The sequence below is a fragment of the Brachypodium distachyon genome, chromosome 2 (genome assembly GCF_000005505.3).
Source record: "Brachypodium distachyon strain Bd21 chromosome 2, Brachypodium_distachyon_v3.0, whole genome shotgun sequence".
NCBI lineage: Eukaryota > Viridiplantae > Streptophyta > Magnoliopsida > Poales > Poaceae > Brachypodium > Brachypodium distachyon.
The window spans coordinates 53,786,792-53,890,771 of NC_016132.3; the positions used below are offsets into that span (position 1 = coordinate 53,786,792).

Consider the following 103,980-nt stretch of genomic DNA (forward strand, 5'->3'; position numbering starts at 1 on the left):
GGTTGAAAGAGGGAGACCGAAACACAAAGTATTTTCATAGCCGGGCGGTGTGGCGCGCGCGGAAGAACAAAATATCCAGCCTGGTAGATGAGGTGGGTACAGTGCAGACCGACCGAGCTTGTATGGAGGCAATGGCGACAGCCTATTTCAAGGATTTGTTCACTCGTGACCTGTCGTTGCAACCAGATCACATACTTGAGCTACTGGAACCCGCTGTTTCTGAAGTTATGAATGATTAGTTGTGCAGAGAGTTTACTGATGAGGAGATCTCTCTTGCTCTCTTCCAAATTGGACCGCTCAAAGCGCCGGGTACTGATGGCTTCCTGATCCGGTTTTCAACGGAATTGGGCAGCCATGAAGGGGGAAATCGTAGTAGCGGTGAAGAATTTTTTCAGAACGGGTGCTATGCCCCTGGGAGTTAATGATATGGAAATCATCCTTATTCCGAAAATTGAGAACCCCACTTCTATGAAGGACTTTTGGCCAATTAGCTTGTGTAATGTACTTTACAAAGTGGTATCTAAATGTCTTGTCAACCGTCTGCGGCCTATCCTGGGGGAGATTATTTCGGAAAATCAGAACGCCTTTGTGCCGGGACGGATGATTACTGATAATGCTCTAGTTGCCTTTGAATGCATGCATTTCATTGAGCATGGGCAGAATCCACAGCAAACTTATTGTGCCTATAAGTTGGATCTGTCGAAAGCGTATGATCGGGTGAACTGGATTTTCTTGGAAGGAGTTTTGCAAAAATTGGGCTTCGCTCATCGTTGGGTAAACTGGATTATGACTTGTGTTACCACGGTGAGATATTCCGTAAAATTTAATGGAGCCTTGTTGGAAGCTTTTACTCCGTCACGCAGCCTACGCCAAGGTGATCCCCTGTCGCCATTTCTGTTCCTTTTTGTTGCTGACGGCTTGTCTGTTCTGCTCAGAAAGGAATGCATTAGTGGAGGTATCTCTCTCTTGCGGGTTTGCCGCCGGGCGCCAGGGATTTCGCACTTGCTCTTCGTGGATGATACTCTGCTCTTCTTCAAGGCAACTACAACACAAGCTTTGAATGTTCGGAAGGTGTTGGACCAATATGCAATCGGAACAGGACAGCTGATAAGTCCTGGAAAATGTTCAATTCTGTTTGGGGAAGTCTGCCCCTTAGCACAGCAAGAAGCTATAAAAGGTGTCTTGCAGATCTCACGATCGTCCTTCGAGGCTAAGTATTTGGGGCTTCCAATGCCTAATGGATGTATGCACAAGGGGAAGTTCCAAGGCCTTCAAGAGAAACTTAGCAAGCTGCTTCTGGAATGGGGTGAGAACCACTTATCACAAGGAGGCAAGGAGGTGATGATTAAAACGGTGGCTCAGGCCTTGCCAACTTATGTAATGGGGGTTTTCAAGTTGCCATTTTCGGTGTGTGAGGATCTTACCAAGCTCACTCGTAACTATTGGTGGGGTGCTGTGCAAGGGAAGCGAAAGACGCACTGGACTGCCTGGGATAAAATGGTGAAACCAAAACGTGAAGGAGGGATAGGGTTCAGAGATATGCGGCTGTTTGACCAAGCTCTCTTAGAAAGACAGGCGTGGCGTCTCATCCAGTTCCCGGCAAGTCTGTGTGCACGAGTGTTGAAGGCCAAGTACTATCCGTCGGGTCAGCTTGTCGACACGGTCTTTACTGGTAATCCTTCCTCGACTTGGTCTGCTATTGCATATGGGCTGGAGCTTCTGAAGTTAGGCCTTATCTGGCGTGTGGGGAATGGCGAGCACATCAGGGTTTGGCGGGAACCATGGATCCCACGCGAACCATCGAGGCGTCCTATTTCACTGAAAGGGTAGAGCAGGCTTCGTCGGGTGTCTGAGCTTCTGGATGAGCAGGGGAGTTGGGACGTCCAGAAGGTGCAACAAAACTTCTTACAGGTGGACTGCGATATGATTCTAAAAATCAGACCGTCCCCCTGGCGAAACGAGGACTGCTTAGCCTGGTTACCGGAGAAGAATGGTGTTTTCACGGTGCGTGGTGCCTATCATCTGGCCCGGCGCCATCTTCAGGTTGATAATCATGACATTCAATCCAGTTCGTCTGATCACCGTATTAGTGCTACATGGAAGGCTATCTGGGAAAGTTCTGTCCTGGCTAAGATGAGGGTATTTGCTTGCCGTCTTGCCGTCAATGGACTGGCTACCAGGAGTAATCGACACCACCGTCATATGTAGGACTTTGATACTTGTACCATATGCGGCTTGGAGGCAGAAGATACTTTCCATACTTTCTGCCGCTGTCCACATGCCGTGAGTCTTTGGCAGGCTATGCAGGAGTTTTGGCCCTTACCCCAGCGCTCTGACATCCAACCTTCGGATCCAGATTGGTTTCTAATGCTAATGAGTTCCACACAAGAGGTAATGCGCTCGCCTCTGATCATGTTGCTTTGGCACATTTGGTACTGCCGTAATGAAGTCACCCGTGAGAAGCCTCTGCCGGCCATTGAAGGATCCCGACGCTTCCTGGATAGCTATCTCACTTCCTTGATGCTTATCCAAAATAATCCTTCTGCGGATTTCGCGAAAGGAAAAGATCCTTTGGTGCAGGGGGGTGTGCCGGCAGTGAACATGCGGAGGAGGTGCAAGACTGTGAAGAGCGATGTTTGGAAGCGGCCCCCGGCTGAATGGGCCTCCTTATGCTGTGATGGTTCTTTTGTGCAGGAGACGCAGGAGGCTGGTGTTGGTATGATCATGCGTGATGAGCAGGGCCAGATTGTGTTCTCGGCGTGTCGCTCGCTAGGGACATGTAGCGATCCCTTGGAAGCGGAGCTTACAGCATGCATGGAAGGTTTTGCTCTTGCCCTTGAGAGGACTACAATTCCTGTTATCATCCAGATGGACTGCTCAAGGGCGCTTGCGCTGATCAGCTCCAATGAAGAGGACCGTTCTCCTTACATGTTCCTGTTTCAAGAAATCAAGCGTCTGTTGGAAGACCGAAGGGTGTTCAAGTTCGTAAAGATATCTAGATATAACTAGTCATACTCTCGACAATGTTGCTAGGAGAGATGCGAGGACAGCTGTTTGGCTGAGCTCGGGTCCTATCGAGTTGTTGGCCGTGTTAAACACGAAGTGTAACCAAACTATTCTGTGATTCAATAGATCGCCCTTTCCCCGGAAAAAAAAGGAAATACGTGCTCCCAATTCGAGTAAGAAAAGAACTAAGCTGTCATCAATTCATCACACGGGTCGCTCCTTGAGTTGAATATCCAATTTCCGGAATGTTCGGTGGTTTGTACTCATTTGTTTATCTTTTGCCTCTTCGAAACAAAAAGATAAAGAGAAACGAAATTCGGAAATTTATACATACGTGCACGAACGCACGGATCGGCCTAAAATAAGACGCACCGAGGCGACAAATCCCGTATGGGCGGGGCAGGGGGCCGATGCGCCCGCGTCGCCAGGCATGGCTTCACGTATCCGGGACCGGACGGCGGCCACCCTCCAGTGCCGCAAGTTAACATCCAAAAAAAAAAACCGTTCTCCTTATCTGATTATCCCATAATGAGGTGTTTTTTGGACGTGGTTTTGTCCTAGATTCGCACCAATCGTCGTGTCACAAGCTTCGTGCTTATCCGTTCTTTGTTAATTGATCGCCTGATCAAGTGTTTTTTTTTGTTTGTTAACAGCCAAAATTAAAGGAATAACGTATTTTCGGGATATCTACGCCCATGTCATTGTTCGATCAAGGCGGCCGGTCGGCCGGCAGCTACATGCATCTAGCTAGCAGTAGCTCATGCTGCATGCACCGATGCGCACGCATGGCGCGTATGCACCGATCAAGGTGGGTAGCTACACATGCTCCTGCATTATACCGCTCCCTCCCTTCCATAATTCTTGTTGAAATATTATATGTATCTAAATATTTGTTAGTAATAGATAGATCTATTTTTGATAATTTTGAGACAAAAAAGTAGCTAGTATGCTGCGCGCACGTATGCATGGCGTACATGCTGATGCACGTCGCTTTCCGTCGAGGATCCGATCTAAGAAATGAACGGCAGGTTCCGTGGAAAAGGCTCCGAGAGGTATGATGGAAACTGGGGAGGATCTCAACCCATATCTGTTTACTTTAAACCAAGAAGTGTTAATTTGATTACCACAGCTTTTTCTCAGGCAAAAGGCAGAGGTTGCTGCTCTGCCTGCTTCGCTCATCAGCTCGTCACTTAATCTCGTCCTTGTTCCGATCCTCTCTGCATATTACTAATTTTGGACCAAAATTTTGTTAGTGTGGAAAATGAGTGAGATAAACAATAGTGGAGTAATATTAGATGAGATTTAAGTCGCATGAGAACTCTCTGGATGGAGAATGTTGGGAATATTACTCCACCTTGATTAGATCTGCCGGTACCATAGGAAATCATTGATTTGATATAAAAGTTAGATGCGGGAGAGGAACTCATGATGCAGCTGGTATCAGTGGTCAACTTATAGTCTCCACTCGTTGGCCGAGCAAAAATATGTATTTGTGAACGATGCGTCACACTACATCTATGAGCACCTCCTCTCGGCAGTTAACCTTCCGCAGCACCCATGTCAAATCGGAGAATTAAACTTGGGTGGGTTGGTTTCATCACAAGGAACCAACCACCTGACGCTCGGTTTGCAAATTTTGCACTTTTTTACTACCTTCAAATCAGAGCATATAGTTATCCAATTTTATTATCTATATAGATATGTACCTAACACGGTTGTACGAAAAACTCACCTAACCAAGCTCCAGATACTCAAATGGCGCGCATGGGTCCAGCCAGGTTCTTAAGTACAACTACTCGACCCTACTTTCTCCAAAAAGAAGGATTAGCTAGCCGGCCTAAACGAGCCAAGCATTTCCTTTTTATTCGAGAAAGGAGGAAGAAAGAACAGCTTCGATGGAGCACTCGATGATACCTTAGCTAAGCTAACATGATTAGCATGCTAAACAATCCCTCTCGCTTCTGCTGATCTTTAGAATTCTTCCTTTTTTCCGCACGATGCCCTTTAAACAAGGTCATATTTTTGAGGCACCGATCGATCCCATCATGATTAATTTTTTTTGGTGCCGCCGCCTGCCAGTATGGATCTCTCCGTCTTAATCAATCTACATCCACGCGCTCTTTCGGAAATTCGATGGAGTAGAATCAGAGCGCTCGAGTGCCTTGCCATGGTAATCTTTGCACTCTTTGTTCGTAGTCCTCCGCTGTGGGCGCGCCTAGTTCTGGCAGGCTGAAACGCTTTCTGCTCCTCTTCCGAGGTTCTGTATTCCGTGTTATCGTAGCTGGGCTGGGATTGCTGCAGCAGCATGCATGCTTTGATGCCATGGTGCGTACACGTATTGCAAAAAAAAAAATCATATTGTGTGCTTTGCTAACATGGTGTGTCAAAGCTGACGTGGTATCTGAGTGTTGATTTTTGAAAACAATTCTAGATTATGTCGTCCCATATTAAGTGCTGAAATATTACATGTATGCAGACGTATTTTAGTATATAGATACGTCCATTTTTAGAAAAATGTGTGTCACTTTTAATATTGGACGGAGGGAGTATATGTTTTTGTACATAAATGTAATTTTTCATTAATAAATATGTTTATTTATGTACAAAATAATGTGATGGAGTAATATTGCATTGCAAATTCATAAATTTATTTTTCCGGTTTTGCTATTTCTGAGTAGACTAAAAAATAACTATTTCTAAATCGATGCTAACAACCATTCGATCCAATAACTGAGATTTGTGCAAGATTCATTCAAGTCAGATAGAGAGAAAATCTTGATTGAATGACTATGATTGTTGACTGAGAAATAATTATTTATAAGTTTTATTTTTGCGAGAAGATGTTTTTTTTGCGAGAATAATTATTTATAAGTTCACTGAGAAATAGACACTCGCTTACTTTTTTAGTCCGCACAAATATTTCTTCATGATATTTCAGAGGGGCATCTATAGAACTCTGTATGCCTATGACATGATCAGCTTAGAACAAACTTGTTTTGCTTCTTTATTTCTTTTTCTCTTTCTACCCTCCACCTGGAAGAACCCGCATGATGTCTGCTGGATTTTTGCTGGACAGTTTGTGGAAAAATCAAAGCGTTCCCTTCCAAGTAGAGAAGAATTTTGCGAAAAGCTATTGCATTTAAGCTCCACTCAGATGCATGATACTCACTTAATTGATCGTTTAACTCAGCTGCATGATACTCGCTTAATTGATGGTTTAACAGTGACAAGATGTGCATAAAAATTAAACCTTGCAAATCAATGCGGCGAGATAAAATGGAGATGGCAAAACTGCCTGATGACATGCATCATCGGTTTGACTGCTCCTCTCCTAGACAATGCCAGCTTGCCAGGCTGAACTGTGCAAGGTGAGCATGTCTTTATCTCTTGTATAAATATTATTTTCAAAGTCATTGCGAGTCCATAGCACTATACTAGTGTGCAAAACAAACAAAAACCTAACAGCTCATTTGGTACCCTACATTTCATTTAACTTGGTATAAATGAAATGAAATCAAAAATTTCATAAGATTTTATTGGGTTGAATTTGAATTCTGAATTCAAAAATCATGTTTGTCTGCCACATGGATTTGAAGATTGAAACACAATCTTAGAGAAATGATGGTTTTCAGAGAGGAATTTGGTTAGTTATGTATAGTGTGATTCCATATAATTTTAGATTGAATTTTTGTACTCACTTCCGAAATGAATCCTAGGAATCCAGCCCAAATGATCGGTGCCAATCGAGTTGTAAGCGTTTTAGCGAAAAACTGCATTATTGCATTTCCATGTGTTTTGGTAAGTAGACGTAGTAGATGCTCACTAAAACACATGAACACAGAAGGAAAGAAATCACATGAGTCATAAGCAAGGGGAATTTTATATTAGTCACGTATGCTGCCATCCAAAACTAACACTCATATTACTCATTGATTGGGAGCAACTACTCCCTCCAGGTCACAATAAACATGATGTTTTAGACATTAGTCATTTTCAAGATCAATTTTTGACACTAAGAGCATTTTAGTTATGTTATAGAAATACTTTTTGGTTCAAATCTATGCATGTAGCTTTCAATATTTAAATCTATATAATTTGAATGATATTGGCGGTGAAAGTTTTCCAAGTTTGACTTATCTACGTCCACAGTGCCAATATTTGAATTGATCGAACCAAACGGAGCAAATAGCAGCAGATATTGTTGAGAATATTGTTTTGCTTGTTTCCCAGTTGGACGTACGGTCTGGGACTTGGGGGTGATCCAACCGGTGGCAGCGGGTCCCGGATTCAGACAGTCCCCTTCACCTACCCAGAGATGGCAATATTTCCAAGCTTAGCATGAGCCATCAGTGGTTCAGTACGCACAACGGATGTTTCTTCGCACTCTCACTTTCTCACTATCTCAGAAAAAGAATGCAGCAACAGGAAGCGAAGACTTTTGAGAAGCCAGCAGTTAATACGGCCTCCTCTCGCTTCCTGCCGTTGCGGGAGCTATTTTATTGATCGAATCCGGTCACCCACGTAGTTTTACTTCTCCTTCTCCCACCCCCAACAAGCGTAGTAGAGAGGAGACAGAGAGGAAATTCGAAGAAGTGAACTAAAGAAAGGATACGAAACGGAAGAGCAAAATGTAAAAAAAGGAGGAGGAAAAAGCGAGAAATCAAGAAAAGTAAGGTCTTGGAAACGCCCGGCCAGCTGAGCAGGGCGTTATATAAAGCCGCAACTTGTTCCCTTCCTATTCTCCCCCCATCTTCTCCTCACTCTCGCCGGATCACCCCCACCCTCCTCCTCCTCTCTCTCTCTTTCTCACGCACACCTCGCCTCACCTACGAGTGTGATAGCCCACAACTCTGTCGCGCGGGCTCTTTCTCTCTGTGTGTAGCCCCTCCTCCGTCCCCCATTAACTCCTTCATAAAGGGAGAAACAGAACAGAGGAAGAAGCAGAGAGAGAGCTGGGAAAGAAAGAACACGGCGGCAGGGGGAGGCCCTGTAATCTCGGCTAGCTCTTGCGACTGTGCCAACACCCGGGCGGCGCGGCCACCACCACGCTCCTAGCAGCAGCAGCCAACAGAGCTATCTATTCTAGCCCGGCCTGCAGCTTCGATAGCACAGTAAATTCCGCTCCCATTCCTTTGTTACTACAGCACACCCTGCATTTACTGCCCATCACTCCGCCCGCGATCTCCAAATCTTTTCCTCGCAGAAAGGTTGGTGTTGGTGTTGATGTCCCCTGCTCACTTGTTTATAAATTATGCATATGCGCGTTGAAGTTTCTGGCTCCCCTGTTCTGTTCTGCTCTGGCCTCTGGGTGTTGTCTGCGTGTTTTGTATTGCGGGGTGTGTTGTTTGCTGTTCCGGATCTTGATCCAACGTGGTTGTGCTGCTCCGTACACGCGCAGGACAGGAGACAGAGGACAGCGCGTTGAAGAGATGGTGCCGCGCGAGCATGGGGACGAGGCCATCGTGGCCGACGGCAACGGCAAGGAGGAGGAGGTCGGGGTCATGGGCGTCGGCGCCGCGGACGGCGACGAGGAGCAGCACGGCGCGGGCGGCAAGTTCAGCGTCACCAGCTTCCTCTGGCACGGCGGCTCCGTCTGGGACGCCTGGTTCAGCTGCGCCTCCAACCAGGTAAGTAACATTCAGCAGAGAAGAGAGAGAGAGAGAGAGAGAGAGAGATACACAAAAAAGACATGATCGCTGAATGGGATTCTTCGTTTGTTTGTTGCAGGTCGCGCAGGTGCTCCTGACGCTGCCGTACTCCTTCTCGCAGCTGGGGATGCTCTCCGGCGTGCTGCTGCAGCTCTTCTACGGCTTCCTGGGCAGCTGGACCGCCTACCTCATCAGCGTCCTCTACGTCGAGTACCGCTCCCGCAAGGAGAAGGAGGGCGTCAGCTTCAAGAACCACGTCATCCAGGTACCACCACCAATCTGCCATATACCATGCCGTGCTCGCCTCGCTTGCTCTGTCGCTCTTCTTCAGTTCAGTTCGTCGTCTCCTCCACACAACTCCTTCCTCCCATCATCATCTTCGCTGGTAGTAACGGATTGCAGTTTCCTTCTTCCCTCATCCGGCTTTATCGGACACGCATTTCGGTCGCTGTCGATCGATCCATCCGTCGTGGCTGCCAACTTTTGCGGGAAACGGTAGCGAGTGCTTGAATTGGATCCCCTCTTCGCCCCTGCTTCTTCATGCGTTAGATATGCACATTGCATACTCCTCCGCAGCTCTCTTCCCGGTTGCTTGTCAAACGGAAAGTGTTTGTACAAATGGAGTGGATTTTGGGCGTTCCTTAACCTTTCCCGATTAGTCGCAAAAGCAGAAACTACATTAGCTTCGGAGTAATTATGACGAATAATTAAGTAGTACTCCGTACAGAACTGTGATTTATGGTGTAAGAATTAATTAACTAACCCGAGGAAAAAATTCGTGATGTTGACCAGTGGTTCGAAGTGCTGGATGGGCTCCTGGGCCCGTACTGGAAGGCGGCCGGTCTGGCCTTCAACTGCACGTTCCTGCTGTTCGGCACCGTCATCCAGCTGATCGCCTGCGCGAGGTCAGTAGTAACTTCCTTTTCCCTCATCGCACTTGCTGCTGTAGAGTGTAGAGATGAGATGAGATGAGCGTTGGAGGAGCTAATGAATTTTCTGCTGTGTGCTTGGTTCTTGTGCAGTAACATCTACTACATCAACGACCGGCTGGACAAGCGGACATGGACGTACATCTTCGGGGCTTGCTGCGCCACCACGGTGTTCATCCCCTCCTTCCACAACTACCGGATCTGGTCCTTCCTCGGCCTCGGCATGACCACCTACACCGCCTGGTACCTCGCCATCGCCGCCCTCATCAACGGGCAGGTACGTGACCCATCCCATCCAAATCGAGCCAATGCATTTGCATATTTTGCTTTGCAAACAGATAGATTAGATTCATCGTTCATTGCTGCGCACAAAGCTGAAGTGCGGCGGTGGCTTCCTGGACCGTCCTTGTCAGCTCCACAGTAGTCCAGTCATCGTCAGCAATCTATTCTATCCCGCTAGCTAGCTAGCTGATTGACGGGGGGACGCACCCAAGAACCCCTACATCTTAAGGCTAATTGATCAACTGTTGTTTGATGATCGTTGTGTGCCGTGTGCAGGTCGAAGGCGTGACGCACACCGGGCCCAACAAGCTGGTGCTCTACTTCACCGGCGCCACCAACATCCTCTACACCTTCGGCGGACACGCCGTCACAGTGTAAGCACCAAATCCTCTTTCCTAAAATGCCTAGATAGGTTAACACTAGTACTAGTACTTATTTACGAGGATGTGGTTGTAACGTGTAATGTAACGCTGACGCCGAAGAAGTGAACTTTCCACACTGAGCTGCGGCAGCTTTTGCCTGTCGATGGGGAAGGGGACGGAAATCTGGTTCTGGTTTCCATTCCAATGGTCCCCTTCCACATCTGTGGTGTACTTGCAGCAGCAGTGACAGTGTACTGTACGTACCCACGCTAGTAGTACTAGTACAACAGAACAGTCTACTTAATCTTAATCCTACGAATAATTATACATGGTTGTAGCTTTGCATCAGTACTACTACTGGCTAGAGCCCCATGGCGCACGCACAGATCCCAATGCATAGTTAGGGGCGCTTAAAGAAATTCTAGGCTGTGCGTGGTGGGGTGAAGTGGGAACCAGCCTTCTTTACCTTGCAGCCATTAGTCCGGTCGTCCATAAAAATGCAGCGATCCAGCCGCTAAAAGCTTGGTGCGCTCATGTGCATCCCAAAGGTCCCCCTAGTAGCACACACACATGACATGATACAGCCTAGGAGAAAAAAGAATGGAGATGCATATTACTACTAGCCACTATGGATTAGAATAGACCCCTTTATTCCCATTGCCCAGCTCTTGTGACTAGTCTATTGCTTGGATCATTGATGTTTCTTGCTTACTAGGCATGATTAGCGGGCATGCGATGAATAATACACTAATAGGCGTTTTCAGTAGTGCGGTGTTCAAACAGCTTGGTCGCTAGTGGGCGCCGTTGGGCTGGTGATTTGAACATTTTATATGTACCAGTCTTCGGCGATTAAGTACTCCTACTTGTGTGTGCTAGTGATGGAAAAACGAAAATGCTCGGCAATTTAGAGAGGCCTCATGTAGGGGTGCCGGGGCAACTATTTGCAGATCATAGCGTGCCGAATGTTTGCCTATGTTGAAGTGAAAAAGAAAAATGGGCCATGCTTTCGTTTCATTCAATTCAGCTAGTGCAGAGTTCACATCAAGATATGCAATTCCTTCCTAGTTGCCCTCCATCCATGGATTGGGACATCTATCTATTCTTGGTGACATGCCATCTCTTGATGATTCCGTTTATGTTGATAGTATTAGGCCAGGCTAGCATAGAAAAGCTTAGCTTAGCCTTAACTAGTGGAGTGAAGGGGACAGAGACCTACTCCTTGTATCCTAAAAGAAGGAGGTGAATGTCTTTGTTAACCTTGACATTCAATGCACCTCATCGTTCCAGCTGGTTGATAATTCCAAGTAGAGTTTGGTGGTTACTGCCAGTAGATCAGAGTGAAGTGGCATGTGTTTACTAGCATGATGCAGTAGATCTCGCTGTCAGCTGAAGCAGAGTTTTATTAGGCGATTAGTAGTAGTAGTAGTACAACCGCAACGGACTTATTTGGCCGTATTTGACCTGGGGAGCGCACGCATGTTGCAAGATTCGAAGAAGCACCAGCTATATCATTATTTTTTCCGCCGTCCTCGCGTATCAGTTGATCAAAAAACTGAAGTCTCTGCGTCATTGACTCGCATGTGCAGGAGGCCGGCCGTTTTGTCCGTTAATTTGTAGAATTGATTTTTGTGGAGCCAGTACAATCATGCATATGATGAATGGATTATTTTCTTCCTTGGCTGGATGATTAACGATTAATTTGGGTTGTTCGGATGGAAAAATGCAGGGAGATCATGCACGCGATGTGGAAGCCGGCAAAGTTCAAGTACATCTACCTGCTGGCGACGCTGTACGTGTTCACGCTGACGCTGCCGTCGGCGTCGGCCATGTACTGGGCGTACGGCGACGAGCTGCTGTCGCACGCCAACGCCTTCTCGCTGCTGCCCAAGACGGCGTGGCGGGACGCCGCCGTGGTGCTCATGCTCATCCACCAGTTCATCACCTTCGGCTTCGCCTGCACGCCGCTCTACTTCGTCTGGGAGAAGGTGATCGGGATGCACGACTGCAAGAGCATCTGCCTCAGGGCGCTCGCAAGGCTCCCCATCGTCGTCCCCATCTGGTTCCTCGCCATCATCTTCCCCTTCTTCGGCCCCATCAACTCCGCCGTCGGCGCGCTACTCGTCAGCTTCACCGTCTACATCATCCCCGCCCTCGCCCACATCCTCACCTACCGCACCGCCTCCGCCCGCGCCGTAAGCTTTCTCTCCGCTCAATAATCCCCGATTCTCCGTCTCCGTCGATCCTAACTTACTAACTTGCATGGTTGAACTTCTCTATTTCGGCACGCCACGCATTGAATGGCAGGTAGGCTGATGATAACATGCATGATCCTAGCTAATTCTTCCTTTTAAAGGAGTACTGTGGGCGCATAGTTTTTCTTTCTTTAATCACTTTCTGCGACCAAACTGAACCAATCATTGGCAGTAGGATTAACAAGGATTAGACGGAGCCGTGCACCGCATACTGGTCCGGCCCGGCCGGCCTTGCTTTTAGCACCAGTGGTACCACATCCATGGTCCATCATGAACAGCACCCTGATTGGAATCGCAACACGGAGGCGTTAGAATAGACCGTGGAGATCCGTGCACACCCGGTTCTTGTTACTCGCAAATCCACATGGGCAAATCGATCCCACAATCGTTGAATCCGGCCAACGACCACATTAATCCGCCCGACAACGATATGGATCCCATCTCATCTCATTTCTCCCTTTGTTGCTGCTGCTGATCTCCGTCCATCCGTCAGTTCGGCCGTCGCTGTGGGCTGTGACCGTGGTCAGTTCTGGAGCTGGTGCCCCAGATTAGGAGTCTCCTTCTCTGGCTTAGTACCGGCCTACATATGGTGTCATGGCATGGTCCATTGGACGGACCATCCCTCGCAGCTGGTCCCCGGCCGGCTGCAGCACAGGAGCAGAGGGGAAGAATCCAACCGTCCAATGCACCGCGGCCGGGCGACTTTCGCGCTGGGTCACCGGGATAGCAACCGTTGACATCTAGTGCTAGTTTGGGCCTGGGGCTTGGCTGGCTGGCTGATGTGGGTTGTGGGCAGCTATAGCTATAGGAAGTCGGCACTGCTGGTGCACCGTGACATAACTGACGCTGTCACGGCTGGAACATGCGACCCCGGCCTGGACATGGAGGCTCCAGAAGCGGTGTCGCCTCGCCGGTCGATGTCGCGGCGTTGGCCCGGCGCGCGCGTCTCGGCCATGGCTGGCTTTTCGCGTCAGCGATGGCAGCGCTAGGCGTTGATGGAAAGAAGGAGAAGGCGAGGGGGTCGATGGCGATTGAACTTTTTCTGGTGTGGGTTGTGAGGTTCCTTTCCCCATGTCGATTCCTTGTTTTTTTTTCTCTTTGGCTTTTGCAAAAGGAAAATCCGGTGTGATGGTCGTACGGAGGAGGCTCAGGCGAATCAGACGGGCACGTACGACGTTTATCTTGTGTAGTGGTTCTTCCCGTTCCATCCATGCATAGTACTCTATCAACTTGCTGTGTATACTGTAGTATATTCTAGCAGCTTCTGACGAGTTTCTTTTCCTGATCTTGTGGATGCAAACAGAACGCGGCGGAGAAGCCGCCCTTCTTCCTGCCGAGCTGGACCGGCATGTTCGTGCTCAACGCGTTCATCGTGGTGTGGGTGTTCGTGGTCGGGTTCGGGCTCGGCGGATGGGCCAGCATGGTCAACTTCATCCGGCAGATCGACACCTTCGGCCTCTTCGCCAAGTGCTACCAGTGCCCCAAGCCGCCCGTCATGGCCGCCGCGCCGTCGTCGTCGCATCACTAGCGCCTCCGACAAAGTCCTGTGCCACCGCCACCGCCACCGGAAGGAGGAACCAAGGAGCCAGCCCCCCCCCCCCCCCCCTCCCGGCCCGGCCCGGCCCGGCACAAACCCAGTAATGCTTGCTAGGTTTTGGTCGCCTTGTAATATACAAAGCCTCTCCTCTCCTAGAGTGTCAGTGTCACACCATAGTAGAACAGGGTATTGGTAGGGGGAGTACGTCCACCCAGAGGCCTTCCTCCCCGATCCATCCATCATCGGTGTCCTTGTGTTCGTGTTTGGCTTGTCCCCACCCACAACCCACATATATATGTGATGCTCGTCATGGCTTTATAAGATTTGCAGCACATGCCACACATTTCATATGATATGATGATATAACATAGTATCCGATAGGTTTTTTTTTCCCTTTGTTTCTCGTTCTCCGCTGGAGCTAGCTTCGGTTGCTCCATGCATGTGTGTTGTTGTTTAGCGCGAGTACTTGCTGCTTGTAATGAACGATCGATTATTCCTCTTGCTAGCTAAAGGCGAAACAAGGAGGCCTTTGTTTACTGCGTCCGCTTTGGATGTTCTCGGTGTAAATGTGGCGACTCCTCGCTGTGCCTCTCGCCTTTTGGTTCGTGTCGTTGCCTTTGCCAAGCGATCAAATCATATCTTCTCGCCGAATTCTGAAAGGACCATAAAGATCGGGAGGGAGGAAGAAAGATGTGCTCGGGGTCGCAGTAATGAATATAAGGTGGTCGTCTGGTGGAGTGCGGCGTGGGTCGGCGCTGAACATGATGACACGCACACTAGAGACTTACTAGCTAGACTCGCTTAATTGAGAGGCTGAGGCTGAAACGCTCCAGTTCGAGAGATGGAGAGGAGTAGTACTCCGTGCTACGTAGTACTGGCTTTTGCATAGTGACACCGCGTCACTCGGGAGACCATGATTAGCGGGCCGTCTTATCATACCAATACTCGTACTAACGCCGGTGGGTGAGCTTCACTTTCGAGGATTGGACTCCGCTCCACTACTGCTAGTGTACGTACATTATTACTGACTGGCTTCTGCATCACAGCATCGATACGGACTTTGATTACGGAGGGAGATTGTGCTTTAATTGGCCCATGTGAGCCTCCTAGGCTCTCCACAAGATCTTGCAATTGGGAGAATGGATTCTCCAATCCTCCCTCCCTCCCTCCCAGCCTCGGGCATCAGGCTTCACGTGGAGGTGGCATGTGCTCTCTTGACTGCTTCCCCGCTCCAGATTTCCTTTTGCCGGTACCTTCCGACCGTCCTTGAGAGGGCTAAGAGGTACTGGCGGGGAGGTACTAGGGGGTGGAGCATGTGCTTTCGAGTTCACATCACAGCTCAGATGTTTTAATCTAACAGCAAGTTGCTAAGCCGTTGCTGAAGGTTTTGTTTGATTTGATTGCTTACTTATAGGTTTTAAGCATTACGGTATGACATTACAATAGTTGCTCCAACTCTAGTCCGGTCTTTCACATGCAGCGGCCACTTGCCGTTGAATGGAATCCCAGGAGAAAAAGAATACTAGCAACTAATGGTGAACTCAACTGTGCTTAGTGCTGTTCGCAGCGAATTGTGTGATCCTAAGATATGACAGAAATCAGTGTCTGGCGTGCCTAAGTTTCCAATCACTTGCGCAAGTTGCGATGTCTGACTATTTTCACCAAGCCTTTCGTCTCAGGTAAAGGGAGACGATAGCTTTCTTTATAGGTACAGTATAGATTCCAAAACATAGATCAAAAACACGCTAGGCAAGCTCAACAAACTAGGTAGGCTTAACATGGAGCAGAAAATCAAAATTATGTATGGAGAGCCGGCTAAAACACGTCTACATCTTTTGCTCACAACGCGGGGAAAAGCGACCAGAGATAGCAACAAAGCATCTTTCCCAAAAGTTCATATGCTTTTGGACAAAGTATCATAACAGATAGCAAGGGAAAGCTTAAAAGATTTCTGATGGGCCTATAGTTGGCAACATATGCCAGGGCACAGGCCCGCGGCCCACTGGTTAACACTGCATACCAAACTCATCATAGAGCAGACACACACTTCGACTCAACAGATCAGAACACATTCGAAACCAGTCGTAAACCAACACTATTTGGCTAAGCCACGATTGTTGACGGACGAGTTTCTTCTGTCAAGGAAACAGGGTACATGCAGTTGGAATTCCAATGAATTAGCTTCAACAATTCAACACGGTACATCACGAGGCACATGGCACATTAGTATTTGAATCAAGGGAAAAACAGGAAAACCTTCACTAAAACAACATAACCACAAAATATAGCATGTTTAGTAGCCTTGAGCAGACCAGCAAGGAAATGTCCATCCAGGATAGTATCAGTTTAACCAAAACCTTGGGATTCCTGAGTCGCGCTCAGCTGCAGCACTATTGTTAGGCAGTCTCTGTATTCTGTTTGAGAATTCGTTGGCCTGTGAAAAATAGGGAAAAGGGGATCAATAATGATTTTGCATAAGCCCATCAGACCAACTAGTCCCACCAAATAATCACTGTTCAAAAGAACATGCTCAGAGATACGTCTAACATCATGTAAAGAAACATAGATTGGGATCAAGTTCTCCTCTGATTCCATTGAAAAGCAAGATTTCACCAAACAATGAAAAGATGATACCAAAAAGCAGGATTCAGCAGAACAGTATGGAAAGAACAGGGATAAGCTTCTAGGATTTATTCAAAGGCGAGATTCTATCAAACAGTGTGCTAACAAAGGAATCGTGTTCCTAAGATTAGCTCAAAGGCAGGATTCTACAAGATCATACTACAGGATATTGGAAATACCATTCTGGGTCATATCAACATTATTGGTAGCACCTATATCCATTAAAGGTAAGACTGTACCAGACATATATTGGTAGCACGTATTCCTCCAATCCTAAATTCTTGTCGTGATTTTAGTTCGAACTTGTACTAAAATCATGACAAGAATTTAGGATCGGAGGGAGTACTATACTAGATATATATTGGAGAAACATATTCTTGGTAGCACCAACTAGATATATATTGGAGATGATTAGCTGAGCAGAGAGCATGTACCAGCTTCAGAACACATCAGAAATTACAGAACAAAAATAAAGGAAACATGGCACCTAAAAGTAGGCCCAAATGTAACTAGCATTTGCAAGCTTTGAGCACGTCAAAGTGATGGACATAGAAAACTCAAGATTAAAAAAAAAATCCAGATGACTGCTTGGGCGACCAAACCCTCATAGACTTTCATATCCAGATTATTTTGATTGTGAAATTTCGTGTGAACTGATACCTGGTTTTATAGGAGTTAGGCGAACTTTAGATCAAAGTCTGTCTCAAGGGGTTAAATTATGAGTTTGGACGTTCGGCAGTTCAGTGTAATCTTAATTTTGCTTCAGAGATAAATTATAAAGCGGTCACAGAAAAGGGTAATCTGACCTTCTCGTCAATCCACATTAGAGAGCGCAGTTGATTATCCAGTATCCGGACAGCAACATCAAATGGTGTCATGCTATCTGTAGCCTCTAGCTCACCACCCTGCATTGGAGTTGGAGAAGTACACTCAGGCAATGCTCACCAGAAGACAAATGCTAAAACCTGAATATTTTACCTGAGTAGAATTCAAGGTCTGAATGATGGATTTTACTTGTTCTGTCATATGTTGCAATTCATTCTCCACAATTTCAGCTTGCTCGTACCTTTGCATTGCAAAATAATGTGGTTAGCAATCATTTTTGGCAAAGCATGATAGTTCAATTTCGACATAGGTTGTATTATTTGCTTATCCTAATTTTACTAAATCTAAACTGAAATTTTCTCCTTCCTTCCCAAATTACATTTCGTTTTAGATTCATTTACAAATACCAAGGAGAATGCACTGGCTGCATTTAAGTCTCCGTTGTCACAACGTTTGAGATGAAAAATTAATTCCGTTTGCATGTAGAATCGTGGGATCTACTGCATGCGCATGCATGCTATCGGGAGCAGTTTTTCCTGGGCGTTAATTAGTGCCGGAGGCAGCCTTGATTAGCAGAGGGTGCAGTTTACCTTTTATTACTGCTGATACGATATCTTTTATGGAAAAAAAATAGAAATCTAAAACGACATTTAAAATGAAACGGAGGGAGTAGCAAGTAGCAAAAATGGCCAAAAGTACACTGGACTGACATTGTATCTCTTGCAGAAGCAGCCTCATCTTCACGAAGTAACACCCGTTCATCCTGGAATATCTGTTCGGCTTCCTCCTCCATGCTCTGTAGAGCCTTGTCCACCTGCAATTATAAAATGTGTAAATTGTAAGCACAAAGCTGAACAATTAATCTCTGCAGATTCACAGTGACTAAACCGCTAAAGATCCTCATCTAAAAAGTCCAGTGGTAATCTAGTACTGGATACCATAAGAGATTGCCCACGGTAGTTGAATTTACACTTTGATAGGTCAAATAACATTCCGGTTCCCGCCTCACGAGTCCTGACCAGGGTTGTCCTGGCCATGGCAGTGGCTGTTAGATCATAGAAGAGACCTTTGCAAAACTACCGGCGTCCTCTCTTTTTCATGGGCTGTGGCAAGGTTCAAATATTCCATTGGTTGCACTTTGATACGATAACTGCAGATGGCAGAATCACAGAACAATGAATCAAGCTCTCTATTACAGGCCTTTACTAGTCATTTATTTATGGCTAAATTACACCGAGTTTTAGGTCAAAGCAAAACACAGCATACCAGTACCAGGGAAGTTTCTGCCAGATGGTTACCCTGAGGCACCAGACTTAGGTTCCACAATTTTACCAACCAATAAAAACGGTTCAATTTGAAATTTATCTTCTAAGCTGGGCAAATGGTGACCAGTTTTGGACCCCCCCCCCCCCCCAGACACACACACACACACACCTAGTTTTGGATCTATTCTCCCTGCATGGTATGGTGGTACCAGAAAGGGTATGAAGACATTCTTTTACACAAGAAGCCAAGAATGTTGAATGGTATAGTCAAAATGTCAAATTACAATGTTTTCAGTTCAAGGACTTAAAACTCAACAAAAGTTGCACCATTAGTTCCTGTAGGCACCGCCTAATCTTAATTTTTATACTAAAGCTGGGTGCAAACATTATCCAAGATTGCCATAATAACATATTTCCCCCCATGGCCTGATTTCCACTCGAAGGACCCAACCACACACCTGGAAAGGGATACAGTTAAACAATGGAAAAGTCAAGACTTCAAGCTATGGTTGCATTAATAGACCTATATGCCAATGATCATCCGATCTAAGAGCAATATTTGTGCTGAATTTGTGAGATAATCCTAGTAATAGTAGTAGCCAACCAATTTCTGACAGACAAGCTCACCAGTGAACCAGCTTCAAACATGCATTCGCATCAGTTATACTCCAGGGAAGTATTTTATATTGGATTATCAATTCTATCCAGGCAAAGTATTTAAATTCCCTTGAAAACAATGCCGACAGGTTAGCACATTATAGTATACATACGAATCTTTAACTTTTGGACAATGTATATTAAACAATTTGTTCAGCATGTTCAGCAAATGATCATCCAGGTCGGCAGAACAGGATCACGGTCGACGGTGGCCTAAAGGCTGAATTGAGGATAAAACGGGGGTATTGTTTACCTCACTGTTAGTTTGGTACATGGGGCATGACCACAATGGAACCAGGTCGACCACCCCAAGTACAGAGCTATCATGTAATATAAGAAACCACTAAGCATATCTAAAAAGAAATAAAAATCAACCTGGCTGTGCTCCTTGTTCTCAGATCAGACCACTAAAGCCCACGAGAGCCCAAACATGCTATATAGCCTAGCTCAAACCTGCACAGCTGCACTCCCCCTGCGCCTGCTGACACCTTCGTCGCTTCTCCTGCTGCTCCATGCCTAATCTAGCAAACTGTTTGGCATATCTGCCGCCACAGGCTGCTACATGTCTCCAATCCTTCCAGCACCAACCAGCAATAAAAAAAATGACATATATAGTGGCCATGGAGAACATAAACACTGGCAGAGGAGAACTACCAAGGCAAAAGGAGCAATGGTGATGCTGTCGAGCGACAGTGTGTCTCTTCCTCGCCCATCTACCTTCTTCCCCTCCTCATCTCGGCATGAGGATCTGTAGGCGTTTGGGAACACGTCCCAGCCATCGATCCGCCTGCTCCAGGCTCGACCCAAACCGATCTGGGTTGGATAATCATGGGTCGTGGGACGGGGTACCCACCCATGTTCCTGGCTTCTATGCAACAAACCATGAGAAAACATAAACTTGACTTTGTGATGGCTAACTGTTGTGAACATAGTATGGTTGTGAACCTTGATCCACAAGGGGCTAGCTACCATACCATGAAGATACCCAGACAGCATGGCTGGCTGCAAGGGATTGGGTGACATAGGTTGAGATAAGAGAATAATTGGAATAATAGATACGTCTTGCCCTCAAAAGTGTTTTTTAATTCTATCTCTACTTCATGTTTCCTAATTCCTTCACCCTGAACTCTCTGCTGTCTTGACCAACTCCATGGTCTCTACTTGTTCGCCCCTCAACTGGATTCATGCCACAACATCCTTGTCTTGGGGTAGCATGGACGACCGACATTGACAGCACAAACTAGCAAAGTACAATTAAATTACATATGCAGCAGAGGGTCTAATCTAAGAATAAAACCTTATGATGCATAGGTAAAAGCAGTAAAAAAAAGGAGCTCTGCTGTAAATTCCCACAAAAAATGATAACCATCTAGCCCTCAACTCAGTGTCTTCTGTCAATGATGCATATATCCAAACAAATTTCTGAAAATTAAGAGTCCACCTGTACACTGCTATCATAAACTACATCAATTGCCACCGGGCAGGGGAGAGGATCCAAGCAAGGACTAGAACGAGATTCAGCAAAACAAACATTCATCGAAGAACTAACTTATAACTAATATATTAGCAAAAAAGAAATGGTTCATGCCCACCTCTCTTTGATGAGTTTCTATCAACTCAAGTTGCCTCTCCAAGCTTGTTTGTGTCTCAACAACCTTAGCCACGTCAGCCTGCAAGATAAGAGAGGTATATTAATTTAGAGGTTTGCAAGAAAAATTATCAAGAAAGATTCATGAGAGATTCTTTATCTTCCTACTGATCCACACATGGTCTCTAGATCAATAATTAAAGTTCACTACGAAAGTACCAGTTCCTATTCCTTTTCATTTCAAACTACTAATATTCTTTAAATACCTATTGGCAGAAGTGTTTCTATCAATAGAATTGACCACGATAGAATTGACCTATTAAAGGCCCCATGTGTTGGTCTAAACAACTAGTCATTTTAACTCATGGAACACAAAATAGTGCGACTATTATTATTAACTAGCTAAATGTCCGTGCTCTGCTACGGAATTAAGAATGTGTGTTATGCATGAGTTGTTTAAATATGTGTTGCTCATATTTTAAAAAAAATCTGATAAATAAGAATTATGTTAACATTTATTTAAAAAAATACAATTATCTTGAAAGTCATGAAAACCAATCAAGCATTGTCAAGAGATCGTGATACGTATAAACTGAGTGGCAATTAGATGATTCCGTAGCCATTAAGAGATAGTTTTGTTGGAGTGAACTCGCGACCACCAACTCAAATCTTTATAAGTGTAAAGATAAAGAAATGTAGCACCATGCCATGTTTACATTGATTAATGAAAAGGCCGTCACTCCTTGGCATTGGTCCAATGGGAACAGGATAGTTGGAGGTAGAACAAATAAGGCTATCAATAATTCCGCAACTAACCAAAAAGGTGTAAATTTCACAAGTACATTGCTCTGCAACCAAACACTACCTAAAACAAGTCCAGGGAGCCTAGATAACAAATAGTTTGGATGTGGGTAGCATTTCTTTTAGGACGAGTTGGATGACCCTAAATTATACATGCTGCATGTTAACATATAATTTCAGTTTCAATCACAACATCTGGATAAGCCTGAGTCGCAACATATGATACTCCCTCCGTCCTCAAATCTAAGCCATTTTAGCCATTTTAATTTCTCCATCAACATGCGTCACTTTTACGATTTTTTAGGCAATTTTTGCTCCAGATTACCTATTATTACCCCCAGGACACTACTTCCATGAATAAATGCATTGTTCACAATACTCTTCCTTGAAGAGAACAAAGGCATTGAGTAATTGATAGAATTATTAGAACATCTAGGAGCAAGAGAATAATAAGATAGATATGCTTCCTCCTACTGGATTGACCTAAACAAACTGGTTAACTTCAGGAACAACAATTCTCCATTCACTTTTAGACTCTAACTACATCACTGCTTTCTATGTCATCAACATCATAATCTAACATATACTCATCATAGTCAACTAACTTCATATATCAAGATAAGGGGTCAATTTTTAAAAGGGCTCTAATCAATAGAGATCATCCTGTGTCAACTTTCACACGAGTAGGTCAAATGAAATAGATCTTTTCACTGTGGCCAATCGTCTCCTAGAAGATCAGCTAAAGCATGTGTACTATGTTACAACCATACACTGACCACCAGGGTAAATAAGAGCTTCAAGGATTTGCATTACCAACAATTTGATAAACTTCTGTTCAGAGTGAACCTAACTTCATCCTGTCCTGAATGCTTTTAACACAAAATAAGGGAGTGCGCTACATTTGATCTAACCTTTATCTTCTCAAGCAGACATTAGTTGACAAACTAAAAATCTGCAAATACATGTATAGCCTAAAGGGCTTCAGTTATTGACCTAACTGCAAACACTCACATAAACTGAACTACAGGACCAAATTGTGATGTGTAAACACTACTAAAGCTACAACCTGTACCTTGCCAGTTCATACTATAATCGGCCAGAGAGTTGGAGCTCCAATATATAATATTGACAGAAGTTCAATAAATATAAAATCGACGAAACTGTACCTCAAGCCTTATAAGAACATTCCTATTTTGCAGAATTCTCCTGTCCCATTCAGATATGGCAGTGGCATGCTTCCGGAACTTTGCAGTACGGTCTTGAAGACCATTGTTCCAGTCCCGAATAATCTACAGTAGACAATTTCATGAGATTTTCAATATACTGAAAAGTCACTGGCTTACTGCACAACTCAAATAGAGAAAAGAAAATTGATGTTCAGAAAACGCCACAGAATACTAATCCCGCCTGGAATGTATTGTTGATATCAAAAGGCAACCACCTTAGTGAAAAAACAACAACCATAATTGAAAAAGATAAGTACGGTACCTCCTCAACACATTTACCAACAATTTCTGATGGAAGCTTAGGAGCCTGAGATGCTGCTGGAGTGATAGCAGTAGTAGTAGGTCTGCATCAATAACACAAGAGAAACATTGTGCAAAAATGTTAAAACCTTGCTTGCACATCTCCAGTAACAAGTCATAGTACAGATAAATCAAGGGGGCATGTACAACCCAGTGCTGCTAGCTTGAAGAGCTGAGGAAGTCGCCTGACTTGTTGTGGTGCTGGTGGCTGAAGTACTTGCAGCTGTAGCAGGAGCACCTACGGAACACACACACTTTAATACAAAGCTGAACATCGCCAAAATTTTCACTTCAAAATTTAGAAAACAAACTAAAGGCAAGCAACTGCTAAATCATTTGGCATTTTGTAAAAATATGTGGCAAATATGGCCCACAAACAAAAGGATTTCAATAGATATTTAGCAGAAATATCATATAAATACTTCTCCAGGACCAATACAGGCATAACGATATAAGAAAATAGTTATCCAAACGACCCCACTCCATTGCATTTTGAGGAATGGGTGAGGATTAGGTTTCTGGATAGACGTTCAGGCATACAGAATGTGTATTTGAGCCAACAATTGGATCCAAATCAAATGGGCTTTACTTTAAGCAATCGGTCAGTCTATTCTAGAATAGCGCCGCTAGACGTTGAGCCATTTAGCGTGTGAACCCTATCTCAATATAGCGCCTATAGCACAAAAATGGTCGAAGCGTAGCGGCAGCTCCCTCCAAATGCTATAGTGGCGCTACAGCACGCTATTTGTTTCCATGAGTGATAGTTAATAAGAAGTGCCAAGGTTATAAAATATAGGCGTACAGCTGTACAGCGATATATTGGGTACTGAATCCAATAAGTAGTTGAGGGTGCTAGTATTATGAGCTACTGACACTTAGTTTCTCAAAACTTTGGAACCGAATGCAGAGGCGTGGCATCACATTTAAATAAGTACTGCGAATGAAGAAGTATAAATAGCTCACCAAACAGTGCTGACTGAGTTGCCAAAGTTGAGGTAGAAGCTGGTGTACTTGCTTGCAGGCTAAAACTAGGAAACGCAGATGTTGTGGTTGAAGGAGCTGTGGTTGTGGCTGCAGATGTTGACGGACTTGTGATAGTGGTGGTAACTGCTGCTGATGATGAAGATGATGGTGGTACTGTAAAGCTGAAACCGCTAGAGGAAGAAGATGATGCTGGCACCGAGAACAATGATCCCGATGTTGTGGAGGCAACAGTAGTTGGTGGCACGGTGGATGCACTCGTTGCAGACACAGAAGCAAATGTCGGCGTGGGAGTAGCAACAGATGCACCGAATGGAAAGTTAAGAGAGCTTGCTGAGGAGCTTGCTGCTGCACCGGTATTAGAGAACAATGAGGGAGCAGGTGCCGCCTGTGAAGTGGCCAAGGAGAACCCACTGGTGGGGGCGGACGCCGGCGTGGTAGGAGCAGCCGATGCATTGTTAGGGATCGAGAATGCAGAGGCTGAGGGAGCAGACGAGAATAATGAAGGGGTGGTGCTACCCGTCGTCGTGCTTCCTGATGATGGCGTGAAGCCGAACGACGGTGCAGAGGCGGTAGTTGCTGCCGGTAATGAAAACCCAACGGATGGCGCGGTTGTAGCAGTGGTTGCTGGAGACGAGGCGGCGATGTTGCCGAAGAGCGGCGCAGCGGGGGTGGATCCGAATAAGGCCGAACCGGTGGGGGGCCCAAACCCTGGAGCCGGTGCCGAGGTAGCGGCGGTACTAGATGGAGCAGCCGCGCTGTTGAGACCGAAGCCGAATGATGGCGTCGGGGCGGCGGTCGTGGCCGTGGTGGCGCCTGACGCGGATGAGCCAAATCCGAAGCCCGTGGCAGGTGTAGAGAAAAGGCTTGGCGTGGACGCAGCGGAAGAGGTGGCGCCGAATATACTGGGGGTAGTGGCGGCGGCGGGGGTCGCGCCGAAGAGACCTGGCGTGACCGCGGTGGAGGAGGTCGCGCCAAATAGGCCCGGGGTAGTCGCCGTAGCTGAGGCGGCTGGTGCGCCGAAGGGGCTGGGATTGGTTGTAGCGGAGCCGAATAGGCTAGGAGTGGTCGCCGCGGCGGAGGCGGCGGGTGCGCCGAAGAGGGTTGAGGCGGACGACGAGGTGGGCTGACCAATCCCGAAGCCAGTGGACCCGAAGCCGAATGGGGATGGAGAGGAAGCGGTGGTCGGAGCGGCCGCAGAGGCGGGGGCGGATCCGAAGAGGGATGAACCAAAAGTGGGAGTAGAGGAAGCGGCGGCGGAGGAGGAGAATGGAGAGGATCCGAACGCCGGAGCAGGGGAGGAACCGAAGGCGGGGGCGGGGGAAGAGGAGAAGGCGGATGGGGCGGTGGTGAAGGAGAAAGGGGAGGCGGTGGATCCGGCTGCGCCGGAAGTGCCGAACGCGAAGGAGGAGGCCATGGCTGCGTCGGCGTGCGGTCGTTCGCCGATTTGAGGTCGATTTGGCAGGTTTTCGCGTTGTTTTGCCGCTGGCCGGCGCGGCTTGAGGATGGGACGATGGGTGGGCTGCGACGGCGCTTTTTGAAATAGGGTTTAGGGAGAGGGAAGACCGGAAGAGGGATTTAGGAGAAACCGGGAAATGTACTCGTGTCTCGTCCGATGGATAGGAACGGAACTTCGGAAGGAGCATGAAACAAGCAGTACTCTTTTTTAAAATAGATACATCTTTTTTTAGCAAATTTGAAACAAGAATTATGAAATAGAAGAAGTATTATATTTTTAAAAAACTACGTATATCCTCTTCGTCCGGAAATAAGCGACTTCAATTTGTATAAGAATTTATGCAAACTCAAGTTACTTATTTTCGAACGAAATGAGTATTTTCTTTTAGACCGTATATACTTAAGGTTCGGATGTTGATATTAGTAATTGTGTGCTATTATTTTCTATTCTTACTTCTCTCTAAAGAAAGACTTCGATTCTTAGTCCCGCCTTTCGTTACGAAACCATTTAAAAAAACATTTTTCAAACTTTAGAGGTTCAAGATTACAAGGCATCGTTTCTTTTTCTCTCTCTTAACTATGAACTACATTAGCTATTTACTCCATTTCTCTAGGTTTCCACTTTGACATTAGTTCACTTGCATCCACCGGTGGTTTTTTGTTTTTGGTATTGGTGTTAGATATTAATGTTTCTCAATATGATCGACATTAATCGTTGCTATTTCTATATGTCTTCTTATGTTATTATTTTAATAAGGGTCTTGTAAAACCGAATGAAGGGGAGTTATAATAAAAAAGAACTTTGCCACCCGTACCCTATGAACATTTGTGCCTTCTTTCAAGAACTTTTTCCAACTTTTTTGATGCATCAACATTCAAGTTAGGTTCGAATGTCTTTACAAAATTTCATTGTGGGGAAAATACATTTATTTATATTTTTTATGGCGTAATCATTTTTAAACTAGTGGATTTGTGCAACGGTGCAAGCCATTTTTAACAGGGTGACGAGATTCTATGACTATGGATTTATGTATAGTTTTGATTCGACACGTTGATGTAAAAAAATCCTCAAAGTCTCTTATTAGTCGATTATGCTCATTTGCTACTTTCTACTCTCTTTTTTTCTACTCACTTAATTCTGGCTTGGTGGATTCTTGTTTTGTCTCAAAGAAAAAAAATGCAATCCAATTGGTATCACGTAAAAAAGAGCATAGAGGATCAAGACAAATTACTCCCATAAACCAAATTCACGTTTGGAGAAAAGCTAAACTTTTTTGAAGGCGACGCTAAAGTTGATACATAATTATGTTAGGATTTACCTTCTTGGGAATTTGCCCGTGTAGGCAATTTTGATTCGAGGATATTCAGTTCAAACCAACCAATCCGATTTCATGTCAAACTGAAACCACGAGTCACATGCGCTTAAAAGTTCTAGAAAAAAGAGAGATAAACAATTCACTTTATTTTATGACCCGTTTAGAATTATGGGCTTGTTCGTTTTATTGTACCGCTTACCTAAAAACTTCTACCACCCCCGGTTAGCGAACTTATTATGGAATAACTTCAGTACATACTTTATATGAAAAAAAGATTCGTCTTCTTTTTTCCATCCACGGAGCAACCTATGCGAACAACACGAACCCTCGTACATTTACAACTCAGCTGGATTACGCAAATAAATAGGCAAAGAAAAGGTAAAAAGAACATGAAAATAAATGAGTAAAATGCATGAGAGCAGAGGTCCTAATTCTTTCGCAAAGGTGGCAAGTTAGTCCCAAATATACGTTTAGGTTCCAATAATATTTTAAGTGGTTCATCACAGGTCCGTCTAGTGTATGCGTCTCTCTGACCGTATGACGTGGCCATTTGACCAATGCCACCTAGGATTGGACCCACACGTGATGTGGATTGAAATCTTACAGAAAACCACTCGCACCTAAGGCTCTTCCATTTTGCAGCCCTCTGTCATCCGTTCTCCTCTCCTTTCCCCGCACCCCTGGGCGCTGTGCCCTGGCTCTGTGCCTTGGAGCTATCTGCCGCTGCGCTACCGGTCCGCCCCGTCCTGCACAACGCCGCCACCACTTTTGCCTCGGTGAGCCGCTGATCTGTCCCGTGCCGTCCTACACAGCGCCGCTGCCCCCTTCGCCTCGACGAGCCGCTACCGTGGCCGCACGATCTGTCGGTATGCCTTGACCTCGGGGAGCTGCTGCTCCGACCTGCCACACATCCCATTTGGCCGGCCTGCGCCCAAGTCTGTGTCGCTGCCGGCACGCTCTACTGCTCCGCCTCCCCCCCCCCCCCCAATCGCGCTTCGCTGGCCTCGCTCCGACCGGTGCGCCGCCCATTCGCCAGCCGCGCATCCCGTCGCCGCCTATACCCTCGCCTCCTCCCTGTGCCGCCCTACCCTTCACCTCTGGCCCGCGCCGCCACGCCCCTCTTCAGTCCACCTCACCCCAGCCCGACGAGGAGAATGAGCTCTGGACCATCACCAGCGGTTGGGGTTGACATGAGGGGGCAGAGGAGAGAATAAAGGGAGAGAACAACCAAGGACCACGAAATGGAAGAATCTTTGCTCTGAGTTTTTTTTTTTTAAGATTTTAATCCAAGTCTTTTAGTCAAATGGCCATGCCGGTCAGAGGATCATATACAACAAAGAAACCTGTGATGGACTATTTAAAATACTATTGAGACATAAACATGCATTTTAAAAGATTTGAGACTAACGCACCTTTGCGAAAGAATTAGGAAATCCAATGCATTTTACTCAAAATAAATTAACCATTCCGATTAACCAAACGAACTCGCTTCTCCCTGGAAAACAACGGAGTCGCTCGACCCGATCCCCAAATCCCGGGCACATCTCATGGCGGCGAGCCTGTGGCGAGCGGTGATGGGCGCCGGCGCCCCGTCCGCGGACGCGGACACAACGGGCGGCGTGGAGTTCTGGCGCGCCCCTGAGCGCGTGGGGTGGCTGGACAAACAGGGCGAGTACATCAAGACGTGGCGGCGGCGGTGGTTCGTGCTCAAGCAGGGGAAGCTCTTCTGGTTCAAGGACTCGACCGTCACCCGCGCGTCGGTTCCCCGCGGCGTCATCCCCGTCGCCACCTGCCTCACTGCCAAGGGCGCCGACGACGTGCTCAACCGCAAGTTCGCCTTCGAACTCTCCACCCAGCGGGAGACCATGTACTTCGTCGCCGACTCCGAGAAGGAGAAGGAGGAGTGGATCAACTCCATCGGCCGCTCCATCGTCCAGCACTCCCTCTCTGCCACCGACGACGAGATCCTTGACTACGATAGCGGCCGCCCCACAACCGGCGACAAATCATAGATTTGTCGATTGATTGGTGAGCAAAAAGGATCGCTGACCCCTGTAATTCTACATTTATGCAGCATCTTTGTCCAATTTATTTAGGTTTACACTTCCAAGGATATGATTAGTGCACCTGTATTTTAGTGATGCGATGGTTATTGGGGAACAATTTTTGATATTGGTGTATAGCGTGCTGTTTGATAATATGGATCGGCTTTCTTGTAACTTTCTCCACTATTATCTGTTTTTTTTTTGGCCAATTGACATGTGTGCTGTGTTTGGATATTGGCATTCTTATATGAAAAGCTTCAAGTGTATATTTAAGTTTTAGCAAATTGCGCAAGTTAATGTGTCTCCTTCTTGTTCTGTATCCAGTTGGTTCATAAAATCATCTCTTAAGTGATTTTGTATGAGCGCTGTATTACTTGTTCTGTATCAGCTCTTGAGTGATTTTGACTTATTAAGTGGTTACCAATTCATAAAATCATCCCTTAATTTTGACCTACTGCAACAACAGTGCTTAGTGGAACATGAACTCAAACCAGCACTTATGGAGACAATATTTTTATGAGCGTCGAGGTATTTCATGACATGTGAATGTTATATGCCTATGTCTGATTCGAGAAACTTGATTTGCTTGCCCAGAAGATAATGTTTATTAGCCACATTTGATCTGTCATTATACTAACATGTTAAAGTAAGATGAAGTCATGCTCACATATATACATGCCAGCAATTAGATATGGACTTTGGAGAAGATACTGCCTGTATCTGTCTTTGAAACAAGTATATGCATGTAGTCAGAGATGCAAATAAGTTGTAGTATAAGTTTGCTTGGGAATGCAGCCACCAAATCTGGTGCATGACTTATGATGCTATGCCAGTTAAACTTGTTAAGACCACTTTTTTGTATTGTGCAAGGATCTTGCAGTTCTTATAAATATTTCTATGATGTAAATCCACATAAATTATTTTCAGTTTTGTTCAGGGTTAAGGGGTGGGTTAGGGTTTTAACCCACCAAACACCCTTGGGTTCGGTAGGATTAAGTTATTCTAGTCAACAACGTCTAACCCACCAAAATGTTGGGATAACTTAACCCAGTACAACTAACTCTCCTAATTTCGTTCTTTGTACTGCTAACCCTCTGTTTAGGTTAATCAGGTTAGCAGTCAAACACAAAACTAAATCTCTTTGTTTTGTGATGCAACTGCAGTAGTTGAGTTTGCTATGCCTGCCCTTTGTGGCTTTGTCTCCTACAGGGTATTGTCAACTTAATTGGCAATATGTTCACATACCATACCACAGGGTTGATTTTGTGTCTCAGGATTTGTAATAGCTTCATGATGGTCAATGATTTGGTCCGAGTATTCTTTCTGGAGAACATTTTTTTGCGAGGAATCTGGAGAACAAGTTGAAAACATTGCGGTTTATATTATGTCTTACATTTGTTTATCTGTTGTTTATGCTATTACAATTCATCATACTTGATACTTATAGTGAAGGTAGTAGTCTTTTCTTTCTGTCCAGAATTTTCCAAATAAAGCTTCTGCCATTTCTTACAATTTATTCTTGCTGCATTTTCCAAGTCAGAATGTTTGAATGAACTATTATTATGCATGATGTATTTGTATAACCCTGACGATATGTTTATTCAGTCACGATTTACTTGATAGGCACTCATGTGGGGCATTATTTTACTAAATACATGGATATGCAAGATAGAACACATTAATTAGAGCGACGGATAGCGGCTAATAAAAGACGTGAAAGACTTCAAATGCAAGTCTCTTAGCACGTAATCTTAGACATTTTTTTGTTGATATGGTACACTAATTAAAGAAAAAAGAGAGGGTTATGGACTTATGGTCTCTTGCTAGAGATATCACTCTTGAACTTAGATATACAGGCAAAAACATTACTAATTACTGCAATCACATTCAAACATGGCTAGTACTAAATTAATTAATACAGTCACTTTAAAATACAAACAACTAAGAGATCATGAATTGTGAAAGTTGTCTCTTATAAAATATTACCACCTTACTCACTAAGCCCTTAAGTGTGTGTGAATCTACAAGATAATCCATGTTTGTAAAAAGAAAACATCGAACTGCTATGCCTTTCTGTTGTCCTAACATCAGAGCTCGTGAACTAACACAGTCCGTCGATCATGTACGCCGTCGATGCGTGCCCCAGGCACCTCGATGTGAGACGGCCCGAAGAAGCGCTGCTCGATCGCCACGAACACCTGGCACGCCAGCAAGCTCTTCTCCCCGGCCTGCCGCCGCTCCGACTGCGGCGCCACAATCGTCCTGGGCACTCCAGCGCCGGCGGCGAGCACCTTGGCCACCTTCATGAGCCCTCCGCTGACGCCAGCACATGCAGCGACGTACTTGGCGTCGTAAACCCTGACGCCGACACGCTCCGCGAGCGCGGCCATGAACTTCTCCCTGGTGTCCGGCAAGGGCTTCCCGCCGGTGAGCATCTTGAGGAGGAACCCGTAGTCGTAGATCCCGCCGAAGGCGACCCACTTGAGCTCGGTCCGGTACTTGGGGCCGCAGATGATGCCGTACTCGGCGAGCGCCGCCCCGAAGGCCCTCGCGCTGACGCCGCGGGCGCGCAGCTCGTCGAAGTCGAGGCCTTGGGACCTGAGGTACTCCACTGACGGCGCTGAACAGAGGTCGCGGCGGAGGTCGAAGTCAGAGAAGCTGACTTGCCAGACGGTGGGCAAGGAGGAGGCCCCGCGCCCGCTGGGGCTAGTGGGCAGGACGGGGAGATTGCCCCGGGAGTCGAAAAGCGTGATCCCGAGCTGCAGGACGTGGAGGGCGCCGATGTTGGTCCTGGCGACGTCGTAGCGCGCCGTCGCCGGCAGGTCCTCCTCGCGGACCTCCGGCGATGGGAAGCTGCAGATGTTGCCCGGGTGGTCGGTGTCGATGGCGATGCAAGGGTACATCGCGAGGTGGTAGCGGATCGTCTTCAGCTCCTCGGCCAGGTTGCCCGCCCCAACCTTCCGGACAAACACAACGCGCTGCTGCTGCTGCTGCTCCATGGATTTGAACCGAAGGTTGCGCAATGACGGCCCTTGCTCAAAGCAGGAATCCATGGATGGCTTAACTTTGCTCGGGGCTAGAAACCCGCAGCACAAGGTCGCCACGTGCGTCGTGCGATACGCTCCCAAAGTCTGGAGCTGATCGATCTCTCTTGGTTTGCTACTCTGAACTATCGATGGAAAGGGTTCAGAGGTGGGATGCATGAATAATATAGGGCCAGCGTACGCGCCTGCCCAGTTTGATGGTGGCTCCGAGTCGGGATTAAACTCCGAGTCCGAACCACACTAATTATCCTCTTTTTAAAGATATAATCCCACTAATTACGCTAGTTATCGATGACATGCTAGTGCACTACAAATTCCAACGTTTCTTTTAGGCCACGCCTCGGCAGGTCGATACCAGCTGTTCCAGGATCAGCCGGATCCAGTCCGTTTCGAACGAGTACTGATTAGCACCGGCCATCTGATTTACTTACGACCAACCTCATGCATTTTCGTTACTCCGTGTGGCTTCGTGTAATTCATATTTACGGAGACTGTCACGGTGTCACCGCTGAGTATTTTTATTGGAATCTTCAGCTCCAAATGAATTCTCTTATAAGACAAGTATCCAAACAAAATTTGTTTTTGAACCATTGTGTTCCTCGGAAAAAAATCCTTCGAAACAATACCTCAATTATATACACGCGCACTGCACTCTTGTGGCCACGTTACACCTGGAGCCATCCAATCTTTGCAACATAATTATGGGGCACGCCAGGCGTTAGTGTGAGAAATTATTTCTCCTGATTGCCTAGGCCGTCCGATCAAGTCATCCTCGGGCATCTGATGTTCTGATCCTAACTTTAAGAAGAAGAAGAAAAATCTCGCATTCAACAGTTTTGATATATGTTTACAACACTCTTGCAACATCCCATCTCCCAACCCCACCCAAAATCATCTGAGTTCATTGCAGAATTTGAAATTTGTAGCTAGTGGCAGCGGTTTTCCCACTATTCTATCGGACGATCGACCAAACAGCAAGATATACTAAATGTCAGCTCGGCACAAGAAGAACATTCGGTAAAAAAGATACTTGCCTATGTGCAACGGGAGACACTCGACAAACAAGAGGACACTCGGATAAGGCCGTCACCCGCGGTTGACGGTGCCATTGACAGCGTCCCATGTTTGCTGACTGTCTGGATAAAAACCTCGGCAAACCTTTCGTAGTTAGTGTTTGTCAACTGTTTTTATCTAGACACTTGGCGAACTAGTTTTTTTTTTCTCCTTTTCCCTTTGGTGTTATTTTTTTTCTTTTTCCTTTTTCGTTTATTTATTGTCGTGCTTAAGAAAAGAAGACCACTCTTATCTTTTTTTTAACTTAAAAGAATACTGCTACTTTTAAAGAAAACTTGGAAGAAGACTAACAGAAACCGTTTTTTTTTACAGGAAACAAGACTACTTGTTGATACGTACACGAGCAAAGGACAGCTACGGTGATTCGGTGAACGCACGGTTCAGACAGATGGCCACCAGGCCACGCAACGAAGTTAACGGCGGGAGCTGACGGGCAAGACGCCAAGACCTGTTCGGAGATTAACCAACTTCCCCCCCATCGGCGCGCGCGGATCCCACGCGAGACTAGGGAGGGCCCCGCGCGCGGCCTAAACTGGTCACTCCAGCACCAGCAGCCACCACGGCCACACAGCCGCTCGCAAGATCCCCGTGTCCATTCCCAACACTGCCCGCCAGACGCAACCATCAGCCGCGCCGTGCACTCTCTGCTACCGCCCCGCCGGCGGGTAGCGCGTAGCGAGGCTTTCCTGTCTTCGGGTGTGGGGAGGGACGCGCATCGATCCCGTGGCCCGTCCATGGAAGCGGCAGCGGCCGTGGCGTGGCGAGGCGGGGCGCTCGCGCGGGCACGACGGCCAGGCGCCAGGACGCGGCTCCACGGCGTAGGCGCGGGAGCGGGACCCGGCACTCGGCGGCGGTTCCCCGTCGCCGTGTCGTCGCTCGGGGAGCGCCCCTCAGCGCCCTCGCGCAACGCCGCCGTGATGGTCGCACTGGAGGTAAGTAAATTTCGATGCTCCAGCCTCCAGCTATATTCGGATGGGGACTTCACTGGCTTTTAATTTGCTTCTTCCCGCAAGCTACGCCAGTTTTTCAGACTTCAGGCCGGTCATCAATTAGGAAATCTGTTGTTTTGGTGCAGATCGCGCTGGTTGACGAGGGCGTCGCTTCTACCGCGGTCCTGCCGCCGCCCCCTGACGGTGAGCTTCACTGCACTACTAGTACTAGTACCACTCGTGCGTGCAGGAACAGATTATAGTAAATCCGACGCGGTTGCAACGACCAACTAAAGTAACCTGTTTTAATTAACTCTCCTTGTTTTTTTAGTAATATGAACTCCCCTTGTTCTTTCGTGATTGTAAAGTATCCTCGCCAGATCCTGTGAAGACGGTGCAGGTAAAGTTCGTGCTGCAGAAGCAGTGCGCGTTCGGCCAGCAGTTCATCGTCGTCGGCGATGACCCGGCGCTCGGGCTCTGGGATCCGACCAAGGCAACCGTTTTAGATTGGTCGGAAGGCCATGTCTGGACGGCGAAGAAGGTATAAGCACCCGATCGAGTCCCAGCCAATCACGCGCACTCATTCTTGTTCCGCCTAGCCTTTCGTACATGAATCATGATCATTCTCACCCCATCATCTTTGGTCCGGGTAGGATTTGCCAGCGAGCAAGTCGATCGAGTTCAAGTTCTTGCTGCGAGATCCCTCGGGGCAGGTCTGTTGGCAGCACGGGTGCAACAGAACTCTGCAGATAACCGAGACCTCCAACGTGTTGGTCGTCCACGAAGACTGGGATGACGCCGAGTGCCAGAAATTATCGGAGGAGGTAGATGTGTCGATTGGAGCGGATGTTATCTTTGCAGGAAGTGATGACCCATTGTTGGATGAGAATCAAGAGCACAGCAACGGCGTGATGACAGTTGTGAGTACCGATAGCGAGAAGACATCAGCTGTGGTTATAGATGCTTCTCTTCTGCCCAGGGAAAGGATGTGGGTGAACGGAGCCAACCAGTCGCAGGTAGATGATGCCCCAACTATCGTTTCCTAGTTAATTGCAGTTATACTCCTATTAGACCTTTTAAGCATTTAACGATCATTTCTTGGTGCATATAACTGCCTATTGCTTTCTGATGCAGTCAACCTTGGACCAGAAGGTTCCGGAAGTGCTTCGCAGAAGAGCAAACATGGTAGCACAAAATGGCAATCCTGCTGCTGCTGCTGGTGATCATGATGGCCGTATTATCTTGTACGAGGAAGGTGCACCAGCAGGGAATAGGTTGGCCGGCATGTTTGAAAATGACATAGTTTGGATCAGGAAAGCCCTGCAGCGGTTGCTCCGGAGCGTTGGTTTACGGATTGGCACAAGAAAAACATGAAAATAAGCATCAGGTATAGGGTGCAGACTGCAGACTTACCGTTTTGGAGGATCATGGAACCCCTTATTTCTTTTTTATTATCCTGCAATCCTGAAGGAACGACAGTTGCAAAACCCTTTGCAGTTGCAGCTAGCATCAACTGTTTTCGATGCACACTGTTGCATGTAGAAAGTCAGAAAAGCTGTCTATACCACACCAGTTATGAGTTACTAGTGATCATCGATTTCTAATCTATTGTACCGAAGGAAGCCTTCTCAATTGCATTTGTTGCTAAGCGTATGAAAAGAAGGGATACCAAACGGTAAGATCGCCACATGTCGTGTCAACAGCAAATAATTGCCGACACTCATTTTCTTCCTATTTATTCCTTTAGCTCATTTTCTTCTTGGCTTCCCTATCCCGCCAATAATTGCCGACACTCATATAAAGGAATGGCTAGTTTCCGGCCTCGACGAGCACCTGGTGTCTACTTTTTGTTTTGTTTTTTCAACATGCATACATCAAGCTTCCGGGGGAGTAAGAGATGATTTCAGAATAGGCCAAGTGGATATGCATGTATAGTGCACATCAAGAGCAAGGCCAATGTGAGCAGCGTCCACTTGAAAACTTAGAACCGGTTCTAGCAAAGCAAAAACTGGTGCAACGTAGTTTTTTCTTAGACTCAACTCATGGGGCCCACTAGTCACCGCTCAGGCGAAAATATCTCAAGATCGGTGTCTTCTCCCCCAAATCTCCAACCACTGGACCACACACAGAACCTTTCTTCTTCCTCAAAAAAGAGAACATTTCTTCTTCCTCCCCCAGATTCCCAACGCACAGGACCTTCTCCAAATCCAAATCCCGCTTTCTTCTTCCCGCCTCGTCCAACGCACAGGCCGGGCTCGAGGGAGGCTGGGCGCTGGCGGACGGACTCACGGCGGCTGGACGCGAGGCGGTTCAAGGTCTCTCGAGGCGGCTGGACGCGGGAAGCAGCCACGGTGGGCTCGAGGCCGCGCGGAGGCGAGGTTCTGGCGAAGAGGACACTCGGATGAGGCGCGTGGCTGCGGCTGGGCTCCACAAATTGTCAACGACCTGCTAGAATCGGCGCAAGTACTAGAATCGGTTCCAAGAAAAATTTCTTAGCACCCCAGTGGTCCAACGTCTAGAACCGGTTCTATAGGTTTTTAGCACCGGTGTTGACCCACGTTGTGCTTGCTCTAAGACGCAGAAGAAGACTGCAGACTGCAGTATACACAAATTTTAGTTCGCGTGCGCTCCGGAACCACCGGATGCAAGAGGTCCACCGATTACCAAATGGAATTGGTAACCCAGCCACGCTATAAGGCCGTAAGGCTAATATGCCCACTTTGCCCAGCTACTAACCGAGTACAGCTAATGCCTACGATTTGCACGACAGTAGATAATCTCCAAATTACAAAAATGATTCTCATTGCTTATGAACATATAAACTTGAAAGATCAGCACGAGCATTTCACTTTTAATGCTCCTAGACAATTTACAACCGACTGGGTTTGTCAGGAAAACAGTTAATATCCATCGCTCATCCTACATTCCTACCTGTTTACAGCCAACTACGTGAGTATATCCTATCGACATGAGAACATCAGTCGTTGTACAGGGGCAAATTGTCAAAGGAATCCACAAAGCACCATTTCCCTCTCTATAATGTACCATCTACAACAGTTAACAATCCAAGCCTACGAGTGCTAACATTAGATACACATCATGGTTGAGGGGGCAACAACCATACTCACAGAGAGGTGCTTCTAGCAAATCCATCCCATGGAACCATTTTGTAGATGGAATTTGGGATTGTTAAATGCAAAGCTGGTTTCACATTCCATCTTTCTTTTAACTCATTTAGTTGTGGATCCAGAGGGTGAGGACATCAACTGTTGCATCTGCATAGAATAAAAGAACAAGAGAATTTGTAAGGCAACACCGCAATGATTCTCTCAAAAAGGAAAAGAAGGTTCTACCCTAAAACTGTAAACAACAGAGAACCCTTCTTAGTAAGAGATGCTACATACTGAAAGATATGCTCAATTAGTCTATGAACAAAGAAAAGCCCAAACAGGAACAGCTGACACGATTACATGCTAATAATATCCAAAGCTGCAAAATACAATTACCTTATTGGTCTCAAGTGCTTCTTAATCTGCGGATCACTAGTTGTTCTCAAGAACCTCAGCGCCTCTTCTGCAGCCTGAAACAACATAGCGTCCAAAACACGGGGCATAGCTTTCATTAGAGATGAGAAATTGAGAACCCATCCTACTCAAACTAGTATGCACTTGGAACATGATGGTAAAAATATAATACTCCTTCCGTCCAACAAAAGATGTCTCAAGTTTGTCAAAATTTGGATGTATCTAGACATGACTTAGTGTATAGATGCATTCAAATTTAGTCAAAGTTGAGACATCCTTTATTGGACGGAGGGAGTAGTTGAAAAGACACTCTTTCATACAAAGATAAATTATATGCCATCATCTATAACACTAATGCGTGAACTATTTGTGAACTGGGAATTTCTGTAGCAACACAGCACACTATAACAACGAACTACAGATCCCTTAGGAAGGAATGTCTTGAGTAGGTTTATTGCCAGCTAAAGCATAAACGTTTTCAAGAACTGTAGCCTGGGCAGATGTGACGTCTTGAGAGCATGGCTTGAATAATTGTCATGAGTAATTATAGGGACACGAGCTGGCTAATTACATCAGATACTCTCTTAGTCACTCAAATCCACCCCGTGCTAATCTGGCAAGGATAAGATGGCATTTGCATTTCTGCCTTGCTCTCTTGTCCACTTTCATTTCCATCTGCTCACTTCCGCTGAGGCATTTTCATTTCAATCTGCCCCCTTTGACTGATCACATGTTAACATCTGACGTTCAAGTCACAGTTACTTTAAGGATTTAAAGCTGACATATCTTGAACTGTTGAGTCTGACTTCAGGGGTAGTTAAGCCTCCTTACGAGCTCCCCAAAGCATGGCCTAACATTATCAGTATAGGCTGGCTGAAATGGATGCCACTTCATTAGCACCCAAAGCAGCTCGAGGTTTAATCCTGTTAGTGCACATAGTTTTATAGAACACTGAGCTGTTCGAGCATGTAATGACACCCTGCTCAGGCTCTACAAACCTAGCCACACGATTATAAATACTTAAACGATAAACCAACTCCAGCATAAACTAGATTTTCTGTCAAACAATACAATGCCACCATGTAGATATATGTATAACGAAATAACTGTGTGCCACCACAATCTTTGAAATCCTACATATGTCACATCATCCCATCTTCATGCAAATCAGTGCTTTGTTGATGCAAAAAGAATTTAATATGGCAAGGGAAGAACACTAAGAACTATAGTACCTGAAGCTTGGCAAAATCTTTGTTCACACCAACACCATTCCCAAGAATTTGTCCTGCTAGTTCAACCTTCAAAGATCAACAAAAATTGTGGCATTAATTACATCAAAAAGCTCACAGAACGTGCATTCATGTTTACATGCTAAATTGCTGATTAGAGATGTTCCAGTTCAATTTTTTTATTAAAAACTCATTGGAAAGTTTAGTTGTACAGTACATATTAAACTTTCAAAAACTTCTACGATGTCTTTTCAACCAGGTGGTAACCAGCTAGTTCTCCTTGAAACAAGGAAAAAAAGTAACCCTTTAGCAAACCCAGCAGCATATTTACCCGTACTGCAGTACGGCGGTACCCACCAGCGAACAGCCAAAGAGAGGTACCAGGAACAGCCGCACAGGTCAGAACTGGTCAGAACTGTGAGTATAAGCCAAAGGGCCCAAAACTATCCTTATAGAATTCTAGAGTAGTGAACATATAAGTTAAGTAACCTGAAAATGGTATTCTTCATTTGTTGCCGTGCCAGGATTCTGGATCTGATCGCGAAATACTACATGTTGGTCCTCCAAACACTAGAAGCAGTAAATGCACATTAGAATTCAATGAAGAAAGAAACAACACAGTTAAAAGGTAGATGAGAAAGTGAAATATCAGGTGCAGCAGCATCTCTTACAAGTTCTCTAATAAGACTTATAACAGAGGACAACCTATCCACATTATTCAAATGATCCTTCTGTTCTGATGTACTTCCAGATGGTTCTTGCATAGCAATATCACCATCTGAATCCATAACGTCTTCCAGAAAGCCATTTCCACCCCTAGGAGACTTGCTTGTGTCTTTATTAAGGACTCCACCAATAGGAGCAACAAATGACAAGTAATTGCCTACAAGTTGGTCAGTTCAGAGAATTTAGGGGAAAACAAATTTCTAGTCAATGAGTACTTTAGAGCAAGAAACATTTTGTATATTGCGCCATGGATCGCTGAACTTGTCACATTGGTTAAAGTAGGTTACCAAACCACTAAACTGCATGCGCAGGTCACTAAACACATTTAAGTGAACCATGAGTCAAATTCAATTCGTAATTGCAACCCGGTTATGACAATGGCATGCAGTGCCACCATGGCAAAGGGCACAGAGGACACGCCAACACAAAAACAACACTAAATAACCAACACTATGAATGGGTCAGGCTGCAGGTACCTCTCTCCAGACAGGTCTGTCCATGGTTGCATCAAGAAGATTAGTATCAGTGAGTAGTATACCCAAGACCCAAGTCGCCAACAGATCCACTAACTCCCCATCTGAAATGCAGGAGCTGTGCAGTGATGCAACTCCAGGAATCCCAATCCAAGCTGGGTTTTACTGTTTTGCATTGATATCCAACATGAATACATCATCGAGCAGGTTCACCCTTACAGATCCACCAGTGGAGAGATGAGGGAGCGACGAATCTGGACATGTCATGTCCGGAAGCAGGTATGAAGATGGGGCAGGGGACAGGGAGTCAGTGCGTTGGGCATGGGACAGGGACGCAGACTTGGTGCGGTGCCAGAGATTTAGGAGTAGCCGTGGAAAAATGCTGTGGAGGAGGGGTTCGAGAAGAAATTGGATTGAGATTAGAATAACCCATCTGAAAAATATAAAAGCCAGAGTCCCTTGCCTCTATGTACCGTTCGCCGCAGTGGCACTGCCATGTCATCATCCTAACTGGGTAGCATGCGTATGACCTTCAAATAATCACTTAAAAACGTTTAGTGCCTTAACATGCATTTCAGGAGTTCTTGGTTGTGTCAAGATATAGGAAGCTATTTTCTTATTATGGATCGGAGGGAGTAGGAAGTTTGTTTTTCATGTCCTTCCACATTCATGTTACCAAGACCAAGGTGGCCAACTCGTTGAAAATAGCCTAATGTGTGATACTTTATATATAATAGCGACTGATTAGCCAGTGTTGAGTACAAACAATGGATACACAGTCCCTAGTTATTTCCACCATGGTTGGTGAGGTCATCCTAACCACCACTAAATTTTTTTCATGTTGCAATTAGGAGTGCAATTTGTGGGATTTGGTTTGCACTCTGGAGGAGGGTAATGTTCATGTGCACCACATATCCTTTGTTTAGCCAATTATTATTATCTTCGATGGTCTTACATAATCATTTATCTGGCTTTGCCTTTTCTCTAAAATTAGAAGTTATCCCAAACACTGTATTCAAATAATTGGATCACATGAACTAATGAATTGGTCAAGATCTAAGAGATGTTTAATCACTTTAATGGCATCAAGCAGCATCTTAAGATATGGTATCCGGATCATTTGCAAACCATACCCAATCAAGAATACCAGATAAAATAAAATAGATGACCCTACAGGATGTTTTCCAAAGAAGCAGTACAGTAAATGAGATAATTTTCGTCATATTTATTTTATCAGGTGAACTCTTCTACAATAATAGAAGTAGAATGAAGGCAAAGATAACAAACAGTGAATAATAAATGGTTTTTGCAAAGTAGAATGAGAGGACGGTACCACATGAGGAATCAAAAATAAAAGGCATAACAACATTGCGAGCTTGTATTATTCAGGATATAAAGAATGTACACTCACTTTCCAAATTCCGGAGAGCTTTTTCAGCAGCTAATACTTGGGCTTCATCCCTTGTTTTTCCGATGCCAATTCCAATCTTCTCATTACTAAATAAAACCTGGAGGTAGCAAATGTAAGATGAAAGTGAAAGAATTAAACAGAAATTTGGCAAATTTGCTAAAGTCAAAAGATGCATCAGCAAGCAAGCAAAAAAACACTAATTGAGTTTCGTCAAAGCGAACAGGTTAATTAAGAAAGAATGGCTCCAAAGGCAGAAGCTAGACTAGATGAAGTCTAGGCTGAGTTTGGCATTGAGATGGGTTATGATAATCCAGCTTTTTCTACCAGCCTATGCATATTTTTCTATTTGGCTAACTAACTTTTTCCTGCTTTTACGTGTATTTTTCCACAGCAGATTATAGAATAAGTTCAGCATAGCACAGTTCAGCAATCCCGAACTGAGCCTAAGTATTTCAATTATTAAACACCTGTATGGTCATCAACTCATCACGAAACAAAACGGCTATAATGATCTTAAGGTTCATTGCTTAAGGTAATACAGCTCATTATCTTCTGAATGGATATTTTACACGATCTGGGTTCCAAGAGTTCAGACTTCAAACCAAGTTGTTGGCAAAAAAAGATTTCTCTTTTTTTGGTATAAACAGTGTGGTCAGTCACAAATGCAAAACACCAACCTCAACAGAAAATTGTGTAATCTTGCTGGTGCTTACAGTAGACCTAAACTCCACCTATATGAAGAAAGAGCACAAGGTTAATCTGAAGTCAAGAACAGGAAGGCCAGACATACGCCGAAAAATTAAGGGCAAGGCAACAGCATACCTTGGAGTTACATAGTCGCCCAATTTCTTGTAAAACCGTGACAAACGTCGAAGGGGTTATTGCCAGTGAGCCACCATTGGGTTGGACATTTGAACCACTCAGAGTGGCTCGTATTGGCACTCGTACATCATCTACACCAAAGGTTAACATAGATTACTTAAGCAGCAGGTTCCAGTTCATATATAATGTATGCAGTAAATAAGGTATTCCCTCTGTTTTGAAATGTATGGCATATTTTGACTATCCAAGTATGAGCTTTGACCATAGCTTTCTTGTGCAATATCTTGTTAATGGTTACAAAATCACAATCATAAGAAAGTGCATTTTAAGATGAATCAAATAGTATCAATCTTGTGTAGCATAACGCACGTATTATTGGATTATTATTGGTCAAAGCTTAAATTTGGGTTGTCAACATACACCTTACATAAAGAAAATATGGATAGAAAAGACATATGAGCGAGTCCTTCATACGCTTAACAAAGTGACCCTGAGACTGTACGTACACTCCTTTCTTTTTTACTTAAACGTTAGTGTGTTTCTCTCAATCTCCCCTCCTGTTTCCTAAAAAACTAAACCACCAACTGACATAACAGCTTCAATAGTGAGCAAATACAAAGTTAAGAAAGTACTCCCTCCGATCCTAAATTGTTGTCGAAATATTACATGTATCTAGACGCTTTTAAGAATAGATACATCCATATTTGGGCAAATTTGAGTCAAGAATTTAGGATCAGAGGGAGTATTCAACTGAGCACCTGACAAGACAATTTCAGTGCATATCAACAGGTGCAAATGAAACCAAACCATGAGGTCACAATTAGGTTTTGGAAACATTTATGCTAATGCTGCTGCTGCTACATAGCACAGTGGTCTTTCCTTGTAAAAAACGTGATCCTCAGAATGAAAATAAAATACCAAACTAATACACAAGCAGGAAAAGTCACTGGGAAAATGTCCTAAGACAACTGACAAAAAAATACAATATGAGAAGTACCTGCTGAACGGGTTGATGATGATATCTGTCTTTGGTCCCCCTGATATGCCTGAAATAACAGACATTATTGCATGATGATGCTTACAAGTATATTTTGAATTAAGAGACTAATGAGGCTATGTTAGTCCAGTAGTTGGACTATTGTTCTTAAAAATAAATAGGGACAAAGATTAAAGCCAAAGTAGGGCCAACTTGATATATTTTAAAAATAGTGTAGCGAAAGGTAAGTAGATATTGATAAGTGACAACTACGCAAGCAGCACATGGCACTGCAAAACATTGTATGCTCGTCGCGCATATGTTGAACACGATTAAATGGGCTGCACTTTGTGGCGCCATGGACGCCCGTGCCCACTTACAGTTACAGGCCAAACATATATAGCCCATTTGCTCTAAGCAAAAGGGTGAGAAAAGGTTGCCCATAAATCAATCAAAGCAGAAACATTGCATCAAACCTTACCCATTCAACCTCATTAGCCCGTTTGCTCTAAGTGAATGAGAGAGAAAAAGTTGCCCGTAAAAACCACTAAGGCAGAAACCACATAAAATCTTACCCGCCCATTCAACCTCTTCTCTATTTCAGCTCCACTCATACCCTCAGGTATAGGGGGAGGATCTTTATTGCTCGGCACAAAATTAGTGTCCTGGAAGAAATTAGAGACAACATAAACTTTACGAGAATAAACTGCAATACAATATCAAAGTACCAAGAACATTACCTCACAGACTAAGTAGTCACCGACATCTGGAGCATATGGAAGATCCAATAGCTCATTTTCATACAATAGTTCAAACACTTTCTTCAATAGATTTTCATCAAACTCCCTTTTTGTTATCAAAACAAACATTACAATATTAAAACTGTAAGCATGACATCATCAGAATGCATAAATTGTATCATCATAACTCTTTCCACCGACCTGAAGAAACCACCACGAACATTGCAAGCAACATTTCTCGCAACACAAAGCACTGGAACTGCATTGGCCATCTAAGATAAAGCAAATACACACATGATTCCAGCACAGGAATATGTTCAATACAAAATATGTATGCAACAAAATACAAATACCTCAGCTTGTGGGGCATAATATGGAGCATATGCTGGGACAACATGAACTCGAGGCTGATCTTTCTCATCCCAAACCTGCAGCCTGTCATCAATAACCATGGCCATCTTTGGATGACATCCTCCTTCTTTAAAAACATGCTGCAGAGACTTCCTGGAATCTGCGCAAAACAGAATCCATGAGTATGGCAAATGGCTAAGCGTGTGAATTATAACACAGGGGAATATGGCCAGAACACAAGGCGATAGGACAGTAAAGATTGTACTGTTCCATCCACACAGTGGTCATGCGCCCAGTGTTTCCTATAGATTCCTCATACATAGACTAATAGTTCCATTGGAAACGAGTCACATAAGAATAAAGATGAAATGTAGCACTAACAAATGGAACTTCATAACTTAAAACTGTAAAAATAGAACGAACTGCTAAGTGCTAACTGAAATAAGAAAACCAAACACAGATATATGTGCACAACTCTTCTTATCTGGTTAGGCACAACACTATCATTCTAACAATCAACATTTCGGAAATCATTATGCGGAATTTTGTACTCCCTCCGTCCAACAAAGGATGTCTCAACTTTGACTAAATTTGAATGCATCTATACACTAAGTCATGTCTAGATACATTCAAGTTTTGAGAAACTTGAGACATCCTTTGTTGGACGGAGGGAGTAGTACTTTTGAATATTCAGACAAGGGATAACATTTGGATCGGACATCTTACAATGGCCAGGATGTGTTAATGATGATGTAAATACAATGGAACAATGTTCAGCCTGCAAAGTACTGCACAATTGTTGGAAAAATGAACCTTCAAACTCTTGAGAACTTACCTGCTTTTACACATACTACACGTTCTGAAAGATTATTCAAGCTGATCAAATTGGCTTCTGGATCAAGAAGTCTCCATATCTCAAGAGCATAATCTCTTTCGGCCATCGTACATACATAGACCTCAAATCTTTTGCGTCCCTTGGCAGTTAGGTAACTTCTCAAATCCTCCCAGGCAGGCCTTAGCTTTACAAAAACACTAGTATCGCGAATCTGAATGCACATAAGATTAAAATGGTATGAGGATAAGGTAAACGGAAAACTAATCATAAAACGTTGCATCAACTAAAAGAATAAAAATCCAATCACTGTCTTAAATTCTGATACATACAAATTTAGGAGTAAGAGAATAAATTGTTGATGCTATATTTAGTCCAGAACTCATATCATGTCAGCCTGGCATTATGAGAACTTCAATACTAAAAGAGAACAAATTATTTTGCTTAAGGTTGCACATATGTACCATTACGCATAATGTTATTGCTATCTAAGACAGAAGGCCCTAACATTAGATTGAATAAACCTTGTGTTGCTCAGCACATCTGGCATACTAAGAATGTTGCACTTTCTGCAACTAAACATAGGAACGATGAACTAAGAATGCATGCTTTTACTCAGAAGATCAATATTGCAACAATTACAATACATATAGATAACCTTTAATGCTAGAACCATCAATGATCACACAATCCCACCTAAACTCCTTGTTGTACCAGGCAAATGGGAGCCCATTGATACATATCATTTCTCCAACCACCCGATAGGTTAAAATGATTTAAGTTAATTCTTCTGGTTAAACTGTAAACCTCCCAAGCCACTCAGAAAAAAAAACAGTAGCAGAAAGATATATTTATAGTTTCAGCAGAACAGATGCTACCAAGGTTAACAAAATGATACCTCTGGATTGATGCGGGTCAGAATTGCATTCCTCTCTGGCAGCCTGATTACAGGCCGGACAAGACGCTCCTGGACACCAGGCATAGGCTGAACCTCCTCCTTCTGGGTCCCAATGATTCTGCCGTTGTCTGTGACAGTATCTGTGTCAATGAACTCCTTGAGAAGCTCCCTGTCCTCAATATACCGCTTGATTTCTGCAGACATCCCTGCTACCCTGACAGGGTCATCTTCAACATCCATCCTGCGGGAAAGCATCTCAATCCGGCCCTCAAAGGATTTCATTGTGTTTGCAACAATGAGGGTCTCATCAAGATCAAACACAATAGCAAGGCACCGGAGGTTGAGCATCCCAACTGATGCTGCATAGAGGCCAGCACGTACAGAGCAGCACCAGAAGCACGGCACCTTCTCGACCTTGCTTGGCATTGCGACTAGGTGCAGTTCCTCATCTCCAACGACTACAACTGCGCTCTACACAACCAACGGATACACAATTTTACAAATCCGGTCCCCAAATCTAACTAACCGATGAGAGACACACTAAATAATGTGGAAAATGCTTCAATTCCTGATAATTGAAGAACGACTTACTAACGGAGCAAATAGCATTTCCCGACTAGTCGCAGTTGGCCACTTATTTCGCTTCGATTTAAAATGAGCGTGATAGCTATGTTTATGTCAGGCCAAGGACATAATCGATTACACAAAAACGTGCTGGAGGGCAAACCTTGTACTCGTTGAAGCAAGTGATGTAGAGCCGGTGAAGGCTCGGATGGGGAGGGAGCGGCTTGGCCTGGAGCTTGCATCGCACGGAGAAGGGCGCGATTGTCTGCAGGATGGCGAGGGGCGGGCACCTCTCGCTGGCCGGCGAGAGGTGGCTGATGCGGATCTCGTTGCTGGGGAACGGCAGGGTCCCCTCGGGCCCAGGCTTAATCGAGAAAACCTCCGTCTCGCCGAGGAACACGTCGCCGTGGAACATCCGCATGCTGCCCCTGACGGGGGCGGCAGGGGCGGCGGCCATCAGCGGCGAGGGTCGAAGCATCGCCTTCGCGGGGCTTGTGGGGAATCGGAGGAGCTCGAGAGAGGGAGACTGGGGAGGAGAGGGGAGGGGAGAGTGTGAGAAGCGCACGCCCGCCGTGTGTGCGCCCGCTTCGGCGGACGCGGAGCCGCGGGTTTTGGTATTTGGGGGGAGGGCGGAGAGGAACTGGGAAGCAGGGGGCCTGGGTGCGCTTATATAGAGTTTTGGGGGCGAGGCGTGGGGGGGAGGGTTCCGTTCGTTCGTTCGGTCCGGCCGCCGGTCCGGTCTTGGTTCGCTCGGACCAGGTCGGGTCGCGTGCCGATCCCGGGTCGGTACTCGGTACGTCACTGTACTGCGTGAGGTGGGCCACTGGCACTATATCGTTTTCTTCGAATTTTTTGCTGCTAGCCCCCTCGTGAGCGAATTGACAAGATTATCCCCCTCAAGAACTGAATGCCAAAAGTAGGCTGGTGGGAAGTTCTGATGACGGCGGAAGAGCTTCACGCCAACTAGGAGGGCCAAATGTTAATTAGGAATCAAAAATCCCAATAATAACTTTCTAGCTGTTAGGATCCCTAAAAATCATGAATTAAGTACTCAACTACGTAACTGCCGCAAACGAATCACGATGTGAGGCTTCTTCCTCCAGCGTACTCCTCGTCCTCTGCCGCTGAGCTGCAAAAGGCAGACCAAAAATGTAATCGCAGCGTTGCTTGCACCTACAGCAATGATCCAGACCGGCGAACTCCGGCCTCCAGCGTCCGCAACGGCTGCACGGCCGCGACCCACGGACCGACGAGCTCCATCGTCCATGGCGAACACTGAGCGCCCTCCCTCTTCCCGTGTCCATGGAGGAGGCATGGCCATGACCGTCGTCGGCGTCCCTGAGGAGACCGAGTCTGCTTATGTCCGTGCACACCTCGACGCCCTCGCCAGCCGCCTGCGGTGCGCTCAACACTGAGCTTCAGGCCGAAGCCGATGCCTTGAGCCGCCGCTCGCATGGGATGAGACGTTGGAGAAATTAATTGCTTCGCTAATGATTTCAATCGGGTTCTCGCTTTTCGCTGACCGTCTCTTTCCGCCCACTGGAATGGTAGTATGGTCTTCTCACCAACACAGTTGGCGGAAACTGCACGTGGCAGTTGCCGGACATTCCGCCAGACTAGATTTGTCAATTGGTTTGGGAAGGTGCTAATTTTAACAATTGCGCTCACGAGGGGGCTATAACAGCAAAAAATTCGTTTTCTTCTCAACGGTACTCGTGGGCCATGTCCGTGCCTCCGAGAGATTCTCTTATCCGCTCTTTTTTTTCATTCTTTTTCCATGTTGATTTCTTGGCAGAAGAGAAGAATCATGCATGTGAAAATAGTTCGTACCAAGTTGCTTGTGATTTATTCCACAAATTAAAAGTTGTTCTAAACTTTCCATAACGAGGTGAAAAAGCACTATGCGGATAACCCTCGACGACCTGAAACTTCTCAAGAACTCTTCCCTTATTTTCTCGACTTTCCTTTGTTTCCACCGCCTTCTTTAGCCCCTCTCTCCCATCTTCGATGTCGCCTTGACTGCCAAAGAGGGGGACTGTCGATTTCTAGCTTTAGTTGTAGTATGTGTAGTTTCGAAATAAAGTTGCTTTAGAGGCGTTTGCTGGAATGCGATCTTCTACCGCAGTTGCGCTCGGGGCAAACCGATCTAGAGGTCGGTGACAATAGATTGTCACCTCTTCGCCTTTCTGTTCCTCCTGGTGGCTAAAATTACTCCTCTTTAGGTTCTTCTCCATTATATTATAATCAATTAATCATCAATCTTTGTATCATGAATTGAGGAGAGCCCTTGTCCTCTTCTCGACAATCATGGCTTTCGAGCTAGGGTTGCAAGAGGGAATGTAAATTGACATGGTGTTGCTGAATTTAGGCGTTCTAGGGACATCTTTGCAAAGCTATTGGTATATGTTGGTGGCCGACCACCTGCCACCGTAGATCGCCTTCGGAGTGTTGTTAGTCTTGGGAGCCTTTTTTAGGCAATGAGGAGTTAATCTCAATGCCCATTTATCAGGTTCATCAAGATATAGGATGTTCCGCTGATCGAACCCTCGCATGGTCCGTTCATGGTTTGCACCCTTCGTAACTGTCCTTTAGGCCGGAGGAGTTTAACTGAAATTTTGTTAGGGCAGATTTTCGTCTGTAGTCAGCGTTTTGATTGCAGATTAGGGGCTAAAATTATGGAGGCAGGGGGACCAGCAGAGGCCCTGGCCCCCCCTAAGATCCAGAAATTGCTTATAAGTCCCTGCTTTAGTATGACTACTAGCTGTGTATTTTGACGTTTTGGCCTTACTAAAAAAGAAAAACTGAAACGGAAGTGGACAAAAAAAATACTTGCGATCCTCCGTCCGTCCCAGACTGCCACACAGGTCTTCCAAGAATCATATACAGAATATTCTAGTTTGGGCAGCTCTTGGTCAATTTGCCTGCCGGTCACCAGATTTCCCTGCTCCTTTTTTTCCTGTATTTTTTTAGGGCAATAGTAGGTCAAAAGACCTATTGCAATTTATTAAAATTATAATAATATGTGCATGTGATGAAAGCAAAAGAAAATCTATCTAAATGCTGCAATCCAGTCATGGAATGCATTTAGCCCTATGAAAAACCAAGTTGAGTTCTTCTTTGAAGATCATCCTGCATCTATAAAGTGAGGGCTGAATCCGATTGAAGATGTAATTGTTTCTTGTCCTCCATATACTCCATGAGACAAGGGTGCCAATCTCCATATGAAAAGGCACCTCGAGTTCTTCTTTAATGACCGCTAGATTGTCATGGACTGATGGTTGAGGGATAAAATTTGGTTAGATGTATCACCAACATATGCGTGCAAATGGGCAGTCAAAAAATAGGTGGTCTTTGGTTTCTTTTGTCCTCCGTTGCATAACACGCAATGGAGGTTTTGGAGGTGGAAATTCCTTTCATCCAGCATGTCCCTATCAACGATCACGAGCCAGGCGAAAACCTTGTGCTTAAGTTCACAGCATGATTGCCATATCCGGTGTTCACCTTCCACATTGCGAATGGAGATTTTTTCCTGCATTGACTCTTGTGTTCTACTGCCGGACGGAAGCAGTTCCAAGTGGAAGCCCATTTGGAACGATATTGTTCCCCATAAGGTCAACATTTTTGCTTGGAAGCTTAGTCGGGATTCTCTTCCCACCCAGGTTAATTTCTTTAAACGGAAGATGAAGAAGGTCCGCACTTGCCAGATCTGTGGTGTCGAGGATGAAGACTCTTTCCATGCCCTGGTTCGCCGTCCTCCTGCCCGTGCCCTGTGGCACGCGATGAGCTCCTGTTGGGAAATTCCGGGTGTGGATCAGATTCAGAATACTGGCCGTGGGTGGATTCTCCAGCTTGTTGCTCAGCAGGACAAGATTAAGACTGCAATGTTGCTCATGCTGCTTTGGCGCATCTGGCACGTCCATAATGACATTACACATGACAAGACTCCGGCTCCGGTGGAAGCCTCTAAACAGTTCCTTTGTAGCTACTTGGACTCTCTGCTGCTGGTTAAGCAGCATCCTGCTGTCAATGTTGTGAAAGGAAAGCAGGTGTGTTCGTATGATACCAACTGGAAGGCGCATCAACCGCACGGCCGGAAAAAAGCTGGCGTGATCCTTGGATGGAAACCACCGGATGTTCACTCTGTCAAGCTGAACATGGATGGATCTTTTTCTCAGTTTGTTGGTGCGGCTGGGGTTGGGGTGGTGCTTCGTGATCACGATGGGAGGATCGTTTTCTCTGCCTGCAGAAACCTCAGGAGCTGCGCGGATGCTCTCGAAGCTGAGCTGGTGGCCTGCGAAGACGGTCTGCGAGTGGCGATTGGGTGGACTGACAAGATTATGGTCCTTGAATCCGACTGTGCGGAGGCCTTAGCGATGATCTGTGCTAAGTCTCCTGACAGATCGCCCCATGCAATGCGTGCTCGTGAGATCCAGAGACTGCTGGATGAACAGCCGATCACAATCTGTAAGATTAATAGAAGTCAAAATAACGTTAGTCACTCCCTGACTAATTTTGCTAGAGTTAATAGTGGGACGGGATTTTGGATCCGGAAATGCCCGGATGAGATCTGGAAGCTGTAACAAAGGATTGTACTACCTTCATCAGTTAATGAAGTTCTTTTTCCAAAAAAAAAAGTATTCACCTTCCACATTGATGAAGAACTTAAGCCCCAACTACAGTAACGGAGATGTTGGGATTCATCTCATGTACGTGCTCACAATTGCTAATCTGCTACATCAAGCTTCTAAAAACACCTTACTTCAGGTGTCCGTGTGCTACAAATTTCTCCGGCCGAACCGCCTGTCTCTGCTCTGGAAAGATCCCAGTGCTTGGAGATAGTCGGCCTCCCCGAAATCAGGCCACAACGTGTCCGTGAAGAAGAGCTCCGAGTATGCTGACTGCCACAGCAAGAAGTTGCTCAGCCTCAGCTCGCCGCTGGTCCGGATGAGCAGGTCGGGGTAAGGGAACTCGCTCGCGCAGCTCGTCTCGAGCTCTTTGGCGAGCAGCGACTCGTCGATGTCCTCCGGCCTGAGCAGCTCGCCCTGCACCTTCTGGGCAAGGTTTCGGCAAGCCTGAACTATGTCCCGTCGCCCGCTGTAGCTGATTGCTAGCGTCAGGTCGAGCTGTGAGTTGTTCCTTGTTGCCTCCTCGGCTGCCCTCGCAGTCTTCTGCAGAGAAACCGGCAGCCTTGAGCAGTCACCAATTACGCGTAGACGAATTCCGTCCCTGCACAAAACAAGAACCCCTCTTCAGTGGAGTACATTTGTTTTAGTACAGCTCGAGCTGTTCTTCAGCTATAATCTTAGTGCGTGACTTGGAATTAGAGAGGTCAGTGCATTAATCTACGGGAGCCGCCTGTCCACATGAAGTGAACTAAACTGCTGGAGCCTGGAGCGCATCTTATCAGAATGGCAACAGTCTGACCGAAGAGTGAGGCGGTTATTTTGCAGTAGACATGTGTACCTCAAGAACTCGGAGACACTGTCGTGGATCACCCGCTCGAACAACCCCATCAGGAAGTCAACCTCCACCTGCAAATCCCAAGAGCAGTCAAGCTCGGGAGTACCGCGTGGAGAGCGTAGGGAGGAAAGGGGAAGCCAAGAGCTCGGCGTTTGCGCGCCAGGTGTACGCACCTTGGGGCGGCTCCAGTTCTCGTGGGAGAAGGCGAAGGCCGTGAGGGCGCGGATGCCCCAGGCGCGGGAGAGCCGCACCGTCTCCTCCAGCGCGCGCCGCCCGGCCTCGTGCCCGAACGCCGACGGCATCCCCCGCGCGCGCGCCCACCGGGAGTTCCCATCCATCACCACCGCCACGTGCCGCGGCAACGACTCCGCTCGCAGCCCGCCCGGGAGGGGCGCCTCCGCCGCCGCGGTCGCCGGAGCAGCGCCGGCGCGCCGCGGGCATGGCTGTGCCGAGCGGCACGTGCGTCGGGAGAAGGAAGAGGTGGGTCGCTGCTGATGGGTAGCAGCTGGAGACTGGGGGAGCAACATGGGATTGGAGGCTCTTCGAGCGTTTGCCTCCAGCCCCGAAAAGCTCAAGCCTATACGATTTGGTTTTTGTTATCTTTACAAAATGATTTGGATTTTTCTTTTACGGATTTGATATTTTTCAAGTTGTCCGAGAAATAGTTAGATTTAATTCAACCAAGTTGCCCATGAATTTTTAAAATCTACAACTACTCAATTTTTGTTGGACAGAGAATAACATTCAAGATCATCAACTTGAAAATAAGAATTCTGGGGTCAACTTAGAAACAGAGGCTCTCTTTCTTTACGAACACACTATAGTAAGTTTACCTGGAAATTTCTAAGTTCCAGCGATTTCTAAGACATCGATTCAACTGTTAGAGCAAAATTTAGAGGAAAGAGCTTGTAAAAGATTGGACATGCAAAATTGATTTTTCATCTCAGTCCTCCTTAGGATTAAAAAAACCGAGAAAAAGCTATTTTTAGTTGGTGGGAGTTTACGGAAAATTAACTTAGTAAGGATAACATAAGTTGTGGTGAACGGCTAGGATCATCTCTAACAAAATAATTTCTTCCGGATTTCCACATCTCCCCTTTAATTAAAATGGTGGGATTTGATCTTTCAACTCCCATTCCCACGTTTATCAGTCAAACAGATGATTTAATACCACATCCACTTCAACTCACATCCCCTTTCTCTAGCTCTTCCTAACCAAACAGCTTTTAGTTCTTCTTAGACCTCGCGGTGATGACAATAAAATGTGAGATGAGACCAAAGTCTATTGTGGAAGGGAGACTGAGCTAGAGGCGAGGACATGTTGACGAGGAGACAAGGCCTTGTTGCCTCTCTTACTAAAGCGATTTGGAATATTTTTTGCAATGTCCTTTCTATAAGGACATGCCTTTAAAGCACGCCCTGCGCATTGCAAGACGAAAAGGAGAAGAGCTGACTCATGCTAGTTTGCAGACTGCCCATACTGTTGCTTACTGAAACGGGAGAATATCTATGAACTGGTCATTAATGTTGGGTTCGATATTGAAATCTCCGCAGTACTTGACTTACAGAGGGCTACCAAGTACCAACCGTTGCTTACAAGCGCTAGAGAACTGCAACCACATGACTAAGGAAAAGAATCAGGAAGCCCAGTAGAATTTGTCAAAAAATATTAGATTGCTGGGAGGAGTAAATCCAATATAGAAAAAATATGGAAGATATACTGTTCCTTCAGATGACTGTAGGGACTATTGGGAGTGGCCTGTAACTTTATACGGTACTAGGCATGTGATTTCTTTGTCACCACTCACCTGTCACTAGGGCATGTAATGTTATGGAACCTGCAAAACGATTCAAGGTTGTCCTCCTGTACATCTAATTGTACAAAGAAATTGTTGGAACCTTCTACTTTTACCAAATAGATGGTCCCCATGCACTCTGAAGTAGTCCCTGAAGAAATCCATTGGCAGATGCCAATGTGTTAAATGTTGGTAACCAGAAAAAATTTCGTTCTATGCAAAGACCAAAGAGACTTACAAGGATTTAATCAACTATTACGTGCTTCTGTTGGAATCAATAGCGAATATGCAGACTAAATTCCATATGCGGTTCACAATTCCATCTGACATAACGGAAAATGCATCTTTTGCAGCTCTTTGACGTGCTTCCAGAGCTTTGGAATCGCCAAGCAGCTCTTTTAGCGCTTCCAAAAGTTCAACTTCTCCTGTCAACTAGAAAAACATTGGCATCAATATTCTTGTAGAGTGGAAGAAAGAATAAAAACAGCCTGCCCATAGGCCAGATGACAAGATCTTTGTCTAAAAAGCAGTGCAGGGACCAATTCAGCATGTTAAACATTAATACTGATATCCGTTAGATTTTCTAAGTAGAAAAGAAAGACTAATCGAGAACCAACAAAATACCCTCATGATCCAACCACCCTTGGCATTTAATAGTTGTGTGCAGGAGTAGCATTCATTAGTTGTGTGTAGGAGGAAGTCACTAAATATATAATCCAAATGATTCACCATAGTTATGTTGTTTAGATAAATGTAGAATTACAAAACAACTTGTCACCTGCTTGACAGCTAGAGGATTTATTTGCCACATTTCAACCAGCATGTGATAGAAATGTCCAACATGGGAACCTGAAAGTTAGTAAAATTCATGACACTCTAGATATTCTGATCTTTTCAAAGAAATGATGCAAATTAAAACAGTCAGATATCTTCCCCTTACCAGTCAGAACAGCACAGCCAGCTGCAGCAGCCTCGGAAAAATTATGGCCAGCTAAGCTAGGTAAAAAAGAGCCCCCAACAACTGCTATTGGAGTGACCCTGTAGAGCATTCTTAATTCCCCTGCTTTCCATGATATTTGCTGCCATTAGCTAATAGTTCAAAAGGATATATATAATCTAAACAGAAAAAAAATGCACAAGGTTTCAGCAGGAGAGGCAGCAAAAACCTAAAGTATCAACCAAGTATATCCTTGTGTTTAAAGATACCACTTCCATTGTTGACCTCAACACAAAATTGAACTTTCGTTTCTTCAGTGCCTGCAAGGGGATGCATACCAAGATTATTCAGGGAAATTTGAAGGTGCACATGCTCCTGGATGGAAAAAAAAAATCCCAATCTGAAACATCTCACAAAAAATCACACATGTGCATGTCCGAGTCTTGCAAAAACAGTAAGACTAAAATAGTACTAAATGTTTGCTTATTTAGAGTACTGAAACTTTTTCCCCAGTACATAAAATGATTGTTTTGACATGAAAATTTACATGCATGTTAAAAGACTCGAACAAGCAAATGCATAATTATTTTCGGAATTTTTTGGCATATTCTAATATATTTTTCCCACATTTTACTCCTGCGTGCAGGTGCACCCAGGGGCCAAAAAAATCTTTCTATTATTTCATGCCTATTATACAATAGTTTAAATTAAAATGTATCATATGCTCTTCATGCTTTAGACAAAACTCCAGGTTGTGTACAGTTAGTTCTGACATCCCATTATTTTAGCTTTAAAACAATAAACAAAGTTGCTCCCATAACACTACAATGGTTTGACTTTTGATTACCCAACAAGATATGATATTAAAAAAGGGCAAGAAGTAGTCACATAACTAGCAGTGAACTCAGGAACTGACTCATACACCAAACTGGGTAAAAATAAAAGTAAAGGCATCATTAACATACTAAAGAAAGAATCTTGCTGTCATGAGGATGTCGTGGCACGAGAATTAGAAGTAGAGAAGGATGCAGCTTGATTAACTCATCATGAACATGGAGAATGACTGAAAAAGAAAATAAAATAAAAGTGAAGGAAGCTTGTGAAAATAGTGTTTATGTTGAGAACACTTTACATAATGACCTAGGAAATCAATTCCTCCGAGTTACTCCACAAAAACAATTGTGCAAGTTAACGTCCTTTCATGATTGCCACACTACCAGAACAGTAGAAAAATTGAAGGAAATGACAGAAGATAAGGATATGAAGTAGTGGCAAAGGCGACTCCTAAAACAAAGACAGCTATAGTTGAAATCTTGGCAACCTAGAGGGTACAAAAGCATCTGTTGACTAAGCACTCCTAAATATATTGACATATTCCATATATATGACAATAATTTACAAAGGTAATATGTTTATCTATATCCTAAAACCAAGTCCCTTTCAAAAGAAGCTGCCAAACATTGCAAAGTTGAAAGCCTTGATTGGCCATATGAAGATGGCATGGATATATTCATCTTTTGAAGTAGTTTACTTAATGTCATTTGAACAGTATTGAAGAAACAAGTTATATCAGTCCACTTATTAGTATGTAGCAAAAAGGTGCACCTCCTTTATGCTTACCTTCTTCTTCACCTTTGTGAATTGAAGCTGCCATCCAGATGGGTCTATTTCCGAACTGCTGTTGTAGATCATTTATTGTATTGAGCTCCTTCTCCCCCACCTCAACATCACCAACAGCTAGGTAAATCACACGAGTCACTCTATAAATCATTTCACTCGTGAACCAGGCTATCTTTTCAAGCTGTTGAGATTACCCTTTATAGTTGCACCACTCATAGGTTCACTACCAAATGTATTCTCAAAAAATGAATGGCTGGAGAATGAGGTAGCATATGACGTACCATATTTTAAATCACCAGCGAAATGGATCTTTTGTGGTGGTGTATGTAGCAATTGAAAACGAACAGCCTGAATAGTACTCTGCAACAAACAAAATGAACGATGATAGCGGTAACAGTTTACATAAAACATAAGGTTTAAACCTTCACTGTTACTTACCAATGGTATAACAAGAGATATTTTAGAGAGCATCAGAGATACTAATGGCAACCCTAGAGGCACGGACCAACGGTCGAAAGACTTCAATGACATGCGGGCATTTAAAAGAGCCACCACAATCTGAAAATAGGTGGGTCAATCATGTAACATGATCACAACAGACAATAGCTACACTAATGAACAACAAAGGCAATAAAGGCTCTCCTGCAGGAAGCATAAAGAAGAAGCATTCCAGACATATAAATCAAAAAATGATAATGATTATGAAGAGGGAACTAGTGATGCAAAAGAATCATGGGAGAACTGCTCACCCCTTTCTCTGCTGCGGATATAATGAGGTTTGGCCACAGTTCACTTTCCATGAGAAGTATCAAACTTGGTTTCCAGTATCCAATGAAATTTTCTATTGCATCAGGACAGTCAAGAGGTGCAAACTACGACCCCAAAAATGTCATTAGAATTTATAAGGAAGAATACCCGGAATCAAACAACATACAAGTTTAGAACATACTTAATACTACTGTCTACTCACTATCTAACAAAGATGCATTTAAAAAAATGCGTGATTGTGCTTGTGCTATCACATATGATAACCTAGTAATCAAAAGTAAGTGGCTAACAGAATCTTATAAATTTAAGTGATACAGATACAGCTGAACAGCAGTATCATTATCAAACAAATTCTGCTAGTCACTAGTCATATTTTGAAGCAGAAACAGATCTTAATTGATGGTCACAGGTTAAGCATGGGTGCGAAACAAGAACCGGTGCTACAAATTTAGCACCTTAATTGATGTACGTAATTTTTTTTAAGGATATGTCCTGCATGATTTTAAAAAGCCTATTTGGTTAGCAAAGACCCCCTGCACTATATATAACCTTGCAAAATGCAAGAACCCACTTGTGGTTGTTTAGGCAGTTGCATTTGCTACTATCAATTTGAGGTAGTTACATTACATGCATAAACACTTGGAAATCATATGTGCCTCCTGAATGATGCTACAAAATTAGTACATTATCTGTTATACGTCAAAAGCAGAAGTGGTTCCGTTTACTAAACACATCTCCAATCATCCATATTCGAGATGGCTGCACTAAATTAACTCTAGCATAACCAGAGAGCTGTGGAGGTGCAGGAGCAATCTGAAAACTCACCTGATATATGACAACATCCGGGAGCAAATCCTTTATCACTTCGCTACATCGAAACAAAGAAGGGAGTTTAGAGCATGACCACATTACATGAAAACAGAACAGCACCTGTTCCATGCTGGTGAAAGGTGTGGGGGGGAGGTGGACTTACAAGGAAGACAGCGTAGTGGTGGTGAGGAGGATAGGGAGGCCGGGATGAAGGCGGGCGCAGTGACGGACGACTGGGAGTGCCGCCATACCCTCGCCGAGGGAGACGGCGTGGAACCACACGAGCGGCGAGCCTGGCAGAGGCCGGGCTACCGACGGCTGGCCCAGCCGTTCCGGCCAACGCGACGGGTGCTCCAGTCCTCGCAACCGGCGCCACAGGAGCACCGCCGGCGCCGCGACGCGGCTCGCCGCCCTGTACAGCTCGTACAGCGCCCGCCCTCCGCGGGCCGCCGATGCCGGCGTATGGGCCGGTCGCATGGTTGGAGGCTACTTGGAGCTTCGCCGGTTCAACGAAAGAGGTGACACTAGTGAACGGCCCGTGCCCCCCGTGTGGGAAGATTGACTAATTTGCTGAAGCTGACTTACCCCTCTCGGATGCCCTCGCTTTCCAATCCAACGGCTTCTGAACAAGTCACCTTTCTTGGTGTAGCAAAGCCAGCCCAGATGCACATTCTAGCCCAAACAAAGCCCAGTTTGGGACAGCAGTCAGGAAACCGAGAAAATTGTACTGTATGCTGATTTGCTGATTCAGTTTACAACATATACGAACACTCAGTTTTGGACTAACCGATAAAACTCACTCTAGCTTCCTTGAGCAAAGAAAGAAAGATATAAAAGCACGCTTCAACTCTTCTCTCATGATGAATTGATGGGCTGAACACTTGTCCAGTCACATTCGTCTGCTACATGACTTATCCACAACCAAAACTAGACATGTATACTACGTACTCAAGACTTATCTGGACCAGCCTAACTCCGAGCAACGTTTTCGAACAGAGATGCTACATGAAAGGATGCTGCGGGGATTATATATTGGCGCTCCTGTCGTCAAGCCGCCTGATCATCGATCATCACACGTTGGCGAAGAGTTTGTAAGTGCTGGCGTCCAACACGATCTGCCTGACCGCCGTGACGGAGGCGATGACGGCGAGCGCGGAGAAGACGACGGCGATGGTGGTGTTGAGCCAGAACACGACCCCCTTCTTGGAGGGCTTGAACGTGACGTTGTAGAACACGGCCGGGACGGCGAAGTCGAGCGGCAGGAAGCCGAAGGCGCCGATGAGCGCGTTCATGTCCCCGAAGAAGGGCACCATGGCGGCCACGGTGGTGCCGATGGCCACGGCGGCCGTGCGCGCGAGCAGCCTGGGCACGACGTTCCGCGGCGCGTACTGGCCGGCCTTGGGGTCCGAGAACACGCCCTCAAGGACCTCGTTCGTCGGCTGCAGGTACACCACGGCCACGGCCGACAGCTGCAGCAGAGTGAAGAGCTCCGTCATGAGCAGGAGCCACTCCGGGATGATGGCCTTGCCGTCCACCATGAAGTTGCTCAGGAGCGTGCCCTGCGCCGCGTTGCCGAACGCCCAGTACCCCGAGGTGGCCACGCTGAAGAAGGTGGTGATCACCACGGCGTAGCACAGGCACAGCCCCTTGAACATCTTCCCCGTCACCGGCGCCGCCACCGTCGCCTGCCATTAATTGCCACGCATTCAGAGATTCATCAGTACCTAAACCACTGCGCAAATACTGTTCAGATATCCTGGTTGTCTCGGTTCTTAGTACCTGTATCTCGGGGATGATGCCATTGCCGTACGTGGTGGCGACGACGGCGATGGCGTTGAACACGCCGTACACACGGCTATGGGTGTTGCCGGAGATCGAGTAGTCCTTCGGGGGCGCTCTGTCGGAGGTTCCTGTCGTGCATTGCAAAGCTCGTCAGTTGGAAGCTTCTTCTTTTTATTCTGAACTTGTGAATCCATGGCTCTGAAAACGGGCCTCTGTACCTAGGTAGATGCAGCCGGCGACGGCGCAGAAGCTGTAGGAGAGGCAGAGCATGAGGGAGACGAGGTTGACGTGGCGGAGGGAGTGGAACGACGGCAGCTGCGCCAGGATCATCATCCAGCCGCCGAAGATGGCCACGAACACGTACAGCTTGATCGTGCCGCCGGGGACGGCGATCAGGTAGATGGCCTGCATGCATATATGCGCGCACCAGAGATGAGGATCCATATTCATTCGACGTGATTCCTTTTAATTTCCGTGCGTCCAACGTGTCACCCCGGCACGATACGGGTCGCAATTAACCCGCACGTACGTACCTTCATGCTCTGGCCGGCCAGAAGAGTGGACGCGACGACCGCTCCGAAACACACCAGGAACTGGATCGGCCCGATGTAGTAACGCCCCCACCCAGGGCCTGCAGCAACACCGTGGACAATTACCAGGGGTCAGAGAAATGCTTGAACATGCACAGATATGGAAATTACTGAATTTACCAACACATGTGTAAATTTGGGGTTATCTTAAACTACTGTGCCAGTGAGGGACTTTGAGAACTAGTCAAAGAAATGAACCCCATGCTGGTCTTTTCTTCGGAGATTGCTTTCCTTACCATGTCGGCCACGAACACGACCCACGCTAGTAGTGTGTCATACTGCCCTGTAGCCAACACCTATCCAGCGGGTTGCAATTATTGGGAGATGCTCACGTGATACTACTGTAGAGTATGTTATGTCATCCAACTGAGGAAGCGGCTAGAACCATCCAGTGGTTGTCGGCTTGTACTAGTCCCTTGACCCGCGTGTCCACGTGCTTTGACGAATTTATGCCTGCGAAACCCTGAGATCGAGCTCACATGCATGGCCAAAGCCAACATGGCTATTCGTGATACGCTGTCGTGGACTTGCCAGTCCCAACACGCCCATTGTTTGCCCATGATGCACTTCACATGTCTCCATGCGAACAGCTTGATTACTGTAGCCCCCGGAAACCGGGCGACTAATCAGGCCACGCGCGTATCACGCATCAGTGAAAGCGATGGTCGATCTGGGCGTCTGGGCTCCCCTTGGCCTCTTGCCAACAAGCTTTGCTCTCGGGCGAGCACTATCTAGCCATTAAGGCCCGTCAGGCCTGCCCAATAATTGCCTAATCATGCTCTTTTAGCATGATACCAGCAGACCAGTTCCAACATTTCTGCATTACGGGTGTCCATCAACGACTAGTAATTCTTTCCCGCGCATGACTAGAGTTTTTGACAGATCCTCGCCAAAAAAAATAAAAAATTTGGAAGATGAGGCATCGTGCTGGCCACGCACGCAGTGAAGTGGACTCATTCTGTTGAGTTCCGCGCTTCAAGACAGACGCCGGCCGGTGCTCTACGGAATCTTACCTGCCCCGATATCCGTGATCCGATTAGCACTACTTTACGCTAGTCCGCCACGTAATCGTACTATACCCCAAAAACTAAATCTTGACCAATGTATTTCTGTGAGTGTGAGCAGCAGATACGAGTACTGTACCTAGTATGTCGGTGGCCATGTCCCTGAAGCGGAGCTGGCGGCGGCCCTGCTGCGCGTGGTGCTCGAGGACGCGGGAGATGAGGTTGTAGGAGTAGAAGGTGACGGCGGCGCCGATGACGAGGCACACCATCCCCGCCGCCCACCCCAGCGACGCGAACGCGAACGGCAGGCTCAGCAGCGGCGGCGCCACGATCGACGTCGTCAGGTGGTACCCGCAGTGCAGCCATGACCCTGCATTATATATGCATCAACAGTTTCTAATCAGTACCCCTATTTCTGTGCTTGCTTGCATCCGTGTTCCGGTTGAGGAACGGCAGATGAATATCCAAGTATATCTGATTTCCATGCACGCTCTCTGTCAAAAAGTGACTGTAAAATTTCCATGCATGCTAGCTAACCAAAAGTTCTAAAAAATTATTTGTAGCACGTCAATATCAGAAATCCCACCGCAGACCATATCGAAGAAAATTTTGTACTCCGTACAACACATTTGTTCGCAATGTCCGAAGCGCACGTCATCGCGCTACACTCAGTTGTCGATCTTGTCCCCAAAACCAAGAAATTAATACGAAAGCGAATAATACATGAGTACATGATTTAGTCCAGAGTAAGGACTTCCGAGAGAGAGCAAGGGAGCTAAAAGGATTTGATTTACTTACTCCGTTCCACGCGAAGTGACTTTGCTATTACGTGTATGTATACGGTCTTTAGGCAATTCTGTGAGACGGAGGGAGCATGTTATGTCTGTACCTAATCTTCGACGAGTGACACAAACCTACACGCGCACTTGTTTTCCTTCTTCTCTAAAGTGTGTATTAAATATGATTGTTAGCGTCGAATATCATACCGGCCAACTGGCCTGCAGCCGCGCAGTAGTCTATTTCTGCAATACTTATTGCTATCCAGCGTATGCAACATGCATGTATGATATACTAGTCCACAATAAACACACACCAGGCTAAATTGTCCACGATTCCTGTCTAATATATTTATTTCAAATAAAATGTCCCAACATCTTTGATCGTTTGACTAGGCCCGTTTGGAACAGGGAAATGCCACGAGTGTAAAGTTCCGACGAAAATGCTGCTTCCTCTTATTCATAATAAATGTCAAAAATTTAATGCAGAGTTGGTGGAAGTACATGTGTTAACTTCAAATGCCGTAATATTGATTATCGTTAGCAATATGAAAATCATGTACTCCCTCCGACCCGTATTACTTGTCGTACATTTAGTACAAAGTTGAACTAGATCAATGACAAGTAATATGGGTCGGAGGGAGTATTATGGTAACTTCCAAACATATTAACCGTTGTCGGCAACTCTTCGACCACTGAATGCATTGTCTCTTAGTGCATCTTAAACTTTTGATACTACTTTCACAATGCATTGTATTTTACATAGACTAAAAATTTGTTAGATAAACTTCACTTTTATAAAGATTGTTGAGTCTAATTGGTATATGAGATTTAATAATTTACATATACGGTCCCATTCTTGTATTCTCGTTCCTTGTTGTCCCATTCTTCCATTCTCTTTCCTCGTTACGATAAAAATTTAAAGTTGAAGTTAGGGATGATGCTAAGTAAACACCGTGAGAGGCCTTGCTTAACACAACACCGGCTAATAGTAGGAGTAACATTTAATAGAACATTGGTCGACTGGCTAAGGAGACGGATAACATGAAGTGCACATGTTAAAAACAGAGCGAAGTGCACATGGAGGAGCATGGCTATGGATAGTCAGGAATCTCAGCATATGACAAGTACAGCTTTGTTTTGTCTCTTTCTTTGTTGCCAAAGAACATTTGATTTGAGCAAGCAGAGTGCAGACGGGAGAGAAAGTAAAAGCGAGCTAGGGAAAAAAATATATAAAGCAGGTAGAAAGCACCACTCTCATAAAGTGAGCAATGAAAAAGGGTTTGAAAGGGTAGATTGGCAATGACGGATGATTCAAACATGCATCCACTGCCCGGGAACTTGTGGTCAGGAGATGCCAGAGGTGGAACTGTGGCATGAAATGAGCAAATCATTTGCGGGGCATGGACGATCGTCGCCTCTGTTCTCTTGCTAGCTAGCCGGTGAGAGTGCAACCACAGACTGAGTAATCACCACCAGGACATCAACCACTTACAGACAGATCAATCAGCAGGATGGCGTATATAATCAATCATTCAATCATATCTCCTTCTATGTTACTGCCTAGCTAGCAACATCGACTTCGTCTTGCTAGTATCGCCAAAATGAGCTTTGCTAGTTGCTCCAAAATGAGCTTGCCGCTTTGGCTACTCCAAAATGAGCTAGCTGCATCGACTTTGTCTCGTCAGTATCCCCAGAATGAGATAGCTACATCGATTTCGTCTCGGATTAGTATCCCCAAAATGCGAAAATGACTTGGTGCCGAAGTGGTTAACTACTAGTACTATAACTATTTTTTCCGAAGATAACTGAAATACAGGAGTATCATTTCTCTTGGCCTCTGCATGCGATGCACACGGCCCGACGGCCGTAATTCAGGGGCAATCAATCGGGCATGATCCTAAGTTCCTAACGCTCCCCAAACAAAATTTAAAAGAAAAGCACCCAAGAATTAGAATACGAGCATCCTTATCGGGAAAAAAACGAAGCAGTATAAGCGTTTAGGCACCTTTGGACTGGAGGACGAAGAGCGCGCCGGCGTCGAGCTTCTGGCCGACGGTGTCGTCGCCGGCCTCCATCTTCTTCGCCTCCTCCTCATCCCGGCCCGGAGCTCCCATGTCGTCTAGCTAGCTCCTGACTTGCAGTGGCAGAACGGGATCGAAAAGGTAGGTAGCTAGTTTAAGCTGCCCAGTAGCAGAGTCAAACTCTCTCCCCTGCTTTGCTGCTTGCTCGGAGTACTTCGCTAAGCGAAGAGCTGTCTATATAGGCGCGCGCGCGCGCCCGTGCCTTTATGTTACACACACGCCGCGATCGCGCGCAGATACACGTCAGCTGGCTGCTGATTCCCCAGCCCGTCCACCGGCAAGTTAAATAAGCTTGGAACGAAATTACTTAACACGTTCATATGTATGATTAATTAGTGATTATGTACACCCACCCAGATTGTGTTGCCTGGAGTCCTGGGAGTTTTTTTTTTGGGAAAGGATAGCATAAGTGCAGCGGTAGGAGAACTCGTTTTCGACGCTGGCCATAGCGCCAAGCCGCAAAGCTTGGCCACCGGCTGCTAACTGGGTTTGGTTGCTAGTGCGTATCATCGGGATGTTACATGTTGGGCGCGACGTGGACACGCTGGCTGGAACCTGGAGATGAGGATCCTGAATTCCTGATGGAAAATACTAAAATTGAGTGGGTAAGTAGCGTTCGCTGTCATACAGTGCCATCGCAACAGCGCGAGAGGCACAGGTCATAAATCGGCGATACGTATACGAGACTACGATGCGATGTCTCAAGGTATCGACAATGGGCCTTCCGTTCAACACTTCAACTTGATGTTTTTAATGAGGTCCCGTTATGTTATCGAGAGCTACATGTATCGTCACCAATAAAAAAAAGGAAGAAGATTGATTTCGGCACAGGAAGCAGAGATCTCCAGGCCATCTGCACTTGTTGCGTGGTTCGTACAGGTAATGTGCCAGCACCAAGCACGTGCCACTTGCTAGAGTTAGGCGACACCAAGCCAATTTTGCCAGCACCACCCGGGTGCTATTCTAGTCCTTTTACAAGTTCTAGCCAAATAAACAAATTTTGATGGGTTTTCACACGTCAGTAAGTTGTGGAACGGACAGACTCAGAGAAGATCACATTCGTGGGTCTGCATCTCTAATCAACCACTTGTACGTTGTTCTTGGAGAAGGAAAGGTAATTAAACACACCGAGACAGACTGCTGTATTCTTAAAAGATCCGTATACGAATGCAATCGCATGGATTATTTTGCAGCCTGGGTCATTGGGTGGATATGTATATACCCCGGTGTGAACTTCAACACGATCACGTGGTCGTGGACGGTGACTTCCAGGCCAATGCGCTCGCTCATGTTCAATGGTTGGTTAACCTGACTAGTCAGCTGTTCATGAAATGTTCTAATCATTTCAAGCGACTAGCTAGATCCTATGTGCGCTGAAAAAGTATTTTCTTCTTGATCTTTGCATATAAAGATGCACACGGCCTACAAAGTCGCGCGTCCGCGGTGCCTGTGTGTTTACGCTGCTATCTGCATTAAACAAGTATACTCCGTCAACTGTCAGTGTGCATTAGTCGACCACGGAGGTGACACCGCGCAACGGAAAGGAGACCGACAATCTTTCAAACTGATATTGAATCCCTCGCGTCGATTATTTGCGCTGAAAATATCTACTCCGTACCATTTTGACAAGTCGAAGAAGCACCCGGCGACCTACGTGTTCTTCTCCTGCACGGGCATGTTTTTTTCCTACCGCAAAATAGGAGGCAGGGGAGGAGGTTGTCTAAAGTTGGCGATCTGAATGCAAGAAAGGTTCAGAAAAGCTAGGATTTGCAGTGGAAAGGGCGTCCACTGATCGCCATGAGTGCGTTCTGGTAACACAGTGCCAAGCCAGGAGCAGCCAGCCCCGGTTTACTGCGTCAACAGCCAACCGGTGATCGTGTCAAAGTCTCGAACATGAACCATGCGACAGAGACAGCTGGTGATTGATTAAGAACGGAGGCGGAAACTTCTGTTCCCGCCAGTGCGTAATGCGTGAATTCCTTGCCGTTGCACATGTCCTCTAGCTAGCTTTTGCTAACTAATCTGGTTATATATCATCATGACGAATGCAGCGCGCACTGCAAATGTTCTGCAAGTGAAATTTTATTCTGCAGTCACGAGTCAAAAGGCAAGTGGGTCTCTTAATAAAGTGCAGGATAAGTGCGAATGCGACTATTCTTCTTGGGTGCAGATCTCCTGGATTAGTCTCCAACGCCAGCAGGTTAAATTCAACAAATCAAAGACCGTTGCTTAATTTTGACGGATGCTTGAGGGGACATAAACAGAAGAGTATTTGACTCGGCCTACATACCAGTGGAGGCGACCTCCTTACCCATCAAGGAGTCGGTCAGCTGCAGTTTCAGAGTGGTACTGGTGGACAATGACTTGGGCTAATTAGCTGCTGCTGTTTTTGTTTTTTCTTAACGTGAAGCACTTCGTTTCTGGATCCTCTTCTTCCAATAGAATGAGCAAAGCTTCCTGCCATCGCATCGACGGACGAGGTTGTGTCTGTCTGAGTTCTTTGTCATCCATTGTTGCCCAACCTCCTTGCTGTCGTCAGGCTCCCAGTGTCCGGTGATGCCGCTCCACGCCGCACTCTGCTACTCACTCCTTTCCATATTAAGTGATTTTCATCTAGACTTACTTTGGGCATAGATACATCAATATTAGTCAAATTTGAGCCCCTTAATATAGGACAGAGGGAGTACAAAGCAATGAAGCACGGAATTTAACAGAGATGTCTGCCATATATTGGTATTTCTCAATCAATTCCATTCTTGTTTCCTCTGCTGGACCAGGCGGGAACTCAATAGTCAGCGACGGTCTTCACCGAATTAGATATCGAAGTGTAAAGTTTACTGATTATCAATTCAAGGGTGTTGATTAAAGAAGGATTTTGACTTCTTGGTTGCGTCAAATTAAGCTATGTTCTTTTGGTACCAGGTGAGAAAATTTACTAAGGGGGGACCGGCATTTGTCGTTACCAAAAAATACCGCTCAGTTAGTTACATTGTGAAAAATTTCAAACAAAATTTAAATTCAAACTTTTCCATAAAAGATGGTTTTATTTTGAATTCTTTGTAGACACACAAAAAAACATTTACATGACATGGCAAGCATCCATTTTTGTTCTAAGTGATACACTTAAGTTAAAAAATAAAAAAATTGGTACCAAAAGAACACTTCAAGACCCTGATTAGATAAAAATACATAGCCAATCATGTTTGTGTTTTTTTGCTTAACTTAACTTGTTAATTGAGCATATAAAAAAATAAACAATTTGTTTATTGAGCATATAAATTACTTCAGAGTGAGCATCCATTTACAAGTTAAGTTAAAAAATAAACAATTTGGTGTTTTTTTGCTTGGGCACACTTCATTTACGGTGAGACATTGTTAATCGAAAGTTACCAGACGGTAACGAAAATCACCACAACCAAGACCCTGATTACAGATAAAAATACATAGCCAACCATGTTAACCCTTTGTTGTCGGCTCGCCTGGAACGAGTCTGACAAAGCCAACTACATTCCTCCTAGGTTTGGCTTACGCATCGTGTCTTTTAACCTTTGGCTCCACGACAGTGTTTAGTTGTCCCTTCTGTTTCGTGCTTCTTTTTTAGCAGAGATTTTAGGAGGATGTTGAGTTAGTTTGACAAGGTAGTACTCATTTGTTCCAAATTATAAGATGTTTTAAGTTTGACAAGTAGTGCTTCTTAAAGTTTGACCAGAAAAACGTACTACCAACATTTACAACTCTAAGTCAGACTTATTGAATCTGACATGATATATAGCCTTTTTAGTATACTTATTTGATAGTACCTTGGCCAAATACTCAAAAAAAAAATTGATTTACAACAAAGCTAAAACATCTTCTATTTTTCTATAACGTTGGCCAAATACTCATTTTTATTTTTGATTTAGAACAAAGGTAAAACATCTTCTAATTTAAAACAAAGAGAGAGTACTTTCAACATGTTTCAGTTTTAGTTGGTCAACTATTTATTTTGTTGATGTTCTTTTAGCAAATCAAGTTGCAAAAGGACGCTGGAAGGCGTGTTTGAACCAACACCAACTCTCGTTTACCGTGGCTTCAAGTTAAACAATCATAATTTTGAGGGATTTTACACAAACAAACTCCGCCACTAGAAATGCCCCCACGTTCCCTTCTCGCTCCGCATCAAGGAGCATCAACCGTATAGGCAGACATAACTTCTAAGCCCACAACGACTGCCAACAGAAACATGAGACTCTCACAGCCACTCCATCTCTTTAACCACAACAAAATATCATGCCATCAGCCAGCTAGGAGGAACTATTTCTCCCGGGGAGTGCCTGCAAGGATGTCTTGATGAACAACACCACTGGCTCTTAGCAAGTCGGACCAGGGGTTTCACCCAGAGCTTGCATAGGGGGAGAGGTGAAGCCATGAGGTAACCCACGACCCGAGGCAACCATGCATACGGCCGTTGCCGAAACCTGCGGGGCTGAGTTTTCGCTCCGCTCCATCACCACCTTAGGCCGAAGAATACTGGCCGCATCGAGCTATGAGAAACACGGCTCAATCTGGACGAGAAACACTAACGCTGTCGAATTAGCGCCAAGGAAACTTGAGCATGATGCCCACCCTGACGCCCACATGCCCAAGAAAAGCAACCAACACTGCCACCATAAGACCCTCAAGAGACCTGCCCGTGTGCCACCATCTAAGATGGACACGTATGCGTCCAAAACCCTAGCTTTAAACATGTGAGGGGAGGATTTGTGCCTTTGCAGTAGCCTTGGAGACCGAGCGACATGAAAGCCCGATAGTATCCCGAGCAAACACTATTCCATACATCAATCTAAGGTTCTAACATGTGAAAATGGCTTGCACACGATATGACACCGACGTGGCTAAATCCGATTCTTTTCATTCATCTTCTGGTTGGACAATGAATGTCATCGATGCATGTAAGCGTGCGTGCCGTGTGAAGATCATACTCTCTCCGTCTCAAATTAAGTGAGTCAGATTTGTCCAAACATACATGTATATCTATCTAAAAGCGTCTAGTTACACGTAATATTTTGGCATTTAATATGAAATTGAGGGAGTATGTAAAACGTTTTACGTATAACATTGTTCTTCTAAACGTGCCAGTGACAAAAGGAACCAGCAACATCCGCGTACAAGCCGCTCACTGACGCAAACGTACTCGCCGAACAACTTCGCCGTCACCCTATCCCAAATTTTCAAACGCACGCCACACGCCCACACACAGCCCCATAACGTCCACCTGACGCCGTGGGCGCCCAAGCGCAACCCCCCTAGCAAAATCTCCGCCTCCGTCCCCCACGCACGGGAAAGTACGCGTCCAGCTCACACTGCCTCTGCCACCCTCATCACTCTCCCCCCTTAAACCCTCGCACCACTCCTCTCACCCCCAAGCGCCGCCGCTCGCCGGCGGTGAGGCCCCTCTCTCCCGCCATGTCCTCCTCCTCCGGTGCGCTGCCGCAGCCTCGCCGCACGCGCCCCGGTCCCTGGCCCCCGGCGCCGCCGCCGCAACCGCAGGCGCAGCCCCTCTCCTGGGCCAAGCGCACCGGCTTCCAGTCCCGCGTCTCCGGCGAGTCCACCTCCACCGCCTCTGCCCCCAACTCCGGACAGGCCCCGCTCCCCCGCCCCGCTGAGGCCCCTGCCGATCTGGAGTCCGGCCCACCGGCCGGGCCCAACTCTGCCCTGCCGCCCCCTCCTGCCGCCGCAGTGACCAATGCCAAGCCGCAGCAGGAGCAACAGCAACGACCGCCACCAGCGCCTCCCGCGAGGGTGCGGAGGAGGGATTCAGATGGTGGAAGGCCGAATGGGCAGCCGGCTGCGGCGCCGCTTCCGCAGCTGCCGGAGGAGGAGGATCCACCGGAGCGGCCGGCGCGCGTGAAGTACGAACTTCGTGACACTCCTGGAGCATGTAAGTACCTGAAGGAGGAAAACTGGAATGCCCACGTTCTGATCAGAGTTGTATGGCGTGCTAGTCTAATGTAGGGGTTTGTAACCTGTGTTGCAGTTCCACTAGTGATATATGGATTCCAGCATTACATCTCCATGCTCGGGTCGATCATCCTAGTCCCGCTTGTGATTGTTCCTGCAATGGGCGGCTCAGCTGTGAGTGCATCATTAGAATTTTTTCACTAGTTCCTATAGCATTACTGTTTGGCCGGTGTGTTACCTAATATATGCTGATTGGATGCATTTCTTTTAGGATGATATGGCAGCAGTGGTATCGACGGTGCTGCTAGTGTCGGGGCTAACCACATTGCTGCACACGCTCTTTGGAACGAGGCTGCCACTTGTGCAGGGACCATCCTTTGTATACCTTGCTCCTGCGCTTGCAATTATCAACTCCCCTGAATTCTTCGGGCTCAATGACAATGTATGCATACATCCTTTTTTCTTTTAATTTGAGCTGATGCAACTTCTAAATATGCTAGTGGAACATGGTGTAATGCATGGCTTGCGAAGTTTCTTTTAAAACACTTCTCAGTGAGATTAACACAACGTGTTTCATTGCAGAACTTTAAGCACATAATGAAGCATCTCCAGGGGGCTATCATAATAGGAGGTGTATTCCAAGTGCTGTTAGGATATACAGGCCTCATGTCACTACTTTTAAGGTTCACTTCCTTGCTGCTAATAAGATCAAACCATTTTCTTTTGTAGCTGTCTACTGCCATTTGGCAGGTTGCTAATGGTGTTTTTTCACAGCATACCTAATTGGTCTCCGTAGCAAATGAATCAAGATTCATATACAACTTATGCATATGCCCTCGATTTTGAAGTAAACATAGCATTATCGTATTAAAGCTATTAAATACGTATCAAAGATACTTGATTCATTGGTAGCATGGGAGAGAATGTTAAAGCCTTCATTAGTTATTAGGGTGTTACAAATATTGACATTTTCATGAAATGAAAAGACTCCTTCGATTATAGCTTTAGGTGCATCTATTAGTTAAAAATCATTGGTAAACATAAAATTCGTGCCACTTAGTTGGTGCATGCAAGTATGCAACTCTGTATGGTATCAGAGTTGAGATGTCATAACTTTAAGTCCTATGTTGCACAACTTTAAGAAAACTATATGTAACCTAGCCCACATAAGTCCATGTCTTAGGCGCGAAGGAGCCAAGATGTATCTGGATAGCATAAACATCTCATTGGAATGGATCGGTCCCACATTGTGATTGTCAACCATGCTAATCTTATATTTTAGTTGTATAATTATTATCTGTTTATTTCAGGTTGATAAATCCAGTTGTCGTCTCACCAACGGTTGCAGCTGTTGGGCTTTCATTTTTCAGTTATGGGTTCACTAAAGTAGGGTCATGCATAGAGATTGGCGTCTTGCAATTGATGATGGTCATTATCTTTGCACTAGTGAGTACACAGTAAAAAAAGACTCGTCAAATGCAACGTAATATGATGTGCATTACGAACTAGATTTATGCTGATCATTAATGTATTTCCCTTGGTGCAGTACCTCCGAAAAATAAAGTTATTTGGGTACCGGGTGTTTCTGATCTATGCGGTAAGAATTTTCGGCTAAAAATATTGATATATCGTCTTAATTTATGCTGCATGGCGGCATTTACAGTGGCTGCATGAGATGCTAATTTTTGAACTATTGATGCTGCCCCCTTAGGTTCCTCTTGGTCTAGGAATCACATGGGCTATTGCTTTTGTTCTGACAGCAACTGGAGTTTATAGCTACAAAGGTTGTGATGCAAATATTCCCGCTTCAAACAATGCATCAGCCTTTTGCCGGAAGCATGTATTGAGGATGAAATCTTGCCGTGTGGACACCTCACATGTCTTAAGAGCTTCTCCTTGGTTCCGGTTTCCTTATCCGTTGCAATGGGGCACTCCAGTTTTTAATTGGAAAATGGGCCTTGTGATGTGTCTTGTATCAGTTATTGCAACAGTTGATTCTGTAAGTCAAGAAGTATTGCTTCATAGTTTGATTATATCCGCTTTACTTTACTTTGTTATCTTTCTTTCAATATTTATCATAAATAAGCTTGCAACATAATGCACTCTGTTCCATGGATAAACTTGTTCTCATTTGGAAATGGTCTACACTATCAAGAGTGTAGATCCCTTGCTAAGCACCTGGCACAAACCTGCTTCTCAGATACCTGACTTACTCTAGTTCTCGTTACCTGAAATTGGTTCCATCTGTATATAGTACGCTGACTCCATTATCCAAATTCTTCTATCTCCTAACACGTGCTCATTTGACTTAAGGTTGGTTCCTACCATGCATCATCTTTGTTTGTGGCCACAAGACCACCAACAGCTGGGATTATTAGCAGGGGTATAGGCGTTGAAGGCGTCTCCACCGTCCTGGCTGGCTTATGGGGAACGGGAGTTGGGTCGGCAACAATAACAGAGAATGTACATACAATTGCTGTGACTAAAATGGGTAGCCGAAAGGCAGTTAGCTTCGGTGCTATTGTACTCTTACTTCTGTCTCTTATTGGTAAGCAACTTTTTGTCGATGCAAAACCTCACACTTGGAAGACCAAACATCCCTTAGTCATATGATAGCATGCATGGTTCTTGCTTACTAATATCGTTGTATCTCCTTTGCAGGAAAATTTGGTGCCTTCATTGCCTCAATTCCAGATGTTATGGTTGCTGCTCTCCTTTGTTTCATGTGGGCCATGCTTTGCGCCCTTGGCTTATCTAATCTTCGATATAGTGCCACAGGAAGCTCCAGGAACAGTATTGTAGTTGGGCTAGCGTTGTTCTTGTCCCTATCAGTTCCTTCATACTTTCAACAGTACGGATTACATCCTAATACAAACTCATCAGTTCCAACTTACTTTCAACCATACACTGTGGCATCACATGGGCCTGTACGCACTGGATCTGGTGGGGTATGCACCTAACTTTCTATGTTTTGTCTTTGCATGGTACTTTAAATGAAAATTGCGGGCTTATATCCTGGTGATAGACTGATAGTGCACGAATTCTATTTTTCAACTTAAACCTTTGCATGGATATATTTGGCTGACTAGTAGAAAAGCAAATATTTGGTTCTTCCAGCAAAAGTACACTAGGGGACTGTGATTATCTTATGGATCAATGATATTTGGAACTTCTACAAAAACGTCTATATTATACAATTGGAGATTCAAAGATAATATCAAAATAAAAAGGTTAGCAAGGAAAGCATAAATCAAGGGAATTTTTTTTGCGCAAAAAATCAAGGGAAATTAACCAGAAGCAGAAAGGACAAGATTGCACACATGGTTTTTGTCTTTCACTGCTTTGGTATATTACATGACTCTTTGAGTTTTCATTTCACAAACAAGCTCATGCACAGCTTATTTTGACATTTTGCTACCTAAGGACAAGCTTCAACTAAAATTAATCACATTGTGCATGTCTAGTGGGTAGAGGACCCATTGTTGGATCTTCTCCAAGTCCTCCAAGTCACAAGACATGGTTGGGTTAGTTTTGACTTTTTAGCGTACTTAAATATTTTTAATGTAAATGTTCACTATTGTGGACTGTAGAAGGACTTTAGGAGAAACTTGGAAGTGTAGTTTGTGAGCTGCAAGTGGCCAATTATACTAATTATATGCATAGGTTAAGGTCCAGAATGTTAATTTAGAGGTGGTTCCGTGTAGTTTCTTCCAGCAAAGAACGCAGTAGCCTCGAATCATATTTTTAGATACCATGGCATGCTATATTAAATCCGTACCCATGATCTACGTGTTTCGCTGTGTGGGTATTCTTCAAATCTTGTGTTTAGTACACACTACAGAAACAGATTTCCTGTTCTCATTTTCTCTCTGAAGGCTGAAAAATCCCTTCATGGCACTCTCAAGAAAAATCCAGCACTATCTACAATCATATTTTATGTTAACTATTTAACTGTGCTTCTTTAATTTGGTTGTATCTCAGGTAGACTATGTCCTCAACACATTACTGTCACTCAACATGGTCATTGCATTTCTGGTTGCTCTTGTACTTGACAATACTGTCCCTGGGGGGCGCCAAGAGCGGGGGTTGTATGTATGGTCAGAAGCAGAGGAGGCATCAGGAGAAACATCTTTCGTGAAAGACTATGCACTTCCTTTTAAGATAGGACGGGCATTCAGGTGGGTAAAGTGCATGGGTTTATAGCACATCAGCAGGGGCTGTATGTTTGGTCAGAAGCAGAGGAGGCAACGAGAAAAACATCTTTAATGAAAGACTATGCACTTCCTTTAAGAAAAGGATGAGCATTGAAGTCAGTAAAGTGCATGGGCTTACAGCACATCTGCAACTCCAGAGTTTGGATTGATTTCCTTGTGAAATCCCAAGTGAAAGAAGTGGTTCGTCATGTTTCATGACAGACCGTCTGCGACTCCAGAGTTTGATGAATTGATTTCCTAGCGAAATCCCAAGCAAAAGAAATGGCTTGTCATGTTTCATGACATACCATTTCCCAACCAAGTTATTGAGTGTATATTCTGAATCACTCTTTAGGTTAGTTACCCGGTCCTCCGCAAATTTTCTGACTATTATTTAGACTACCGTGTATTATGACTGTCAGATTTTGCTTTCGTGGTATCTAGTAGCTATAGCCTTATAGGGATATGATATATACAGGCGGTAAGTGATCTGAGCTAAACCTGGACGCTGCCTCGTTTCTTTTCAGACTTGGATTTATAGGAATGAGATATCTGACTTGTAACTTGGCTAATACTAGTAATCGCATGTATGCAGTATACTTTTCCTATCTCAGATATAGATGTAGTTGTTTCATGCTTCATTTTCACGACGTTTCCTATCTCAGATATCTCAGATATAGATGTAACTTGGCTAATACTGCTCGCGATGATGACTGCCACCACAGCGCACCTGACATACACGACGAGGAATCGCGGGACAAAAGGTGCAGGGAGATTGCTGCGGAAGCAAAGGTCACCCTTCGGTATCATCATGAATGTCGTGCATGCATGCCTTTACAAACAGCGAGTTCGAGCCAGAAAGGAGCATGGGCATGCCAGGACCGAGTGCCTTGCCGCAGGCACTGTCCTGTGCCGGACACCACTCAAACTTTACTGTTTCCGGTCAGGCCTGCAGGCTGCAGGGTTTGCACCTAGGCATAAAATTGGCGAAAGGCGATGCACTTTTCTAGTCTTGGGCAAGGTAACCTTCACTGGTCTCAAGTCCCTTTTCACAGGATATAAATCTCCATGCCTCCATAGCCGATGCTGCCTGCAGACAAGTGGTGGTGCTTGACAACCTTTCACAACACGCACGACATTGCTTATCGGACCACATCACCACAGGAAAGGTCGACGAACGACACACTAGACATTAACAGTGGACAGAACAACGTGTAGTTACACTTGCACGCTACAACATCCACTTATTAGAAACGGTGTAATCACAGCCGCGCTGCATGAACGAATTCACGTCTGCAAGTGGCTTTCTTCCCCTTCTCAAATCCTCCGGGAGTTCAGGAACTCCGGAGAGAAAAGAAGCGGCGCTCCCTACTGAAAAGGCCGAGCTCGGAACGTTGCACTTACCGGAATTAGGCAGCGCGAGCGTCGCAGAACCGTGCGGATCGTATCGAGCAGTCTCTCTCAATCCGAGCTCTGAATCATGACCATTACTTGTTGACAGCATCTCGTCCGGTGGAAACGAGTCTGTCGGCAGCCGGAGCAGGCCCGGGCTGCTCATAAGGATCTTCAGGTCACTGACATCCTCTCTCTCGCCGGAGCAATCGTCGCCCGGGGCTGGGAGAGCCAGGATCTCCTGGCGAGGCGGACTTGAACTGATCGATTTCTCCGCGAACGAAGAAAAATCCGTACGGTGGTCCTCTGGCGCTGGGAGGGCTAGTATTTCCTGACGAGATGGACTCGAGCCGCTGTGTTCTTCTCCCCTGTAGGAATCGTTGCCGTCGTAGAAATCCTCTTCTGTGCGGTACTCGTCCCCCGGTGCCGGAAGCGCCAGCGTCACCTGGCTGGGTGGGAGTGGCTTGCTTAGCAGCTTCTTTGTCAAGGAGATCTTTGCACGCTGCAGGGCTTGAAGAACACTCTCCACGTCGATGTCGTTGTTGCTCGGCTGACGATCCAAACGCGTGTCCATCAGCTGCCGGCCGTCGGTATGGGAATGATCGTGGAAGCGTGACGAGCTCCAGTCTGAGACTTTGCTGATGCGAGTGTCCGTCGATTCTGAAGACGATTTGACCATGGCACGGTGCCGAGAAGGCCGGGCATTTATGCTGTAGCTTGAGCAGGCGTCTGAATTTGCGTCTCCTTGTTCGTCTTGGTTCCGTCTCGTGGCCGTGCTTTCGGGTTGTTTGGAACAGGGGAGGGATTTTCCACTTGAATTGGCCTGTACTTGGGAGCTTGCTTCTTGTTCCTCAACCTTGGAGCTTCTTCGGTTGCTTTGCCCTCGACCACTATCAAGCCGATACGCGGCTGCCTTAACGTCACCCTGGAATTTGGAAAACAAAAACATGGGTCGGCAATATCCATGCTGCCAAGGTTTCAAATCCTAGACAAAAACATCCAGATCTCATCGTTAGTGATGCTAGGCTACTACTACCTTGGGTGAACGCCGGTTGTCGTTGAATTGCTTCTCCCAGTCCCTCTGAGCTTTCTCCTCTGCCTCGAACTGGCCAATCAGCTCGGCCTGCTTCTCCAGCACCCTCTCCATCTCCCCATCTTTCCGACACCTGATCACGTACTGGCCACGGCCATCTCCCGAGCTCCTCTCGTCTCCACCCACCTCGCCGTCCAAGTCGTCGTCCCGCTCGTCATCTTGCTGCTGCTTCCCCTTCCGACTCTCCGCAGATACTGCGAGACCTGTGCCATCCTCCACTACTACTGGAGCCGGCGACCTGCCATCGTTTAACAGAACAGAACTGCATGATGTCAGACGAGTCCGACAAGAACGGCACAAGGAGTTTTAATGCTAATGAACGAGCGAACGAGAATAGCGGGACCCTGACCTGAGCTCCGTGCGCTTGTTCTTGCGGCAAGACTGGCCCATCCGGTACTTACAGCGCGAGGGGTCCGGTTCCGAGGCCAGGAGGTAGAAGTAGCTCCTCCGGTGCCGCTGCTTCAGCTGCCTCGCCTTCCGCGGGCTCACGCTCCGGCCTTTCCACGACAGTCCCCCGGGCTCGGGCTCGGGCTGCGCGTCCTCCTCCGCTTCGCGCTGCGCTGCCGGCTCCTGCTCCGGTTCCACCTCCCCGTGGGAGCTCGCTACGTCGCCGTTGGCCTTGGTGTCCCGTAGCTCCTCCTCGTCGTTGTCGGAGCCCGAGTCGAGGACTTCCGAGAGCTGGCTGCCGGAAAAGCCCCGCGACTCCAGGATGGCCAGCACCTCGTCTGTCTCCCGCTCCGCTTGCTGCCGCTGCGCCGTCACCGCCAGGACCTGCTCCTCCAGCTCCGCAACCTGGACGAGACGCACGAATCAACGGCATTGCCTGACAATCACGGGAAAAGACGAAGAACACACGGTGTCTTACGGACACGTACCTTTGCGGCGAGCTGGTCGGCGCGCTCCTTGGAGGCGCGGGAGACGGACCGCTCCGAGAGCAGCCGCGCGCGGAGGAAGTCGACCGTCATGGCCGCCTCCGCCGCCATCCGAGCCAAGGGACGCACCGGCCGAAGTGGACTTCCGGAGGTCTCGGGGTCACGAACTCGCAATACGATTCAAAGGAACGAACTCCATCATCTACGCTGCTGGTCTACGGTCTACACCACCGTCACATGATCAATCGACGGTGCCTTGCCTTGGGCCCTTGACCCGTCCGCGGGCTTTACTCGTGCCCGTACACGAATTAAAAAAAAAAGAGAAAACAGCTTTGGTCTTCTGCTGGCTTGGCTCGCGCGCACGCCCCCCCACAGGCGCACCGACAGCGGGTACTGGTCGGTGCACGAGGACCATGCACACTTGCACACTTGCACGAGCCGATGGTGAGCCCGGCGCAACGGTATAGCTAAGCTGTTCCATCGGTTCCCATCGGACGAACGGCGATGCCTCACCAATCGGCCCGGTCCCGTCCCGTGGGCATCGGTCTTGGCCCCGTAGCCTCTGTTGTTTATGCGAGCCGTTTTTGTCGAGATAGCAACGTGAGCGGCCCCGGATACGAGGAGCGTGGTGTACAGCTTTGCCATGTTTCCGGAACGCGACGGAGCCAGCCAGCCAAGCTGCTGCTGGATCTCCTACTCAAATCCAAATGCCGCTGGAAGTGGGAATGACCAGCAGGCCGGATCGCACAGCCTCCTCGCTTGGAATCCTTTTGCTTGGATTGGATCAAATCAAGCCTCTCACCAACCGCCGACGACCGCATGGAAACAAACAACGGCTTGTTATGACCACATTTAAATCCAGGTCAACGATATCGCAGCAACAATAATGTCAAGCGATACACCTTTCTAGGGCAGTTCTTATAAACCGAAACGGAGTAGTAGTAGATCTGTTCAGGATTCAGAACGATTTCAGTAGGAAGGTCATAAAGCAAGTACCAGCAAATGTATCATCGTTCACAACCCCAGCGTCAGGAAATTGGATAATCAGCATATCAGGTTTCTGCGCTTTGAGCGTTCTCTACTTGTCAAGGAACATCTAGGGTGGTTGGTTTGATACCATGGATTCGAAGACATACTAACAACATGGTTAGTCACCGCTGGCACAGCCCTTGCAGCCACAGTGGACACATTCTATAACTTGCTCCTCCCTGAGGTGTTTGGGGACCCGGCAGACACAAGTGGTTGCAAAGTTGTGATCTCGTGTCTGTATGCATCGAAGGCAGCAAAGGCGCTCGTAACCAGGCTGCACATACACAAAAGGAAGCAAATTAAATAGTAAGAATACCAAAGAAATTTATAACATGAGAAGCATATGAAAATAAGTGATTGGAACAGACAAAGACAATGAAGAAAAAGAACATAACAAATGTACAAACGGGAAATCTGCACTCGGATGTTCACATTTGTGACTGCAACATTTCTATCAACATGCCATGTACTATTTTTTACGGCAATTTCAGTTACCTGATATTTGTTATTTAGCTTTTAACAAGTAACAAATAATGAAGACAGCACACAAATCCTAACCAGATTAAATAAAATAAACCGCGCACCACCAAATTATTAACACAAAGGGTTTTACATATTATCCACGGTTCATCATGTTAAGGGCTATCGAAAAGCTATAGCAGCAAGCATTGTTTTTAAGGCGTCGCCTAAGAATCACTTAGGTGATGGGTGACCACGAGCAGTAAAGATTCATGCCTGCCTTAGATTTCATTGTATAGCATGCACCTTAGCGTTTGGAGGAGTCTGAAGTGTCAGTTAGGCGCCATAGGGCGTCGCCCTAGGCCGAGACGAACTAAGGATGCGTTTGGTTCCCGGGCAAGCAAAGGTGGATAGGGATAGCCATGGACGGACTGGATACCTGGGTTCTGAGCGCCGTCGCCAACTCGCCGACGAGATCCGCCGCCGCCGCCAGGGAGAGTGGAGTGGAGGTGAAGAATGAATCGGGGGAGATGGAGGTGAGATATAAGAAAAAAGAGGGGGGGGGGGGCGTTTCGGGAGGTGAGATCGCGCCCGCGCCCGCGCTTGGACAGCCCCATCCGGCCAAATTTTCCGGATATCGCCAGCCAGCATCTGAGGGGAATATGCTACATAGTTGGCTGCCCATATCCACCTTATCCACACAACCAAATGAGAGCCATCCAGGCAAAATATGGATATCCCTATCCCATCCACCCCTATCCAGTCAAGCAAACGCATCCTAAATAGGCAGAGCAGTGATGGGAAACAGGGGCATGACCAGGGAGCCCCCCGCCAAACGATTTGTTGGGATAAGCAATTAGACTCTGCCGATCTGGTTAGGAGATTAGGCAATTTCGGCCCCTGGACCCTTGCCTCTAGTTTTGTAAAGCCCAGCAAAGCAGCAACATAATGGGCCGCCCATCTGGGTAGCTGGGCTAGAAGCTAGATGACTAGATCAATCACCGGATCAATCAATCGGTGAATTCCTGATCAGTCGGATCCCCCTGTCACGATCATTCTGTTTGGCCGCCCGCTGCCTGGCGACCCATGGCGCTCGCAGCCACAGCATAGGAACGCAACGCCACCACTCATTGTACGGAACATAACCCAAAATCGCGAGCGCCTGCCCTGGTTCACACGCGTATGGAGGCAGCAGACACGGTGAGACCAGAGACAAAGGCAGGCATTGGATATGGGAGCATATTAGAAAACCATCAAATACATAATACAGTAAATATCGCAAGGTCTAAACAGTCAAATATGCATATTGTCATGCAATAGCAATAAAAATTATATGTATCTTAATTTAATATTTCTTCGCAACTGAAGTTTGCTGCAATTTCCTTCTCAATATAGACTATCTTGCAATGGCAAAGAAAGTCATCCCCATTTTAGTTCGAAGACGTGTCTTGACAAGTTTCATAGTAGAAAAGGCTCGCTGCGCTGTTGCTATTGAGACCGGACCAGAAGAGTGAGCACTAATCATAGAAATCTCACAACCAATAGATAATCAGCAGAACTATTCTTTTGTCAAATCAGCAAGTGAATTGCAGATTTTGATCTTTGGTTGTTCATTCTATCGAGCTGAAAATGTGGTAGCTCACACTCCAATATTGTGGTGTTGTCGAGCTTATTTTGAGATTTTGTCAGATTGACATATTTAAAATTGCAATATATACTTGAATATCAGTAAGTATGTACGTGAAAATATCGTACATTAAAATTTAAATAAACATAGGCAGATGGGAAAAGAGACATATTTGTGATTCATATTCAGGGTATCAATGTCATGCTTTACACAAAAGGGTGTGACTGTTTCTACAGAACTTTCCGTCCATCTTCTCTCAATCCAGCAAGCAACATGTTTGTTATTAGAAACATCCAATGTATTTGCAATATCCAAAGTTTTATGTTGGAGTTTGAGACACAAGACACCAGGTGATTTTTTCCCCATTAGGTGTAGAATGAAGACAAAATCAAATGTATTTAGGAACTTAAGGGAACCTCCTCTCGAAATCCTTAAGTTATACAATCATTTGCTAAACTTGCTAATACTGAAATAGTTGCAGCAAATATCTGTAATAAGCTTTGATTGACTTGTAGTGATAACTCCATCTTGTGTTCCCGGCCCTTTGTAAAAATCCTATTTAATTTGCCCCACTATCTGTGTCAAGCTCCCCCAATTCAATCTGTTTTGCAATTTCAACGACCTGATTTTCTAGTAGCTCATCATTTTGGGAGATGGGCTAACAATATTTACAATAAAATTTGCATGTTGGAAGAAGTTATGGACCTCATGTACCTCCGTCGACACGGCGACTAGCCAATTGCAGTTGATGAGCCAGACAATTGCGGAGAATTAGAGCTTTCAGCACATTCCACTCCCCTCGCATATTACTTGCTCCATCATAGCGTTGCCCTCTGATATCTTTGCGCATTCAACCCATTATCAACGAGGACAATAACTTCGACTCTAACTTCATTGTTGTTGTCCTCATTAATAATGAGTTGAATGTCCAAGATATCAGAGGGCAAGGTTATGATGGGGCAAGTAATATGTGAGGGTAATGGAATGAGCTTAAAACTCCAATTCCCTTATACATACTATATTCATTGTCTGGCTCGTCAACTACAATCGGTTGTCGTCGGGATGTACATGAGGTCCATAATTTCTTCCAACATGCAAATTTTTTATTGTAAATACTGTTCTCCAAACACAATGATGAACTACAAGAAAATCAGGTCGATGAAATTGCAAAAGAGATTGAATTGGGAGAGCTTGACACAGGAAGTGGTGCAAATCAAATAGGACATTTATAAAGGGCCGAACACACAAGATGAGCTCCCACTACAAATCAATCAAAAGCTTGTTAGAGATGTTTGCTCCCACTATTTCAGTACTAGGAAGTGTAGCAAATGATCGTACAGATTCAAGGATTTCAAGAGGAGATGCTAGAGGTTCCCTTAAGTTCCTAAATACATTTGATTTTGTCTTCATTCCACACCTAATGGAAAAAATCATGAAGATCACTGATGCCTTGTGTCTCAAACTCCAACATAGAATGCATTCAATTGTATTTCTAACACAAACGTGTTGCTTGATGAATTGAGAGAAGATCGATAGAAAAGTCTTACAGAAGAGGTCACATCCTTTTGTGTAAAGCATGAGATTGACATCCCAAATATGGATCACAAGTATGTCCCTTTTCCCATCTCCCCATGTTTATTTACATTATAATGTAGAGATCTATTCACTAACATACTTACTAATGTTTATATATTGCAAATTTAGGTATGTCGATGTGACAAAATCTCAAAACAAGAATGACAACACCACAATATTCCATCATTACAGAATAGATGTGCTTAATGTTGCAACTGGTTGCAATAGACCAACAAGTGACAGAGGAAAGAGATCGGTTGGAGTGCGAGCTACCACATTTTCAGCTTGATAGAATGAACCATTCAGATCAAAATCTGCACTTCACTTGCTGATTTGACAAAAAGAATAGTTCAGACCGGTCAATTTGTTGATTATCCATTGGTTGCAAGATTACAATTAGTGATAACTCTTCCGGTCTCAATTGCAACAGCGGAGCGAGCCTTTTCTGCTATGAAACTTGTAAAGACATGTCTTCGAACTAAAATGGCAGATGACTTTCTTCACCATTGCATGATAGGCTATACTGAGAATGAAATTGCAGCTAAGTTCAATTGCGAAGAAAATTATCGACACCTTTGATCTCTGTAGTCATAGAGCCAACTTTAAATTAAGAGATACGTAATTTTTATTAGTATCGCATGACAGTATGCATATTATGATTATTTAGACCTTATGATATATAACTATATTATGTCTTTGATGGTTTTTAAATTTTGAACGGCCTAGAGGAAGAGAGCTGTCCTCTCTCAAACCATAGGCAGCAGCCAGTGAACTGCAGCTGGAGCACCACCGTAGAAGACCCAGATCTGCGCTGGCTTCCTCCTCTCCAGTCACGAGTCACGACTCCTCTGCCGCAGCCCTGAATCAGCAGCGCAGCAAGGTATGCCTCATCTCCCATCCCCTTTCATCTTCTCTTCTTACTCTCCCCTCATCTCTCTTCTTTTCCCTGCTGCTCTATTTTGCTCTGCCTTCCATTTCTTCAACAATACCCTGTTTATGTGTGACTGTGCTGGACTGTCTCCCATCTCCCTCCCAGCTATGTTTTTCTCTGCCTCTGCAATGCTTACTGTTGGGTCCCTCTGTTATATATTGCTGGCAGCTTGGACTTTGCCTTCTCTTTTTTCTTGACTGCTGATTGGCTCTTAGTGTTGCTTCAATAGCAAAGTGTCCCAGCTCTGATAGATCCTGCGGCTGCTGGTGCTTATGATCAGTCCAATGATCCTAGATGGGAAGTTAAATCCAACGATCCAGCTTGGAAGCATGTCTTTTTGAAGATTTAGAGAGGACGGATTTACTCCAGCGTAATTGTGCGGCATCTTTCTGGGGGGGTCAAATGATGTAGATAGATGTCCCAAGGCATCCACAGAAAATAGAAAAGAGATGCGCAACTACTTAAACAAGAAGTTCAAACTTTAAAGCTATCAAGCTATATATATGCGAGGAGGATGAAGCTGATTCAAAGACGTTCCATCAGATGCTTTGAGGCCTATGCTATGGACTTCTCGTAGCTAATTGTTATCATGTTATGGAACTTGTGGTGCACTTATATTAATGTTAGTTGTTATTTATTCGCCAACTTCCTAACTTTCTGCCATATACGTATGCTATATTTATGTCTCAGAAAACATGTCAGCAAATTATGTTGGGAGGAAATTCCAAAATTATCCTACATATCATGGTTTTAGCAACAAAAGCATCTTATATAAATTACCAAATAAATATAATATGTGTGTGATACTTGACTAATCAATTCTAATTCATTATATCAGATGTCCAACATTCAAACATTAGACTAAAGAATATGGAAGAAACATATCCATGACAACATCAACTGCTAGTGTGACAACACAAAGATGGGGTAAATCTTAAAATTAGATTTAAGCAGTTACTGTTAATTGTGAAGCATGAAAAAAAAGTGAAAACTTGATGATGCATTTATCCATACACATATTAATTAATTAGAAAAGTATCCCTCTAAGGTAATATACAGAGAAAAAAAGATTTATGTGCCAAGGCTACTAACCTTTTTCCACTTTGCAATCAGATTACGGTCTGCATAACCCTGGTCCAGGCAAAATTCATACAGATCCTTTGATATTTCCTTCCTTCGATAATAAAGATCATATATGTAGCGGCTTCTTTGATGAGAAATGCGGAAAATTGGCCAGAGTGCTTCACACTTTCTCTTCCCGTCATGTGTATCGTTTTCAGCTGCGTATGCAAATCATGTTAGTACACTTTCCATGGGTGGAAATATCAATCAACTGAAAAGGGTACATCAATACAGAATCATACTTAACACACATACCTTCTCTCATTTTGGCATCCAAGTCGCGGATAGTTGGTTCGATAAGCTCCCATCCTTCAGGATATTTGACACGGCTTGTCTTTATCTTAGGCATGCTGTCCAAAGGGATGTCCTAGTGCTGTCTTTGAATACAAACCTGAGAGAAAATAAAGGATGAGATTCAAATAATAAACACTTGTGTCACTAAACACTTCTACACAATATACAAATAGGGAATGCAAAAAAAAAAACAGAAAATGACAAGGTTAATAAAGGTTCCTTGTGATTCTAGCCCAACGTATTTGTAGCTCTGATAAATGGTCATATGCCGCTAAATCTCTCTCATGAACCACATCGGAACAGCAGTGAAGGCTGCTAGATTACACAAAAGAAACATTCCGTAATACTGTTTTATCAGCGAAAGATGCATCGATGTGCTAACAGAGAGTCTCGCCCCTGATTCACTGCTCGTCTCAAACCGGAGATACGGCGATTCAGCCTCCACACAACTTAAAAACTGAGCAAGAGGCGCCCTAAACCCTAGGCGCCTCCGTTCGAACCTGTGAAATCCGAAGAATCCTATATTACAGAGCAACACAGCGACGGCGCTAAGAAACGACGAGGCGACGAACAGAACGAATCCAGGAAGCGTCCAAAATCGTGGGTACCCAAAAATCGCCCAAACGGAGGGAATCGGAAATCATGGAGCAATACGAGTACCTTAGGAGTTTGCTGCCTCCTGATAGAAGCCGTAAGCTGAGATCCGTGACTCCGAGAGGCCGCCGCCGCTCGCCTTCGCCTCCGGCTATGGCAAGGTGGACGGGAGATGAGGCGGGTTTGGCTTTGGACCCGGGGGCTGGGGTTGTGGCCGTCGTTCTCTCTTCTTCTGAGACGGTTTTGTATATTCTGCGACCGATGTTGGTTACCTGGGGCCGTCCACCTGATTCGAACCCAAACCCAGAATTTCTATATCGGCTCCTGCCAATTAAGCCCTTCCGGTTCCGGAATATTGAGGAGTATAAATCAATCTGGATATAACTGCCCAATTCAATGGAAGCTCGGAAGCGCACCAATTGAGCCCCCCCACTGTCCACTCCTACCTCACCGGTCAGCGCGGCAACGGCCCGATCGCGCCGTGCGGTGTTCGGCGCCGCTCTCCCTCCGGCCTCGCCCCCCACCTTCTCTCGCCGTTCGCCGCCACAGAGACCATACACGCTCGGGTTTGTCGCCAGAGTGGATGTGGTGCGAGGAGGCCAAGAGGAGGGAACGCGGGGAGCTGAGCGCGCGGCGCTTCCAGGCCCTCGCCCGCTCGCGCCGCGCCGCCTCGCTCGCGCTCTCCAACCGCAAGGAGATCGCGACCCCGCACCACGGCGCCGTCAACTCCCTCCAGGTCCCCTTCTTCCCCATCCTCGCTCCACCCCCAATCGCCCGCTATTACCCACTCTGTCACCGGCCGCCGTTTCCGTATCAGTTGCCCGTAGCACCTCAGACCAATAGTGTGTTGATTTTGCGTGCTAACTCTGTCGAGAAAATGCGTGTAAAAGGATCGAACCGTTTGTGCGATGCGTGGCTGTTGCTAGTGTTTGTAATTTGACAATATGGCCAGGTTGATTTGACAGAGGGGAGGTACCTGCTCTCGGGCGCATCGGATGGGTCGGCTGCGATCTTCGATGTGAAGAATGCCACGGAATATGAAGCCGGGTTCATAGCCAAGCACAGGAGCATCCTGCTTGTGGACAGGCAGCATGAGCATGGCCACAAGTTCGTAGTCTCGAAGGCCATTTGGTATCCTGTGGACACTGGTCTGTTTGTTACCGCGTCCTTTGATACCTATGTCAAAGTTTGGGATACCAATTCCACTCAAGTATGTGCTTTGATTTGTCAATTGTTGATCTAAATATTTTGCCGCATTCAGGTGTTTTATTCTGGGAATTCTTTTCCTAGGTAGTCATGGATTTTAAGATGCCTGGAAAAGTGTACAGTGCTGCTATGTCTCCAATTGCCACAACTCATATGCTCATCGCTACTGGAAGTGCAGATGTTCAGGTCCGATTGTGTGACATTGCTTCTGGAGCCTTTACCCACACGTTGTCTGGTCATCATGGTTAGTTTCTTCGTACTGGTGTAGTGATGAAAATATTCTTACTCCGTATGTATGCTTATCCTAACGTATCATCTCAGATGGTATCATGTCTTTGGAGTGGTCTACCTCAAGCGAGTGGATTTTGATGAGTGGTGGCTGCGATGGAGCAATACGTTTTTGGGACATAAGACGAGCCGGATGCTTCCTTGCCCTCGATCAGTCACGATCTCAGCTAGGAAGACGACCTCCTTTTCTTGATAGAACCATAGAAGTATGCTTGCTGTTACCCATTTCTTCAGACTTTTTGCTCACAGTGCTAACACAGGACTGTCTGCTGTTATCTTGCTGCAGTTCGAAACTGTTAGCCTTCAAGTAGAGTGGATTGTTTCTGCCGAAAAAAAGTAGAAGTTCATTTCTGGTATATATTCATGTCCTAGGCCTCGTCACATATAGATGGTATGGAACTATGTTCCAGCAAAGTTTTTCAATGCTTGGAAAATAGGGTACGCATGTTGTAGTAGTCTGTAGACACAAAGTTCCTTCCTGTTGTTGATTGTTGTGTGCTAAAGATGGTTAATGTCATGCAAGTACCTTGGGGTATAATCAATGTTGTTGTAGACACATGGTTCTTCCTATTGTTGATTGTTCTGTCACAAAGATGGTTGATGCTGTGCAAGTACAGCTTTCTGTGTAAGTGGACATCTTCAATGTATATGCTTTTTCGTCTTAAGCAGGATCATAAGAACACATTAGGGCCTTCGACTTCTTCAAAGAATTACTCAGTTCAGCAGAGGACTGGAAATCGTAAGAAGCAGTCAAAAACACTACACAGAAGTCAAACCCCAACACGTGGACATGTGCAGCAGAGAGTGCATCCTGGTATGTCATCCAGTCAAAATCGTACAATAGCTCATTATGGTGCTATTACAGGATTGAAAACAACTACAGATGGGATGCACCTACTTAGCTCAGGTTGAGTAATTTTGTTCTTTGTTGTTTCCAAACAACCTACTGCTTGTTGCTTATCTGTTGTTATGCCTGACAATAGTATGCAGGGCACTGATGATTGTAACCTTAAATCTGTTACTAAGAAGAGGTTGTCATTTCTCTTCAGGATCTGATTCCCGTTTAAAATTATGGGATATCGATTCAGGCTGCAATACCTTGGTCAACTTTGAAGCTACGCGATTGCAAACTAGCAAGCCACTGCAACTAGCAGTCACTGAGGACCCATCACTTGTGTTCGTTCCATGCATGGCAAGCATCAAGGTATGTTATTGCTTTTCCAACTTGTAAGCTTTACTCCTTCACTTTGGAGTTCACATTGCGTTGTTAAACTTGTGTAGGCATACAATATATGGTCTGGTACAATGTTTCAAACATTCCGGGGGCATTACGATGATGTGAATTGCTGCTATTATAGCTCACAAGACCAGGTTACTGTTTTATCTATTGTCCTCTATTATGAGTTAGTGTTAAATATTTCTTCCATTCCTAAGTATTCAAGAATGCAGGAACTCTATACTGGAAGCAATGATAGACAAATTCTTGTGTGGTCTCCGTCGACTCCAGCTTTTACTGAAATGGTATATCATTTAACTATTCGTATCATGCAGTTTTGGATTTTTCTACTCCCTCGGATCCATAAAAAGAGTCGTCCACTTAGTACTTAATACAAAATGGGCGGCACTTTTTATGGATCGGAGGGACTAGTAAATTATGTTCTCTCGACGGGAATGTGAGTTGGAATATGGCATAAGCTTTTCATGTAAGTTCCATAATTGGCACTTCTAAATCTCTGCAGGAAGATGATGAGAAGCCGCAAGGGTTTTTTGCTGCTGACGTGGATAACTGGAGTGACTGATAATTTACGAGTACATCGTGTATACTAAGATACTAACAACAAGATTGACATGAGGATGTTAAGTGCTATCAAAGCCAGGACTCTTGTTAAATATTACACTCAACTCTTGTTAAATATTACACTCTGTTGATGGCTCCCCAAATTCTGCATCGGAATTTGTAAGGAGCAAACGTCCGCACTTACGTCTACCGGGGCGAACACTCTGTTGTCCGTCTGATCGGGAAAAGCGTGGCTATGATCGTGCCACGTGTCTTATGGCAACTTGCCCTGTGTAAATGCACGTGTAGTTCTATGGCAGATTAGCGGTGGCAATACTACCTGGGGTTGACAACTTTAGCCAGTCGCGTGGCAAGAATAGGGAGGGCATTGGGTGACAATGAGAGTTTTTTTTTGCGGTTGACGATGAGAGTTGGTTGTACATTATCATTTATGTTTTGATAGCTATTTGAAACATAAGTTGTTAGACACTATCTCTAAAAGGAGTATTATGTTCATGTTCATCCAACTATTGTTTAGGTAATGTTGAAGCTTGTGTTCTTGCTAAAGCATTGCACAATGTTTAGGCCCTACCTGATAATAGAACAGCAATGGAACTGTAGAGCATCGTTACTGTTAATTTGTTATCATACAGAAACGTAGCTGAAACAGGGTTACCCAGCAGAAGAGTCGACGGATAGCACGTCTCATTGCTATCTCCTTTTTACCTTTCAGAGTTTTTCAGTAAGAATTCCAAATTGAAGGCAGACATGATGCGTCGCCGGATAGCACGTCTCGTTGCTATCTCCTTTTTACCTTTCAGAGTTTCTCAGTAAGAATTCCAAATTTGAAGGCAGACATGATGCAACAAGGCAAAGTGGCAGACAGGCCATCATTTCCATTATTCCTCCACAATATCATATGCAATTTGTTAAGTTTTTCAAAATTATACAATTGGTGCTACGTTGTTCAGTTTGTTGACTGCATCGACAATACATGTACATATGTTACAGGAAATAACAAAAGAACCAGTCAGCTACAACTTACAACAGGGTCAATTCCAACCCGCAATTCATTCCAGACTGAGGCCCCTTGATGAATTGCTGAGCTGATTATTCTATAAGTCCAAGATATGCAGGACCTGGTAGCTCATATTGCCTGAACTTGAGTTCCTAAACTATACGGATTTGTTGAATCCAGTTAGGCAACTCTTCATGGTCAGAATTAGTAGTTCATGCATAGCTGAGAAAAGGACACCAGCGACCAGCTCAGCAGTCAGGGAAAGTATCAGCAGATGCCGCAGCAGTTTATTGTGTAGGCCAATACACGCAGATGATTCAGGCTCGCAACAAACATTCCCCAATTATGCTTTGTTTTTTTAGATCCTCTGACATCGAATAATGCCTGCAGCCCCTCCGCAGCATAACCATTTCTCACTACCTTTGTTCATGTTCCATCTCAATCGATGCAGTGCTACAGCTTTGGGAGGGAAGACCTCAAAGTCTTCAGGGGATTCATCAACGCTGCCATTGCATATCCCATAGTTCTCTTGCATTAAAGGATCAGCTAAAACTAACGCGTTAGTTTCTCGCCCTTCATCAGGTCTATCCGGTTGACCCTCTCTTAGTTCTGGATCTCCAAGTCCTGTAGGGCAGTTGAGCAGGCATGTCAGACAGACAGCAAAGCCAATCATACAAGATGCAGCCAAATGGAGAAAGTTTCACCTGAGTTGGTGAGATTTTGCAGTTTCTCTTTTTCTATATGATGTGCTTGATCCACATTTTGGAAAGATTTTGGACCCTTCTTTGCAACCAGAGGAACATTTGATAAAGGAGAGCTTTGCAACGTGCCGCCAATCTTAATGACTGTTCCCTCCTCTGCTAATGAACCACAAAGGAAATAAGGTACACGGTTCCTCCCGGGTTCCTTCTCCCAGAATCTTGAAGTAAGCTACACATGTTCATTATTTGTTTAGCACACTAGACAGACTCACAATGATAAAGCAGCAATAGACAGGGCCCATGGTTATAGTGTTATAGGTTAGTGAGTGTACCTGGAAGCGCACAGCGGTTCCATCTGCCCCACAGTAAGCTGCATAACCTGGACATAGACAAAGATATATTGCAAATTTAAGGATCATAACAATTAAAAGAGTCCACTAAATATGCGCTTCATGCATCAACTAATCAAACTACAGATTGATATTTTTGTGAGAAGCTACTAATTCCCCCTTTAAATATCTGTAATATCAAGTGCCGGAATAAATAAAACCTAGAAAAGGTGAACATTACTCTAATAATAACTATTCGCATAGTATATGTGACAAAAGAACATAACAGTGTCTCCCATTTTGTAGTTCCAATTCAAATAATTTTCTCAACGGAAAGAATGTACAGCCCAAGACTTTTTATTAGGAGATTTGTGAATAGTACTCCCTCCGATCCATAATAAGTGTCGCTGATTTAGTACAACTTTGAACTAAAATCAACGACACTTATTATGGATCGGAGGGAGTACTGCCTAGGCCAGATACTGACTATGGTCCATGACTATAGCAATGTACCAGTAATTTCTGAGACATGGACATTCCAGATCAAATATTCTGACAGTTGATACGTAGAGACACCCTGAGTTTTAGTCCCAGAGAAGGGCCTTCCAGTGACCGGAACATCACTGGCAATTCTGGGTAAGCTGAGGAACTTCAATGTACCATCTTCCAGTGAGATGACAATACCTCTGAACATGAAGGATAAAAAGTATCAGTAAACATTATTATTCTAGTGAACGAAGAAAAACCTGCACAATACACAGTAATCATGAGCATGAATGAACACCAAAAGTTATCATGCGGGATAAGCAAGTTTAATTTAGCTACTCTTCAATGTTAATTCTGACCAAACATTACAAGCTTCATGAGTCCTACATGTTCACTATGTCTAGGGCAAGCCAAAGGATAGGTTCTTGGAGACTTGGATCAATGTCATGCCGATGTTCCTCGGGGGATTTTCTTAGGAATTTCTCAGAAGTTTATAAACCTAGAATGTGGAAACTACCAGCCTACCACTTTACAAACCTAACAGTTTTGACAAAATGAATAGGACTACCTCCAAATTTACTTGCTCCATAAGGGTAAACAAGTTGCCTTGTGATGTTGACATTGCACAAAATGGTAACTAGGATATCCGATTCTTGATTAAAAAAAGAAAACACAAAGGTAAAGTTACCCAGATGAGGTTAAAAGATAGAAGACAAATTGCCATTAGTTTTATACGTAAATAAGTCACCTGCCTTAGCAAGTTAGCATGATAAAAATTCAGTAAATCACAGATCAGATGAGCCATAGATTGCATAAGATCATAAATAAAGCAGTTTCTGACTTCCTACTGTGGCTTGCATTTCAATGTTGGTGGAAATAGTGATCTGCATCTGAAATAACTCCAGATTCTCAACGATGGGGAAAAGTGGAAAACAGGTAAAACCAAGTCCCTATATCATTGGTTACTGATGAAAATTAACTTAGCTGAGTAGATTTCATGTAGTGACTGAAGCTGAGTAACATTAGTGTCTACAGGATTTATTTACTGCAAAAGCAACACGACTTGTTCTACGAATGGAATGGGATTTAGTTACTATAAATGAAATAAAATACTACTACCTTGCATCCTTTAACCAATGAAGACTTAATACGGCCCTTGGGGCAGTAGTTAGCTCCCACAGAGGACGGTATGGATCTCTGCAATAAAGAAATCAGTATTCAAATATTAAATCATATTACTGTTTGCTGACAATATATACTCAATTAAGGTTATGCCCGTATCATATTAAATTTGACCACGACTTGTTCTTTTTGTTGAGATACATGCTATATTTGCATACCATTGGTCCAGTTGAGAATAAAATATTTTGCAGATTAAACACACCACTGTTTGTTGACCCAAAATGTTGTCATTACAAAACAGCACAAACAGGATTCATGGATTCATGCTTCTCAAATTGCAAGATACAGTCAATGCATTTGATAGTAAAGAACAGAAGCTCCATTAACTGGACTTCCCGAGCGAAATATTAACCTAAAAGAGAAGAAAAATATATAGAGACAAGCCTGACTAGAGCTTCATATATAATACGGGCCAAAGTTATATCAGTAAGGGCTGGCAAAGAGTAGTTTTGTCCAAACAAAGATTTGAATTACTGAATCAAATTCCCAATCGAGTTTATCCTACCTTAAATCCCAGAATTTTAGACCATCCTCTCCAGCAGTGACAAAGGTATGTGTGTTTTCCTCACTGTCAAAAACGATATGGAGTCAGAACTCAGTGTTTAACCTGTTCAAATGGAACAGAAGTACAATACAACTTAGTACCTTGCATATGGTGCCCATGAAAGGGCTCTGATGGGAGCAGATTCAGCAGTGACACACATAAAAGGCTTTGAATCTATATATTACCAGAAATCCAGTTAATATAAGATATAACTCAAAAACGAAATAAAATAAGAAATGTGTAGTTCAGCAATTCCAATAGCTTGTTTCTTAAACAAGTGAAGTAGTTCCTGAATCGGGCGGCATAAATAATTTGAACTCCTATGAAAAGGAAGCTATCTAAGAAGCTACTGAATTACCTTGTGATGGTAAGTCTGCAGAGAAATTCCATAAAGCAACCTGAAACATCAAAATCCAACCATGAATTTCAGAATAGTACCTTCTAACCCCACACCGCGGTTGTCGGATCGATGCTAAGGAAATGATTTTGTTAAAGGTGGAAAACATACCGTTCCATCATGACATCCTGCCAGTATCATATCATGAGGAGAAGGCGACCAATCAACTGTCAAGGGAATGCTGTTTACCATTATAAAGAGGCAATGGCTTCAAAATGAAAATTCATCCAAGGAAACAGAAAATTCAAATCTGCAACCTAGTGAATATTGAAAATGATGAACATCGCCAGTAGAAGTCTCATACCTTTGTCTGTTTCCACACTTCACTTTGGCACATCTAAATACAGGTTGCAGCTTTAGAAAGCGAGGATCAGTACCCTCCACTGAAGAAGAGAAATATATTTTCTGGATCATGCTTGGAGATGGAACTTCCCATCTGTACACAATAATGAATAAGTAGATAAGAAGCGGTGGTATTCAAAAAGTGATGGCATAACAATTGAAAATTATGCACTCACACTTCAAGTGAGCCATTTCCCAACAGTATTGCAAGAAAACCCAAACGTGACTTCTGTTCTGACTGATTCGGTAGAGGAGGTTTCCATTTGATGTCCCAAGCAACTTTGCCATTATGAGCTAAACACAAGACAACCCTTGGTAGATGAATGCCTTTTGGGATTGTAGAAAAGTTTGAGTTTTCTGTACAAGTCATCATATTATCATTTTTACTTGAATCTTTGAATGGAGCTACTTCTGTATCTTTCACTTCAGCAATGACATGCACAACTTGATTGGCAGTACTGCTATCATTCATTCCCACGACTTCACAACTAACAACTCCACTCTTAGATCCAACTAAACAAGCCTCATTAACCATGTCTCCAATTATAGATGAATCCAGTAGCTTAGGATCCTCAACAGAAGACAAATGACTCTTTGGCATGATAGATGTTGAGGATCTCTTCACCTTCTGTACTTCACAGCTAAGAGCCAGTGAGTAACTCTTATTTGGAGAAGGTCTCTTTGTAGTTCGCCGTACACTCCTTCTGGTGTAGACAAGTAATTCTTTCTTGCAATTTTCAACTGAGAAGACATTGTCATTTGGCTTGGGAGTTCTCTGATTTTTTTGTTCTTCACCAGTGTTAGAACAATTGCACTTGGTTGAAACTAGCTTACTTCTATCTCTGCCTCTACATTTAGCAATTGATTTTTCCTTGCAATTTGCATTGCACAAACCAACTTCACCATCACACTTGGCCAAAGCCATGGGCTTGTCGGAATTGTTCATTATAGTATCTGCCTTTGGGGACTCGGTACCAGAAGCAAGTAAAGAACCATTTGTACTCGAAAGTGGTTTCCTTCTGCGACGTCCTCTTCCCAACCTACCACTTGATTCCTCGCCATTTGATTTAGGTGCAATATGCATGGGCAACAAAGAATCTTCTGAAGGATGGGCGGTGTGCACATTTCCATCACATCTTAACAAGCTAATTGAACAAAGCTCACTTGGCGTTGATCCTAAGTTAGAGTGCCCATATGGCAAAGAATTCTCAACAGAGACTGCTGGGTCAGTTGAAATGGTTCCCCCACTCTGTGATTCAACACCAGAAACCACTGAGCAAGAAAGTGACCCAGAAATTGCTTCCTTTTTAGGTCGTCCTCTACCTTTTGCTTTTTTCTCACAAATTTTACTAGATGAAGATAGAACTGATAGTGCTGTATCACCTGTAACAACACTTAAATTAGAATTAGACTGTGCATCACCAGTGTGGCCCAGATTGCAACCAACTGTAACAGGCAAGCACATAGCTTCTCTTGCTAATTCAGTATCAGTGCCTGAAACATGCTTGCTGCTGCTTTGGGCTGGATATTTCCGAGGCCTCCCCCTTTTTTTCTTTGGTTCCATACATATTAGAGCTGTAGACATATCTTCTTTTGATTCAATGCCAGGTGGACACTTTTTTTTGTTAGTTGGGGTTTTCCTAGTTTGACCCCTACCTTCTCTTGGGGTCAATTCCGCAGATTTCACTGTTCGTACGACACAAGATAATGCAAGATCACCTGGAACAACTGTTGAAGTGGCAAGAGGGTCCATAAAACTGGAATCTTGAGTTCCGCTATTTTTAGTCGAATCCACCACTTTGGCAACTGGCAGTGGATGTTTTCTTGGCCTGCCCCTTGGTCTTTTAGGACTTGGTTCTGCGTGTTCATCAGTAGTTGTCGATTTTATCTTTCTTGGCCTCCCTAATGGTTTTCGTGGAATTGATGAACTCTGGATAGGATTGTTCTCATCTAGTATTTTTCTAGGCCTTCCTCTACGATTGCTCTTATTGTAAGCAACCATTGCCTTACGAGGATCTGCCTCTTCAAAGGGTGCTACCAGACACCAAACTTGAATGATACCTCTGCCGGTTAATGGCATACCAAGTTTATGGTAAGAAGAACCTGGAGGATGAGCAGCAACAGCGAGATACTGCAACAGATAGAAGATCATGATCAGCTCTAAATAACTCATATTTCCAACTCCCTCTTTTCGTAAATCCAGTAAATTGTTGCAATTCAAAACAAGGTACTATTCATAGACATTGAAAAATAAGTGCAGTGATGTAATTAGCTTGCATGCAAAGATGAACTTGCCAAAAGTACTGCAATGGATATCTGGAGGGTTTTATAGATATAAATCTATACCTATATGGTACCCTAAAGTACACAGTTGAGCAAAGCTAGTCAAATATATCGTTAACATGCATGCAAACAAAACATTTCTTCAGACCTTAACTTACAACATTGAATAATAAGATGATGAATAAGTTTTTGAAGTCACGATCCACAAAAAGAGAGCAACTAGTTCATGATCATCAGTCAGTTGATCACAACCTCACAATTTACAGGAGTACAAGGCTTGTCGCACAACCTCGGGCACCAGTCCAATGACCAAACATTTCCACCAGCGAACAAAATGAAATCAGAGCTGCAACAGTTAAGATATTTAATCACTGTTCAAACAAGATGGTTCTATACAGCCATGCGGATAGTAAAATAGAGAGAAAAACAACGGAAGGCAGTAGAAAAACACAGATTTTAGCAATGTATCCACATGACATCTCATTAGTTATGACACTACTGAACTTTTAATTAATGAAACAAAAAACCAAGGTGCAGAATGCCAATAGAAGAGCTCTCTTTTCATTAAGCAACTTCACTGTTCAACTACTGACAAATCACCCAAAGGCAGCAAAACCTTGTATGAATTGCCAGCACTTGACGACCCAACACACTCTGCAGGATTACTGTTCTGGACCAAGAGAATACTGCCTTCATTCTCAAATAGTTGTAGTTTAGAGCAGTGCAATCAAAAAATTAAAGCTTTGATCACTAATATACACATCAGCATTTTGAGGTGACACATCAAAATTGTATATGTATATTTGGAAAAGGAACTTAAATACTTGCATATAACATAAAACAGTCCTTGCATAACACTATTTTTTACAGTAATTTACTAGTATATGATTAGAAAAGGTACTGACCAAATGTGTATTTGGGATCGGGTTATGTGTGAAACAACAAGTAAAGGAAACTAATCATACTTTTCTAGAAAATTATTCATGACAACAAGATGAAAATAGTTGTCTGCTTACTAATCCATGTGCTATAAACAGACAACACATACATTACCTAAGCAGGACTGCGGAGAACTTGGTCATAACTTCATATGACCAGGACTAGGAACCTACAGCATAATGTATCTCTCCAAAATAATACTTCCACTGCTAAACTACTTGGGCAAAAATCATGTCTTGAAGAAGTCCAGATTCTAGAAACAATACCTGTCTGTGTTATTACATCTTCCATCTTCTAAGTGTGTGACCTGCATTGATTTGCACTTATGTGATCCAAGAAATCAGCTGAAATGGTGCTTATGTTTTCCGATGTTACAACACGAAACTTAGACATAGAAATTAGTGTCGCCAATCATTGTTTAATTTTACTAACCTGAGGAACAGACGCAGATGAGAATTGTGGTAAGGTTATCTCGTGTGCATCATCTCTGGAAGAAGTTGATCCAGTGCCGCTAGTGAAACTTACACCTTTTGGCTCATAAGAGAAATGCCTCCATTCTCTGGGAAGATAACAAATTATAAATAAATAGATAAATATCTGGCAGATTTGACTTTGACTAATCTAAAACATTAATACAAAATGAAACGGGGTAGAAAGAGAAAACTAGTAAAAAGAAAAATAGACAACTCACACTCTGCAATTAGGTATGCTGCCAATGTAACTACTGCAGCTTTTCACAATTTGCTAAGCTTATATGGCTAAACAGAGCAATCTCTCAGTGGGCCTGTCCTGCTTTTAAGCAGAACCAGCTCAAATTAATATCCATCAGTCATACTGAATCAATATAGCTGGCAATACATCTTAGTGTTATTTTGCAGGAGTGCTGGCAACACTTTTTTTTTAGATCTACATTTTTCCGCTGTTGGTTCTAGTTTTGGTGACGATTCAATATAGGAGAAAGCACCATGCTATGTCCCTAATATCAAAAGCTCTAAGTAAACCCGTCAATCTGAATCCATAGTAATAGCTAAGTCCACAGACTCCTGACTACGGGGAACAACTTCAATTACTACATGTCTACACTTCGCATTGATCCAAAATGAAAGTAGTGCAGCAATTGACACTAAAAGATCATATCATCATCCATCGGTCAGACAGTCACACAACAAAGTAACAAACAAGTATTTCCTGCAGAAGGAAGAGAAAAAAAACGATATGTCCAAGAAACAAAGGTGCACTTAGTGACTTTTACTCGTAACAAAACACCACTGCATTTTAGTTATTACAAATCATGGGCATCATTGTATCGTTCTAATCAAATAGAACACCTGGATATTGTTATCCCCCAAGGGAGGTGAAGATAAGAACACAATCACATCTAGTGGATGAATCAAATGAATTCTATTGACGAGTAACTGGAACAAAAAAAAGGTGCTGCCGAAACAAGAACCTGAAGACTAGACTGTCTTTTTATAATGATGCCATAAACTCCAAATTCTCTAACTCTTAACAAAATTCTCTGATACATGCGACTTATCATCAATGAAACTAAAGAGGGTCATATATTTCCCATGTAAAAATTTAATCAATGAAGCAAGCATTAAATTTTGTAACCGTTCTACGGCCACAATTGAAAGTTGCCAAACTTGCCGCGGTGATTGGGCAACGTTATTGTGGAACGCAAGGAGAGCGGTTTTTCACCTGAGGAACGTTATAGAGGAGGCGAGCCGCTCGACTTCGGCGTCAGCGAAGCTCGGCTCAAGCTCGCCGCCGGCGAGCTCCGAGATGGCGCGTACCGCTCTGGAGAAATCCTCCGGCGATTCGTCGAATAGGCAGACCTCGATGCCTTTATTGCCCTCCTCCCCTTCCGGCGGGGACGGCGCCTCCGTCGTCTCCGGCGGCGCGGCCATCGCCGGCGAGGGGAGTAGCGAGGGCTGTATCTAGGGCTTAGAGCCGCCGCGGGAACAGAGGATGCCTGGCGATTTGGGCCCAATTATAGACTTGGCGCGCATCGGCGTGGTCCGGACGCTTTTCACGTACAACTCGGCATCGGCGTGATCCAAGGCATCGGTCCTGGGCCAGCCCAGCTCCTGATCGGCGCAAACACGCTCATGGGCCAGGCTTGAACACAGATTCGCAGCGGTCTCTTCTTTGTTGCTTCCTTTTCTAATTTAGTTTGTCGGAATATATTCACCAGGAACGTAAAGAAGATCGACCAACACGATTGATCACTGATCAAATAAATATCTCTTGTTTCTAAAAAAAATCTCTTGAAAAGTTGAAATTTTCAAGTATACTTTCTTACTACGTATTAATTTACAAAGTTAGATCAATAAAAACACATGTGTACAATTTTCGGGTCCGGTCTACTAGGGCGGAAGTGGGTGAATCAAACAGAGGATGATACACCTATCTATAGTTAGGCGGCGAGATAAACTTTGACTCAAGCAGCATCCTTGTCAAGAGCCTGCGAAAAGACATGATTTCCGGCTGACTCCCCCTGTATCCATCATGCGTCGCATATAATTATGGCTAATCATGGCGAGAAAAAACATAATCAACGCGATCCAGTCGATCTCAATACATTGCTATTGTTAGCCAACCGGCCACGCTTCAACATGCTTTCCTCACCCTGATATGATTTTTATAGGCGATTTCCTCACTCTAATGGATGTATTTCACCGCTCACGTCATCGTTTCAGGGAATCTCGTCGCCGGTAGTGGGCTTTCATCAGCATCCAAAAATCCGTTACAGACTTCTAGACAAGATCGATGGCCATCACGGCATCACTAACGCACCCTCCCTGGTTTCCATCCTCGCAACCCCGCGTGCATGCCTCAGGAAATTAATGGCGAATCCGTCGTTCGCACTCGCACGTCCAGGGTTGTTATTCGCGTCAAATCTCCTCCCGAATCGAATTAGGTTCCATGTCAGTCGATCACGGGATTCCTCGCCTGCTGGGGAAGCCTAATGGAACAGCGCACGTGCATCGGCGGCCTAGTTCGGATCGATCCCATCTCCAGACCGGCCGGTGCACGGCCAACCACCCGCGGCCGGTGAAATGTGTCGCGCGCCGGGCCGGGCGCGAGTCCCGTCCGTCCGTCGCGCTCACGTGTACGGCTTCGACTTTGCATGGCTCGGCGCGAACCAACGATGCATCCATCGTACGTCGCTCGGGCGTCGGGGCCAAGCTTCGTCCGCTGACCCACTGGATCTTCTTCTTCTGCGTGCAGTACGCGTGGCTGCGCCCCGATGCGTGATTTAGATTCCTTACCGGCCGCTCCCGCAGGGTCACGGAGGGACCCCACGCGCACTCATCACCTGCGTGGGGACGGTGGTGGCCATGGCGCACGTACGGGAGGCCGGCGCGACTTGCATTTGCGTGCATCGGTGCATGTGTGTCACATGCAACGAGTCGTTGGAGCATCAACGGGACGGGATGGATGGATGGTTTATTGCGGTTGGCAATGTGGCCAAATTGCCTTCCTTCCGTCCGTCTTTCCAGGACGTACACTGTGCGAACGCACGACTTGAGGCCACTCGAGAGCTGAGACCACATACGCTCACGCCATCACCCCCGGCCGTATTTACGTACGTGCCGTGTTCGTCGATTAGGCAAGGCGCACGATGCTATTTTTAGGGGTTGAACAATCGTCCTACTCATTTGCCGCTAGCTAGGCCACGGGTCCATTCAGGCATTCAGCACGTACCACTCAATGTGATGCTGATGGACCACGATTAATTACCGCGCGCTATGCAGTTGCTCGTAGGAAAACACAGCGTGATTTGTTAGGATGCGATTTATGGTGCCATAAAGCAACAAAAAAAATAGCCCCACGAATTTTGCAGCTATACTCAAAATGATATACTCCCTCCGTCCCATATCAGCTGACTCAAATTTATTCAAATATGAATGTATCAATGTCTAAAACACGTCTAGATAAATATAATAAAAAATCATTTAATATGGGACGGAGCAGTTTGCAATGGATCATTTATCCACTGTTTTCCCTAAAAAAAATGATATATCAGGCGCGTTGGCACGTGTGCATAAGCGATAGCTTCCGTGCAAAGTGCAGACACTCAAAAGTACTAATATATACTCCGTATCCGTAACAATATCGCCGACGACTTTACAACATGTTCCAATTTGCTGATGATAACTAGAAACCGTAACGACCTCTAGCCCGTCTTCAGAAGTCGCCGTCGGTACTCATCGATCACTAGTCAATATTCACTATAGTGTTTCCCGCAAAAGAACAAAAAGAAATATACTCACTACTGTTCTTTGTTCATAACTAGTGTAGTTGCAAATTTCGGTTCTTCCAACTGGACACGTGCCCAGAGGAACATTATTGACGTGCTTTCTTATCCTAAGCGGATGTTATCCACTTGTGATAGCTACGTTTGTGTTCTTGTGTTCAGTTTTGCTTTTCCTCAGTTAAGTGACATAGCTTCCTTCTGTACACGTACACCTTGTCATTATTAACAGACTGATATAACCAAGAATCATGTGATCAAACTACTAATGAGTTTTTAGACAGCTAGACAGCTGTTTGTTCTGGTTGGTTATTTAGGTAAAGTGTCAAACATATGAACACAAGCGTGAAAGGTCAAGCTGATGTACGTATCCTTCCGACAGTATTAAAGGCAGCGAGGTTGGATTGTGCACCCCGGTCTCGTTAGATTCATGCATGGTAGATTCCCACTTTAAAATTTACATCAAGTAAACCCCAAACTAATGACCTTAAAGCATTGTTTGGCTCAAAACTAATTGACTAAATTAAGGAGAGGTTAAGTAGAATCGGCAGGGTAGTTTCCTTCAGCGAGTAAGGGTGCAAAGCTGGCTGGCAGCCTAAAATAATCCCCGTCTCATGTCATACCCGCATAGGAAACTATTCTCGCTATACACGCGGGCCTTATAAACCATAAGAGAATGAGTATATAACTATATACAGTTTGTAGAAATGAGATGATACCTTTCCTGCCACATGAAAGGCAAAATAGGACAATGTATACTACTATAAGGAACCAGATCAACCCAAGAAATTATCTCCTTGATGGTCAAGGCAGATGATCCAAATGGGTGAAGAATTACAGGGACAAAAAAAAGTCAACCGTGGTCAAAGTCAAAAGCACAATAGCAAACTCGACCCTTAAGGGGAAGAGAGAAAAACTTGGTCCACCATGGACCATAGACCAGAACCATTAACAGCTTGTGCTTTTAGTCGCAATACCAAGTTTTTATTATTTTATCTGTTATAATAAAATAAAACCCTTATATGAGCCGGGCTGTAAATCCTACGTGGCGACGACTAAGTCAACATTTTTCAAACATGAGTCAAGACGCCCACGTGGCACGATCAATCCTACGTGGCAAAGGAAAACAAGTCAACAAGTCAATTCTCTCATGCCATGGTCAAAGGATCCAATGAGCTAGAATAGTGGCAAGAAAGGTGTGAGGAGGGGGCCCTTAGTCCATGGTGGATCATGGACCAAGTCCCAATTTTCTCACATGGTGCACACAAAAGTTATCAAGGAGCTACTTTTACTACTTTGTCCCCACTTTTCCCTCTCTCTTAAGGGTAGCCATGGTCTTTTGTCATGGACCCCTAGGCTATAAATACCCCCTATGGGAGCATGTATCATTCACTCTCACCTGAATAAACTCAAGGGGAGAGGGCTAGAGTGCTCCCTCTAAGGTTCGCTCTCGCGCGCCGCTCTCAACTGAAAGTCAATCGGTCTCGAGGAAGCCTTCTAGGGGACTCTAGTTTCGAGGCTCCGAGCTAACCTTGGTTGGCACAGGTTCGAAGGAGAAGGGGTTGGGTTAGACTTACGAGGGTATCCTAACCTCGATACTTGGAAAGACGCGTTCAGTCTAAGTACGAGGCGGCCCCGACGAATCTCTCGCCAAAAGGTGTCTTGGGAAGATCTGCTCGGCCCAAGCTCTTGGCTAACAACCCCCTCGAAGCCTTTCCTAACATAGGATTAAGTCGCACCCGCAAGATCGACCGAACCTATTCAAAAAATATCGACGTGTCAACTTGTCCAAGTGTACAGCGACCTTCTCTATAAGGCCGGCGTACACGTTCTAGTTTTATACCCGCACTTGTGCCATCGAGCATTGGCACCACTTACTCTAATTGTTGTAGAGAACAACAACATTACCCTTGTTTTTTTAGGGTTTTTTATCCCACCAAGGACGTTAGTCATCTTTTGTTAAGGCCAAGTGCCTGTAAAAGGCATCCCTAGGTGTCACTCATCCCTCATATGAAAGAAGTGCTCACATCTATCTTTACGTATGTAGCCTAAAGTTTTCTTTGAGGTGATCCATTTCGCCCAAGAGGCTACTCCGAATGCTTGAGAGGAATTATTTGTAAGAGGAAGTTTGTGTTGCCGCCAACACCTCCTCCATAGGAACAACACCAAGCGATCAACCATGCTCTGGGCCACGCCCTCGATGAGATCGATTGTGTCATTCTCTATTTGAGTCACGACCAGACTCGATAAACAAATATTTTCCTCCGATTGTCTAAATAGTGCCCCATCGTACAACCATTGTATACATCTCTTGTCACTTCCAAGCAACTCATCTGCTGACAGCATAGTAGTTTTTTCCCCTGACCAACATCGGTTAACATCCTTCGTGTTATGTTGTTTGTCTATGTTGGTATGGATGCTAACACGGTATGGTCAACCGTCAAACAATTATTGTCACCATGTCATGGTAGAGTCAAAACCTTGCCATATCATCACCAGAATCACTAAAAAGCAGGGTGCGAGACCAAATATATACGGGCTTACAAGGTTAGAGACTAGTTTTTCAGATTTTGGAGTTGAAGGACCAAATCTAGAACTTATAACTATCTGGGGACAAAAATATACATCTCTCTTAAGTTTTTTGAAAAAAATATGATCAGATTTATGTCTTTCATTATTTTAGTTTTTGATGAAGTTCACTTTTGGTGATAGATTTCGGCTGAGCTCACTGCATTTGCCAAGGAACTCAGAAAGCAACATGCAAGAGTAGGTAATAAGAGCATCTT

General features: G+C 45.0%; 14 protein-coding genes, 1 long non-coding RNA gene and 1 other non-coding gene across 34 annotated transcripts; 5 read left to right on the top strand and 11 right to left on the bottom strand.

Moving 5' to 3' along the window:
* The first annotated feature begins 7,730 nt into the window (after positions 1-7,730).
* On the top strand, positions 7,731-14,552 carry LOC100835087 (auxin transporter-like protein 1). Of its 4 annotated transcripts, none has more exons than XM_010234269.3 (8): positions 7,731-8,213; positions 8,405-8,633; positions 8,734-8,919; positions 9,447-9,559; positions 9,677-9,860; positions 10,142-10,239; positions 11,954-12,419; positions 13,783-14,552. In XM_010234269.3, the coding sequence occupies exons 2-8, from the start codon at positions 8,436-8,438 to the stop codon at positions 14,005-14,007; spliced, it is 1,470 nt and encodes a 489-aa protein (XP_010232571.1). In that variant the 5' UTR covers positions 7,731-8,213; positions 8,405-8,435; the 3' UTR covers positions 14,008-14,552. The 4 variants fall into 4 exon arrangements, with proteins under 4 accessions (XP_010232571.1, XP_014754853.1, XP_003564646.1 ...); XM_014899367.2 differs by having other exon boundaries at positions 8,410-8,633; XM_003564598.4 differs by having other exon boundaries at positions 7,731-8,117.
* Positions 14,553-16,092: 1,540 nt separating this feature from the next.
* On the bottom strand, positions 16,093-25,845 carry LOC100835393 (nuclear pore complex protein NUP62). Its single transcript, XM_003564599.3, has 9 exons — positions 24,264-25,845; positions 23,451-23,538; positions 23,263-23,344; positions 22,941-23,063; positions 20,978-21,055; positions 18,174-18,277; positions 17,617-17,704; positions 17,445-17,543; positions 16,093-16,450 (listed from the first exon to the last, which is right to left on the bottom strand). Exons 1-9 carry the CDS (start codon positions 25,696-25,698, stop codon positions 16,358-16,360), a joined length of 2,190 nt encoding a protein of 729 aa, XP_003564647.1. The 5' UTR covers positions 25,699-25,845; the 3' UTR covers positions 16,093-16,357.
* LOC112270663 lies at positions 18,881-20,971 on the bottom strand. The gene is made up of 3 exons (XR_002963054.1): positions 19,761-20,971; positions 19,356-19,454; positions 18,881-19,186 (listed from the first exon to the last, which is right to left on the bottom strand). It is a non-coding gene; the product is annotated as an uncharacterized LOC112270663 (long non-coding RNA).
* Positions 25,846-28,519: 2,674 nt separating the features above from the next.
* Positions 28,520-29,379, top strand: LOC100836012 (pleckstrin homology domain-containing protein 1). The gene has a single exon (XM_003564601.4). The coding sequence runs from the start codon at positions 28,603-28,605 to the stop codon at positions 29,065-29,067; it is 465 nt and encodes a 154-aa protein (XP_003564649.1). The 5' UTR covers positions 28,520-28,602; the 3' UTR covers positions 29,068-29,379.
* Positions 29,380-30,915: 1,536 nt separating this feature from the next.
* On the bottom strand, positions 30,916-32,153 carry LOC104583353 (probable CCR4-associated factor 1 homolog 11). Its single transcript, XM_010235253.2, has one exon. It carries the CDS (start codon positions 32,151-32,153, stop codon positions 31,188-31,190), a length of 966 nt encoding a protein of 321 aa, XP_010233555.1. The 3' UTR covers positions 30,916-31,187.
* A 1,612-nt stretch (positions 32,154-33,765) lies between these two features.
* On the top strand, positions 33,766-35,820 carry LOC100835703 (cyclomaltodextrin glucanotransferase). Of its 2 annotated transcripts, none has more exons than XM_010234271.3 (5): positions 33,766-34,150; positions 34,294-34,351; positions 34,516-34,688; positions 34,801-35,163; positions 35,282-35,820. In XM_010234271.3, exons 1-5 carry the CDS (start codon positions 33,953-33,955, stop codon positions 35,519-35,521), a joined length of 1,032 nt encoding a protein of 343 aa, XP_010232573.1. In that variant the 5' UTR covers positions 33,766-33,952; the 3' UTR covers positions 35,522-35,820. The 2 variants fall into 2 exon arrangements, with proteins under 2 accessions (XP_010232573.1, XP_003564648.1); XM_003564600.4 differs by having other exon boundaries at positions 34,528-34,688.
* A 1,112-nt stretch (positions 35,821-36,932) lies between these two features.
* On the bottom strand, positions 36,933-47,320 carry LOC100834480 (RNA polymerase II C-terminal domain phosphatase-like 2). Of its 5 annotated transcripts, XM_024458627.1 has the most exons (17): positions 46,857-47,320; positions 46,130-46,600; positions 45,235-45,445; positions 44,402-44,559; positions 44,250-44,320; positions 44,049-44,154; positions 43,884-43,973; positions 43,330-43,378; positions 42,333-42,463; positions 42,188-42,241; positions 41,511-41,607; positions 39,572-39,783; positions 39,390-39,470; positions 39,232-39,236; positions 38,904-38,969; positions 37,654-37,727; positions 37,411-37,422 (listed from the first exon to the last, which is right to left on the bottom strand). In XM_024458627.1, the coding sequence occupies exons 1-15, from the start codon at positions 47,169-47,171 to the stop codon at positions 38,960-38,962; spliced, it is 2,061 nt and encodes a 686-aa protein (XP_024314395.1). In that variant the 5' UTR covers positions 47,172-47,320; the 3' UTR covers positions 37,411-37,422; positions 37,654-37,727; positions 38,904-38,959. The 5 variants fall into 5 exon arrangements, with proteins under 5 accessions (XP_024314397.1, XP_024314395.1, XP_024314398.1 ...); XM_024458629.1 differs by lacking the exon at positions 39,232-39,236 and having other exon boundaries at positions 36,933-37,422; positions 39,606-39,783; XM_024458630.1 differs by lacking the exon at positions 37,411-37,422 and having other exon boundaries at positions 37,679-37,727; positions 39,606-39,783.
* Positions 47,321-51,268: 3,948 nt separating this feature from the next.
* On the bottom strand, positions 51,269-53,513 carry LOC100830201 (isoprenyl transferase). The gene is made up of 3 exons (XM_010234273.3): positions 52,327-53,513; positions 52,157-52,224; positions 51,269-51,919 (listed from the first exon to the last, which is right to left on the bottom strand). The coding sequence occupies exons 1-3, from the start codon at positions 52,678-52,680 to the stop codon at positions 51,469-51,471; spliced, it is 873 nt and encodes a 290-aa protein (XP_010232575.1). The 5' UTR covers positions 52,681-53,513; the 3' UTR covers positions 51,269-51,468.
* A 295-nt stretch (positions 53,514-53,808) lies between these two features.
* LOC100836321 (probable 3-deoxy-D-manno-octulosonic acid transferase, mitochondrial) lies at positions 53,809-58,626 on the bottom strand. Of its 2 annotated transcripts, XM_003564602.4 has the most exons (12): positions 58,248-58,621; positions 58,100-58,142; positions 57,256-57,378; positions 56,945-57,064; positions 56,788-56,866; positions 56,507-56,623; positions 55,852-55,949; positions 55,116-55,206; positions 54,890-55,009; positions 54,728-54,798; positions 54,188-54,381; positions 53,809-54,100 (listed from the first exon to the last, which is right to left on the bottom strand). In XM_003564602.4, exons 1-11 carry the CDS (start codon positions 58,559-58,561, stop codon positions 54,205-54,207), a joined length of 1,353 nt encoding a protein of 450 aa, XP_003564650.1. In that variant the 5' UTR covers positions 58,562-58,621; the 3' UTR covers positions 53,809-54,100; positions 54,188-54,204. The 2 variants fall into 2 exon arrangements, with proteins under 2 accessions (XP_003564650.1, XP_010232574.1); XM_010234272.3 differs by lacking the exon at positions 53,809-54,100 and having other exon boundaries at positions 54,208-54,374; positions 58,248-58,626.
* A 167-nt stretch (positions 58,627-58,793) lies between these two features.
* Positions 58,794-64,544, bottom strand: LOC100836626 (GABA transporter 1). 2 transcript variants are annotated; one of them, XM_003564603.4, is made up of 6 exons: positions 64,245-64,542; positions 61,600-61,830; positions 60,400-60,497; positions 60,085-60,271; positions 59,864-59,994; positions 58,794-59,769 (listed from the first exon to the last, which is right to left on the bottom strand). In XM_003564603.4, exons 1-6 carry the CDS (start codon positions 64,351-64,353, stop codon positions 59,155-59,157), a joined length of 1,371 nt encoding a protein of 456 aa, XP_003564651.1. In that variant the 5' UTR covers positions 64,354-64,542; the 3' UTR covers positions 58,794-59,154. The 2 variants fall into 2 exon arrangements, with proteins under 2 accessions (XP_003564651.1, XP_024314957.1); XM_024459189.1 differs by lacking the exon at positions 61,600-61,830 and having other exon boundaries at positions 64,245-64,544.
* Positions 64,545-69,622: 5,078 nt separating this feature from the next.
* Positions 69,623-75,066, top strand: LOC100836939 (nucleobase-ascorbate transporter 12). Its single transcript, XM_003564604.4, has 10 exons — positions 69,623-70,240; positions 70,337-70,434; positions 70,532-70,702; positions 70,843-70,943; positions 71,571-71,706; positions 71,807-71,857; positions 71,972-72,259; positions 72,574-72,808; positions 72,922-73,208; positions 74,242-75,066. The coding sequence occupies exons 1-10, from the start codon at positions 69,766-69,768 to the stop codon at positions 74,461-74,463; spliced, it is 2,064 nt and encodes a 687-aa protein (XP_003564652.1). The 5' UTR covers positions 69,623-69,765; the 3' UTR covers positions 74,464-75,066.
* Positions 75,067-75,566: 500 nt separating this feature from the next.
* Positions 75,567-77,979, bottom strand: LOC100830507. 3 transcript variants are annotated; one of them, XM_010234277.3, is made up of 4 exons: positions 77,814-77,979; positions 77,288-77,730; positions 76,879-77,176; positions 75,567-76,770 (listed from the first exon to the last, which is right to left on the bottom strand). In XM_010234277.3, exons 1-4 carry the CDS (start codon positions 77,919-77,921, stop codon positions 75,685-75,687), a joined length of 1,935 nt encoding a protein of 644 aa, XP_010232579.1. In that variant the 5' UTR covers positions 77,922-77,979; the 3' UTR covers positions 75,567-75,684. The 3 variants fall into 3 exon arrangements, with proteins under 3 accessions (XP_010232579.1, XP_024315109.1, XP_024315108.1); XM_024459341.1 differs by having other exon boundaries at positions 76,882-77,200; XM_024459340.1 differs by having other exon boundaries at positions 76,879-77,200.
* Positions 77,980-77,989: 10 nt separating this feature from the next.
* Positions 77,990-85,727, bottom strand: LOC100837552 (protein BUD31 homolog 1). Of its 2 annotated transcripts, XM_014899141.2 has the most exons (5): positions 85,508-85,727; positions 84,809-84,944; positions 84,524-84,711; positions 78,928-79,113; positions 77,990-78,757 (listed from the first exon to the last, which is right to left on the bottom strand). In XM_014899141.2, exons 2-4 carry the CDS (start codon positions 84,900-84,902, stop codon positions 78,958-78,960), a joined length of 438 nt encoding a protein of 145 aa, XP_014754627.1. In that variant the 5' UTR covers positions 84,903-84,944; positions 85,508-85,727; the 3' UTR covers positions 77,990-78,757; positions 78,928-78,957. The 2 variants fall into 2 exon arrangements, with proteins under 2 accessions (XP_014754627.1, XP_003564654.1); XM_003564606.4 differs by lacking the exon at positions 77,990-78,757 and having other exon boundaries at positions 78,768-79,113.
* MIR7776 (microRNA MIR7776) lies at positions 81,740-81,885 on the bottom strand. The gene has a single exon (NR_127067.2). It is a non-coding gene; the product is annotated as a microRNA MIR7776 (primary transcript).
* On the top strand, positions 85,587-89,232 carry LOC100837859 (DNA excision repair protein ERCC-8). 4 transcript variants are annotated; one of them, XM_024459342.1, is made up of 10 exons: positions 85,587-86,177; positions 86,394-86,651; positions 86,732-86,891; positions 86,969-87,199; positions 87,308-87,312; positions 87,602-87,842; positions 87,985-88,139; positions 88,217-88,306; positions 88,385-88,456; positions 88,675-89,232. In XM_024459342.1, the coding sequence occupies exons 1-10, from the start codon at positions 85,614-85,616 to the stop codon at positions 88,732-88,734; spliced, it is 1,836 nt and encodes a 611-aa protein (XP_024315110.1). In that variant the 5' UTR covers positions 85,587-85,613; the 3' UTR covers positions 88,735-89,232. The 4 variants fall into 4 exon arrangements, with proteins under 4 accessions (XP_024315110.1, XP_003564656.2, XP_010232576.2 ...); XM_003564608.4 differs by lacking the exon at positions 87,308-87,312 and having other exon boundaries at positions 86,969-87,141; positions 87,605-87,842; XM_010234274.3 differs by lacking the exon at positions 87,308-87,312 and having other exon boundaries at positions 86,969-87,141; positions 87,605-87,749.
* Positions 89,233-89,576: 344 nt separating this feature from the next.
* On the bottom strand, positions 89,577-98,921 carry LOC100830814. 3 transcript variants are annotated; one of them, XM_003567234.4, is made up of 15 exons: positions 98,635-98,921; positions 97,366-97,492; positions 97,200-97,240; positions 96,247-96,340; positions 93,888-95,842; positions 93,674-93,805; positions 93,481-93,550; positions 93,331-93,370; positions 93,074-93,146; positions 92,934-92,996; positions 92,366-92,443; positions 91,274-91,446; positions 90,764-90,810; positions 90,435-90,660; positions 89,577-90,354 (listed from the first exon to the last, which is right to left on the bottom strand). In XM_003567234.4, the coding sequence occupies exons 1-15, from the start codon at positions 98,841-98,843 to the stop codon at positions 90,089-90,091; spliced, it is 3,594 nt and encodes a 1,197-aa protein (XP_003567282.1). In that variant the 5' UTR covers positions 98,844-98,921; the 3' UTR covers positions 89,577-90,088. The 3 variants fall into 3 exon arrangements, with proteins under 3 accessions (XP_003567282.1, XP_024315106.1, XP_024315107.1); XM_024459338.1 differs by having other exon boundaries at positions 97,200-97,255; XM_024459339.1 differs by lacking the exons at positions 89,577-90,354; positions 90,435-90,660; positions 90,764-90,810 and having other exon boundaries at positions 91,309-91,446; positions 92,363-92,443; positions 97,200-97,255.
* Between the last annotated feature and the right edge of the window lie 5,059 nt (positions 98,922-103,980).

What these genes read in the sequence shown, in the direction of transcription:
- LOC100830507 (XM_024459340.1), bottom strand. Translation starts at nt 77,921, where the DNA reads ATGGCGGCGGAGGCGGCCATGACGGTCGACTTCCTCCGCGCGCGGCTG. An exon ending in AACAAGCGCACGGAGCTCAG is followed by an intron (nt 77,201 to 77,287) that starts GTCAGGGTCCCG and finishes GACATCATGCAG; the next exon opens with TTCTGTTCTGTTAAACGATG. An exon ending in ACCGGCGTTCACCCAAGGTA is followed by an intron (nt 76,771 to 76,878) that starts GTAGTAGCCTAG and finishes TCCAAATTCCAG; the next exon opens with GGTGACGTTAAGGCAGCCGC.
- LOC100836321 (XM_003564602.4), bottom strand. Translation starts at nt 58,561, where the DNA reads ATGCGACCGGCCCATACGCCGGCATCGGCGGCCCGCGGAGGGCGGGCG. An exon ending in ACCACTACGCTGTCTTCCTT is followed by an intron (nt 58,143 to 58,247) that starts GTAAGTCCACCT and finishes GTTTCGATGTAG; the next exon opens with CGAAGTGATAAAGGATTTGC. An exon ending in TATCCGCAGCAGAGAAAGGG is followed by an intron (nt 57,065 to 57,255) that starts GTGAGCAGTTCT and finishes ACCTATTTTCAG; the next exon opens with ATTGTGGTGGCTCTTTTAAA.
- LOC100835703 (XM_010234271.3), top strand. Translation starts at nt 33,953, where the DNA reads ATGGAAGCGGCAGCGGCCGTGGCGTGGCGAGGCGGGGCGCTCGCGCGG. An exon ending in CCTGCCGCCGCCCCCTGACG is followed by an intron (nt 34,352 to 34,515) that starts GTGAGCTTCACT and finishes GTGATTGTAAAG; the next exon opens with TATCCTCGCCAGATCCTGTG. An exon ending in ACGGAGCCAACCAGTCGCAG is followed by an intron (nt 35,164 to 35,281) that starts GTAGATGATGCC and finishes TTTCTGATGCAG; the next exon opens with TCAACCTTGGACCAGAAGGT.
- LOC100837859 (XM_024459342.1), top strand. Translation starts at nt 85,614, where the DNA reads ATGAGGCGGGTTTGGCTTTGGACCCGGGGGCTGGGGTTGTGGCCGTCG. An exon ending in CACGTTGTCTGGTCATCATG is followed by an intron (nt 86,892 to 86,968) that starts GTTAGTTTCTTC and finishes GTATCATCTCAG; the next exon opens with ATGGTATCATGTCTTTGGAG. An exon ending in ATTATAGCTCACAAGACCAG is followed by an intron (nt 88,307 to 88,384) that starts GTTACTGTTTTA and finishes TCAAGAATGCAG; the next exon opens with GAACTCTATACTGGAAGCAA.
- LOC100836939 (XM_003564604.4), top strand. Translation starts at nt 69,766, where the DNA reads ATGTCCTCCTCCTCCGGTGCGCTGCCGCAGCCTCGCCGCACGCGCCCC. An exon ending in CTGCAATGGGCGGCTCAGCT is followed by an intron (nt 70,435 to 70,531) that starts GTGAGTGCATCA and finishes CATTTCTTTTAG; the next exon opens with GATGATATGGCAGCAGTGGT. An exon ending in TGGTCATTATCTTTGCACTA is followed by an intron (nt 71,707 to 71,806) that starts GTGAGTACACAG and finishes CCCTTGGTGCAG; the next exon opens with TACCTCCGAAAAATAAAGTT.
- LOC100836012 (XM_003564601.4), top strand. Translation starts at nt 28,603, where the DNA reads ATGGCGGCGAGCCTGTGGCGAGCGGTGATGGGCGCCGGCGCCCCGTCC.
- LOC100835087 (XM_010234269.3), top strand. Translation starts at nt 8,436, where the DNA reads ATGGTGCCGCGCGAGCATGGGGACGAGGCCATCGTGGCCGACGGCAAC. An exon ending in TCAAGAACCACGTCATCCAG is followed by an intron (nt 8,920 to 9,446) that starts GTACCACCACCA and finishes GATGTTGACCAG; the next exon opens with TGGTTCGAAGTGCTGGATGG. An exon ending in GGCGGACACGCCGTCACAGT is followed by an intron (nt 10,240 to 11,953) that starts GTAAGCACCAAA and finishes GGAAAAATGCAG; the next exon opens with GGAGATCATGCACGCGATGT.
- LOC100836626 (XM_003564603.4), bottom strand. Translation starts at nt 64,353, where the DNA reads ATGGGAGCTCCGGGCCGGGATGAGGAGGAGGCGAAGAAGATGGAGGCC. An exon ending in TGGCCGGCCAGAGCATGAAG is followed by an intron (nt 60,272 to 60,399) that starts GTACGTACGTGC and finishes ATATGCATGCAG; the next exon opens with GCCATCTACCTGATCGCCGT. An exon ending in CGCCGGCTGCATCTACCTAG is followed by an intron (nt 59,995 to 60,084) that starts GTACAGAGGCCC and finishes AATGCACGACAG; the next exon opens with GAACCTCCGACAGAGCGCCC.
- LOC100835393 (XM_003564599.3), bottom strand. Translation starts at nt 25,698, where the DNA reads ATGGCCTCCTCCTTCGCGTTCGGCACTTCCGGCGCAGCCGGATCCACC. An exon ending in CTTCAAGCTAGCAGCACTGG is followed by an intron (nt 23,345 to 23,450) that starts GTTGTACATGCC and finishes TTATTGATGCAG; the next exon opens with ACCTACTACTACTGCTATCA. An exon ending in TTGGTAAATGTGTTGAGGAG is followed by an intron (nt 23,064 to 23,262) that starts GTACCGTACTTA and finishes TGTCTACTGTAG; the next exon opens with ATTATTCGGGACTGGAACAA.
- LOC100830201 (XM_010234273.3), bottom strand. Translation starts at nt 52,680, where the DNA reads ATGTTGCTCCCCCAGTCTCCAGCTGCTACCCATCAGCAGCGACCCACC. An exon ending in AGAACTGGAGCCGCCCCAAG is followed by an intron (nt 52,225 to 52,326) that starts GTGCGTACACCT and finishes TGGGATTTGCAG; the next exon opens with GTGGAGGTTGACTTCCTGAT. An exon ending in AGTGTCTCCGAGTTCTTGAG is followed by an intron (nt 51,920 to 52,156) that starts GTACACATGTCT and finishes TGTTTTGTGCAG; the next exon opens with GGACGGAATTCGTCTACGCG.
- LOC100837552 (XM_014899141.2), bottom strand. Translation starts at nt 84,902, where the DNA reads ATGCCTAAGATAAAGACAAGCCGTGTCAAATATCCTGAAGGATGGGAG. An exon ending in GGATGCCAAAATGAGAGAAG is followed by an intron (nt 84,712 to 84,808) that starts GTATGTGTGTTA and finishes TTGCATACGCAG; the next exon opens with CTGAAAACGATACACATGAC. An exon ending in TGATTGCAAAGTGGAAAAAG is followed by an intron (nt 79,114 to 84,523) that starts GTTAGTAGCCTT and finishes GTGTATGTGCAG; the next exon opens with CCTGGTTACGAGCGCCTTTG.
- LOC104583353 (XM_010235253.2), bottom strand. Translation starts at nt 32,153, where the DNA reads ATGGATTCCTGCTTTGAGCAAGGGCCGTCATTGCGCAACCTTCGGTTC.
- LOC100834480 (XM_024458627.1), bottom strand. Translation starts at nt 47,171, where the DNA reads ATGCTTCGACCCTCGCCGCTGATGGCCGCCGCCCCTGCCGCCCCCGTC. An exon ending in TGACCCGCATCAATCCAGAG is followed by an intron (nt 45,446 to 46,129) that starts GTATCATTTTGT and finishes ATGTGCATTCAG; the next exon opens with ATTCGCGATACTAGTGTTTT. An exon ending in ATTATGCCCCACAAGCTGAG is followed by an intron (nt 44,321 to 44,401) that starts GTATTTGTATTT and finishes GCTTTATCTTAG; the next exon opens with ATGGCCAATGCAGTTCCAGT.
- LOC100830814 (XM_024459338.1), bottom strand. Translation starts at nt 98,843, where the DNA reads ATGGCCGCGCCGCCGGAGACGACGGAGGCGCCGTCCCCGCCGGAAGGG. An exon ending in GTACTCCTGTAAATTGTGAG is followed by an intron (nt 95,843 to 96,246) that starts GTTGTGATCAAC and finishes TATCTGTTGCAG; the next exon opens with TATCTCGCTGTTGCTGCTCA. An exon ending in GGAAATGGCTCACTTGAAGT is followed by an intron (nt 93,806 to 93,887) that starts GTGAGTGCATAA and finishes TATTGTGTACAG; the next exon opens with ATGGGAAGTTCCATCTCCAA.